This window comes from Alligator mississippiensis, chromosome 4 (assembly GCF_030867095.1).
Source record: "Alligator mississippiensis isolate rAllMis1 chromosome 4, rAllMis1, whole genome shotgun sequence".
In the NCBI taxonomy this organism is placed as follows: domain Eukaryota; kingdom Metazoa; phylum Chordata; order Crocodylia; family Alligatoridae; genus Alligator; species Alligator mississippiensis.
The window spans coordinates 251,232,644-251,376,822 of NC_081827.1; the positions used below are offsets into that span (position 1 = coordinate 251,232,644).

The window sequence follows — 144,179 nt, forward strand, 5'->3', positions numbered from 1 at the left end:
CCTTGAATTTAGCAAGATTTTTACACTATCTCCCATGACATTCCCATTATCAAACGAAGAAAATAAAGACTAGATGAAAGTCCTGTAAGGTGGATACACAACTGCTTGGATCATTGCGCTTAATGAACAGTCACCAATGGCTCAGTGTCTAGTTGGGAGCAGGTACCAGGTGGAGTTTGCCAAAGGTGTCTTGGGTCCAGTATTGCTTAACATAGTGATTCTCAATCATGATGCCATGCTGCCTTGAGATCCTTTCGAGGCTGCCGTGGTTTGCCATGCAAGGTTAGCCCAGTTGGGTGCGCAAACAGGATTCCCAAGATAAGACCAGAGATTTCAAATAGAAATCCAGTGATAAAAACATTCAGACCTGTTGTGGTCTTCCTTAGTTCTGCTGGACAGAATTGCTCTAATATTTGTCTGCAGCCAAAAAACAAGTGAACACAAGGGGTGCCACAAGTGTAAAAAGCCTGGGAACCACTGGTTTAACATTTTCATTGATGATTTGCATATGGAGGAAGTCTGCAGATGACACCAAATTAGGTGGAACCGTAGATACTCTAGAGGCTAGGGCTAGAATCCAGAATGCCATTGTTAAGACTTAAGAAATGGTCCAAAATCAATCAAAATAAATTCTGTAAGGGCAAGGTCAACGTCCTGCACTTGGGACAGAACAAACGCATGCACAAATATAGACGGGGGGATGACTGGCTAGGCTGCGGTGAAGGACCTGGAGTTACAACGGACCATAAATTGTATGAGCCAACAGCATGTGCCTGTTACAAAATGCCAATGGCATGCTGGGTTATATTAACAGGAGCGTTGCTTTCAAATCAATGGAAATAATTCTTCTGCAATATTCAGCGTTGCTGGGGCCTCACCTGGAGTACCGTGTCCCGTTTGGGACCCAGCACTTCAAGAAGGATGTGGACGCATGGAGACGAGTCCAACAGAGAGTGACAACAATAATTAGACACCTGGGAAATGTGACTGATGAGGAAAGGCTGAAAGGACTGGAATTATTTAGCCTGGAGAAAAAATGACTAAGGGAGACTTGATAAATGTTCAAATACCTGAAGGGCAGTTATACAGAGGATGATGGCAGACTGTTAAGTCAGGGCTGGTTCTGCCTTGAGCAGGGTGTTGAATTAAAAGACCTCCTGAGGTCCCTTCTAGCCTTACTTTTGTATGATTCCTAGAGCTTTATGAGATGATCCTGTGTGGATTAAATACCCCACACCCACATTTGTGTCTGGGATGTAGTCGCTTTCTCCCTGCTCTGGCATTGTGTGTGCAGGTTCATTTGGGATGAGAGCGTACCTTCTCATTTTAAAAACTGTTAGCAACTGATTTCCTTCTGCTAGGAATGCATGCAGCTGCCATGGATTTAGTTGTTTCATTTTGGCAAATACAGGGTAGGGGACGGTGCCATAGTCATGCAGCTTTCAAAGATCCCCTTCAACTGAAAAATGATGATGTGGAAATGGCTCCCCTCCTTTTGGAGACTCATTGTTACTCCTGTTTAGGATTAAGGTTGGAAAAAAAACCCTACATCAGCACCATGAAACAGAAGCTCCCTTTTAAGAGCTTTTGCAAGTGATTAGCAAGCTCAGTAAGTCCTCTAAGTTGATTATTCTGAAAGTAGCTGGTTTCCATTGCTGATTAAAGCTCACTGGCACACAAGTCCAGCTGCCTCTCCTGTAAAAGGCTCAGCCACAAGCCAATATTACCAGTCAAAAGGATCATTTCCAAGTGTATTAGCAAAATATGACTTTAAAGGATGACGACGAGGAAGGAAAGCACAACTTTAGAAGCCATCTTGATCCTCTATCCAGGCAGACCCTATGTCACCTTCTGTTGGGGGTAGGGTGCTGGGCTGTTTTAGTGGAGAGCAGTCATCATAGCAAAGCTCGTTGCAGTGGTCCAATCAAAAATATGAAAATTAAACTCTGAAAATATGACTTCTCATCTGGGAGGACTCGTGAAGCCAACAGGATGGGAGGTGATGAGGTCTCAGCAGATGGGATGCAGTTCCTGGCTCTTACACAGATGTCCTGTGTGACCTTGGGCGAGTCATCTAGTTTCCTGGTGCTTCGACTCTTAGAAAGGAGCTGATAACACTTCTTATTTTTCATATTTGTGTAATGTGCATGTTTTTTGGAGGGCAAGGGTTATATCTCACTGTGTGTTTGTCCAGCCTTATTCACAACTGGGCCACAGTCTTGGTTTGAATATGATACTGATAATGAGTAGGTTCCAGATTGGCAGTTTTCTGTTGAAGTTGTATTTTTTTCTGTGATTTTTTTTTTTCCCTCCTGTTTGGAAAAAAAAAAAATAATGTTTTGAAATATTCATAATTAGTCATGTACCACTTAAATCAGTTGCAAAAGGCTGTCACTGCCAATCCAGTCCTCTTCACAACAGAATAGGAGTAAATAACTATTTATGTGCTTTTGTCTTTTGATCTGAGTGTGTTGAGAAAGATGTCTGTATCCCACGCCACTTAATCTTTTTCTTTTTTTCCTTTTTTTCCTTTTTTTTTTTTAATTATTGAGTGTGTTTATCAAAAAACTCAGGCTGAGCTTCCAAACACCACTGTAAACTCATAATGCTGTGTACTGGGATTTGGCTGCGTCTCACAGGAATGACAGTACTGGCAGCGCTCGCTGTTTTCTCAGCTAACAGTCAGGCTTTTCATTTCCAAGGGACATCAGCTTCACACAACCAGTTATCAGCAGGTTTTCTTTGTTTGGCCCTTGGTCACCACAAAGAGGAAGTCATCATGGAAGGCTATGAAACAATGGATTCAGATACTTCAATGTGTTTTTAAAAACACTGTAGATCCCACAGCGAGATATCCATTCATCCCATCTGTTTATTTCTCTAGACATCGTTATCTAGTATGCCTCTATTTGTGTCTACATAGCAGCGGTGCATCTAGCTATTCACCATCAATCTAAATACTCTTCTTTCTATGCATTGTCTGTCTATGCACCGGTTGGTTGCATCATTATCTAGCTGTCTTCTTACTCAACCCAAAAACTGAACCATTTATGGCAAAATAGCACCAAAGGGCTTTTTTTTAAAGACAATAGACCAGGGGTCAGCAACCCCCAGCATATGGACCAAGCATGGCATGTGAGGCCAATTTGCTCGGCACGCCACCACTAGCCTGGGCTCCAGGCAGCTGCTGCTGCCCATGAAGCCCAGGTTGCTCCCAGCAGGTGGCTGGGCGGCTGCAAGCCCTGCAGCAAGCAGACCAGGCTCCATGACTGGCAGCAGCTACCCGGTTCTGGTTCTGTGTGTGCGCGTGCCTGGGTGTCTCTCTGCTCTCCTTTTTCTTTCTCCTCTTTCTCTTATTTGTCTCTTTTTCTCTCTCTCATTGCAACATATTCAACAAAAAAAAAGAATACACAACAACAAAGGCAACATTTATGATGATTAAATACACTAATATGCAGTGTGCCCTGCTGTGTACCCCCCGACCCATTTTGTTTTTCTGGCATGCCGGCACTCTGGTACCTTCCAAGGTAGACGTTGTAGTTTTTTCGGCACTCCAGCCAAAAATCGTTGCCTACCCCTGTAATAGACCTTTCAACAGGCCACTTAGCCCACTTCCAAGGGATCAAAATAGTGATTGAAGGACTGGAGTCTTGTGTTCAAATTTCCCTCCTCCTTACTACAGAAAGGATGTGGACAAATTAGAGACAGGCCAGAGAAGGACAACCAAAATGGTTAGTGGGCTGACTTTTGAGGAGAGGCTGAGGGAAATGGGCTGATTTATTCTGCGGAAGAGAAGACCAAGGTGGGATTGAACAGCAGCCTTCGACTTGCTGCAGGGGGTTGCAAAGAGGATGGAGCTGGACTGTTCTCAGTAGGGGCAGATGAGCAATGGGCTCAAGTTGCAGCAAGGGAAGTTGAGGTTGGATTTGAGGAAAAACTCTCTCATTAAGAGGGTAAGAAAGCACTGGAACAGGGTACCCACAGAGCTGGTGCACTCTCCATCCTTGGAGTTTTTTAAGACCCAGCTTGGCTGGGATGCTGTAGTTGGGGCTGGTCCTGCTTGGAGCAGGGGTTGGAGTAGAGGTGACCTCCCGAGGTCCCTTCAACTCTCATTTTCTGTGATTATGTGACTGACACTCCAGAGGTCTGGATTCAATTTCTGTGACGTGGTGCTAAATACACAGAGGCCTAAATTCTCTTTAAGTGCCTAGGTCCCATTTATTACAGCTGCAAAAAACAAAACAGGGTATTCATTCAAATAAGCTCAGACACCATGTCTCGATAACTGAAAACATCAGAGAGAAATGAAGAGGATACAGCACATATGCTGAGTCTGTAATGAATATTGCAAGCGGTTGTTTAGTAGTGGCATGAGGTATGTACTGGGAAAATCACAGAGCCTTTCATTGGGATCTGTATAGTCATCTCCCTAGCAGTCAGACTGAGTAGAATAAAAACATAATGCAGAAACAATAAAAAAAGTAAGGATTAGTCTTCTTCTTGTGACTACATCAACTGACGAAGCCTGAACACCAAACATCCTACTGATTCAGAAGTCCCAGGATCAGACCCGCAACAAACCGCTGCCATAGATATTTTTTGTCCATGGGATAGTTTGAACACCTGGCAGGGAAGGAAAAAGGAAATATATCCAAATATCGACCACTAAGGCTGGAATTAGAAAGAACATGGGGAAGAAAGGGAAAGGTTGTACCGATTGTCACCATGAAATCGTGATATGAATTGCCACCGCTACTTGTAAAGCAAACCTGCATACTGTGTGAGTTCAGAGATATTGCCATTACTAAGCTCAATGTGTTTGTGAGATTCATTAATGCCTGAAACAAATCTAACCAAGTCATGGACAAATCTCAAATCACATGCAATATTAAAATCCACACTGGATGTTTCTCTAAAAGGTCTTTTCTAGTTTTAATTCAGGAACTAGTAGAGATCAATCCTAGAACATGCAGGAGGATAAATGAACAGATTGCAATGGGTCCTTCTGCCTTTCTAATCTATGAATTACTTTAGATAGTACTACCTTGAAGCTCTTAAACTCCTTATGTTTAGCAAGAAAGCAGTGTGGTTCAGCCATATTCACTGGCATTCACAGATGAAATGTTAAGCTTGTTGGACAAGCAGGTATAGAAACCAACTTTTCAAGCATTTCCTTTTTTCCAGATGAAACAGCTGGGTGCTGGCTGTGCGCATGCATGCCACAGGAGACTCATTTTGGCATAGCCGAGATATCAATGTATACTGCCCGGTAAACACATCAACTTGTAATCAGCTTATAAACCAAGGAAACCCACCCAAAATCTTTTCAATAGTACTGGTTACCATAGGGGTAAGGCACTGATACCTTTAAAGGAATCTTTTAAAGAGGGTTATGCATGGATGTGTGACACTAGGTGAGTCTACACGTCGTCATATGACAAAGTTGTTACTGTGCTGTGTTTTAGTACTTCCTATTGGAAATACTAAAACACAGCACTGTAACCACCCATACTGCACCGTACGGGCAGCTCACGTGAAGATTTCCTGCTACATCTCCACAGCAGCGAACTGTAAGTGGGGAACATGCTGCTACAGTGATGTACCTAGCAATCACGTATAGACTCACATGATTGCTACCTTGCCGTAGTGAACTGTATGACAACAAAGCACGTCACTACATCAACACAGGGCGGTGTGTAGATGCGCCCAGTGTGTCACTTCTTTTCTTAGAAGAACTACATGATAATTCTGACATGGGGGCATTTGTTTGAGATAGAAATAAAAAAAAAACAACCCTGGTTTCCGTTAGAAAGCATTGGCCAAAGTTGCTTGCAATTCCCTGGCCAAGCTTCCTGATGCCCCTGACATCTGGGAATTCAAATCTTGAAAATTGGCACCCAGCTCTCTGTCTCTATACTTTAGCAAGGTTCAAAACACAGGTATGGTTTGTGTAGCTCAGGCTCATTTTTAATTGCATTGATGTCTGATCATTCAATTGTTTCGGTGATCAAGGCAGACATAGGACACCTTGAAAAGGCAACAGCTTGTGGAGTGGGTGAAAGCAAGCAAACAGCATCTGTTGAATTGCACAATAGTGGGAACCAGAGAAATTACAGCTCAAAACACTGTGCATATGGAAACTGGCCTGGGATCTTTCCATGTAGTGCAAACAAGACCTTGGTTTTTCAAAACTACTCAGGGAGTACTTTATCGCCCTTAATTGCCCTTTGGAAATGCTTGGTGCTCCATCCCAATGGCCTCACCTATTCCTTCATTGTCTGTTAGCTTGATTAAATGGAGCCAGAGCTCTCCATGATCACCAGAGTAGCACAAGAGTTATCCTCACATTGCTGAATTTTGAAATCAAGAGAAAGTGGGGCTGACTTGGAGATAACAGAACAATTTTGAAGGTCTTCAGCCTTCATCAAGTTATGCTCTCCATGGCCTGGGATCGGTCTACTGACACCCTGCCCTCCTCCCCGAGTGAGAACACCATGGCAGAGACTCGTGAGCTGGCACCATGGCACAATCAACAGAGACTCACGAGCTGGCTTCTTCTCATTATAAAAGAAATGGGTTTCTAAGGAGGAAGTTCTCTGCAAGGTCTGTGGCAGCTGAAACGTCTTTCCAAACCTGGTGAGGAGTAGCCCAAACTTGAAGAAAAAAACCTGCAAAAGCTTTGCCTTTGGCAACTTTAGGTGCAAAGGACTGAGGATAGATTCCCCTGTGGGTAAGATTCCCCAGTGTTTACCGTTTCTTTGATGTATTGTTTGGCTGCTTGAATTTATTACCTGCAGATGAGTGCTTACTGCTGCTGGGTGGTCACCCCCTGGTGACTAAGAGCTGAACCAATTACGAGGGCTGCTGGCGTTTTCTGCATGGGCGCTTTTCATTGACGTTCAAATCTCAATAAATAAAGAATAAAGAACATTATTTCAAACAAACTGTACCTGCATTACTCTGGAAAGAGCTGCCATTGGACATCCTGATGTCTCTATCTATATTCCCAAAGTACAAAGAAATAAGAAGACCGAAAAATGCAAACGCTAAAACTTTCCTTGAATTATTTTTTCCCCCTATATTGTGTCCTCTAGGCTCTGTACAGTAAAACAAACTGTGCCAAGGAATCAAAACAGCCAGCTTCCACCTTGAAGAAACTACAGGCTAGGATTGGCAGCTGGATCTTCCAGAATAAGTCTACCCAAGTCTTCCTGATGAATAGCCGTAACTTCAGGAGACGAGTCAAATGGTGCCATCAGCATGCAGTGTTGCTGAGAAAGCAGAGATCACAGAATAGAGTAAGAAACTGTTATTTAACTGTTGTTTCAGGGATGTATTTGGTAGCTGTGTTGGTCTGAGACAAAAAGAAATGTAAAACTCCAGAACTCTTGGTTCGGAGCTGATACTTTTTATTAGACCAACTAAGAAATTGCAACAAAAAAATCTTTCCTTTCTTTGTAGATCGGACACACTATCTTTGCATAGAAAGATAATTTTTTTGTGTGTGATTTCTTAGTTGGTCTGATAAAAAGGGATCATTTCTGAACCAAGAGTTTTAGAGTTTTGCATTTCTTGTTAATTAACTGTTGCATCAGTGACATAATGGCTGCCATTAGATGTAACATCTTACTAAGAGACTGTGTAAAATGTGTCTGTCTGCATCTCTCTATCCACTTCCTGTTATATATCTGCCAACAGGGTGGCATTGTGTCACATGCTTCTATAAGGCATACTTCTATAAGGCATATGCCTGGGGTGGGGGGATGGGAGAATGCTTTCTAAAGATTTTGGTGTCACAAGCAAAATTGTAGGTAGTCCTGCTGCATAGCTATGTGCCATCTTATATACAGGAGCACAGTGGATGCTATATAAATAAGATGTGATACTTCTCTCTTCTTCATCTGTGCAGTGACATTGGCTACAGTGGGGTTGTGTAGTCAGGGATGGATCCAGAGGGGGTGCAGTGAGGCAATTGCATATCCCTTGGATGCCTGCTCCACCCAAAATTTAAAACCAGGTGCCTAGGAAGAGCAGCAGGATTTTCTATTCAAGCAACATGGTGGGAAGTCAATTGAAAACTGGATTTTGTTTTATGAATCTGAATAAGAGATGTACATGTAACTATAATCACAACAGGACTAATAAAGTAATATCTTCTGACTACTTTTTGCCTAGTTTGTTGGGTTTTTCAAACTTAATATATGATCTAGCAAATGAGTGCATATTTCAATGGTTATGTTTGATTTTGCTTTGATCTTAAAGGGCACCTGTACACACCACAAGTTTTAATCCTCATTAAATTAAATAGGTTCATAAAATTTAAACTTGCTTATTTTGGAGTGTCGCATCTGTGTTTACAGCCACTAGGTTTTCAAATTAATTAAGCCTTGGAGCACTGCACCTGTGTTTACAGGCACTAGGTTTTCAAACAAATTAAGCAGGGTCCTTGGCCAGTGCTGCAGGAGAGCGGGATGGTCCAGTACTGTCCCCCCAACCTGGTGCCCCCCACCCACCCTGTGCCCATGCCCTGCCATGCAGCTGTGGAAGCAGGAAGCCGGCAAACCACACAATTAAAAAAAAAAAAGCGGAAGCAATTCAAAAGTGAAAGCAAGTCGAAGGTGTGAACTACAAAAAAGTCTCACCGCCATCTGGTGGACAAAGAGGTTCATTACATGTCTTTGAGTGCCTTTGTGTTTGCACACAATGAATCCACCCACTTTAATTCCCAGCAAGCCACTCTAAACTACATCTGAGGAGTTTTAGTTTAATGCACAAGAAAGACTTTTAAAGCACCATGAAATCCTGCTTGTGCAAACAAACACACAGTTGCAGCACATGAAAGGGAAAAAATCGTGGTGTGTACATGACCCCAAACTGAATAATATAATGCAAGACCCCTAGCATATTAATCAAGCTTCTAATTTCTCTTTAACTGGAGAAAAATATGTGTCGTGTTATCCGTGATGATGTGCCACACCATCTACTACATCTTTTCAAAATCTTAGGTCTGCCCATGTGGGTAGTAACTGCCTATCCTTTATACAGCAGTTGAAGGGAGAAGGAAATCAGGCCTCTTCCATTGCTTCTGCAACAAGTAAGCCTATATTGGAGAGACGGTACTTCTCTATGACTGGGAGAAATTGTGAATTGCTTAATTGCTCCCTTTCTGTCTTTTTTTCTTCCTTTCTTGTCCTCATTTCACCATGAGCGTGCTTCAAGAAGCAGAATATCTTTCTCAAAGGAGGGGAATGTAAAGGTTTCAAAAGCCAAACCATATCACACTCAGGCCGTATCTGTGCACGCTCTGTACAGAATTATAACTACTTCACCTTGCGGGAGTAGCAAACATTTGGAAGATACAAAGTTATGAGCAACATCTCATAACTATAACATCTGGAGTTGGAAGTGATTTTCTTTCCCCTGCACTGTTGCCTCTTTCTGTTAGCTTAGGTAGAAGGACACACAGCTGGAAAACCTCATTTATAAAAGGGAAGAAAACACTAGCAAAGAACAAGAAGGGAGGGGGGAAAAGCATAAAACAGAGGGGGGAACATAACCATATGATACTAGGCTCTATTTATACTAAACCTGTCTGGCAAAAACAGGAGCAGGGAATAAGGCTCCTATAGATATGCAAGCACCCTCCCCACTGCGTTTCAGTTGCAGGTGCAATGTTACTACCAACAGCAGATGTGTTTTGTCAGAATGATGTGAGCGCTGGGGTTTGCTCATGCAGCGGTACCGGGGATGTGCAGCAGCCAAACTAAAGAGGAGGAGGATGGTCTCGTGGTTCATAGTCAGAACCTGGAGTCAGGATTACAGCTCCTGACTCTACTAGAGATACCCTGTATGACCCAAGGCAAGTGACCAGAGGCCAAATCGTAGCTTTTCAGCCTTGGGTTATCCAAAAGCAGTGATATACACCATAGCACAGGGAGTGCTTGGCATCTTTCTGTGTGGTGCCTCTGGGGTTTTCCAAGGATCACAGCCAGTGATTCGCCTTTGGAAACAGTGCATGGAACAGGACCTACACAATCAGATTTCAGCTATTGCCACTGGCTTCATTTACTTTCTGTCTCACTAGAAGGATCATCCTGCATACTCACTTTCGGGCAGTCAAGCTGACTTAACGTTTTTAAGTTGACTTAACTGTCAGAAGGTACACATGTATGTGGAGCAGTGTCAACTTCAATGCGGTGTATTATTGACGTGTATTATCTTGAGTCGCATTAGTTCAATCAACTCAGCTCACAAACTGTCTGCCACCATGTCAAGGAGCTGAACATGTGTATGCTCCAAATGGCTTAACTTTAGTCAACTTAGTTAAGTTGACTTGGTTAAATCACCTTATTTTAGGTCGACTTAGTACGCACCCCTGATGTCACTGCCTCTTGGGTGTGGTTTGCCACTTAAACCAGCACCTAAACCCATGCAGCCCTCTTCAGCCCAGGTATCAGTGTTTCACTCATTTTCAGACCCTCATTCTTGAGTTCCTGAATTTCAGCTTCTTTTTGTACCAAAATCCATAACAAACAGGCCTCAGTTCTGCTCTCACATATATATCATGGGAGCTCCACCATCATAATCTCTGATTTACACACAGGCAGGAATGAGGAGAGAACTGATGGCAGCCGGTCACCTGAGCATCTACGTCTACCTGAACCCAAGTCCTTTCAATTTGTATATGAATTTCAGCATCTTCACAATCCTCCTCTAGCCTCAAATGCTTCTCCAGCCTCTTATCAGAGCGTCCTTGGCTACATAGCTCAGGGCACCTTGGGGCTTTCTCCAGCTAGGTCCTTTCCTCTGCAAGACGTTCTGCCAGACCTTTTCATAGACTCGTATAAAATGAGGGTTGGAAGGGAAGTCACATCTAGTCCAACCCCCTGCTCAAAGCAGGACCATCTCCAACTACATCATCCAAGCCAGAGCTTTGTCTAGCCAGGTCTTCTTCCTGGAAACATTGAAAGCTTTGGCCTCTGGCCTACAGGTTTCCGCCCCACCCACCTCTGTTTGAAATCAAGCAACTTTTCACTCCCCAGCAGGCCTGGTTTCTATACATACGCTTCCTTCACATGACCCCAACCCCCTCCTGCAATCATGCCCTTCACCTGGTGATGCAGGTAAGCCTGGCACGGGTGAGGCTGATTGCTTCTTAAAAGGCCAGCCCACCCTGGGGTTGGACTATAAGGCTTTCCCTGCACTGGGTGCTAAAGTGGAGGTAGGCCATATCACAGCCCTTCCCACTGCAAAGATTCTGGCAGCGCTGATGGCACGAGATTTCCATCATCCTTTTAGTCACCGTGAGAGATTCCCCTTTAGACAGATAGCAGGCAGACAATCCCTTCATACCTCCTCTTTGCAGTAAGGGTTACAGAGCTGTATAGCCTCTGAGATGGATTCCCTGCTCTTAGCAAATTTTCCCTATGCGAGTGCAAGGGCCGTATTACACCAGACATAACAAGTGCATAAAATCCCTTTCATCTCACCACCCGCTGCACACCTGTACCTGACTGAGAACAGTATAATCTTTAGCATTAATCTGCCTCAGTTTCCCTACCTGATCAATGAAGATAATAGGACTTCCCCACCTCACCTCTTAAAATGGAAGGTGCCACATATACAGACTGCAAAACTGTTCTTACACAGCAAAATTCCCCTTTAGGACAGCAGATTTTTAGCATTGTTGAACTATATTTTGCCATCATTAAGAATCTGGCAGAATAAAATAGCTCTCACTGGACTGGGGGAGCCTAGGATGTATGACACCCCTATTCTGGAGGGGTTTTATTGACTTATTTTTCTAGCTTGGGGGCTGTTTTACTTTGGGGGGAGAGTGAGAAGGTTTTGAGATGTACCTTAGTCATTCAAATTTCATGCTTTCCCCCTCCCTTCATAAACACCAGGGTTGAGGGGTTTATTATAAATTCTGTTTTTCTATCTTGCTGTATAAAGTCACCATTTTCACTTTGATGCATCATAAGTAAGAGGGGAAAGTATTGCCCTTTTTTGCGGGAAAAAGCATAGGTTTTAACAGGTACAACAGAAAAAAGCCAGGATCCCATATTTTTAGAAAGAAGAGCAATTATTCAAACTATTTGCATATAAAGACCTAAAGGGAAGCATGTTCATGTGACAGGAAAAATGCCATTGGCTTATGTTTCTCTCTAATCATATCATCTTTTTTTTTTTCCCACCGCCAACATTTTGCCATGAAATAAATGAGTGGCAGATGAAAAGGAATGAAGAAGGCTCTTTCTTTATTCCAAAAGGAATAAAAAATTGATGTGAACCCATTGGCTACAATGAGGCTTGTTATTTATAGAACAATTTTTTGATGAGAGCAGAGCTTCTGGTTCCCTTTGTTAAACTTCATAAAAAATGAACCATCCCTAATTCGCACTTAGGGCAATTTCTTTCAAATTAGACAGGTAGTTAGTCACATAGTTTCCTCACAATTGCTGCATTTAGAGCCCGCTCCAAAGCCTACTGTAGCCAATATAAAGGAAACTTCTATGCAACTCTTCCCTGCCGATCTGTTTTACAGACAAAGGTCAGCTCAGCAGCCAAAAGGGAGGTTTACATTGGCAGAGTCCTACAGCGATGCTGCGTTCACGGGAGCTGTGTTTGGACTCGTCATCTATTCATCATTTCAGGATCATGTCCACCCTCCATTTTTAGGTCCCTAACTATGCCACTTCATTTCCAAAGCTGGCTTGGACCATTCTCAAACCTCTGCAAATAATCCCCTTGTTATGTCAGATCACAACTTCCTGACCTTTCTCCTCCTCAGCTTTTCACTTCATTTTTCTTTTAACTGAAAGTCCCGTTTCAGACGGCAGCGGGAAGCCAAGGGGTCGTAGGCTCCGTGGCTTTCATATGAGGCTGCTTGGGAAAAGGCAGAGTGAAAACAGCAAAAGAAAATGAGTGGGCTCCTCAAGTATTGGCATAAAAAGTAAATATTAATACTAATATTTTGCACTTATGCAGCATCTTCCATCTGGAGAGCTCAGGCTGTTTCATAAATATTAACAATCCAACTCCATCAAGGCCTAGAGGGTTGTTTAAAAACAAAAAAATGTGTTTCCAAGGATCAAACCCATGAAAGTGGGTGGATTACCCCCTCCCAAAAAAAAAGAACTCTCTCTGACCTTCTGCTCCTGCCTAGATCATATCAGTAACTAGACCGCATAGTCTAAACAAAAGGTTCTCCATCTAAAAGTCTCTTCTGAGTTTATACAACTTCATTTTATAGAGGACTAGTGGTTCCCCAGAATGTTATTTCTGTGTATGCTGAGGAAGATGTGTATAGGAAACTCTTATCAGGAGCAACACTGCTTGTTTCTTCAGGAAGTGCTGGCTTTTCCTGTAAGCAGGAGTTCACAACTCTGGTATTGCTGGGTATTGAAACCCACATGCATTAACCAACTCACTGCCTGCATCTAGCTTGGGTGCTCTAGAAGATATCTTAATGGAAGCATCCCTAATAATTAAATGCATTTGCATAGGATCCATATGCCTCTTGATGATGATAAACTTATTGCAGAACTTCTCTGTGCACAGCAGGCAATGCCAATAAAAGGAAGAACACAGCACAGTGGGAACTGGTTAACTGATCCACAGTAAATGTTGTGTTCAAGTATTTTCCTAGACTCAAGTTTTATGGGTACAGTGTTTCATAGTTTCATAGTAGTTTCATAGCAGCTAGGGTCAGGAGGGACCTGAACAGGTCATCTAGCCTGACCCCCTGCCACAGGCAGGAATAAATATGTGTTGTGCCATATATTTTGATATACCAAAATATTGGCTTTATATTCATAGACTCATAGACAATGAGGGTTGGGAGGGAGCTCAGGAGGTCACATCTAGTCCAGCCCCCTGCTCAGAGCAGGACCAGCCCCAACTACATCATCCCAGCCAGGGCTTTGTCTACCTGGGTCTTAAACACCTCCAAGGATGGAGGTTGTTTGTAGATATTGTAGATGTTTCCTTGTAAACTAGTTCTTTCTAAATATTTTTTTCTCATTAATGAAAATTAATTGTATGCATGTGTTTGATGTATTTTACAGGAAAATAATCACTCTACTTTGCAAATTAGCAGTCTGATTTTCCTTCTCCACAATGAACGAAAAACAGTGTACAGTAATGAGTTCATGGGACCACTTGGCAGCTAGAATGGAAACAGGAAACTAGTAGGGAGAGGAATGTATTTTAAAAAGTCATAAATCATAAATTCAAGCAGGAAGTCAGTATTCAATCTTGATTAAAAAATCATTCTGGAGCGAGTGTCATTTGTGGAACTTTTAAGGTGACAAATCTCATAAAAGTCTAATAGCAATCATTTCTTTGCCACAAAAGCCATAGCACTAATTTTGCATACAAACAGCACAGGTCTTTAATTAATAGCAGAATGTCCCAGCTAACAAGTAGACAATGGGAGCGTCTCTTTAGTTGCATTGTTCCCCACGCTCTATGGTTTGGGTTTAATCTGAAGAACTCCCCCTACAAGCTGGACTATGACAAACTTGATTCTCAAAATGAACTATTGAAGTCAGTTAAATATAAAAAAGATTCATTGGCTAAAAATGACAGCAGGGATGTGGCCTGATCAAAAACAACAGTTGTTTAAAGCAAAAACGCTGTCCTCAGCTGCTTGTTACTAGTATCTTCAAATCATCCTAAATCACTGCAGTCCCCAATCACTGCAGTCCCCAAACCCCAATCACTAGGAAAAGTTTAAAAATCATGGACTCAATATTAAGTCAATCCATTTCCAATGCATAAACCAAGAGTTCATGTGGTAAAACTCTGGGGGGGGGGTTATATATATATATATATATATATATATATATATATATATATATATATATATATATATATATATAGGTTAACTGATGAGATACAGGGCTGTGCGAAACGGCTCCGTTCTGTCTCGCCTTGAGTTTCGACGGTTCGATAAAACAGTGTTTCATCTCGAATTTCATTTTGCATGAAAACAGCTGTTTTATTCCATTCCATTGAAACAGAAAGGTGGTTTCGACGCTGTTTTGAGTTTCACTGGGGATGGGAAGCCAGCCCAGCTGGGCTGACTTCCCATCCATAGTGCAACATTGTACTGGGGACCGGAAAGCAGCCCAGCTGAGCGGCCTTCCACCCCTGGTGTGGTGTAGCACAGGGAACAGGAAAGCAGCCCAGCTGGGCTGCCTTGCCACCCCCTGCCAGATCTTGCACTGGGATGGGAAGTCAGCCCACCTGGACTGACTCCCACCCCAGCCTATGGTCGAAACACTTTGACTTTCGAAATGTTTTGACCAGTCTCGTTTTGTTTTGAGGCTATTTCAACAGCCTTTCTTTCATTCCGATTTTGCTGTTTCGACCTCGAAATTGGTCACAACAATGTTGGAACGAAACAGCCTGTGAAATTTCACACAGCCCTAATGAGCTGTATATGGTATTTTAAGTTAAAACCCAATTGATGAGTTTAACCTGGAATACACTGACTGTGGTGGACAAAACTTAAGCAAATAAGGACAGGGCTGTAGGTCAAAATCAATGACCCCGAAAGGAGACGTGTACATAGCAGAGCTACTGATCTGAGAGTGGGAGATGCTGACCTCTGTTTCCTGGGAAAAGTAGACTGACCTGCCCAGGACCAATGGCCCAGTTCTTCAAATAAGTGAATTTAGGAGTCAAATTATTGCTTGGGAGAACAAAAGAAGAAAATAAAAGTGGGAATGAAACAATGGTAGGTAATAATGGGACTCTATAGAGCCACTACATGGAGCATCCAAGGTCATTCCTGCAACTCTGAGCACTTCTTTCCAAATCCCAGGCCTGTCGCTGAGAGAATAACCCCTGTACCTGGGCACACCGGGGACCAGCCATTTGGCTGAGTAGTCAGCTCAGTGCATGTGAGGCCCAGGATCAGACTTTATCTCAGGAGACAGTGAAGGCAGCAATGTGGGAGGGAGGCACAGCTTCTTAGGAGCTCTCCTGATGCAACTTCTCTGCCTACTTGCTAATATCTGTTGTACCCTCGAGGAAGCAAGTGGGGAGGATTTATTTGGTTGGTGGCAGAGTTCAGAAAGAAAGCCCACTTCCAGCTCAATATTTTGAATCCAAGGAAAAAGGGCATGGAATCAGGAGTGGGCAGAAGCTGTGTTCCCCCCACATTATTTCTGGTGCTATGTCTCACCAAAATGAGGGTCAGCTTCTTCTTCAACTATCACCTGGTCAATCCTTACCTTTTTTAATCCAATACCAACAAAGCATCAACTGAAAGTCTTGCGGACCCATCTGCTAGTTGCCAGACCAAGAAAACCATTATGCATGGAGCAGTAAGCAGCTCTCGGATGTTAATGTCCTTTCAGTCCCCAACTTCCCAAGACGGTTTGTCAGAGGGTAAAGATTGATATTTCACTACCTTCACGCTTGCCAGTCCCACCTGACTGTCCAACCTAGAAATAAGGATGACTAGTTTTAACTTGATTTCATTCATCAGGAGGATGCCATTCAGCTGAGACCTTGGGGTGATGCTCCGGTCCTAAGAAAACGACAACAGCCCAGTTATATCACCCTGAATATAGGGGTTGAAAATCGAATGGGCTGATGAAACCTGGATGTTTAAATCAACTCCCTCTGTCTCCCCTTTTTCTCTCTATTGTTCCTGCCAATAAATGTTCCAGCCCTCGGCCCAGCGTGATTCAAGCCATGGATTTCCTCACTTTCTTACCACTTCCTTTCCTGTTTATACAGCAGTTCAATTTGTTTCTTCTCCCTTGTTAACTGCAGGGGAGAAAATGCAAAGTTGACGAGAGTTTGCTGGAACTGCATGTTCTCTATTGAGTGGATAAAGAGGGAATAAACCCCAGGGAGTTTTCCCTTCCCTTCATTTTACTTGCATGAGTAAATGCTTCTCAGCAGGAGCTTGGGTGACAGGAGCAGGCTCCTGGTCGGATGTGCTTTCCTCCTTACAAAACAAATTGCAGACTGTGCGGCATTGTGTGCATGTGTGATAAGTGTGGAATGTGTCACCGCATCGTGTTTATACAGTGCCCGTCTGATTAGTGAACTAAAATCTCCTCTTGAAGTCCTTTGCCATGAAGTCATCAGCCAGGAGCAATGGTGTTTGTCTCAGATGTCCCCTGCTCGCTGCAATCGCAGGTAGGACATTTTTCATGTAACTTTGTTCCTTTCTTGTCCTTTGCTCCGTAAACGCCTCTGCATCTCAGTACAGATGCAGCCCCATGTGTCTCTGCAAACTCCTGATTTGCAAGAGGATGCCTTCTGCAATAGAAACTTAGGCTGCAATGCCTTTTTTTTCCCCCTCTGCCAATGCACAGTGCTGATGTTTTCTCTCAAACATGGGGTTTTTGTGTCTCAGACCAAGCAAAATGATCTTGCTTCTATGAAGGAGGGTGTTTTAGACTTGCTCATGAGCACTGGGAACACATCCATGTTTATCTGAGCCAGCCCCATTCAGGAATGTGGAGTCGTTAACAGGGAGAAAGGCAAAGGAGGAGAGGCAGGATGGAAAGATCAAACCTAGGGGAGGGGCTGAAAAGAGAGGGATTGAAAGGGCTCCAAGCAAGAATTAAAGAGGAACGAACAGAGGTGGTGGTGCAGGGGGAGCGGATAGGGGAAATGGCTAGAATATGAAGGGAGCAAATGAAAGAAGGGAAGAGGCAGAGAATAAGAGCAAAGAGAGAGATTTATTTCCAGGAAGCAGAAAGCTAAGTCCTGCAGGCCTGACTCAGGGCGAGGGTCTAGAGACACAGCGGTGAGTATAAATAGTCTAGAGACCCCATGTTCTTGGTGATGACAGAATAAGGAGCAATGGGCTCAAGTTGCAATAAGGGAAGTTGAGGTTAGATACAGGAAAAACTCTCTCACTAGGAGGGTGGTGAAGCACAGGAACAGGCTCCCCAGAGACTTGCTAGAGTCTCCATCCTTGGAGGTTTTTAAGACCCAGGTAGACAAAGCCTTGTCTGGGATGATGTAGTTGGGGCTGGTCCTACTTGGAGCTAGATGTGACCTCCTGAGCTCCCTTCCACCCTCATTGTCTATGATTATATGAGTCTGAGTTGCCCCCCATCCAAGGTTACTAACAGGCATTACATTTAGATCAAGCTAACTCAGGCTGGGTTGATCTTAGCACCCATCTGTGCAGGTGAGTTAAATCAGGCAAAAAACGGGGGTCTGATCTATGTTAGTTCACCTTCACAGGTGAACTAGATCAGGAACGAGTTAACCCAATCTATTAAATGCCTGTACATGTTTGGAGCACAACACTGAGGCTGAGGCTACGCTCTTCTTACCCACCTGGACCAAGCTATTTGTAGCCCCCAAAACCCTCACCCTGGGATGGGCAACAACCCCCACAACCCCTTGCAGATCCATGAACCCTGCCCCAGACCCACCAGCCCCCCTTACTTACCAGTCAACCTCCCCACAGACGTACTAGCTCCCCCGCAATCCTGCCTGTCCTTGCCCAAACCTTTAGATACTTACTCCATTTTCCCCATGTGGCTACTTGGACCAGCTCCTGGACTGTAAATGCCACTTCCCATCTATGGTCACATGGCTTAGATTAGGCCATGTGAACACAGACCAGGTGCAGCAAACATTGGTATGCATCCCTAGACATCTGGCATCACCTCTTTTGCTAGAGGAGGCTTAGTGGGGCTGTAGTTTTGGTAGCTATGAGCCTGCCAACATTGGTGAAGTGGGCAAGCAAGCTTGTGCAGGGAGCCAGAAATGAGCCTACAGGGCTGGTTGCTGCTTGGACTCTGCTCTCCCTGACCAGTATGAGCATTTGTATGAGCCTTGTAGCTGCTCCATGTTCAGTTCCCAGTTTCTCCGTGTGTTTCTGTCCAGCTGCCTACATTGCTGGCTTTGTAGTGTGATATCCAAGCACTTGGCTATTCTGCATATCTTCTCCACTTCCCTTCTTTGTGTATGGAAACCTTGGCATGGAGCAGGTGATATGGCTGTGGATCTGGTTGTGTCCCATACGATGCTTTTGTATCCCCAAAGCCCTTTCCAGATCTTATTCAAATGTAGGGTATCCTTCAAGACCCAGGAAGTAAAAACAGAAATGCAATGGTGGTTGTTTCCCCCTTCCCTTTCCCCAAGGAGAAGATCCCAGCCTCTGCTTTGTATTCAGGCTTTCCCCATATGCCAGGCAGCACAAAATCTGAGCTGGGCTCCAAGAGCCCAGTGAGAAAGAAAGAGGGGTAGAGACGGAGCTGGAAACTCATGAATATGACAGTAGGAAAGACAAAGAAGGAAAGAAAAGGGGAGGGAAGCAAGGTGTTAGCATGCTCTTTTAAATCTCAAGGACTAATCAATCTTGGCCTCTGTTCCAGTGAGCTCCACTATCACCCTGCTTTGGCTGTGCTCTCCTTGCAAACCCCTCCATGAATCTCCAAGGCATCCAACTTTGACCCAGTTCTGCTTGACATTCAAAGATTTCTCATGCTAAATATTAATTTTATCTCCTTCACCTCCAGAGGATTTCCTTTTGCTTTTTGGTTTGAAGGTTTTGCTGATGTTTGGGACAGAGCCGAGTCTCACCCTCCAAGCCCCAGAGCTGGGAGGCGAGACACCTGCTTCTAATTGAGGGCTGCAAAATTATTCTTTTTAGGGACTTTAAAGAAATAAAGTGGGGGAGGGTTTGGTTTTTGTATTTAATAGATTCCCTGGGAAGATGACTTCCTACATTATCTGATATTTGACCCAGCTCTGTAGTCTCAAAGGCTACTAACCCCTGCAAACACCATATTAATTAACTAAATCGAATGAATTAATTAATTCCTTTGCTACTGACCAGCTTGTGTGCTGAACTGGATAGTTTTTATCTTAACTTGAGGGAAAATCATTTCTTTTAATAACAGTGTGGATGAAAGTTTGATAATGTTCAAAAATAATAGTTTTCTATCTTGATCTCAAGCTAGTCAGATGATTATCCTTACCACTACCACTACTAATAATAATGTCTACTCTGGTAGCACCTGGAGATTTCAAACCGAGACCAACAGCCTATTAATTACGGTGATGAGTGCAATGCAAGAACATGTATAGAATGGATGATTTTTCTACCTACACCTAGTCTGTCTATTCAGGTAATAAAAAGACAGCCCTTTCCCTAAGGAGCAGTTACAGTTTATGCATATGATCAGGCAATAATGGGTTGTTGATACAGCTGGCAATATTTTCCCAGCCTGTAGGATACTAAAGGTCCTGAAATACTTTTTGGAGTCTGCAGTGTCATCATATTACGGCATTTCATGGTACCATGTCATTGCATGGCATCCCATCTCATAACAAGGATGAGGGAGCCACATATGATATGTGCATTTGTCCTTCGGGCTTGATATTGAACCAGTCCTTCAAAGGCATCATTCTTCCGTTATATTATTATTCACTTACATTATTCTTCACTTGTATTAATATTTACTTTTAGTCCAGGTCCACCATTGGTCCATAACTCCAGACATAATATGAGCCCTACGGTTTAAGAGATAACTTTCCTCCCAGGCTGAAATGCAGTGAGGCATTTTGCTATGAGTTCCAAGTCTTAAATGCCTTGGCTGCAATCCTGGCCCTATTGATTCAATGAGATTTTCATAACTCACTAGATTGGAGCCAGGATTTGTACCAGGTGCTGCACATCTAAAGAAGCAGCAGGTCCTGGGTCTCAATAAAATGTTTTCCATTCCTAGCATTGATGTAATGGATGGAGCCTGATTCAGGGCAGATGGGGCAGGTGCATGATGGGTTCTCATTTCTGTATGAGCCTGAGAAGGGAAGCACTGCTTTCCATCTATCACACACAGAGCTGTCTATACATCACCAGGTTTTAATACTTCATTTTGGAAGTACTAAAACACGGCACAGTAAGCACCCATACTGTGCCATATGGGCAGTGCACGTGAAAATTTCCCCACTACGTCACCATAACAGTACGCTATAAGTGGAGATTGTGCCACTACAGCGATGTAGCTAGGCAATCATGTGTAGACCTGTCTAATCACTACGTCTCCTTAGCATGACATACAGTGATGTAGCGTGCCGCTACGTTGATGCAGGGAGACATGCAGGTACGCCCATGGACAGGACAGGGCAGAATGGGGCTGGGACTTGGTCTTGTTTTACCCATGTGATGATTTGTCCTCATGTCCATGTGACCCATTTGGCTATCCTGTTCTTAACATCCACTGGTCAGATTGCATAGGAAGCTACTCAGCCGCTCAAAGGACTTTTGGGAAGGCAGCAGCTGGCTGCTCAGCATTGCCTTCCCAAGCCAGTGCCCGCGACTCCTGGTTTTGCCTCTCATCTAATACTCACCCTGGACACCCTGAATCAGTGATTCCACTTCTGGATATGTCTTTTGCCTGGCTCTGAGCCCTGACATGTTGCCTCTAAAATGCCAGCTAGTGTAGCTGCACCAGGACCCTGGGAAGTGCCGGGAAAAGTGCAACCCATCCACCTCCTCACTAGGGAAACCAGGAAGGAGATTCAGGTGCAATACATCTAAAGAAAGAACCAAGACCCATATCCTCAAAAGTATTTAAGCATCTAACTCCCACTGAGATCCTGAATCCCTTATTGTGGGAACATGGGATGGGGCTGGAAAGCACTTCCTAGGTGACAGAGCCGGGCCCCCTGCTCTCACAGGCAGTCCTAAAACATGGTCACTCCACCTTCTCTCACACCCCATACCAAATCACCTCCTGGGAACGTAACAAAACCCACCTTATAATGTGTACAAAGCAGAGGTGAGAATGGTGCTGCCACTGCTCTGCTGCTGCAATGGGACAGAAAAGATGAGGTTAATATTGGCTCGTCACTATTGCACCACTGATTTCAATGGGAGTTAGGTTTCAAAGTCCCTTGGAGAATATGATCCTAAGATTTTTATCTTTATGGATCGAACCTCATTAGAGATGGGAAAGGTTCTGGGGAGCTACAGGACAGTGAACCGGAAACTGCTCGAACTTTCATAAATGGGTCACAGAGGATATAACATTAATTACAAGCACATATGTCTAAGTTCTGTCTCAGGAACAACCTCTGAGCTGTTAACTCGAGTGAAATGATATGTTACCGGGAAAGTGAAGGCAATTACCAGAGTGGGATCCCTACGAATACATCATTTCATACAACACTTGATTAATGGCTTTGGAGGAATAATAAAAAATCCCTGTGAATGCAAGGGAGGTGATGTGATTTACCTGGATTTCAATAGATTCTCTGATAAGACACTGTACATGGACAGGTGGTGAACAAGATAAATAGAAAGAGCGAGAGAGCTTCAGAGTTTGTTTGCAAGGGGGTCCAGAGAATTCAAATTAATAGCATTATAACATGTAGGGCACCTAAGGGAACAATGATACTATTAAATATGCTAACATAGGGACCTGGGAAAATGGATATTGGCAGCCAGAAGCTGGACCGTGGATTTCTAATGGCCTTATCATGCACCACTGAAGTTAATAGAAACTCTTCTTGTTTGTACAATATAAGGCCCGATGTTTGAAGGTAACAAACTTTAAAAGGATTAGTTAACACAGTAAAAATGCAGGAGGATTACAAGAGGTTTTGGTTTGCTGGGAGAAAAATGCATTGGCAAGTGATTTACACTATCAGAAAACAGAAGGGGGTGTATCTCTAAAAGATCCAATAAGAAAAATCAAAACCTTTTAAAAAGAATCCAAGTTAAATAAGAGAAGGAACAATGGGATTTCCCTGGTTGTGGATGAGTGATGCCCTGATTACATATGCCTCAATGGTGCAGTTAGGATCTGATTTAGATACAAAGCTAGTGCCTTCTCCCAGGTGGGCACAGTATCCAGAGCAAAATCAGGAATCAGAAAACAGCAGACAATGATAAGTGAGTGGAGAAATTGCAAAGAAACAATGGGTTCCTGGTATGAAAGGAGAAATAACTCCAAAAAACTCCAAAGGATAAACATGTTGGGTTAGGGAAGGAAAAGCTAGACTTGGTATTCCTGAGGCAGGTCTCAGAGGATGTACGGTCTAGGGACGTGGTTGTCACAAGGGACCTAAACTACCCTGACAACTGCTGGGAGAAGCAGTCAGCCAAATCCAACCATTCACGTAGGTTCATAACCTGTGTGCAGGACCTTCACCTAACACAGGAGGGATACGGTCCCACTAGGGGCAATGCCTTACTGGACTTGGTGTTGGCTATGGGAGAGGACCTGGTAGGGGAGCTGCAGTTTCGTGGTCACCTTGGGGACAGTGACCACCAATCAATCGAACTCACCATACAGCGCAGGGTGGGTAAGATAACTAGTAAGGACTAGTGCTGGACTTTAGGAAGGCTAACTTCAGTGTACTCAGGAGTGTGGTCAATGATGCACTGCAGGAAACGAGTATTGGCGAGATAGGAGTCCAGGAAGGGTGGTCATTTCTAAAGGAAGTGATCCTTTGGGCGCAGAGGGAGATGATCCCAGTACGAGGGAAAAGGGGGAAAGGAGCCAAAAAACGTCCTTGGCTAAACAGGGAAATCCAAGGAAGCTTAAGGGCAAAACAGAAGGGACATAGGCAATGGAAAGGAGGAGTATACCTACTTGGCCTGCACTTGCAGAGAGGCAATCAGAAAGGCCAAAGCAACAGTTGTGGACTGTGGCAACACAAATTAAAAACAACAACAAGTCTTTTTCTCAGTATGTAGGGAGTAAAAGGAAGGTGCAGGGCAGCATAGGACCCCTACTGAACAAGCAGGAGCAATTAGTGACAGACTGGGGGGATAAGGCTGAGCTATTCAATGAGTTCCTGAACAGGGCTCAAGAAAAGTTTCCTAATGGGTTCTTAGATGGGCATCGGAGGGACACCAGCCCAGCAGCCGTCGATGCTGACTTGGTGCAGAGCCACTTGGATGGACTGGATGTGTTCAAGTCAGCAGGCCCGGATGAGCTGCATCCAAGAGTACTGAAGGAATTGGCCGGTGTCATAGCAGAACCACTGGCATGGGTGTTTGTGTGCTCATGGTGCTTGGCACAAGTTAAGGTTAATTAAGAGGCTGTGACATAGATGCTCACATGGTCCGGTGGGTGAGAAATTGGGTTAGCAGTCGCACCCAGAGAGTGGTAGTAGACGGGTCGGTATCAACATGGAAGAATGTGGGTAGTTGGGTCCCGCAGGGTTCAGTCCTTGGACCTGTACTCTTCAGTGTCTTCATCAGTGACGTGGCTGCGGGCGTGAAGTGTACTCTGTCCAAGTTTGTGGATGATACTAAATTATGAGGTGAAGTGCACACTCCGGAGGGTAGGGAACGATTGCAGGTGGACCTGGACAGGTTGGAAAAGTGAGCAGTACACAACAGGATGCAGTACAACAAGGACAAGTGCAGAGTGCTGCACCTAGGGTGCAAAAATATCCAGCACACCTCCTGGCTGGGAAGTGACCCTCTCAGCAGCACAGAAGAGGAAAGGGATCTCGGAGTCATAGCGGACTCCAAGATGAACACGAGTCGTCAATGTGACAAAATCATCAGAAAAGCCAATGGCACTTTATCGTGCATCAGCACATGCATGATGAATAGATCCAAGGAGGCGACACTTGCCCTCTATGCGGCATTGCTCGGACCGCAGTTGGAGGACTACCTCCAGTTTTGGGCACTGCACTTCAAGAAGGATGTTGGTAGACTCGAGAGGGTCCAGAGAAGGCCACTTGTATGGTTAGGGGCTTACAGGACAAGCCCTACGAGGAGAGACTGAGGGACCTGGACCTCTTCAGCCTCTGCAAGAGGAGGCTGAGAGGTGATCTTGTGGCAGCCTACAAATTCATTAGGGGGATGCAGCAAGGGATTGGAGATGCTCTGTTCACCAGGATGCCTCTTGGGGTAACAAGGAGCAATGGCCACAAACTGACAGAGAGCAGATTTAGGCTAGATATCAGGGAAAGCTTCTTCACGGTAAGGGCGGCCAAAATTTGGAATGGGCGTCCAAGGGAGGTGGTGCTCTCCCCTATCTGGGGGTCTTTAAGAGAAGGTTGGATAGGCACCTGGTGGGGTCATCTGGCCCCAGCTCTCTTTCCTGCCCAGGCAGGGGGTCGGACTCGATGATTTGTTGAGGTCCCTTCTGACCCTAACATCTATGCATCTATCGAACTATGAAATGAACTCACAACCATTTCAGCTACATAAAAAGGACATGCAGGACACTGCCCAGATTACTTTAATTGGGAAATCCATTTCAGTAACTGTCCTTCCTTTGATGCAGCGTCTCCAAAAAAAACAGCACAAATGGGAGTCTGTTTTTTTTTTCAGTTTATCCATTTGCATAGGAAAAAACAATGAGATCGCATCTCACTTCCAAGGATATCCGGGGTTGAGCAGGGGGAAGGCAGCCGGCGCTCCGAAAGTTTGTTTCACCAAATGGATAGCTAATTATAAAGGGCCACCAAGAGATGCTGAAAATAGAAAACGGTTGAGACGTACTGGATTTCTTTCCCACCTGCTTACCTGTGATGTCAGAAGAGGGAATAGTTTTTCTTTAGTACAAAAAGGGAACTCAGCGAATGTGATTAATTCTGGGCCAAGACTTGCAGAAGTATGACAACTGCATTTGCTTGCACAAAATGAATAATTGTTCTTCGTTCTGCTATCCAGGAAATTAGCCAAATTTATCAACTGACCTTGCAGATGAGATGCTAGGTTGTCCCTGTCATTTGTACACAAAGTTGCATGCCAAAACTTCACCAGACTCTCACTGTTTATTACTTATGTCTTCAGGTAACACTGAATTTTTAGGGGAATTGTAGGGATTTTTCCACACCTGCTATATCAATATCCAGTACTGAAAGGCCTTAGAAATGTTAAGAGGTGTTTATTTATAATAAAAGAGAGAAATCAATGACATTCAAAAGGCAAGTTATGGGGATGGAAATTTGCCAGGCTGGTTTCCATCAGCACATCGAAATAACCAGAGGAAATCAAAGAGAAATTAAAGAAGACTCTTTTTACTCCAGGGAACAAACAAATGTCTGGTCTGCACTAAACAAAGCATTCATTTTCTATTTAAGGCCTCCACCAACTGCTGTGTACACTGAAATGAAAACTAGCTCCACTGTTCGTATTGTTATCAGTTGACAAGTCTCCTTACTGCCAGAATATGCTCAATGACATATTCATTAGGGTTGACTTCAGTCTTTTTCTTGGCTGCCAACTTAGATCCCTACCAGCCAGTGTTTCATCATGGAGGAAGGGGAAAACAGATTCAAGAGCGGATGATGCAGTGGGCACTGATTTCTTTCTTTCTTTCTTTCTTTTTAATATTGTCATTCAAAAGTTTTGCTTTCCTTGCCTGCCCAAGAGTTGGATGTTGAAATGATGTTTGAATGACAGTGATGGCAATAGAGTTAATACAATTGCCTTCAAGGAGTGATAACCAGGCATCCTGGTTTTCTCTGATTTCAAAAAATCCCCAAGTTTTGGTTAAAAAAGGAACCCCAAATCCACATTTTCCATGATTAAAATAAGGCATCGCTATATGTGTATGTGTGCGTGTGTGTGTGTGTGTATCTATTTATATATGTGTGTGTATGTATGTATATATATGTGTATATATGTATGTATGTATGCATATGTGTGTATATACATAAGTATATGTGTGTAAGTGTATATACATATGTATATGTGTGTGTGTTTAAATATATAATATATATGTATATGTGTGTTATATATTTATATTTATCTTCATATTTATATTAGCAGTGTTTCATTTCAACCACAGAAAAAATGTGGATTTGGGGTTACTCTTTTTTAACCAAAAATTGGGATTTTTTTTTTTTTAATCAGAGAAAACCAGGATCCCTGGTGATGACCTGGCACATATCATAACCTATGCAATTAAGTTGAATAAGGAGTTATTATAAAACAGTGCGAGAGCCTTCCCAAACTGGCTAGATTACTGCCTAGGTAGCAGCGCTGGAGTAGGAGGGCTTGTACGACAAGTGCTGGGTTCCCCACAGAAAACAAAGCAAAGGCACCCCATACCATACCATCAAAGCCCACATCCTATATGGCAGCCACCATTTCTGACTCTCAGAACTCATCTCAGATGAGTTTTCAAGCATGGGTTTAGGCTTTTTGGGAGAGATCCCTGCATAGGCATGCAGACCACCCCTGAAGATGTTCAATCAAGGACTTCAATAAGAAGGTGTTCAAGAAGGATGTGGAGAAGCCTAAGAGAGTCTGGAGAAGAAAAACTCGTATGATTAGAGGCCTGAAGAGCAAGCCATACGACGAAAGGCTGACAGATATGGGACTGTTCAGAGTAGAAAAGAGAAGACTTCGGGGGGATTTGGTGGCAGCTTACAAATATATCAGGGGAGAGCATCAGGGCCTGGGTGAGCAGCTACTCACCAAAGCACCCTAAAGGAAAACCAAGAGCAATGGTCATAAACTCCTAAAAGAAGGTTTCAGACTGGATATAAGGAAAAACTTCATGGTTCATGTGACCACACTCCCAGCGGGGGCAATGAGGCACCTACCCTAGAGATCTTCAAAAGGAGACTGGACACACACCTTGCTGGGGTGGTTTGACCTCCGCAGTCTTTTCTGCCCGGAGCAGGGGGCCAGACCCGATGATCTCACGAGGTCCCTTCTAGTCCTAAACTTCTCTGACTCTGTGTTGTGTGGGCCTGCTTTATCGCCCCAAAGCTAGAAAGAAACAGAATCAGACACAGGCAGATGGCCAAAGTGTGCAAGGAACTGTGAACAAATATGCCCATGTCTGGCCAACACCTGTCAGACTCCATCTGTGTCAGGAATTACCACTGTCATTGAGCAAGTTACCCTGTCCAGGGTGTGTTAACACTTGATATGAAAATGGTGCATGGACAGAAGAAGAAAAATGGTTTTTAAATGAAAAGGTGGAAAAAGTTGTGAATTTGGAAGTTCCAGTTCTCTGCTGTGGACTAACGTCATTCCAGTGACTTCACTGGATTTTGCCTCCCCACATAAAATTAGGTCAATGGAGTTTAAAATCAGGTGCCCCAGGCTTTCCCAATAGACACACTGTAGGAAGTTTCCCAAGGAAACCTGAGACTTTCATTGAATTAATAAAAGCTAGAAAGAAGCAATATTCTGTTAGCGTTTGGAGGAGCCCAGTGTTGGCAATAACAGATATTAAAAGAAAACATCAGAGGAAATAACAGTTTTTTTGAATAATTGCTATAACGCAAGGTAATAGGAAGCTATAAACCTTCTCCAGCCATTCTCCTTGCTATAATTTTACTACATTGTCACTAATATCTGAGCTATTGTTGTAATTTCATTTCATTTTATTGCACTGCTTGCCCAGCCCTTCTAATGAGATAAGCATTTCTGACAATGCTGGAGGTCGCGATGACAATGATTTGCAAGCGAGACTCGGTGCTGTGTATGGACAGTACAGTTATAAGTGAAAGGAAACAGGGGAAATGCATATTTAGCACTCAATGGGGGTAGGCCAGCAAGGGAAAAAAAAGATCCTCCAGACTCAAGGGTATCCAAAATTCAGGGGTTGGTTTCAGCTTATTATAGAGAAGTGCCATAAAGCTGAGAGAGACAGTGACCAGAAAGGAAATGATTTCTCCTGATGCAAACATGAGAGGCTGTTTGGTTTGGGGGCAAATGCACTGAGGCAGGACTGAGGACGAGTCACTTCATCTCTCCGTGCTGAAGTTTCCCATTTGTAAAATGGGGATAAAGGTACTTTCTTTTTCCTCGGGGCTTTCTCTTACTATATATTAGTACAAGGGATTTATAGTCTACAGTCACTAAAGGCCATCACCTTCATCTTATTTTGAAAACCATGCGGTTACCTCTTTTCTACTTGACTTATATGCCTTTGAATATCTCTGAGTGTTTCACTCGATACAGGAAGAAAAAGTATTCTCCAAGTCATTTTGCTGGAAACCCCAGGTCACCTTGCAGTAAGGACACGGCAGTCATTTGCAGGGCAGCCCATGGAGGGTAGGTGGAAGGAGGAAGCATGTCACGATTTCCAGGAGACACCGGCTTGTGTAGAAATCAAAACTGCGGAGCCAAGTGGCCTCGTGCTGGTGGGCACTGCAGGGTGCCAGAGTAAATCAGGCAGTGAATCACTGCATAGTAGGGGAATCTGATGTTTAGGGTTCATGCTGAGAAATGTAGCTATGCCAAAGTCACAGAATAAGGAAGAAAGCCATTGTCCTCCTATGCAATTGGTCTCTTTGGGTAGGTTTTGAGCATTATAGACTCCAGGTCAGAGCCTCCTCTGTTTTGAATGGAGCTATATCAATTTACTTGAGCTGAAGCTGTTCCCCCTGTCCTTTTAAGAAATTAAAATTTAAGACCCAGTACAGTTCTCAGCTACATCCGCTGTAAACCTGAAGTCACTCCATTGCTTGTAACGGCAATCGCTCAGTGTGAAAGCAGGGGATGTATTCCAGTTTTCCACCCTGATAACAGAAAATTGGGCATTGCCCTATACTTTAGGGCACAAGTTAACGTACTGTAAAAGGGAAATACTCCTGGAAGGAAATGTTGAGGTTTTAATTGTCCCATAGCTGATATGCCTGCTGCAATGCTGGACAACATCTGTCCCTGTGCCTCTTATACAGTCTGTGTACGTGATTATGTATCTCTTCTGTCAGCAGCCACACCTGCTAGGGTGGACTGGCCAGATGCATTAGCCTGCAAAACCCTTGGTTGGATGAGCGGGGCAGTAGGGCTCCCGTGTACATCCATCCAGAGCAGTGGTCTGCAAGGTCTTCAGCAAATTTGCTTTAGTCATCTTGTTGCAGACATCCTTGCTTCTAACCTAGGTTTCTCCCCTGGGGTCTCCCCTGGCTGTATGACTCTGATTTCAAACCATAATTGTGTCTGGCAGCTCAGGTCCTGGTAGCCCAACATCTGGAGCCTACTAACAGCTTGAAAATGTCACTTCTAGTTGTGAGTTTAAGTAGGCCAGGTGCTATTTCCTAACCACAGTGCTCCTGGACTCAGTGGAAAGTCACTGCTTTCCTTATGCACAGGAGCAAAGCATGCAGAGACTATTTGCTCTAAGTACTGAATTCATGGAGATGTCTTGGTTGCTGGTACAAGAGTGCCCTGGGCTGAACTGGGGTGGATCGCATCATTGCTTGTGGGAACAGAAGGGACCGCACTGTGATTGTTTTTTCTGACCTACAGCATCATACAGGCCATCGAATTTCCCCCAGTGATTCATAGATGCATATATTTTAAAGCCAGGAAAGGCTATTAGATCATCTAGGCTGACATCCTTTAAAACATACATGGGTCATAGAATTGTATTATGCCAATAACTCACGTTTGAGTACAGCATGTTGTCTAGAAGGGGGTCCAGCTACGAGCTGAAGAGCTCAAGACATGAAAAATCTGCCATTTCACCTAGTGCTTTGTAGCAATAATTAATCACTCCTGCTGTCAAAAAAATGGCCTTATTTTCCATTTGAATTTGTTTAACTTCTCACTATGCATTTCTGTTATGCTTTTCTCCAGTACTCTAGAAAGCTCGTTAGTACTCAGTTGGCACGTCTACACATTCATTATTGTGCCTTAGATATTATGCATTTAGTTTACTACTTCCTTAATAAAGCACTAACTAAATGCACAGGACCTAAAGTTACTGTGCAGTAGCACCAGTGCATGGTAATTTAGTGACGCTTACTGCGCATTAGCCTAATAAGGCTGCGCGGTAAGCTACCAGCATGGTTTGTGCCGTGACACACTACTACGCAGTGTTATTAGGCCAATGCTCAGTAAGCGTCTTGTGTAGACATGCCTAGTATTTTCTTTCATGAAGATACTTACGTATTACATTCAGTTCCCTTCCAGCCCTATTCATAGATGCATCGATGCTAGGGTTGGAAGGGACCTCAAAGTATCATCGAGTCCGACCCCCTGCCAGTGGCAGGAAAAAGTACTGGGGGCCTGTGACCCCAGCCAGGTGCTTGCCCACTTTCCTCCTGAAGACCCCCAAGGTAGGGGAGAGCACCACCTCCCTTGGGAGCCCGCTCCAGATTCTGGTGACCCTCACCATGAAGAAGTTCTTTCTGATGTCCAACCTAAACCTACTGTCCATCAGCTTGTGGCCGTAGTTTCTGGTTATTCCAAGGGTGCTCTGGTGAACAAAGCATCTCCTATTCCCTACTACACCCCGCCCCGGTGAATTTGTATACTTCCACAAGATCCTCCCCTCAGCCTTCTCTTGCAGAGGCTGGAAAGGTCCAGGTCCCTCAGCCTCTCCTCGTAGTGCCTTCCCTGCTGGCCTCTAACCATACGAGTGGCCTCCTCTGGAGCCTCTCAAGGTTTTCCACATCCTTTTTGAATTGCGGCACCCAAAACTGGGTGCAGTACTCTAGGTGCGGCCTGACCAGTGATGAGGAGTATCACCTCCCTGGACCTGTTTGTGATGCACCTACTAATACATGACAAAGTGCTGTTAGCTCTCCTAATTACTTCATCACGTTGATGACTCATATTCATCTTGGAGTTGACAATGACCCCAAAATCTCTTTCTGTCACTGTGCTGCTGAGAAGGTCATCCCCCAGCCTGTAAGTGTGCTGGTGATTCCCTCTCCCTAGGTGCAGCACCTTGCACATGTCCTTGCTGAACTGCATCCTATTGTTCTCTGCCCACTTCTCCAACCTGTTCAGATGCACCTGGATTCAGTTTCTTTGTGTTTGCTTCGGCCCATAGTTTGGTGTCATCTGCAAATTTGGGCAGAGTGCTCTCCACGCCCTTATCCAGGTCAATGATGAAGATATTGAACAGCACTGGTCCAAGGACCGAGTCTTGGGGGACCCCACTGCCCACCTCTTTCCATGTCGATGCTGACCTATCCACCACCACTGTCTGGGTATGACCCTTAAGCCAATTTGTCTAATTGGCTTAAGTCACCTATGATCCTAAGTCATCTCTGGATCTTCTTTTTGATAAGTTAACCAGGTTGATTACTGCATCAAGCTCAATAATAATCCAATATATTATATAATCATAGAAAATGAGGGCTGGAAGGGACCTCAGGAGGTCACGTCTAGTCCAACCCCCTGCTCAAGGCAGGACCAGCCCCAACTACATCATCCCAGCCAAGACTGTCTAGCTGGGTCTTAAGAACCTGTGAGGATGGATATTCAGCAACCTCTCTGGGTAACCTTTTCCAGTATTTTACTACTTTCCTCGTGAGAAAGTTCTTCCTAATACCTACCCTAAACTTCCCTTGCTGCAACTTGAGCCCATTGCTCCTTGTTCTGTCAGACGATATAAAAGTCTGATTCTTTCAAAATGAAGGAGAAAGCCTGTTAGTAGGCCACTTCTCCTGTTGCCTTTTGCAGAAGAGGTAGCTATATTATTAGTTCGTCAGGCAGCCTTTACTTTCCACAACACAAGCCCCAGTCTTCAACCAACAAAACAACACAAAATCCTCCGTCTTCTCTGGACATTAGGAAAGAGCCACTTTTCACGCTCACTTCACCCCTGGAAGCCTGGCTTCTCCTTGCAGGTTGCTCTCCCGCATCCTTCTCCTGGGGAGCTCCCTCATTAGCAAATGCCCCACAGCTGAACTTCCTTAACATGGCTGGCTGCCCCCTCAGATGGGGACAGACCACCCTCTTCCAAAACTTCCAGATATGTATTTTTCTTGAGGCAATACTTTGAATGTCATAGTCCTCTAAAAGCTTGTCTTTGCTATTAAAGCCATGCAATATGATGGCAAGAGGGACTTATAGATAAAGTGAGAGAGGGATTCCATACTATGAGGCTGATAGCGTGCAGGTTTGATTTTACAGAGTGTATATTTCTTTTTTTTTCCTGACTCAAAACACTAGGTTTGAATTAAGCCTGCCTGGGATGTTTCCTAGACCAAACCATAACCTCCATTTTGGCTTGTAATATCCATTCAGACAAACTTGTTATGTTATATTCCAGGCAGTTGCCCTGGCCAGGAAAGGTGCTTGTGATGGCTTATCAGAAGACTGTCACTGAAAAGCCATTACAGAGCAACCTAGAGTTGTCTGCTTTGATTGTCTCTTCTTTGCTGCATTAGTCCCCTGGGATAATTGGTTTTCTGCACAAGGGTATCAACTGGCTGATAGATATTTTTAGATGGCTCCACCTGGCTGATATTGCATGCTGGGCATGTGGCAAAAGGACAAAAACTGTATTTATGAGGGCAAGTTGCTTGTTTGAGTAAGGGAGAAAACCTTCTGCATATGCAAAAAAATTAATTAGCCAGAGAGAGAAAACAGGAGGGATGCTGCCATTCCTGAAATGCTGACAAAAGCTCAACTAGACCCCAGAGGCCCCACAGCAAGATGGAAGTCAAGGTGAGCTTGCATTAGTGACCAGGCATGGGGTAGGGCCTGGGGCTGTCTCCGAAGACTGCATTGACTGGACTATGGGATCCCATCTCCTAAGAAAGGGCTCAAACAAATGGTCTGAGTCCAGAAATAAGCCTTACAGATGCAGGAGTAGGAACAGGGCCATGGTTCTTCCCAGATGTATTTAGCATATAAGTTTTTTTACAGCCTGGTGTTTGTCACAGTTTCTAAGCCAGGCTGTGATATGAATTACCCCAAGCACTGGAGCAGCTTATAATCTGGTTCTGAGTAAATGAGACTTTTCTGGCTCAGGCCTATTTTCCATTTCTGATTAATTCTGCAAAGAAAAAATCCCAACGCATGCTACTCAGCTTCATTCTTCAGTATAGTATTAAAAGGTGAACCAAATTTTCGACTTGAATGCACTGCTGTAGCTCTGTGCATTTCCATGACACTACTTTGGTTCCATAACAGTATAACTAAAACCAGAACTTAATGAAGGGTCTTATGGGACCAATTCAAAAAGGCAATAAAGCTCAATCTTGCCCATAGGTTTCCTACCATAAAAGGGGACAAACAGAACTATTCCCTAGATCATGTCTGTGAATTTCTTTTTTTTCTATTCCTTAATTTTACTATTATAGAGGTAAATATTCTCAGCCACTTATTCCAACCCATGTAAGGAAGGTAGTTAGCCTAAATTAAGTACATTTGGTCTAGAGCTCACACTCCTTTTGAATAACAACTTCTATTGCCTGAGACCTGGAAGTCAACATGCTTCTTTATGCATGTACTAGAACAAGATCCCATGTAAAGGTTGAGGTTATTCTTTGCATGGTAGATTTATTAATGGAAAAGTAGAAAAACTCCTTGTATTGAGTAACTGAAATGCTGTCAGCATTGTACTAGCCTATACAACTTCAGCAGAGTATTATTCCTTTTAAATAAGTAGGGACTCTGGAAGGGAAAATAGGCCATGTAGCACATGCTGCCGTTACGGGCCTCAGGAGTGGCACACTGGATATACAGCCATCCAAGTTAGTTGTGGTGCAGGTAGTATGTGGTTTGGAAATGGCTACCATGAGAGGTCTGTCTGTTGAATCATCTCAGAAGTGCCTCTGAATCTGCTGCCTTTGGCCTGGCCTGCCAATACAGCGGCACTGAATTAATTAAATGTGAGATGTCATACTGATTTAATTAACGGGATGCAATTTTGTCTGGGTACGCTCTTCGATGGCTTTAAAACAGGTTTATGTCCGTTCAGCTTGTCTTATACCACTCCCCTGAGCAAAGTGTTGGTAATGAGGATTAAACTGGGACTTCTGAATATTAAAGCAAATGTTTCTGTTGCCCGAGGTAAAAGATTCACCTCAGTTAGTCATGGCCACGGCAGGCTCTTCAACCTCTGTCTGTTGTCCAGACTCCACTAGAGACAAATAAATACTATATTTAATGGCCTCCATGTGTGTGATTAAATTTTACAGGGACAAGCTGAATGAATGGAACCAATTTTAAACTGATGCAATGATGTCCACGCTAGTGGTGTGCCAAATGGGCCATATTCAATTCAGATTCGGATTTGGCCCAAATCGAGGGCAGTGATTCAATTCATTGATTCGGATCACTGTCCCCGATTCGATTCATCTGAATCCAAATCTGAAGATTCAATGCTGATTTGGAGAATGCTGCAATGCTGGGGCGGATGGAGCGTCCCACAGGAACATCGAGGGGGCCCCCCACGTGATCGGCAGTGAACCTCGAAGTGGACCGGAAGTATTTTAGTACTGTAGTACTTTTGTGAAAAATATGGAGTGTTGAACTTAGTGTTCAGCCTTGTCTTCAGACAATAAGGTAAGTTTATGATGAGTTGTACCAAACTATTCCCCACCGCCAACACTTGAAAGTGCACTCGGCACTTCCAGTTCACTTCTGGGTCCTCCACAGCCTAAAACATTTCTCTTAAAATCTTGCCTAAAATTTTCTAACTCAAATCATTTTCTTTGGAATTAGGTGTCCAAAAGTATGTCTACATGGGTTAAAACACTTTACATAGACACAAAACTGGGAACAGTATAACAGCATGTCACCGTGGCCAAGCCCAGTAAACTAGTTGGCTTATAAGGACCATCGTGCCAATATGACTACAGGTACTCCTCACTTAACATAATCCCGGTTAATGTTTTTTCGTTATTATGATGCTGATCTATTAGAAAACATGCTCCTTTAAAGTCGCGTAATGTTCGGTTATAACATTGTTTGGCCGCCACCTGCTAGTAGGTAACTACTGTGATGTAATTGGATTTGCGTTACATCGTTTCACTTAAAGTCGCCATTTTCAAGAACGTAACTACGACGTTAAGTGAGGAGTAGCTGTATACTGATTCTAAATCCCAAGCAATGTGTTGTGCTAAGACATACCAGCTTGTCCAGCATTTGTATGAGTATTTCTATCACATGAGGTAGATGTACCCCAAATATCCTAGACAACTTTGAAATGTTCAGCTCTTCTTACTTTATGAGTTCCTAAATTTCCCACTTGTAAAACAGGTATAACAAAGATTTGGATCAATACCTTCTCATATCACATATTAAACATGTGATCTCAAAGCATAAAGGGTAGGTTATTTGGCTATTATGTAATCAAGGCCAAAAAGCATTTTCAAGCCTACAAAAATGTTTGTGTCATAGTTAATGAAATAACAGCTGTTGAGAACTTGTGGGAGAACTTTATAAAATTCAGTGTATTAAAACCAGAGTATTAATCATTACAATAGCTCTTTGTTCCAGAAGTTGTGTGATTTGCTCCAACTATTTGTGGCCTTTGGTCAGAACATCTGTATTTTCATCTCACTTTCAGGTAATGCAAATGCTATTAAATTATTTACCAATACAATATAACTGGGACTGTTTCTACACAGATCCACATTCTGACTGATCTGAATATGAATAAGTACCCCAACAAGTTACAGCACTATGTATAATGTATAACAATATCATTTAAATAAGCACTGAACAGGGCACTTATAGGAGTCTGAAAATCTCCTTTTGTAGTTCTTTTGATATCTTCTGTTCAAGGCATCAAAGTAATATATAGTAGATTGATTCACACCCGCATCAAATGTGTTGGTCACCTAAAATGGTGAGCTCTTAAGTGCAGGTACTGCCTACAGTTATGTATGCGAAGTGCCTAGCACAACATAAGAGAGAGAGAGCTGGTAAGAGAGGTGCTGGTAAGAGATCTCAAGTGCTACTGTGATATAAATAAATCATAACTAAAGATTCTTGGAGATCCTATGTGATTCGTTCATCTTACAATCTTATCATTATATATTGCAAATACTGATAAATCTTTAGGACATCACCTTCAATTGATAGTAATTACCATTTGACTAAATCCAGAAAACTGAATTTTAGGAAAGAAGCTACTCCCCAGTTCAGCAAATCATTCCCATTCAGGAAAGTACATGAGCATGTTTTTAACTTGAACTAAGATTTAGACATGTAGTTAAAATTATGAATGTGCATAAGTGCTTTCTTGAATAGGGTTAGTCTTATGCATGCCCCTAAGTGCTTTCCTGGTACAGGACCTGAATGCGTAGATGTGGACCCATCCTGGCACGTGGGATACTACCCACTGTATGACTGGATCGCCTGTTGTCATTTGGAAGTGGTTAAAATCGCACCGGACTGACCAACCTTACAAGACTTCAACTATTTGTGGGCACAGGTCTTCCCAAGAGCACCTGAACTTCAATCAATTCCAAATCTGAAGTCTCTCCCTAATGGGGATCATATCTCACCCTCACTCGTGCTGGGAGCTAAAAGTAGGAGCCACGAGTAGGTAAATCAGTCATGGCCTGTTCCATGGGTAAAAAGTGCTCTCTTCCAAGCATTTCCACCAGATCCCTAACAACCAAGAGTTTTGAGACAAACAAGGAGGCAGAGCTGCTTTCTAGATAAGCCACCCCAGGTTTTACAGTGAGCCAAATGCATATTCGTACTAAGACAGTGGGGGCCAGCCCATTCAGCTGGTGCACCACAAATTAGCTCCACATCTATGAATCTATGAAACCTCCCCGATTGCTACTCCAATCCACTTCCCCAATGTGCTGCTCTGAGTTCATCTCCCTGCCTGATCTGCTGCTCTGCTTTCTACTCCTGGCCCTATTTGCCCCTGTGCTGAGTGCATAGATATGGATCCCCGTCCCCTCCCTAGTCTGACACGTGTCACATCCAGAGACTACCTGTGCCATTTGTGGCATGCATAGCACAGGTTGGCCACCCCTATACTAAGAGATTTGGTAGAGGATATCAATAGGAACTGCTGTGTTCTGGGTCCACCTGCATTAGAAAGAGGGTAGCTGTAACCTGGGATCTGTTGCAATGCCTTAGCTTTTGCATCTCTCTCACCTTCCTGTAGAATCAGAGCAAATGAGGTTGGAAGGACCTCAGGAGGTCACATCTAGTCCAACCCCCTGCTCCAAGCAGGACCAGCCCCAACTACATCATCCCAGCCAAGACTTTGTCCAGCTGGGTCTTAAACACCTCCAAGGATGGAGATTGCACCGCCTGTCTGCGTAGCCTATTTGACTGCTTTACTACTCTCCTAGCAAGATGGTTTTCCTAATATCCAACCTCAACTTCCCTTGCTGCAACTTGAGCTCATTGCTCCTTGTTCTGTCACCTGCCATGAGTGAGAACAATGTCAGATATAAAGCTATTGATATTAAAATGCTAATGCAAGACTTGACCAGTGTGGTCAGTTCAAATAAATTACAGAAATATCAGTAAACCTCACAGCGTCTCCATGGTATTCTGTGACGTGCTTAAAGTAAAACACGTGAGAAGCAAGGATGTTGTAGTCATCATGCTACAATGTCCTCTGGCATTACTATACTGAAACAGATAGTTTCCAGAAGCAAAGATCTGTTTATAAGATCTACATTATAAAAGCTTCAGTGGACGGAGCATAAACTCGGTCAGCAAATAAGTTCTGTGTGTTTTCTGGAGTCTGGTTTGTTGTGAATGAATGCAATAACCGTGAGCTTGTTGCAGGGCTCTTTTTGCAACTCTATATTTTTCTCTTGCTGAAAGTCAAAAATCTTGAAATAGAGCCAATCAGATACAGCTAAATTGTGCCCCTGCTGCAGTGAAAGAATGATCAGCATACAATTTATTAGAAGAACAGGCCATGCTAAATCTTTACTCACATCACTGCAGACAGATATATCCAATTTTTTAAACTTATTTGACTCCTGAGCGAGTAAAAAGAAAAGGGACGACAGATTAGCCAGTTATAAAACCATAATATACTTTTAGCTGGACCCTTTGGGAACTGGAGCTCAAGGACTGCAACATCCATTATGTTCAGTTATACATTCGGGATACCTTTCTCTGCAATGGCCTTCGAATTGGAGCTTTTGATCAGTATGTTATGAACGTTGCCTACGCTCAATGGAAATTTTGCCATTTGAGCAGGCTACAGCAAATCAGTATGGGGGAAAAATTCAAAGCAGAAAGGGTGGTTAAATGTCTAACGGTCACTGAAAGTCAATGAGAGTCAGATGCTTGACTCTGCTGTTTGTCTTTGAAAATCCTCCCCAAGCCAAAATCCTGCAAACAGTTGCCCAGATGCTGGAACTTGATTCGCGTTCATTAGCCGCTTCGAAATCAATCGGGCGGCTTTCGCGTGCGATGTCGAGGGGGCCATGTCTATGATGGAGTTGTAGAGTGAGTATTTACAGGCAAGTCTGGAGGTTAAATCACATCTGGTTTTGGTCCAGAAAATGCAGAAAAGACTCCAGGTGAAATTGTTGCTTGTTTGGGTGTTTTTAGAGTGAAAACAATGAAAATCACACACGTCATGAGAAAACTGCAGATCAGGTCTCGCTGCTAGGGCAGCCGTGGAATTATTTGTAAAGCAAGAATAGGAATTGTGCTGAAAAAACAAGAGCTTCGGGTCACCGCAGACCTTCTCGCTGTGCTGAGCTTGTATTCAGCGTAACAAAGTATTTTGTCATCAAAGGGTTTTGTTAGGACAATGGCTCGTGACACGTAGGTTTGCACTGCGTTTGCTTTTATGATGACTGCGAAGCAAGGAAAAGCAGACGGATAACCAGAATGATGCCCGAGAGCTCTGAGAGGCTGGATAATATATTTCCAAGCCTGGTTATTTTAATCTTATCCTTGCAGTGATTGCCCAAAAAGTAATGGTTTGGTAGGCTAAGTATCTAAGGACAAATGATAGCCCCCATCCTGCAAGGACAGCTGTGTGAGCAAACCTGTGCACCCAATGGAAGTTCATCGGAGTCTGGACCTCATAGCTTTTTTAAAGAAGGGAAGAGATGTAGGATGCAGTGCATTTCATAGGATGCAGCTACAAGGTGAACCCTGAGGGTGAATAAAGTCTAGTTGTGCTATACCTCAGGCACTGCTATCTATGGGTTTGGCCATACCTCTAGGATCTAGTAAAGGGGGGGTGGTCCAGCATTTCTCCCCTCAGACCACAGAGAGGAAGTGGGCAAGGCACAACTGGGGGGCTGGCCAGGGAGCAGATGCAAGAAGGGCAACCTGCCACCACTGTCCCCAGTGGTGCACCAGAGTTATTCCTACCCAGCTCCAAACATGAGGCTGTGGTTGTGCAGAAGGCCAGACTTCCTGAAGATAGTGACAGTGGCAGCAAATAGGTTGCCCCTTCTTGCCCTGCTCCATGCTTGGCCCCTCCATATGCCCCCACTGGCTGGGGAGCTATGCCTGCTCCCTGCCCAGCCCCCACCTCTTTGCATCCCCCATGGACCAGGAGTCCAGCTGCTGGGGGCAATTGTTCAGGGTGCTAGTTGTAGGTCAGTGGCCGTGAGGAACCTCCCTTCCTACTCCTGCTCCCTGCTTGCCCCCTCCAGGTGGAAGAGAAGAGGTCATTGTGCTGTGCCAGAGCATAAAGGACAGTAGACCATAAAGGCTGTCCATACTTAGTCGAGCTCAATTAGCAGGATAGCGGACTATAACCCATATAACCCTTAGCTCAGCATTGCCCCAGGAATATGCCCTGTGTTGCTATTATTGTTCCAGTCCTTTGTTTCCAACTGCATGGACCCAAACCTGCTCTCTCTAGGACACTGCTTTCCAGCTGCTCATTTCACGGACCTAATGAGTCAACAAACAACTTCCTTCAAATAAAGGCTGAGCAATTCACCATGGGTATGATTATAACCTGCAGAATGGGTAAGCAGTCTCAGACTGAATGCTCTAGCTCTGATGTCCCCTGAATAGGCCTCTTTATACTGGCTTGTGAATTAATTCATTAATAATAAGCATTACTGCTACAAGGAAAGAGACCCCTTCCTTGCACCAAAGACTTCTCATTCTAACCAGACCTATGAACCCTGATGACCTTAAGTGCTGCCATCAACAACACTTCATGCTGGATTATGCCTCTATTCTACGCACACAATCCACTGAAATCAGGCCCTCTGTGCCCCTTGAATGCTCACCCAGGAGAAAACCAGACCCTTGGACAGGGATTTACTGAGGAGCAGTAAATGCTTCCCACTCCAAAAAGTTAGGGGCTGAACACAGGGTGGGGAGAGTGGTGGGAAACAGATCCCTGCCCTGTATCCAGCAGAAGTGGCTGCATGCTTTGAAGAGGGCTGGCTGTATTTACCACCAAGCAGACATAGCCTGCTGTCCTCTCCTGCAGAAAAAAAGGCAAAATTTGCATTGGTACGAGCATGCCCAGGAGATTGAGGGCAGTGATTCTTCCCCTCCGTTCAGCACTGGGGAGGCCACATCTGGAGTCCTGTGTCCAGTTTCGGCCCCCCACAACAGAAAGGGTGTGGACACATTGGAGAGAGTCCAGTGGAGGGCAGCAAAAATGGTTGGGGGGGCTAGGGGACAGGACTGGTGAGAGGCTGAAGGAACTAGGTTTATTTAATTCACAAAAGAGAAGACCGAGGGGGATTGAATAGCAGCCTTCTCCTCCCTGCAGGGCTGTTGCAAAGAGGATGAAGCTGGATTCCTCTCAGTGGGGGCAGATGACAGGACAAGGAGCAATGGGCTCGAGTTGCAGCAAGGGAAGTTGAGGTTGGTTATTAGGAAAAACTCTCTCACGAGGAGGGTGAAACAGGTTACCCAGAGAGATGGTGCAGTCTCCATCCTTGGAGGTGTTGAAGACCCAGCTTGACAAAGCCCTGTCTGGGATGATGTAGTTGGGGCTGGTCCTGTTTTGAGCAGGGGTTGGACTAGATGTGACCTCCTGAGGTCCCTTCAATCCTCATTTTCTATGATTCTATGATTCTATGAAAACAGTATAAAATGCACTTTAGAAGGGGAATTTCCAGGATAACAGCCCTTTCCAAGTTCTTCGTGGTGGGATACAATGATGGGCAGGTCTAGGATTTTGAAAAGGAGAGTACAGGTTGTGTGGTGCAGTATCACATATAATACGACACACTTTTTCCCTAAGTAAAAAGAAACTAGGGGGTTTATTAGCATGCTGGGGGCCTAGGGCTGTATTATTCAGGTCCAAATCAAAGCAAAACAAGTATAACTCTATTGGAATGTGCAGTCGTTTGCTATGACATAGATTATATATAAAAACACAACAAACAATGCAAAAATAATCAAATGATGTTGTTTCTTTAGTCCTGCTATCTATGAATTCAATGTACATCTCTTTTAGATTCATAAAAGGAAATCTAGCCTTCTTGAGCATCTTGACAGTGCATCCAATGCTTCATTGAAAGTTATTTCCACACCTGAACTGATGTTCATTTGAGTTAATGTTTCCACGCCTGAGCTGATGGTTCTACCTGGAGTTCAAAGCCGTCTGAAGGGCTGCGAAATAGGAGCTACATCCAGAGAAGCAGCTAATATCAGGATTGCAGATAAAAAGAATAGCTCTTTAGCAGAAAGTCAACAAGTGGGCAGGGTCATTAATACCTGTAAGAAGAGGCATTTAGAAGGAATCAGGTAGATTACAATGACCCATGAAGTCAAGTGACTCCCTCACTGCCACTGTCACATGGTTGGTTTTAAATTTTGGGCGGAGCAGGAATCAAAGGAGGATGCGGCTGCACTACTGCAACCCACCCTCCAGGATCCACCTCCGGATCCAGCCATTTGCTGCCCCAATTTCACAGCTCTTCCAAATTCCTCAATGCCATATCACTAGCCCTTTCTTCCATCAACTTTACTTGAGGTCAGTCACCTCAAATTAGGCAGTGATGAAATAATAATTCCTCTCTTCCAGGAGGCAATGGCATTTGGGGTGAGCGCCATCCTGGGATGGAAGTTTTATTGCACGTTAATGAGATAAACAGACACTGTAGCTCGTTCCCTGGTACTCCCCAGGCCATCCCATTCTGCTAAATGAATATGTCCTCAGCACACATTGGCTGCAAATCCAACATTATGTCTCATCATGGTAATCCCACGAGGCCTAGGAGTTCTGTTTCCACTTGACGTTGTTGACAGACCTCCAGCTTCCTGGCCAGAGACCTTTTTGCCTTGGTTTATTTTTCCTTTGAGTACTCCCTTCCTGTCAGTATAACAACAGCTGCAGTGCAGGGTTTTGCTTTGCCAAACCTGGAGTAATATGATGTATTCACTTGCCTAGGAGTAGAGTAGCATCAAACAGCACAACCATGCGGGCGTGCATCTTAGTGATGAGAGGGGGGTGGCTGTGGGTGCTGGAGACACGGCGACCTTAAGTCATCTTAGTGTTCCCGTATTCTGCAGTCAAACAATGTCTTCTCAGATAAGTTCGAGTAACCTTGGGGCTGTTCTCACTGGGCACCAATGTTCCCTCTAAGGAGCAGCAGTCCATGAGCGTGCCATCTCGGTCAGTGAGCGTACTGCCTCGGTCCGTGAGCGCATTGCCTCGGCCCGGCGTGGGACACTTACAGAAGGGGGATGAGGGCTGGGGGCCAGGGGCTGGAGCTGGGGGCTGGAGCTGGGGGCTGGAGGCCAGAGACCAGGAGCCGGGGGCCAGGGGCTGGAGCTGGGAGCTGGGGGCCAGGGGCTGAAGCCAGGGGCCGGTGGCTGGAGGCTGAGGCCAGGGGCCAGGGGCCAGGGGTTGGGGCCAAGAGCTGGAGACGGAGCCTGGTGCGGGCTCCGCCAGCTCCGGGGAAGTGGTCGCTCCCCTGCATCAGGGCTGGGGAGTGGAGCACTTCCCCAGAGCCGGCAGAGCCCGCGCCAGCCCCCCGCCCCAGCATGGCCTCCGGGGGCATGTCCCGCAGTGTCCCGGAGCCAGTGGAGCCCCACTGGGGCAGGCAGTGGCTCCTCCCCGAGGTGAGACAAGGCAAGGATGGAAGCTGGGGCGGGGGGCTGGTATGGGCTCCGCCTGCTCCGGGGAAATGCTCCATTCCCCGGCCCTGATGCATGCACAGCCTTGAAAAGGTCACACTTTTAGTTGTGAGCGGCCACACACGCACGCAGTTTAGAGGGAACCTTGCTGGGCACGTCTACGCGTGCGCATTTACTGTGCAGTAACTGAAACTACTGCACAGTATGAGTGTGTGTCTACATGTGTACACCTGTACTTCACAGTAAATATAGTGACTTACACTGACTTGAGCATAAATTGGATTCCTGCATCATGCAGGTATCAAATTTACACCCGATTAGTTACTGCACAGTAACACACATGTAGAAGATGCTTTACTGTGCAGTAATGCTGTGTGTGAGGACTGACCTAGGACTAACTTTAGTCCCAGGTCAGCCCACACAGCGTTAATGTGCTTTAATGCATCCACATGTAGACAATGGCCTATTCCCACTTACTGCACAGTAAATTTAAGCCGGTGTAAATGCATGTGTAGACACACCCACTTACACTTACACTACAGGGTTTGTAAGAAGGTTGATCTGCCAGCTTTATGCCAGCTCCTCTCACTCTGAGAAGAGGCCCTGTGTCGGTAGGTATCCTCAGGGGATCATTCATCCCACAGTGACCACATCTACACAGACACTTACTGCACAGTAGCTTATTACTATTGTGCAGTAGCTTGTTATTATTGCCAGTAGCATCACTGGGCATGAGCCATGACTCAACACTACTGCAACATAGAGCTAAGTCTTCCCTAAGAAAACTGGAGGTTTTCTGGCTTTCACAGTAGTGGGGACCCCCTGAAAAAGAGATAAGGACATGCCAAGATTACATGCATCTGATATTGAAAAAGCATCACACTGCTTCCAAGGTGGTGAGATATTAACTGTTTTCTATGTCTTGGTTCTACTGGACTATCCCTGCAGAAGTGCCGGGAAAGGGCAGTTCTTGGTGCAAAAGGCTGATATCTCTTCTTTGCGATGGTATAAATGAGATTCAATTGAAGAAACTGGAGGCTAAAGGAAACTGTGTGGTGGTTTGGGATGTTAGTAATAGTTTTGATAGAGATAGATTGGTGTGCAGAGGCAGTTAAAAAGACCTGTGTATATGTGTGTACACTTATCCACTTCTACATGAGCATCACACTGCTGTTATCCATCTATAACAGAGCAGTAGATCACAATGTACGCTGTGATCATTTGGGGGGAAAGACGCATCCATGAGTTTCCACGCTCTCAGAAAGGAATACACGGCTCAGAGGCAGATGTCGATGCACAAATATACACTGCAGCCAAGAGCAAGTAAACTGCTATGTCCTCTGCAAGGCAGGGAGCAGGCTGTGGACCAAAGAGAGTGAGATATTATCCCATAAGAGCTGCAAAATTCATGCACAACCTTCTTGCTATAGCGTTGTTGTCAAAGAGATCCAGAGGCCTCCCTGCAGACCCCGCAGACACCAGACAAAAAGTGCTTTGAGCTCTCTCTAGCTTCCTTTGCTCTTCTGACTTTCATTGCCTGCAGCGACTCCAATTTGTAAGGGTTAGGGGAAGAGTTCAGGCAAGGGAGAAACGAATGACCAGATGTATTGTTGGTCCCCTCGACTCCCTGTTCCTCTGCTGTCTCCGGTCCCCCCAGGGCTGTTGGCACTGGGTCAGAGGGAGCGAACACGCTACAACTTTCTTTGTTGAGCATTTTTCTCCCAGGGTCTTCAAGAAGCGTGCCCGTTAGGGGCTATGTCTTTCCCACGTTTCCGTGGAAAAGGTCCCAAAGTCACTGTGGTTCTCTTGCAACCGAGAGCAAGATATCAAAGCAAGCCCCAACCCTCCTGGGACCGTACGACTCTTCGCACAGCCCTGCACAGTAGGGAAGCAGGACGACTAATGTTCTCTGTGCCTAGGAAAGTCTGGGTTTAATCCCTTGCTTTGCTTTCTACTCCCTCTATCACCTTAAGCAAGTCACTTATTAGGCTCCATTATAACTTGCCAACATGAACAGTACAACCAAGCCTGCCACTACCAGACAAGGTAACTTTACTGTATCATCACGGTCCAGGATCATCACTCCCATGGGTCTAGAAAAGGGTTGTAAATGAGTCCATTGATGGCTAAGAAGGTCAATCCTAGACCCGCAGTCTCTCTGGGAAATGCCACAGGTCTTGTTTCCTTTCCTTCCATTTCTGCCATTATTTCCTATGTAAATGTGACCTGTCTCTGTGCCTCGGTTGTTCACCTGTAACATGGGGATAACAGCACTTATTTCCTTCCAGGGGTATAACCAGGATATACATTTTCGAGCAAGGCTTCATGACTTCATCATTCGGGCAATGTCTGATCCCAAGGCATTATAATAATACATGTGATGAAGAAGAAATACCTTGGGGAAAGATATGTGGAGCTTCCCATCCTTGCACCAAGGTGTGGCTGGTAATATAGGAGATTTTCCCCTCTACGGGGCTCCACGCATATATGACTGAGGATGGGAAGTGGGGCAGAATTTGAGGCTAAGACCATTGTTTCATAGTTGTTAGGGGCTGGAAGGGACCTTACACGTCATCGGGTCCAGCCCCCGCTGTATGTGGGCAGGAAAGACTCATGGGATCAAGTGATCCCAGCAAGATGGGCATCAAGAGGTTTTTTGAAGATCTCCAGGGTGGATGACTGGACCACTTCTGGGGGAGCCTGTAGTGACAGCGCTCCTGCAATGCAGGGCCAGGATGGTATCTGAATATGTAGCACATTGTACCTATAAGCGGGAAAGCAGAAGATGATGACAGATGCTTGCCAGCCTCTACTCACTATTCAAAGGATCCTGCAAACACTACCAAGTCTTCATCAGGTACAAACAGACACTGCTTTATTAACTGCAAGCCAAACCCGCTGCACCACTTTTCCTTCATCCTCAACCTGCTGAGGATCCAGGACCTCTGTTTTTCACCTCGCTTTGCTCTGTGCACTGCTAAGTACTCCCGATTTCTCTAAATCCCGTGAGCCCAGGACGCAAAGTGCTGACACAAGCCGTTTAGCGCGTCCGTGCACACAAGCGAAGCTGTTATTTGGAGCTGGCATGAAGTCACCACAATTTCCATCCGAGAGCCATTAAATAAACAGTGCGAACCAAGAACACAAGCATTGTCTTTTGCAGCGGGTCACTGAAATAGGCTGCAATGCCTTTGCATAACAGGGCCTGGGGAAGCAGGAGGTTCAGGCTTGAGTCTGAATTTCCTGGCCCTCTCCCACCCCTTAAGGGAAAATGTTATGGTCTCATTGAGGCTAAAGCCATGTGGTTAAATCACGCTGGCCCACAGGACACAAGAACTGAGGTTTTATTGATTCTTTGTTCAGGCGAAAGCCTGGCTCTAACATCTGTGTTATGAATGTTGCTTGTATTTGGAGAGTGCCTACAGGGTCCCGCTGAGCTCACTGTCCTCTGTGCTGGGCATGGTGCAAAACCAGAGGAGAAAGGTAGTACAATCAATCCCTTTATTGCAGATGGGCAACTGAGGGGCAGAGAGATTGAATGTCATGCCCAAGGTCATCCAGAAAGCCTGTGGCAGAGGAAGGAAATGCCCATCTGGATCCCAGCCTGTGCCTTAACTGCGAGCTCATCCTTCTTGCACCAGTGGGCTAGGCTTTTGCATCCTTCATGCCACTACTCAAGCTGTCAGTGGAGTCCTTGCTGATTTACACCAGTTACAGAGAAAGCCGTGAATACAACCTCAGCTTGCAGAGGCTCCAGACCAGACTGGAAATTGAAAGCCCTATTGTTAAATCATCCCTGCGGTTGTCTGCTGATGCAAGGCATTTTTGGAAGCGATTTATTTAGCGTAGAGATTTGCAACTTCGGAAAAAAAGGATGCCTGTTGTGCCCGGGATGAGCATCTAAAAAGCGTGAGGTTAAATTTTGCTTGGGAAATAAGCAGCCTTGGCTTTCGACTTGTTGCTGACGACGAAGAGCAGAGGGCTGAGAGACATCCGACGGGGAAAACTTGTAAACAGTTCCTGCTATCTGAACATGAGTGCCCCTCCCCGTCCGTGTGAGCTGCAGAGGCAAAAGAGAATGACACATGTGCTGTTTCCTTTTCCAGTTGCAAAGGGGTCAGGAACTAGGCAAGGAGCGCCTGAACAAGAGCAGCTTTCTCCTGCCCTTCCAGCTGTTGTGTTCAATCCAGCCTCCGGTCCTGAACAGGGCAGAGAGACCGTCAGCATACATAAGGCACGGTTGAAGGCATAAGTTATGAGTAACCCAAACAGTACATCCTCACTGTGTGAGTACCCTTCTTTTTCTCCCATCCCTATGGCAAAAGTGAATGTATAGGTCTGTTGTTTAATGAGTTTTTAAGCAGGCTTCCAGTTTAGCAAAAAACGACCGGGCAGGAACGAAGTATTGATAAAACTCTGTCCCTTTGCTTCCCCCTTTATATGTGTGCGTGTGCATGTGCATGGAAAAAGTTACAGAGAGACCTGAAATGCCTGTCTGCAAACTTCAACTCCCGAATATGACAGATCCGCTTCTGTCTCGGTCCTAGGATAGAGAAAATTGAATGCAAATGCTTTTTGCTCTTTTTTTTTCCTCCCTTAAGGAATGAAAATATAAAGGCATTTAGGAGGCTTCATGTCTCTCTCCTGAGATATTAATGGTGCTGCCTCACTTGTGTTTGGAGACGCAAGCTGTCTGTGTGTAATATGAGACACGCCAAAACCTGTCAGTCGATATTTAAAGTCACAATGCTTTTTTTTTTTTTTCCTGCTTTTGGAAGTTTGAAAACACAATGGTGGGACACGTGAATTATTTTCTCAGTGGAGATATATGAGGGTATATTCTCTGGAGGTGGTACTCTGCGCATGCCAGAAAGTTTTGATAACGTTTGGCCTCGGGAGCTCAACAGCATAACTGCATCCCAGTCAATTATTTTGGGGAGTGCTATTAATATGTAGAGGGCTCAGGTCCGGTCCAAATCCTAACGACTACTGGGGAAATGCCCAGGATTTCCAATCATAAGGCATTGCCAGTAGAATTTGACCCGTCGTCCAGATGCTACAGACTTTTTTCGTTTTAATTCAAAGGGATCTGATTTTTGTAGCGTCGCAGCAGTTATTTAAAAATAATAATAATAAACCGCCCAAACAGAGTTATCACAGGTGATATCTGTAATAAAGGCACAATACACAGAGGAGTGCTAGGAATAGACTCACTTTTAATTCCTGGTCCTGCGGTTCCTGTTAGACTATCTGGCTCGCATGAAGGTTGAAATGGATGGTGTTTTTCAGGCTCTGAGTGAGGCTGGCTTTATCCAGCAGAAATATTATATCGCAAAGAATCACTGGAATTCGAGCCAACAATTTTTATTTAATCTCGGCCTTTTTGCAAGTATCAGCCAGCTCACAAGATGAAATGCTATCTATAGCTTTCTCTCTCTCGCTTTCTTTTTGGTTTTTTTTTGTTCCAGCAGTTTTAACAGATTAAAGCCCATTCACCAGTAATTGAAGAAAAGAAACATCCAGGCAAAATATAGGTGTCTTTGAATAAATGGTGGCGTCTGGGGCTTCTGTGCACTTCTTTTCAGACATGCAAATTACTGTAACTATTGCTCTCAAACGTCCGTGTGGGATTGGGGTTTTGAAGCCATTAGCTAAAATGCAATGTATTGATTGTGTAGTCTTGCTGACAGGGTAAGGCAGGCAAAGCCCAATCTTGCATCCGGGTTTTTAAGAGTTTTGTAAAGAATTTTTGCCACAGCAAGGAGTTCGGATTTGGATTCAGAGGCCTGGCTTGCACTACTTGCACTTCTAGCACACACAGAGATGGAGTTACATGAGCAGCTAAGTAGTGTAACCAAACTGAGAGCCAACCCGAAGTTTAAGTGAGGCAACATGCTAATCAGGTCCATGGAGACATTACTCTAACCCTTGGTTTAGTAAAGAAAGGTTTCACGCAAGAATTTATGACATTCAGAGGAGATGGAAGTACAAGCAAAGGATCACTGGGCGAAGGAGGAAAGTGTTTTTTCAGTGTGTCAGCTGCTCTTTGGTAACTGTCCATGTGCCCACACTTATCTCATGGTAAGGGGAGACTAAACCACAGTAACTTGTTCCTTTTTCCTGGGGTGAATCAACGCATAGGCAAACTAGGCAATGCCTAGAGCCCTAAGTGAAGAAGGGGCCCAGTTGTGCTTATTTTACATATTATATTATTTTTACATATTATAATTATTATAATTATTGAGTGAAAAAAAAGTAGGGCCCCACAAGCTTGTTTGCCTAGGGTCCACTCAAGAGTTAATCCAGCCCTGCCTTTTTCACCCAAGGCTGACCTACCATGATTTAACTTCCAATTACCTCTGGATAACAGCATGCAAATGGATGGTGACCAAGAAGCAGCTCACACGTGGTCAACTGTTCACATGCCCGTACTCTCAGGGTTAACCGTATCAGACATTCAAACCCTTTTTTCTGCCAAAAAAGTCTAGATGGTTGTAGACAAAACTAACACCCATTTATTTAGAACGACTGCTGATTGAAATAATGCCCCTGCCTGCTTTCTAGCTGCCTGGATGCAAATTCCTCTTGCAGATCCAGACAGGATGTTCCTGTATCCTGTTTCAGTTTGCATCACTGTAAATTCAATCCATACAGCTTTAAAAAAAAACAAATTAAGAACAAAATTAAATTAAAAGGGAAGCCTGGTGGCTGCATATGTCTTTACAGTGTGTGTTCAGTGCATTGCTTCTATAAGGGTCTTTTTATTTTCCTGGCATGAATCCAGTAACTCCTGCACTGATCAAGGAGATGTTAAGAGTTCACTGTGTTGAGAGGCACTGTTCAGTATAGATAGCAGATGTTTAGCAGAGAGGGACTATATTTGGCAAAACAGACATACTGCTTCATAAACATCATGAGAAGCCTTGAAACTGGTGTGCATATGCATAAAGCATCCGCCAAATGTTAGACAACGTTCAATATATTGCACTCATTTGTTTATGTTTGGTAGCGAAACTATATGACAGATGCCCGGTGAGGCAAACAGAATGGTACAAAGTTGTCTAATTGCTTGTGATAAGGGAGTTTTACCCCCTTCTTGTTTGCATTCAGTATGTTCTTGATGGTCCTGAAAGGGCACAGTCAAAAAGAGTAAGGTTTCAGGGGGAAATGTTTTAATCTTTCTTAACGCTGTGCATCTTCCCTGTCTCTATTCTCTCTTCTTCTAATTATGTCACGAAAGAGAGCTGGGTGGTAATGTTACTAAAGCAATGCTGTAAACTTCCCCACAATGGGGCGTGCCTACATATGCCTCTTTTAAACGAGCTTAGCCTAAAATTGCCATTTTAAGGTGCATTAAGGGCCCGTGACTACACCTGTGCACCCTTAGTGCACCTTAAAAATGGAGATTGAAGGCTATGTGAGCCTAAATTTGATACCTGCATAAAGCAGGTATCAAATGTAGGCGCAAATAGCTAAGTCACATTAATGCACATGTAGAGGTGCTAATGCGCATTAACACAGTGTGTGTCAATGGATTCACAGCGCATTAATGCACATTAGCACGTCTGCATATGTGCTAAGGTGTCTTAGCTATTCATGCATAAATTTAATGCAACTTAATGCTTAGTAGCGCATCCACTTGTAGACACAGCCCTATGTCACTTTAATGCACCTTAAGGAAATAAGCATTAAATTTAGGCACACGTAAATGCACGTGTAAACACGCCCACAGTGTTTTATCTACATCCGAGTCTCCTCTCCTGTGTACTTTTGTTATGCTCAGCCTATGAGGCATCCCACCCCACTTCCACCTTCCCCAAGGACTATCAGTCCCAATCCTGCAAAACGCTTTCAAGTGAGTGAGTCCCTTGGAAGACAAAGGGACTGCTAGTGGGGACAACCTACTGTATTGCTTTTAGTTGGGACCTGATGAGGTGCCTCACTGGGAAGAAGCTGTGAATGCATTGCTGGGTGCAGAACAGCGGGCTCATCCATATAGTCTATTGTACCACATGCACCATTTATTGTGGGCCAGTTGCTGCATGAGCCGGAAGGAGAGCAGCCTCCTTAGGAATTGAGGATGGTGGGGTGGACTGGTCTTGGTTCTGCCAACTGAACACACCTCTTTGCTTTGGGGAGATTGGGAGTCATTGCTCCTCTTCCCAGAGCAGTTCACTGCCCTCTTCGCACCCAGCCAGGACTGGTCTTGGTCCTGCCAACTCAAGACCCCATCCAACCCAGCTAGTACACAATGCTTTCCATGCAAAACTAAGGAGAAATAATGGATCAGAGTCAAAAGTCCCTTTTCTTGCTCCTGGATCAGTGGAGCTATCAACTCTCCCTTGATCAGGGCTTGTAGCAAAGCCTCAATGGGTCCCTGAAATATCTTCCCTGTAATATCCACTGACCTGGGACTATATTTGATTTCACTGGCCTTTCAGAAGTGGAGGTACTATTTGTATCGACGACTGGTAATGAAGAATGGAAGTGATTGTTTATGGAAATAATTTCCTTCTGAGCTAACCGCAAATGGTATTTAACAGGTTAGGTATTTGAGTGATTTATAATAATCCCATTTTAAATCTGAAGGTTCAGAACACATCGACTCCTACATTTGTGTGTTGATCATCCACGCTTGTGCAGGCCAAATGGGGGTTTCTGTTCTGTGTTATGCTTCATTCAACTCTATTGGTATCTGTGTGAATATTTACAAAAGCAAAACTTTGATCTATGCATATGATAAGTACTATAATCAGGACAAAAATGTAGGCAAGTGACTTGGCAGGCAGAAAAATGCCCACAGGAATAGGAATCTGCTTTTTTAAGATCTATTATCCGAAGTGCCGGGGACCATTCTGCTGCAGGAAAATGAAATCATCGATGTTCAAGCTGTCATCCCAGTACTCCAGGTTAAAACTAGTTCAGTCCTTACTCCCATTACCATGAGCTGGATGGAAAGCATTCTTCATAGTTCATTAATAAATTCAGGGGATTTGTGAATGGGATCCCATGGGAGGGAGGTCTGAGGGGAAAAGGAGTCCAGGCGAGTTGGCTGTGCTTTAAAGAGGCCCTTTTAAGGGAGCAGGAACCAGCTATTCCGATGCAATGGAAGACTGTGAAATGCAACAGGAGACCAGCCGGGCTAGACGGCGATCACTTCAAGGAGTTGAAACTCAAAACAAAGTCCTGTAAGAATTGGAAATGTGGTTATATTGCTAAAGAAGAGTGTAAGAATAGCGCATGGATGTTCAGGGAGAAAGTTAGGAAGGTCAAGGGACAAGCTAAGCGGCAACTAGCAATGGACATGACATGCTTGTAGAATCCTTTGTATTGCTATTTAAGAGGAAGAGCAAAGAAACCATAGGTCCCGTATGGACGGCAGAAGGCAATTTAGCTATGCAAACAAGGCTGAAGTATTTAATGCCTTTTTAGTTTCGATCTTCACAAATAGGGGTGGCCACCAGATGACAAGGGCAGTTGGCAGCAAAGACAGTGAAAGAGATAATGAGGCTAAAGCAGTAGAAAAACAGGTTACGTAAGACTGTAAAAAGCTAGATGCTTTCAAGTCAGCAAGGCCAGATGGGATCCACCCTAAGATAGTGAAGGAATTGGTCGAGGTTATTTCCGAGACTTTGGCTATATTCTTTGAGAGATGTCCCAGGTGACTGGAAAGGATTGAACATAGTATCCGTCTTAAAAAAGAGAACAAGGAGGATCCATACGCTGTATATGAGCCACCAGCTGCAGCAGAGGAAATTTAGATTAGAGATTAGGAAGACTTTTCTATGAGAGCCACAGACACTGAAACAGGCTATCTAGAGGAGCGGTGGACTCTCTGTCCTTGCAAATGTTCAGGAGTGGTTGGACAGACCCTTGCCTGGGGTGGTATATTCAAAGATTACCCTGCCTTGGGCAGGGCATTGCAATAGGTCACCGCATGAGGTTCTTCCCATCCCTACTATCCAATGATTCACAGCTCATATCGCTGCACCTTTCACTTTAGTCTCTGAAGAAATACTGCATACCCATCACTGCTGAAACAGGAACCACAGATCAAGACCTTTTTGAGATGCATGGGGTTTGGATGCCCGGACATGGTCCTGCTTAAGCCCCATGTGTTTGAACCAGTTTTGTACCCTCTGGATCCAGCGCCACTTTTAAAATGCATTTGGAAACATAATACATAGAGGGAGAGGTGGGAGTTCATTTTAACAACTGCCCCGTTCTTTTCCAGTGGACTTTTCACTTGGGTGTTGTGACATGAATGGGAGCTGTATGTTCTTGCGCCAGTTAGAGATGGTCACAGGCAGCAGTGGCACTGTGCCTCAGTTTACCACCTGTACAATAGGGGTGATAAAACTGCCTCACTTCACAAAGATGTTGCAAGGATAAGCACATCAAAGATTGCAAGACACTCTGATTTGCAATACTATGCCAAGGTGATAAAAAAATACCTATCCTTTTGCCCAAAGGATATGACACGTGTGCTTCTTAGTGGCTAACTCACTTTTTTAATGGACTTTTGGCTCCTAAGTCATGCAGGTGCTTTTAAAAGAGTTATCCAAAGCAACCGGCCCACAAAACCTCCATAGACTGAGAAGCACTGCTGTCAACTGGCAGATGTATTATAACGGCATTTGCAAAAATCAGGCTTGGCTTCAAAGCATTTTATTAACAGGAAAGGGGAAAAAAAAATACATTGCTAGATAATTTATTTCTAAGCACTAAATCAACTACCTCCTGCAATATACTGAATGCAAAAACAACAGGCCTGCAGTTCTTAATCTGTAGCAGAAATAAGATCTGTATTCCTTGAGTATCTACAAGAATCAGCTTCATCTAACTCGTACCAGATACGGGTCCTCCCTACAAACGCGAGGAAATCAAACTGATTAGCCAGGCACCACTCTCCGCTTGCATATGTGCGCTGTCATACCTTGCGAACGTGTTTTCTCAACAATAAGACATCTGGCTAAGTGATTTTATTTTAATTAATCTTCTCATCTATAAAGGAGGCCAGCTCCTCACATCTTTTCTCTTTCAACACATGTCTCACCACAGGGTGCTTCCTGATGAAGCAGAAAACATAGCTGAGCATCGCAATGGGTTAAACTGGTTCTGCTGCGTTCGAGTTTAAAGTTATTTTTCTCTCTCTCATTTAGCTCATTTAAAAAAAAAAATGTTTTTCATGAGGATCTATTTCTTTTAACTTCAGATAAGCCATGAAATGGAGCTAAGCTTTTTTATCAGTAAGTTGCAGGGGGTCCTTTTGTGCACACCCTGAGACATCGGCATGTCCTCCCTGGACTGATAAATGACTGTACTTCTGTATCCTTATAGCATGTCTTGTATTTAAAATTTCTTACTTTTTGGGACAGTCCACATTAAAAAGAGAACATGCAACAGGCTGTGTATTGAAGATTCAATTCTTTCCAAATGTTTTTATTTTTTATTTTTTTTACAAATTATAAGACCTATAATGGCTTTTGAAGTGATTACTGATTTCTACACAGAGAACATCTTTGAAGTGCTTTTTACACAGAACCTACTGAATGGCTTTCAATCAGTGTGTATCTCTCTCTCTCTCACTCTTTCAATGCTCATGCTACTGCTTGGGATGGGCATGTTTTATCATCTTGGCCATGGAGCTAGTCACAACCTGACACCTGCAAACTTCCCCCTCTCTTTTATATATGGGATGCCTCTGGAAACCAGGAACGGATAATGACGTGTCATCTGAAAGCCCGCTTGGTGTCACAGTGGGGGAAAATATGAACTCAAGGGGAAATCATGTCCTGGGCTGTGTAGAAAGGGGGTTAGGCAATGGGGTGCAATGCAAATATGCGAATGGTTTCATATTAGCCAGGGCTGCGATCAGCATCCTCAAAGATTGGGTCCTCTGCTCTCCAAATGGAAAGATCAAAGGGAAAAACAGTGCAAATGAGAATGGAAGAAGGTCTTCTTTATGGGAAAAGGTTATTCAGGAGACAAAGGGTATGCATCTGCAGGGCCTGAGCACACTCCAACGACAAGGGACCTCCCCAGCCAGGTCCTGATACCAGGGCCAGACAGAAAGCTGCCCTAATAAAGCAGCCTGAAAACCTTCCTCCCTGGGAAACCAGCCTATGCCTCCCAGTTCCAGACAGCCTCCCACCTTGTATAAGGGGTGGGAAAAAGGATCACACTTTCTTTTAGACAGCCTCGCCTTTACCTCTAAGAAGCTATAAAACAGCCATTGCAAATGGAGCAGCTTCAGATATCCTGATTTCAAATAGCTTTTGATTGCAACCATGCCCGTGCTCCTTCTGAGGACTTGTCTACCTGGAGAAATGCACAAGCAGAGCTATCCCATGTAGACACTTTTATTCCAAATTAAAATGACCTTATTCCAGAACTGCTATTTGCTTTGGGTGTGCAATGCTTATTCCATAATAACATTTTCTTTTATTCCTGCATAAAGTCCTCAGGGAATTATTCTGGGAAAGCCTGAAATTACCCAAGAATAGTTTTAGCAGAATATTTATTCCAGACTAGCTTTCCTGGTCAGGTCCCCCATGCAAACGAGGCCTCATTTCCCAGGCATAAATATTCACATGAACAGGCTTGTGTTGTCCGTACAAGCATCTGTATTTACATGAAAACAAGGATGCTTGTTATCTCTCTGCATGCTGCTTGGATGGCTTCCAAAGTTTCAGTCGTCCCAATCGAGAAGCAGAAGCAATGCCATGTGACCGGCCGTTACAGAGCGAGCATCTAATACGTAGGCAAGGTGAACAGCCTGCAAACAAGCCAGGTGCTGGCAAGTGCATGCCCAAACATTTTGCTGAACAGTCATATATAATTAACAGAGTCTTCTTGGCCTATGCTCCCTGATTGCAAATCATTTAGGCAGGTGTCATAGCCGATGTCATGCCTTCCAAAAATCCTGTGTTGGACCTTGGATAATAATAAACTTGCTTTAAATATCATGACAGCTTAGGAAAGTACATCCTGGAGTCTTCATTTTTCTTCTGGTTTCTTCATTTTTGAGCTTTTGTTGGTCACTACGACGGCTAGACATGTACATTTTTTTTTATTTTTTAATGGCTGGAATTTTCTTGTAGTCTTTTTACCCCAGCAAGCACAACATTAAGAAAAAACACCAAACATGAGTAAAATTGTGCTCGCTGGAAACATTGCAAGTACGAGAATCCTCAACGATATCCGAATTTGTTCTTCCATCTGTGCAACTGGTCGCTCAAGTGGCATTGTTCAGGTCAAATTGAAAGTCAATGATAGCCTCTGGGATGATACATTTAGGACCTATCATGGCTTCAGCACGCTAGAAATGATGTGCCTGGCATCACATATTGCTGTCTTTGAGAACCCACCCCAAATAACCAACACCCGTTTCCAGCTGGGGATGGACTTTAGTGAGTGCCTGGAGGAAGGCTCAAACTCATGACTCAAGAGCACTAGTGAGACACTTTAACCAGTCTGTTACCAAGTCAAGTCAGTCCTGAGGCAACTATGATCATTGGGGCCCCTTAGATGCTGGAACAACCCTCCTAGGTTAGTTGAGTTGCTTTGCATCATTGATGACCGGGTGGCACCCATCTCCTCTCTGGGTATGGATGCCCGTTGGCTCACAGGGAGCTCATCTGCCCCTTGTTTTTAGTCCTGCAGGGTGTCCACACACCCGCCTCACCCAAGCTGGCCCAGGTGGGGACACCAGTTTAGTTACCAACAACCCAACCATGGGACAGGCTGTACTGGTTTGCATGGTACTGGATAGCAGACCAAGAGAGGCCTGGCCCGCCACGTCTGATACTACACATCATTATAATTACCCACTTGCTTGTCTGTGGCAATACAGGCAGGGAACATCAGAAAATTGACCCTTTGTATTCTCTGTGGGGTCACCTCCATGGGGTCTCTCGGCCATCAACTGACTGATTCATCCCTAACAAAGAACCGCCTGTTTATTCAGCTGAGGTTTGTTGCTGCTCTTTAAATGTCCTATTCTTTTAAGTCTCCTCCTTTCTTGACTCTGAGGTCACTTGGGACTCATTCGAAGTGGGGCTATTGCACAGGTTGCAACTGTTGAGGAAATGTCATTTCCTCTTCGTCTGCAAGGATGTTCCACACGTACGGGGAAGGAAGGAAGAGAAGACATGACCAGATGCTAGCAAGGCATAAATCTTCCCACTAGAGTTTGTCCTAGGGTTTCCTTCCCTTTGGAAATACTCTTCTCCCACGCCTCCTCTAAAAGATTATTCTCTTGCTCTCTAATCTCCGAAACTTGCTGTAGACCAGAAAATCTCTCCCCTTCCAGGTCTTCCTTGTAGTCAGACAGCAACTCTCCATTGCAATCCCGGGCATTTTTACCTCCTGGCTTCCAAGACTGGCAGCATTCATCTATTGCCAGCCTCCCTTTATTTTTTTCACAGCCACATCAATGAGGCTTGCTTCTTGATTCAGGGCTCCAAGTTGCACTCTGAGCCAGCTTTCTCTTGCTAGCCTCAGCATGTGCTGTTATTTTAATTAGGTGTCGAAACTCAGCTTCAAAGCTACTTGGTTTGCGACATGGCAGCAATGTTCTGCAGCACCGAATACTGCAGCATGCACATAGGGTGACCCTGGAGTTTGACGGTCTGCCTGGCACAAGGAGGGGTGTCCCGCGGCAGCACCCCTGGAGCAAACCAAGGGACAAATTGGGACTCAGATTCACATTTCCCTTCTTATTGCCTCTCTGCTTTGGGGAGATTGGGAGTCATTGCTTCTTTTCCCATCATCTCATTCAGCCAGGACTGGTCTTGGTCCTGCCAACTCAAGACCCCATCCAACCCAGCTAGTACACATTCCCTTCCATCCAGAACTAGGGAGAAATAACAGATCAGAGTCAAAAGGCCCTTTTCTTGCTCCTGGATCAGTGGAGCTATGAAATCCCCCTTGATCAGGGCTTGTAGCAAAGCCTCAATGGATCCCTGAAATATTTTCCCTGTATTATCCGCTGACCTGGGTCTATATTTAATCTCACTGGCCTTTCATCAGCGGAGGTACTATTTGTAATGATGACTGGTAGCGAAGAATGAAAGTTATTGTTTATGGTCATGATGTACTCCTGTGCTAACTGCAAATGGTATTTAACAGGTTAGGTATATGAGTGAATTATAGGCCATGGAGAGGCTGGCCACCTCCTCTTCCCCGGTCCCACCCTGCCCCCAGGATGAGCAAAAGGAAGCAGAAGCCGGGGAGGGAGGGGAAGCTTGGAGACCCCAGCCCCTGCTGCACCAGAAGTAATGAGGAGAGTGATGGGATCCCATGGGCCTAATGTTAGTCCCCCATAGTCTGAATTCTGTGTATAGTTCTTTCTGCAACCCCTGTGTCGTGATATGGTATTTTAACCATGAAGGCAATGGGCACCAAATTTGCATGGAAGATAGGGGTGTTATTGGAGAAATATTTGTGAAGCATGCACATCAGGGGAGAGGCTGGGTTAAATTGCCCAGCTGCACTGCTACCCATAGCAGCAGAGGGGATGCTGCCCATATGATGCATGCAGCAGGGAATGCAAGGCTGTCAGGCTCTCCGCAACCCGCTTCCCCATTGTCATGCCACTTCTGTACATCTTGTCTCTGCAAAGCAGGCATGCAACGCTGCCATTCAGATCACAACACACTCCAAATAGTGATGATACGAAAGGAAGAGCACTGGAAGTGGAGAAGCCTGAAATCCTGTGCTCATATCTGGACAGGAAAGCAAAGGAGAAACAGATCACCCTACTCTTCTGCATACACTTGTACCCAATATAGAGAGAAATATAACAAGACTAAGATATAGGTATATATTTCCTATGTATATCACTTATAAATATGTGTGTGACTAATTTTTTTTATTTATATATATATATATATATATATATATATTCATATTTCCTATACATACACACATATAAATGTATACATACACACAGGCAGACAAGGTTCCTTGTGTGAATTTGATATCTTTTATTAGACCAACCCAATAATAAAAGATATCAAATTCACCCAAGGAACCTTATCTGCCTGTGTCCTTAGACCAACACGGCTACAACCTACACCCCTACACACACACACACACACACACACATATCTATATCTATATCAATAGATAGATATGTGTGTGTGTATGTATACATTTATGCATATGTGTGTATGTATAGGAAATATGAATATATATAATACAAAATTAATATATATTGTGTGTTACTATACATTATGTGTGTGTTTAGGGAGATATATAGGAAATACAGAAAATAATGATATGTATTTATTGTGTGTGTGTATATATATATATTTAAATTTATCTATCTAGATATATATAGCGCATAAATTTATTTAATTTTATATCTATATTAGATACAAGTGTGTATAGAAGAGTACTGGGTGCTCTGTTTCTCCTCTGCCTTGCTGTTCAAATATGAGCACATGATTTCAAGCTTCTCTTTCGCAGGTGCCCTCCCTTTCACACCATCACTTTTGGGCGCACATATTCTGATCGTCCACATCTGGGGATAACGTCAGCTCATCACCTCCGATCCTGGCAGGTACAAGGTCCAGCACCGAGATCCAGCACCAAAGTCTGCAGAGATGCTCCCTTGAAGGCAAATCCTGAGCTGGGAGAAATTGCCACGGTTTCTCCCCAGAATCCAAGCAGATGTCTTTGACTTCAAGGGGCTTTGGGTCAATATCTCGCCCATTTCTTGCTTCCGTTTTAATGCTACCTTGTTTCCAAGGGTTAGTCAATTCTGTCTGTAACTAGGAGGATAATTATAGCCACTTCTCCCCTCTGTGGGACCTGCTGGGAACTAGCCCAGCAGCTGCCTGCACTCACCTAAAAAGAACAAAATGAAATCGAGATTATTCTCCATCCCCAAAGCAGCCTCCTGCCCTGCCGGTGTTGCTCCTCCACCGAGAGGGGACCGTCGAGGCCCAGCGTGGCTCTGGTGCCTGCAAAAAGGAGCCTCACTCCAGAGACAAAGGCTTTTGCATTCCTCCTGTGCTGCCTCCGCGTCCCCTTCGGGAAGCCATCCGGCCCCGTGGATCTGAGACGGAGATGCTCCCCTTCCGCCTCCCACACTCCTCGCAAGCTGCTTAATCACAGCGTCTGGAGGGGCTGAACGGTTTGTGATCTGGGAACAGGACGCAGGCCAAGCCCATCTGCTCTGGGGCTGTCTTGGCAACTCCACTTCCCTTATTTATGAATGGAGGCCTTTAATTTTCGATAACATCTGACTTGTGTCCTGGAGTCTGGGACAAAATGAGCCACAATGAGGGGCTCGCCAAGGGGTTGTTTTAGGAGCTCCTTCCCTGAGTAAATAAAGAAGAGTTGGGGGGGGGGGGAGGAGGTAAAGGATCAGCAGTGACAGCTGAGAGAGGCTGAAGAATAAATTGAGAGGCACTGTATGGTTTAAGGCAGGTTCAGGCTCCTTAGGTAGATGCAATATCTTTTATTTGACCAACTGAGTAGTAGGGGAAAAGTTTATTGCAAGTTCTTGCACCCTTCTTCAGGCATAGGAAGTCTCCGCTACAACCAAAAACCCAGCTTGTATAGTTTAAAACACCCAAAGCAGCTCAAGGCAGGAGACTCCCTCCTCCCCTAGCCCTGGGAGATTACATTTCCTTTGCAAAGAGGCCCATACGCTCTGTCTCAGGTTGTGAACAAAGTTATGCGTGCAAGAAGCGTATCCCATGTCACGCTTGCCCCTATAGACAGCCATCAAGCAGATGCAAGCATGCAATCCATGTGCCTGGTTCTTCCACCAGCCACCTCCCAAACCAACCAGGCAAATGTTTCAACAGCGGGAAGACACACACGGCAGCTCACACATCCCAGCAGCTGCCCCACGGGGCCCAATCACAGCCTGCCAAGGTGAAATGCCAGCGCTCTGTCTGAAATCCCACAGGACTATTTTCATCGGATGTGTAACTATAGCTATCGCTGGCAAGGAGCAGCATATGTCCTGTAATTAAAGCCGGGCTTCATGATTAATTCCAGACAAGATGGGCATATTTTTTTCCCTTGTCAGAAGTAACTTTTAGAAACCAGAATAGAAACGCACAAGCAGGGTGCAATGAAAGGCTATTCTGGGACAGGGACAGTAGTTAGGGACAGCAGGAGATTCATAGTAATAGCATAGCAATAGTATAGTAGTGTGTATAGCCCAAACAGAGGTTGCAGCCGGTTGTCTGGGGCACTGTGCATATAGTCAGAAATATTCGTTGCTCTAGGAAAGGTGGTAATCAGCATGTCTACAACCACGTGGGCTTCAACAGCCCAGGGTCCCATGTAGGTGCGTGTAGTCCATGCTGCGCTCAGCACCAGCGTGGCTACCTTTGCATCCGTCCCTGAGCTAGCCACTTTAAAGCAAGGTCAAGGTAGGTCTTTGCAAGCTGCAGCCAGACTAGTGTTGGCATACTGAGGCAAGGCAAAAGGCAAGAGAAAAGAAGATCATTATCCTCATTTCACAGGTACAGATCCAAGATGCACAGAAATGTGCAAGAATCAGGAACTGACTGGTCCCAAACCTCTTGAAAACAAGGGGAGGGTGTGTCAATTAATACCATGTCCAAGGAAACACCTGTGCAAATTTATGTGCTGGACCAGGAATCACGTCTTCCCTGAGCCCAAACTACAATACTTCCTCTTTTCTAGGAAAGAGAGCGATCCTTCTCCCACATTGCTTTCCAGTATCAAAGAGGAGAGCTGGAAAATAACCCCTTTTTTTTTGTACTCACAAAATATCTTACCACTCATCGTTCTTTAAGCATTTCACATGCACCTCATTAAGCACATAGGAGAAACTTGAGAGTGTCCAAGGCTGCAAATTAACTCCATGGCTGAGATCACAAGAAACTCATTCCTCACACCCACATTCAGGTGCTATCCATTGGGACCCATGGCATCATCTGTGTGTTATAGTTACGCTCTCAATTAAAGTCATCGGCTTTCTGCTACTAGTGAACTTCAGCCTGAGCAAAAGTGGGCCTTGGTCTCCTGAAGAAAATGCTGAGCTCAGAGATGTCTTTTCACAGGGCCTTTACTATCGCCTCTAATACTGCCTCTCCTGAATTGCAAACGAAACCAGCTGGGAGCAGCACATGGCAGGACTGAATTTCACCATTTGACAAACACATGTGTCAAATGTGTTGACCACTGGGTAGAAATGAGCTCCTTTGCCCCACTGATTATCCCTGCTACAGTGGGAGTGTAAAATGGACAATCACTGGAGGTTTAATGAAGTGAGGCCTTGAAGTATGTCTGGACTATCTCCGTGCTGCACCACTCGTTCTGTGTGCACCAACTCTTGGAAATGAGTGTAGCTGCCTTGCAGGAGCCCCAAACACATGCCCAGCTCTGCTTTCAGGCCCTGTGCACTTATGGACACATGCTCGGGGCCACACTCTGTTGCCTTGTGTCTGGGATTACACGTGTGCAGAGCAAGAAGTGCTTCAGGGATGGCACCGAGGACGTACAGGGCAGCCCTTGGTGGACTGACCTCAGGGAGGCAGTACTAACCGGACTTCCATTCTTGCTAACTTTGCTCACTAAAGGCTGCTGAAGTCAAAGGGAGCCCTTCCATCGCTTGTGGCATGCTTTGCAGCAGCATAACTGAGGCAAGCCAAGAGCCCCTACCCCTAGTGCCAACTATGAGGGTGCACCAGAATATAGACCCTGTTGGGAGTCTTTGCCACGGGAAGGGAGCAGCAAGGTACTGCACCAAACAGTGTATCTGGGGATTGGGTGGCATGTGGAGTAAGCAGAATGGTGTTTCCTCCTCTCTCTGGGAAGCCTTGGCTGGGGTAAGTGCAGCCCTGGTCCCAGTGCAAATTTACTGCTCAGTAACTGAAATTACTGCACAGTACGGGCACATGTCTCCACATGCATGCTCATGCTGCACAGTACATATGGTGACTTATGCCAACTTGAACGTGAATTTGATACCTGCATCATGCAGGTATCAAATCTACACACAATTATTTACTGTGCAGTGATGCACATGTAGACACCTTACCGAGCAGTAACCCTGCGTGTGTGGACTGACTTGGGATTAACTTTAGTCCTAACTCAATCCACATGCAGCGTTAATGCACTTCAATGCCTGCATGTGTATATGCATGCCAGCCTTTTCCCACTTACTGAGCAGTAAATTTAAACTGGCATCAATGCACGTGTAGACACACCCAGTATGTATGTACTAGAGGATGGGATCTGCTCTCAGGATGACTGGCCATGGAGCTGCTGCCTCTGACCCTGAGCAGGTGAAGCTACCCTTCCCTTTACCCATAATGCCTTCTGCTGCTCCTGTCTCCATCTACCATGGTCAGCATACCCTTGTCCCCACCTGTCCTGGGCGCTCAATGCATCCGCTACTCTCTGATGCTTTGGCCTGGGCCCATTGGCTGACATTTCCCAAGCTGCCATGGGTTGTGAAATGGTCTCTCCTCACCCGCTTTCAGGTGAGGAGAGCATCCAAGTCCCAGGGTTGACTTTGGAGATAGCAGCCAAAGCGTGGAACTTCCTCTCTCTTTAGGGAATATATGCCAACCTGAGCAAAACAGATGCTTCCCCTAAGACAAAGCCCCTCTGATGGCACACATTCAGCACATCTGGTTCTTAAAAAGCCCTATCTCACCGCAGAGTTATTACTATCGGCGGCATCCCTGAAGTGGCAGAGTCGAGGGTCCTCCTGCCCAACCGACAGCTGCCCTTGCACATGCCATTTTCCACATGGCTTTGCTTCCCAGCTCGCACTATGGAGGGTGTGGTGGGGATTTGAAGAGGGTTGCATGCATGATTGATAGCTCTCTGTGGCTTTTCAGCTGATTCAGCAGTACACTGCCATGGGAGGGGGTTTGGGGCCAGCTGACAGAAGCCTCCCTGATGGGTTACTAATGAAAGCTGCTGCACGGCCTGACAGATGATTTTCTTTCCTGCTGTCTGCTGTTGCAATGTGTAAAGCGTGAGATCGGAGTGTGCAAAAACCCGCCTGTTGCTGACAGTGCTGGAGCTGCTGCACATTTGTAATTTTGCATAACTCCTCTGCCAGTTCATTGTAGCCAAAGTCTCCTTTGCTCATGAAAAAATAATGGGTCAGATCCTGTTCTTATTGAAATATGGGGGTTTTCTTTACAGGAGGCAGAAGCAAGCCCTACATCTTTGCAACGCTTGCTCTAGTGCAAAGGAGCCCCGTTCAGCTTTGTGGATTCAGTGTGCCTAATGTTGCATTCACACCTGGGAATAAGTACTGTATAGGCATTTAGAGTAAGAGCAATTGAATGAGCTTTGCGGTCACCGGGGGATTTGCACTGATTTCAAAGCGATCATAGGTTGAAGGGGGTGAGAAACAGTCACCCCACAACACCATTTCCTGTGTTTCCACTGAGGACAGCAAGGAGCACAGCTCCTTCACAGGCTTCCTGCCTGGCACATGGGTCTCCAGGACAAGGTGTTACGGAGAACCAACCCTCTGCCCTTTGCTTGCAGAGCAGTGGCAACTCAATATATGGACTTCTTGCAAACTTAGGCCATTACAGGTTGCCTGTGCTGCCCTTGTGTAATCAAGACAATAGCATCCTCTTTCTTTCTGAGCTCTCAAAGAAGTCCCCCAGGTCCCTAAAGGAATTTGGGAGGAGAGCTGAAGAACATAGGACATGTGGTTGGTCCTGTGACTGAGCCCTGGGACACAGGCTAGCAGGTTTTTAGCCCGATGAAGGCACTAAATACTTGGATTGGGATGTAAAACCCAACACATGGATTAGAGGAGAAATTCACGCTGAGGAACCCTCCCCTTCCCCCTGCAAAGTGTATTACACCAGTGGTTCTCAACGTTTTTTATACCAGGACCCACTCATAAACTTTGCATGCCAGTTGCAACTCAGTGCCCCTTACTTCCGGTCTGCCAGTGTGTGGGGCAGGAGGTGGGTTTGTGGGACATGGCGGGGCCCAAGCAGTCCCTTGAAGACTGGAACTCAGACATCCTGCAAGGGAAAACCCATGCTTTCCCACATTTTTCTCCACTTTTAAAGTTTGTTCATGACCCTTTCATGTATTTTCACGACCTATTTTGGGTTGCAACCCATGGGTTGAAAGACACTACATTATACCATTTTACCCCTTGCATCCATAGTCTTCTGTTACTAGTAGGCCAGACACAGATAGGCATGCTTATCTGAACCAACTGCCCTCATAGCCAGAGAATAGTGCCCTTGTAAAGCAGGGTTCAGGAGCACCAGTGCTGCAGGGGTGGCTATAACCTCACTCCCAGCTTCCCGTGCACCTCTCCAGGGCAGGAAAAGCATGCCATGGGAGCAGCCACTAGGGTTGGTTTTTTTTTGCACCAAAGCAAAGAGATTGCACCTGCTCCCCCAGATCCTCTTCTTCCCCTCCATGCTCAGCACCATCTCCCCTCCCCTCCCATTCCCCCTTACTGCGGTTCCCAGCTCCTCCAGGGGTGGGAGGAGCTCCAGAGTCTTGCCTGCCCTGATCCCAGCTTGGCAGGGAACGTACGGGGGGACTCGACAGGGAGGAGGAATCCACCCATTGCCACTGCTACCACTGTCTTCAACTGAGCCTGGCTGCCATGCCGCTCAGCTGGAGTGGGGCAGGAGCTCCCCCAACCCCCCAGTCACCAAAGCTGTATAAAGGAGGAGTGGCATGGTATTGCCAGGCTGTACATTTAGTGCCTCTGCCAAAAAGGGAATGGAGAGTGCCAGAGGTATTGCCCTCCCTCTTCCGAATGTCGGCAGGTCATGCAATCACAAGAAAAAGGAAGATTTTTGGCCAAGGACACCCACCAACTGGTCTTCAGTGGACAACAGTGGGGCTCCAATATAGGCTTAGTCCTGCAAGATGCTGGTTTCTCCAGCCTGGTCCAGAAAAACACTTAACCATGAGCCTAATTTTAAGGAATCCTGATAAACTTCATGAAATTGCAAGCATGTGTGCAGTTAAGCATGTGTTTCAGTCCTAGACCAGCCCAGAGTGCCTAAGCTTTCTTCCCTCCTCATTTTACATGAGCACTTTGCACTTCTAATTGAAATCATTAATGCTTCAGGGCTCATAGTTGCTTTTGAACCCCTTGACCCAGCATGAGCCGCGTCTAGACTCCAGGTATGCAGGAGCTGTGCAGAAACAACTACTACCGAGTCCTTAGAGGGGCTTTCCCATGTGAGGACAGCTGTGCAGGGGAAGATGGCCCCATCTCAACTGCAAAAAGCAGCCTGAAGCTGTTCATGCTCCTAGCAAAGCATAAGGGACATGTCTACATGTGAACTTTAATATGCATTAGCTTATTTGAATGTGCATTAAAGCATCACTAAAAAAACTCTGCTATTTTGTTAATGCACATTCAAATAAGCTAATGTACATTAAGTCTCACTTTAAATCATGCTATTTAATGTGCATTAAGAGAGGCTAATGCACATTTTCTTAGTACCTTACAATGGAGGTACTAGATTTAATGCGCATTAACTAAAGCATGTTAATGCACATGTAGACACACCTAAGGAATACTATTGTGTCTGGGAAGACAAGAAGATAAAGAAAGCATGGGAATAATCTCCTTGTTCACTTCCCACATCTATGTACAACTGAGCTCTTCACTCTTGGGCTAAAGCCTTTTGTAAATGATGTAATGCCTGTATATGTGCTTATTAAAGATGATTATGTCCATGTTTATTATGCAAAATATATACAAATCCAGAGGTATGCTTCCTGCTGGTTGGCTGATGAGGGGGAAAATGCTTCCCAACTGTTAATTATTCAAGAGACATACACGAAGCAAATGGCATTGGTGGGTTTCTTGGGTTTTGCTGGGGGGGGTTTCGATGGGGGAAGACTTGCTTCTCTCTGTGTGTTTAATCCTTGGAGATGTTCATGCTGTTTAGATGTTATAAAGCAAACACAAGAGCAGGCTGGAAAATCACACTGCTGCAATGTTAAGTAGAAACCTGGGACATGAGAGGAGGGAACCTGTGATTTCACAGACACGGAGTAGATTGCCTCTGCAGAAAGGGAAAACATTGTCTGGTGCTTCCCAGGGACCCTCCCTGCTACTCATCCCTGGTGTGTAACCTCAGAGAGACATGAAGGGACCTAAAATTTGTCTCTAGAGGAGCACATGGGTCTCTGCTGCTCTCCCCCACTTGCAGCAGATAAATCCTATTGCCTCAACCGTGCCCTTAGATAAGCACAGCTCAGCTCCCACTGAAGTAAATTCAAGTTGTGCATATCTGTGGATGGAATTTGGCTCAGAAACAGGCTTTAATCTAAGTCTGAGCTGGCTGAACTCTCCATCTGACTTCATACTTTCCACAGCTGTTGTGAGAGCAGCATTGTTTTTCTCCTCTAGCAGGTGTTTCTGTGGGATAACTTCACCTAATGACATGGTTTCAAAGCAGACTCCTTTGAAGCCAATTTGCAAAATACTTTCAATATATGAAAAAAGGATGGAGAACTGTGGAGTCCCTTTGACAACGGACTAGGAGGGAGGGGGATCGGTGTGGTATGGCTAGGTAGCACACACTGTTCAATTCATCCGTGGAGTTGGAGGACAGGGGCGAATTCACAGATGGCTTCTCTCTGTCCGGTAGCCTCAACAACAATAAATCCCCTTGACATTCATTATTTCTGTCTCTTCTCTGACATCTGCACATGTGGGATTTTCAAAGGCAGCCCACATTGTATTGCAAGCCCAAGTCAGTGAGAGATTTGCCATTGACTTCAAAAGGGAGCAGAGGCAGTTCAAGGCAAAGTGCTTTGTGCGAATGGGATTTCATTTTGCCGGGCAGAACAGCAGCCTCCGTGCTAGCAACGTAACTGGATATCTGCGATGACTGCTCCTGTTTAGTCACGCGTCAGGAAGAAGTCTTTCGGCCTCCTTATTCCAACTCAGATCTTGAATTTCAGATATTTACTTTTATAACGTTGTGGAGTCAGCTGAGGAATGGCTGGATTTTAGTATCATAGAAAATTAGGGCTGGAATTAGACCCTCAGGAGGTCACTGAGTCCAACCTCCTACTCGAGGCAGGATCAACCCTATCGAAGCCACCCTAGGCAAGGGTTTTTCTAACCTATTCTTGAAACAGCATTAACCAACCCTCTTGCACACCTGCCAGGCAAAACCCCAAAGCACCAGGAACATCCTAACTTCCCACAGGTAGAGCAGGGGGACCAGGCCATTCTCAATGTCCCACCATGGCAAGGACAGGATGTCCTTTGTTAAAACACAGTTGAGTTGGCCAAAGAAGAGAACCAATCTCCCCACAGCCCATGCTGATCTGACCGCGGCATAAAAAACTTCTGCCTGATGGCAAAAGCGGTGATGGGCTTGACCCTGGGTGGAGAAGCAAGACCTTGTAATCAAGAACCTCTGAGGTTTTTAGTCCCAGCAGGAACATCGGCACACCCCAGTCAAAATTCCCAGTCTTGGTTACACCCAACAGGTCTAAGGAAACACCAGCCCTCACCTCACACACCCTAAGTGGAGAGCCAGAGCTACCTTTTCTGTCATCCCATCCCCTCCATGAACTTAGCTCCTTCAATCTTCTTTCATAACCAAGCCCTTTTTAAGATCTCTGCTTCATTCTGCTGCTGCTGAGCATCCTCGTTTCCAATTCCCACCTGCTCTGGGCTGCGATCTCCGAGCAACGCACATGGGTGACATCTCCTAGGTTTCCAACTGTGACTCTTCACAGCACGCTCCAGGTGCTGCTACTCCTAGATCATCCCTGACCAACTCTTACTCAAGCTCTGCTTGGAAAATTCAAATGAAGGAGATTCCACAACTCCCCTACGCGGTCTATTCCACAGGCATGATCAAACAGTAACGAAGTTTTCCCTGGTATCCAAACTAAACCCACTTGGCTGCAACTTTGTCCAATGACTGTTTATTTTGGACTCCTGATTATTCAGATGTCATGCATTTCAAAAAGAAACAGTCCAACGGCTTTAAATACTGTGAGTCAAAAGTAAGTTGAACCAACAACTCCTTCTCAAAGCATCTGTTGAAAAATACTGGACCTGATTCGCCCCTAAATTGCATACTTGGATCCTCCACTGAATTTTTTTTTCTAAAAAAGGCTCTTCTGGCTTTAACAATTTAAAGATGAGCTGTCCACATTTTTTCAAAATTAAAGTTTTTGACCCCCTCCCTTTTCCAGAAAGAAGGAAAACATTTCATTGGACGTTTTAAATGCTTTCCCCCCATTCTTTGAACTGCCAAGGAGATGACTGGCATATTTTTAGTGTTTTAGGAAAACTACCAGTTTTGGCATTTTGAATTGAAGAACTCTCAGCCCCAAGTTTCTGAACCTTTTGTGGTTGAAAGCACTGACATGAGTTTTTGTAGTATTAGATAAATGAATGCTACCTAGCCCTGAGTAAATTGTGTGTCAACCTGGGAGTTCCTGGGAGAATAAGAGGTCTATCAATGTGTTGGGGATCAGTAATGTGAAACCCCCTCTAATATTTCAAGTTTCTCAGATAAACCTTTATTCCATCACATATTCTTGAGTGGGCATCGGATTAGGCTACATGTCTGTTATCATACAACACACGACTTCCACACACAACACATGACTTTTCCTCAAAAGGCAGCCCCCCAAACCTGGGGATGGGATTTTAGGTGGGGAACTTGTTTTCTTTCCTGGAAATGGAGGCTTCCTTGCGACATTGCGGCAGATTTTTGTGTTAACCCTTTTATTGCTGTAGCTATTGGCCGAGCACAGTAGCTTGTGCTCGAAGGAATAAGTGAGCTGCTGGTAGTATCTTGATGAGATTTGTGATGCGGAAACAATCCTTAATTGGCAAAAACGTATACAAAGAATTACTTAAAATAAAGAAACAACAGTCTTTCTACTGCCCTGTGTGAGGATCTCGGGACTAAACTTGTACAATATGAAGTCCTCCTGGAAACACAGAGTATCACAGAGACAGTTTGCCACACCAACAAATTCCTGATGTCTCAGTTCCTGGACACTGTATTTCCAGGAGGACTTTATGTCACACAGTTGGTCGTAACTAGAAAAATCTTTTTTCTGCATCCTCCCTTCCAAAAATAAGGTGTGCATTTTACTTAGGGGGGTGTTGTATGCTATTAAATATGGTAATTTTTAGCTAAGAGGAGACCTACAGTCACTCCTGAATTCAGCCATAAGCTTCAAGAGTGCTTCAAGAGTGAGTGCCGTACTTGAAGCATCCCAGCAGGTACCCAAAATCAGTGGTGTCAGAGCCACTATTCAGGCTGAGGTTACAGGCAGAGTATTTGTGGGTTTGCAGCTGAGCTCACAGCCATTTAAGACCATCACTGAAAACCATCCAATATATAGTATTCCAGCAGTATGTTAAGGGCAGTATTGCTAATGTTTTCAATATAGGATTCTTGCTAGGCAATGCCAGCCCATTGTCCAAGAAAAATATGAGAGCTGTTTTTATCTTTTTATAAGTCTTAGGCAGTCTAAATATGAAGATTCAGGCAAGTTATAACTCCACAAAAGATTTTACTAATAATGCTCAAATGTAGAAGCCCTAAGAAATGATAATGCCTTTCATATTATAAAAGCAGAGGGGGTGTGGAGGATGGGGGAAGGGAGCTGGGTTTTGTTTTTTTTTTAATGGAGCAGACATCTGAGCAAAATCTGCATATTCATTTTCACGTGCCTTGGAGAATGAGAAATGCTGTTGCCCCAAGCTGTACTTTGCCTGTAAGTTTGCATTGTGTCTTGGAATGTCTTATTTTCCTTTTAATGTGCTCAGTATTTAAAAACTCAGAAAATTCTGTTTCCAGCATATATATCTCCATTAATACTACTGACCTTGTCAGTGCCCTAGGAGAGGACTCCCACATCCTTAATGAGCGTACACTAGACATCCTGACATTTTCATTTTAGATACTTAAGTAGACACGGCCGTAGGCAAGCATTGGAGCAGGACATAGGAGTTGCTCTGCATTACTTCACTAAAAATCAACACGTTCGAGGGGATTCCTGTTTCCAAGATTTAACACTTGTGGGCCTGCTTTGTGACACTCTATAGCAGAGAAAAAAAAATCCCTGCATGTGTTAGGAAAGCGATTTCTGCGCTTTCTGTGCAGATAAGGTGCCTGATTCAAAGCTCACTGAAGTCTACTGGAAATGTTCCCATCCCCATTTAATGTCTTTCAGTCAAATTCAAGGTGATATTCCAATTCGAGTCTATTCTTCCTAATCTAAGCATTACATTTTTAGATCTATAACAAAATCATTTGTTAACCTTTGCTGGAGCAACCTCTATGTTTCATTTCCTTGATGGTCAGTGTTTCTGTCCACCATACTTTTATGTGGATATGGCAGACATAAAATCTTAAGAGGCATTTTTTGCTTTAATATTTAAGTTGCAACGTCATATAGGCCACATAGGAAACGCAGCAATTTATGTTGCCTATGCAACTGGAAATCTGTCATTGTGTGGGTATTGTAACTATCCAATTACACATTGATGCATTCTTCTTTTCGCTAGATTCCTCTTTCGTATAAGCTATAGTACCTATATATAATGTTAGTCCTTATAGGTGACCAGCTCCTGTTGTTTGTCTGTCTGCTACCCCTGGGAATCTCTCTCTCCTCCAATCTTACAACCCTACACGCTGTTTTGAATCATTGCTGAGCCTGTTTCTTCCCTCAGACCTGATGAAGAATGTCTTGCATTCAAAAATGTGTCTATCCTATCCTTATCCTTACCATGCAGTTGGTGCAATCAAAGATATCACCCACAAAAAACCCTTGCCTCTCACATAATTCCTGAACCATCATCACTACATCACTCCTACACTACCAGCACCACTGTACATAAATATATTATATATGTCAGACACTTGCCTTACAATATGGTGTGATCCAAGGTGCGTTGAAATCCATGAGTAATTCCATTGTGCATTTGATAGTATGAAATTCAGGCTTATCTGAATAAGTTAGACCCAGACTTATAAGATACTAGGGTTCCTTCACTCCTAAAGATGTGCCCCGCTACATCTATAATTTCTCTATCCTTTCTTTCATATAAAGAATAGAAAATGTCTGTCCATGGACTTCAAAGATTATTACATACAGTGTGCTATAACAGGTGGACAAAATCCAAGTTCCTAGTTAATTCAGCAGCCTCACAGGTGAAAAGGGATCCATACAGTTTCCTGTACAATTCCTACAATACTTAAATATAACACTTAAGGTTAGACTGTTATGTCTTGTGATTATGCCGGGGTGGACTATGTAGTATTGCTAATAGGTTAGCCAGTGGATGGTTTGGATAGGGATGATCCTGCCTTATACAGGGTGCTGGATTGAATGCTCTGGAGGTCCCTTTCTAGCCCTATGGGTATGTCTACATGTGTAGTTAGGTGCACACCTAAACTTTGTTTAAGGCGCATTAAGGCAATTTAGGCGCATGTCTACATGTATATGCACTAATGCGCATTAAGGCGCATTAAATTTCGGCACACGTAGCTAAGTCCCTCATGCACATTAATGCGGTATACATCCATTGACGCACACCATGTTAATGTGCATTAAGCATCTACATGTGGGCTAATGCAACCTAGCTAATTGCACCTACATTTGGTACTTACTTTAAACAGATATCAAATTAGGTGGGATTAGTTTAGTCATCATTTTTAAGGTGCACTTAGGGTGTACACGTGTGGTCATGCACCCTTTAGGCTAATCCTGCATAAAAGGGCTATGTGTAGACAAGGCCGATGATTCTCTGATTCTGTGCGCTTAGGTGTACCTGCTCGCATATCCTCCTGGACTAGAGTCTCAATGCTGTTCCTTTCTGCAACATTATTAGGGAAGTGGCATTATTTTCCTGTTTTCAGTAGAGCATGTGCACTTGTCTTCTTTGCCATCAAAATTTGCACTTGGGATTTATCCAAGTAGAACTGGAGAGTACAAGTACTTAAACATGTGTCTGTTTCTAATAATGAATTTCTTTCTCTCTCTCTCTTCCAATGCCTGAGCCTAAAAACATCAAGAAAAAAATGGCTGGGGTTAAACTGAAACAGAAAGTTTAAGGTTTTTCAACAAAATAAGAAATCCAAAAGTTTCCATTTAGATCAGCCAAAATGTTCCAATGGATCCAATATGAAATATTGAATTTGGTTTGGATTATTGAATGATTCTTATTTTTTAAAATGCATTCCATTCAATTTCCAATTTCAACGTCATTTTGAAACAAAACACTTAGAAGCCTTGTTTCAATACTATTTTGGCTTTTTTTTTTTAATTTCCCCCCTTTTTTTGGCTGAATTTGTAATTAATTTTGGATCTTTCATGACCCTGTTTTTGACAACTTTATTTGTCCAAAAAAAATTGCATTTCTCCTCTCGACATCAGTGCTTAGATGGCAAACAGCCAAGTTTGCCTCCCCTTCACAGCTGATGGAAAAAGGAGCTGCATAGTTAAGTGACTGGACACGGGCTGTCTCGAGTGCCTTTAGTAATTGCAAGCATTTTTTTACACTGTAGAATACTTAAAGATATTTTTTGTGGTAAGAGCTAAACTCAGACATTTCCACTGCATGCCAGATTCAAAGGTGAACTGCTGAGATTATGTGGACACTATTACCATAATTATACTAATTTGACAATACCCCATGGCTTCATTGTGCTGCATTAGCAGAGCAAACACTCTTAAATAGCCAGCTTTCTCCTCTTCCACTATTTATCTGTTGGACTAAATTTTACATCCAGATTCGTGCAGGGCCCTGCTCCTGCTCCCTTCAGAGTAATGACAAAACACTCACTGATGTGAAAAAGAACAGGTTTGGGTCCTACATGTTTTAACTGGGAAGCAAGCCATGTGATCATAAACATTTTACCTTTGCTTCTGAATGCAATCCATTTTGCTACCGAAACCATCGTGCGGTCATTGCTTTCTTTTCCCTCCGCCTACCTCACCATTATTATCATTGTAAAAATTTTGCATATAAATGGGAGCCAAATTATTCTGTCTCTTGTCCAGATTGACAGATGAGAAACTGTTCCTTAATTTTGAAAGAGCAGCGCTGATGAGTTTTGCTATCTAATGGGAGATGGTGATGGGTTTTTCAGCTGAGAGTGTCAGATTGATGAGTTCAGACTGATGACCCTTCATAAGAGTAGATGCCAATTCCAGTGGGGCATCACATACTTAGCAGCTTGTGTTTAAATAGATAATGGATAAAGTTTTTTTTTTAACTCTAGAAAGTCAGGGGTGTAATGCAACATATACTTCAGGAGCAAAGACCAGAGAATGGTTTTAAATGAAGTTTTCAGATGGCCGCTCAATTCATTCCTACAAATACAGCCACGGCACACCTGCTTTAACAATGACTTGCAAATTAAATCACCAAGCTGAGGTTAATGCATTAACGATTTTCTCAGGAATGTGATGTGTGAACAAGACAGAGGCAGAAAGCAAAGGGCAAGGCGGACAGACTGGAACTGCATCCAAAAATGATTTCTCACGCATGTTAGGACTATGGGGCTTCATGGGTTTTAAATGGCTGGTACGCCCAGTTTCATATTGGTGATGGCAGGTTTCTAATGGGGAGGGTGGTTAAGCTCTGGAACAGATTACCTGAAGACGTTATGAAGTCTCCGTCAATGGAAGTTTTTAAGTGGCAGTTAGATACACATTTGTCTGGGATGGTTTTGACATGGATGGTCCTGCTTGGAGCAGGGCGGTTGGACTAGAATGACCTCCTGAGGTCCCTTCCAGCCTATTTGTCTGTGATCCTATACAGTTCCACAAAATTACAGCCTTGCTTTTGGAGCCAAAGACATTGTTGGTTGCAGTAAAAAGGGACCAGTTCCTGGGAGAGGAAATGTTATGCAGGTTATACTAGACAGAAAGGGTCTTTACATGTTGAACCCATTTCCTATGGGATTAGATTGATTGCCCATCACTTGATAAGGATTTTAGGAGAGTTAGGCTATTGTCCTGATTAGGATATTCAGAATAATGTGCTCCCACTTAAATAAGGAGGAATTTACTGATAAGTAAGGAGGAATTTACTGTATTCTCTCCTATATAACATGCCCGCAAATAAGGTACCTACCTTGTTTTTGAAAGGCAGAATGAAGAAAAAAGAAGGTTCCTTGAAAACACTGGCAAGTAGCAGTAAGTAACTGAGAAGCTTTTTGCAGCAGGAGTCTCTACTGGGGAATAAGAGAGAGAGTCCCACATGCAGCACCACCATTTTGCTCCCCCGCTTCACTCCCCACCAGAGACAAACTGCTATTACCACTTTTACTTGCTTATAATGTACACCCCAATTTCCAGCAGCTGAGTTTTGGGGGAAAGGGCATGTATTATCTGTGGGTGTCTCTACATGAGACACTAACTACGCCGTAGCCTAATCACATTGTGCAGTAGCGTGCCGGACAAAACCCGTGCTAGTACACTACTGGACAGTAATATTAGGCTATTGCTCAGTTAGCATCTGAAAAAAACCCATGCACTGGTGTTACTGTGCAGTAGCACAAGGTACTGGGCATTGATTTAGTACTTGGTTATCCAAGTACTAAATTTAATGCGCAGTAACTACAGTGCATTAATGAATGTGTAGACATACCCACTGAGTGCCTTTGAAAAATCCCACACAAAGTCTGTTGAGCAGTAGTTCTCAACCTTTTTTTCCAAGACCACTTGAAAATTGCTGAGGGTGTCAGCAGGCTACTTAATAAACTATTTTTGTTCTACAAATCGAAGCATATGACTCATATTTTAATATCAGTAGTCTTATCTTTCTAATGTAATGGATGTGCCTGTTTTTTTCAGCAAAGTTCTGGGGAGTTGGGTGTAATGTTTGTCAGCTTTAGCCTCAGGTCACCTTTCTGCGGGGCACCTGAATGGAGCTGGTGGACCAGTGGTGGTCTGCGGACCAGAGTTTGAGAACCTCTGCTGTAGAGGAAGAAGGGAGGTCATCTTCAAAAGATATGTTCTATTTTTATTTAAGTTCCTTGGCTTGATGTGGGTATTATTAAGTGAAGTTAGATGCCTTGCATTCTAGTGAAGGTCAGACTAAGTGATCTGGCCTTCAAATCTATAAAAGGTTCTTAAATGGTAGGTAGGGAATGACAAAAGAAGAGCAAGCAAAATCCTACCATGAATTTCATTCAGAGCAGGTAGAATTATTCATTAAAAGCAATTCATCCATTCAGTGTCGTCCTCGGTATTGTTCGGGTACGGTCCACAAACAGCTTGTGATGTTTACAGTTGGATCCGTTTGATGTATGTTTTGTGCTGGCATATTACAGCGTCTCGGTTGATCTCACATTGCTCACAGCAGCACTTTATTCAATATTTAGAATTATTCCTGTGAGCTATAGGTCATCAGGGGTTCCCCAAAGAGATTGGGGATAATGGCAGAGAAGGCCAGGATGTGGTATGCAGCCATTACTGTGCCGGGTCGTTTGCCTCTGCTTCAGTCTTTAGGATAGGGGTAGGGGCTCTGCAGCGAAGTAAGTGGTATGAAAGGGTTCTGTGACTTTAGGAAGTTTGAAAACTACTGTTTAAGAGCAATAATTTAATTCAACGGAGAAATTACCATATTGCTAAAACAGATTTTAAAAATAAGACCTCTATCATCCTATCAGATCCTTGCTAGATCTAGTATGGAACATGGGGGATTTTGCCTTCCTCTGTAGCATGGAGTGTGGCCCTCTACATGGGATCTCTTGAGCATATATTAATAATCTTTTACAGAAGCACGCCACTGGCTACCATAGTCTCCCTGCATTACCTGTGGCAGGTTAGGGTGTTATGTCTTGTGTTGTGTCAGGGTGGGCTATAGTTTTCCTAAGAAATTAAATTATGGATTTGTACAGGATGGTTTGGATAGTGAGGACCGCAGGGCTGGGGGAAGGTAGGCAGCACCAGGACCGGGGGGAAACATGAGTTGGTGGGAGTTAAGCAGCGCTGGGACTGGGGGGAGCCACAGGGAGGTAAACAGCACTGGGACCGGGAGGCAGATGCATCCCACCTCCCTTTCCCAGCACTGCTTACCCACCTCACCCCCCACTCAGACACAGGCGGGGAGTGGGAGCTGGCTGGGGCATGCATTGCATGGGAAGCAGCAGGACTGAGGGAACAGGGAAGCTCTCCATTCCCAACCCAATGCGGCAGGGACAGCAAGCTCCCCTGTCCCATCAGCAAGCAAAGCAAGGGGAGAGCTCAGGGAGCTGCTGCTGCTCAGCCACGGGGGATCACCTCAAGCCAGCACTGCCAAGCTGGGCTGCAATCCTGAGCTCTGCACCAGAGCTTCAGGCAGCTCCCCACCCTGCCTGCCCCCGGTGGCCCCCTGCTGCCTAGACTGACCAGGAGCAAATTGCTCCCAGTCATCATCTACACGTGCACTACTGCACAGTAGCTAATGCACAGTTAATCTAGTTCCTGTATTTCTTGGTACTAGCAAATTGTACATGACCCTAATTTACTGTGCAGTAAGTCCCATGCACATGTAGACGATGATGCTTTACTGCGCATTAGTCTAATGGACAGTAAAGCTTCTCATGTAGACGCACCCACAATATTTCTTTAAAAACATTTGAAGCTATCTTATCCAAAGGATGACCCTTTTTGCAGGTTCAGTTTATATCTGCATTTTTGTACATATAATTAGGGACCTACTTAATTTGCAGTTTCAGAGGTTTTGCAGAAGCCACAAAATCCAGGATTGTCTCCAAAATCCACAAAATCAACCAAAAAAACTTAATTAAAATAATCTGCTGGCTCCCCAGTGGGAGCCTGCAATCCTGGCTGCCAGGAGGGGAAGATGCCAGCTGGCAGGGCAGCACAATGGGCAGAAGATAAGATGGCAGGTGCCCCTTCTTCCCTCCCTTCTCTGCCAGGGCCTCTCTACCAATCAGTGTGGAGGAGTGGAGTCACATGAAGAACAACTAGCAGACAAGATGGTGGCTGCCCCCCATCCCTCATTCATTTTGCAGATGAAAATGGCAGATATAGCATCAGGAGACCAAAACTCAGCTATTTGACAAATTAACCCATAAACTGCTGGTATCAGCATCTAAACCACATGGCGCTCCTGTCCTCCACAAAATGGCAGATATTTAAATCTATGTCTTTTGCATTTTTTGGAAGAGACTGCCTAAATCAGGCATGATACGGTGTCCTCTACTGTACTATTTTAGTGCCTCATAGCCATGAATGGCTTTAACCCCAGGACACCTGCAAAGTATGGGGGAGCTAATAGGCTCAGTGTTGCAGACTTAGGTATTTTTGTGGTGAACTGCATATTATATTTGATGATTGCCTTAAAATCCCAGTTCCTACATCTATGGCGTTATGTGAGAATGTCAATTTTCATTTAAAGCAAAGAAAATTTCTATCCTCCACGGTTGCTGGGAAAAGCTGAACCAGAATGTACCCATAAGATAAAATACAGTAAATAAGAAAACCCATTTTTTGTGAATCTCATGATTTTTCAACCAGTTGCATGCATTTGGGAAGGGTTTGGCTTGAAATTTTAGGTTGGTAGTGTTGCTATGCCAACTTTCTGAATGAGACGCTGAACCATTTAAAACAAGGGTGTTAAACCTGCAGGGCTTGTAGAGGGGTGGGAGGGGAAAATGAGGGTGGGCCTCAGGGTTTTAGCCTTATGCTAAATAGACAACCTTATCTTAGTGTGGAGTAAGGCTGTTCAGAGGCAAAAGTCAGACTTTCCTACTTGCAATAAGTAACAGCCATGGCAGTGATGGTCAAATGGTGATAGTCGGTATTCGGTGGCATAGCACCATTGACTTCAGCAGAGCAACTCAAATTTATAGCCTTAGAAGATCTGGCTGGAGTTCTTTAGACAGTTTTAAAAGTACAGTGTTGAAAGGAAAACTTCTCAGTGCAAAGATTCACTAATCCCTTATCAAAAAGCACTTCAGTAGCAAGTGCTGCAGATAAGGCACCAGCTTGCTATCTGAATCAGACACGCAACTGGGAATGCCAAGAAGGATGGAGAGTTACCCCCGTACCTTTATAATTAAAGTGATACTGCTTTGATCTGGGATTAATATTTGGAAGCAATCTTTGGAACATGATAATTCAGTAACCTAGGGACGTATTTTCGAATTCACACCTTTAGGTTTCTGATTGCTATATAATAGAGGAATTTTCTTTGTCAAAGAGCAATGCATATCTATCTCATAAAGACACGCGACGTAGTTTGACCTTGAAGGAATTAATCTCTTCTGAGGCTTTTGAGGAGACCTGATTATAATGAGAGTTTTCTGATCATGTACTTGAGGCAAACTTCTTCCATCAGTGCATAGAGTAAAAGGGTCCTGGGAAGGATCTTCTGGGTGACGCACAAATTCTAAACCTGGACTGTATTGCAGATACTCTAGAAACCCCTTGAACTGTGTGAGGGGTCAAGATCTGGAGGATGACCCCTGGCATGGGTGTATATATATCGTATAGGGGTGGGACTTCCGGTCCCAAGATGGCAACCAGGGGGTGGGGCATCTGTCAAAGGGCTACCCTTGTGGCCCTCTACAGCTCACCAAAGCTCATTAAGTGGCTCTCCAGCCAAAATAATTGCCTGCCCCTGATATATACCCTGAAGTCCAGGGCTGCTGAGGTTATTGGTTCTATAGTGACCAATTGTGGGTTAAGAAGAGGGGCTGAAATTACTGGGTCTGCTACACTGGATTCAATATCCTTCCTAGAGCTGGGAAGTTGCAGGAGATATAACGGCCTCACTACTACTGTAGGAGACCTAGAATTAAGATTTCTTCCTTTTCCACCCAAAAAGACCTTTCCAAGCAACGCATGCTAAGCATGGGCAGGAGTTACTCCATACTGTCCGTTTAGTCTTGTAAGTAAATGGGTGGAATTCGTAATTACATAAATACTATACAGCAAGGTGAAACAAGGCTTCTTAATAAACATGACATGGAAAACCTCCAGAGTCAATCACCTTTTCCTTTATCTTTCACCACTCTAGATGCTGCAGCTTGAAAGCTTGCTATGACTTTACCTTTGAAAATAATTAATAGTCCTGCACGGTGTTAAGTTCCTGCTGATACCAAACACAGTTTGAGTCTGATTCTCCTCTCTCTCACCATCAAAACTGAGGAGTAACTGTTGATGCCAATGGAGGTACACTTATTTAAAAAACTAGGACAACTGAGATCAGCATTACAGCCTGATAACATTGGCTTGTGTCCATGGAGAGAAGCCATTAGGGAAATATCAGTCTATCTCAATGTACTTTTGCATTAGACTCCCTCCTGGAAGATAAGGAAGAAAAATGTTCATTGTTGGGGTTTTTTTTCCTTAAAATACTACAGCATTTCATTAGTAGTTTGAGATATCGTAATAAGCGCTCTAATTAAGGTCAAGATGTCATTTCCATTTTAACTCCTCTTTCAGTAGCTTATAACTTTTTCAGAGTGATTCCTTCTCAGGTACTTAAAAGGGCAAGGTCAGATACATCCCATATGCTTTTAAAGTGTAATATTATCTTCTTTGATGTAATAAGAAGAAGGGGGGGGGGTGGACTAGATGACTTCCTGAGGTCCCTTCCAACCCTTCCTATGAGTCCCTGATAATCCAGGTGAGTATGTAATTTAGTTTAGCAGGGCCATATTCAGAGTTGGCATAAACAGCTTCTGCTCCACTTTTCACCCCATCTCCCACCCAAATATATGCTTAGGAAATAATAAACATCAGGACGTTGCAGAGAAATAACAGTCATTGAAGTCAATGGAGCTAGACTAATTTATGCCAAACAACGATCTAGCTCATATTCAAAAGAGCTATGAATAGGTGCAAAACAGACACCACTGTTTTGTTTTGTGTTTCTTAATCCAAAATGCCCTAAGAATAGTCAGAGTGCCCAGATATGCTTAACGTAATTAGTCATGGGCGAACATTTCAGGCGAATGCTCATAATTAATGTTAGAGGGTAAAAGTCCATTTCAGCGTCAAGGCATATGTCACATTCAGTATTTTTAGGTATCTAAATCACCCAATGACATTCAGCTTCACCTTGTGTAATGGCCCGAATCATGTTTACATACCTAAATACCTTACGAGACTACATTTTCCCCTTCCATAACTATGTCTGTCCCTATTACACATGCCTGATCACCTTTTCAATGTTGTCTCAGAATTATCTCCATCAATTTATGTTCCAATTTCAACTTAGCTTCAGCCTATGCTTCAACGTCTCTACAGATGCAGAGTTTCTGGGTAAACCCCCAGAAGTGGAAACATCCGAAAGGGCCAACCTGTCAACCAATAGCCCAGGACAGTGGTTCCCAAACTCTGGCAGATAGTGTACCGTCAATTTAAAATGATACAACCTTAAGTACCACCAGCAAATTTTTGTTGTATAAATTAATTATAATAAATCTGTTAATGCGTACCACTGACACGTTGTCTGCATCCCACTGGTGGTACCTGTACCACAGACTGGGAACTGTTGGCCTAGGAGTTAAAATGCCTGCCCAGAACAATGTGAGACCCAAGTTTTGGGCCCATCTGTCCTTCAGGAGATGTGAACCCAGATTTTATGCATCACTCAGCAACATCCTAATCCCAAACTATGCAGGACTGAAAGCATCTGCCTGTTGAAGGTAGGCCACAAAGCAGGCACAAGGGAAAGCACTGTAGGAACAGAAGAAAGGAGCCAGGCTCTGTGGCTCAAGGAGGCGGATGCTGCTGTGGTAGGGGGGGAAAGGAGACCACCTTTCCATTGCTATTCATGCATTTTTCATGACAGTCATTGGCAAAACTCCCATCAACAGTTTGGGATCAAAATTCCCATCAACAGCTCTGTGAGCAGGTGTCTTCCGAGGGCTCTCCACCTCCTTGAACCTCCCAGTGCCACAGCAAGGAGGAGAGACCCAGACTACACTCTTTGGAAAGCCTCTGAGTAGAAGTCCTTGTTACAGTCCTCCATCGTGTAAGAAAAACCTGTTGGAAGACAAGACCCAAAATCCCTTACAGGAAAGAGTGTGTGCCTATGTTTGGAAAGAGAGGGAAGGCCAGCCTAGTGGGTTCATAGCAAGAAACCGCAAGATCTCTGACTTCCAGGAAAAGAAGTCCCTCTTGTGTACGATATTCAGCCTTCTCCAACCCTCTGTAACTAGCTCACCCCCCTTATGGGACGTTGGTAGACTCGCTCTACTGTCACATCTCACCACACCTCTACGAGGGTGGAGTGGGCCCACTAAGTGTTGGCGATGCATTTGTTGTCAGGTCACCCTGAGCACCACAGGGCACAGTCCCTACCCACCCTGACTGCTGCAACTCCACTGGACCGGATCCTGCCCCCAGTTACTCAAATGCAATCCAGAATAGTGCCATGACTTACAATGCCCTGACTCCAGATGTACATCAATGTACTTGGTGCATTTGGCATCAAAGGATCCTTGAGCTGAATACATGGACAGCTTTTGGAGGAGAGACCAAAAGGCATAGGTCCTTCCTTTCCAGGACATGGCCCTTCACCTTGAGCACTAGGCTCCCTCTCACTTGCTTTCCTTGTAGTCCCATGATGTTTGCTTGGCTGCCCAATGAAGAAGAGGGGCAGGAGGTATTCGACTGCAGAGCTCAGGGCTTGGGGCACTCTGCTAAGCCATAGGAGGTATGAAATGCTGTAATGATTGAGAAGTGCGAACCTTGCATGCCTTAGCAGAGTGCCCCAAGCCCTAAGATCTGGAGTAGATGTCACTGTGAACACCTCCTAGCCTGATTGTTAGAGGAGGGACACATTGCTCTTGTTTGCTCTTGTTTGCATAGATGTCCATCTTCTCAGCTCATCAGTCTTGCTAGGGTGCTTATGCCTTACGCTGTCAGGAGGAAACAGGATCCTGAGCTGATGGAGGCATCCTAGCACAGGTTAAAGTTCACCATTGGAATGAATCAAGAGTCATCCACTTCCTGGGTAAATAAAGATCTGTCTTTGGACGTATCTCAGATCTGCTCATTGCATGAAGGGGAGAGCTGTGTAGTTCTGCAGGTGGAAGTAGTTTCTGCCTCCAGGAGTGTGAGAGCTGCATCGAAATTCAGAAGTACACCAACACAGCCAAAGTGAAGGTTATCCTGACCCTGCTTGTGTAGGCCAGGACTTTGCTGGTAGCCGTGCATTCAACACTGAGTGGGGAAAACAGAATTTAGCCCTAGATATTTCTCTGAGGGACAAGCACTTTCCAAGCATTACAGTGGTATAAAACTGGTAGAGTCACAGCCAGGGTCTAATGAGGGATTTTATAGAGGTTTCTGGCTAATGAGAAATCTTGTTTAAGTTCTAGGAGGTTGAAATAATATTGCACTTTTCAGCAGACAAATGACTAACCCCCTTTCTGGAAATTAACTTGTATTTTCTGATCTATTTCTAGTGGACGATATTGGGGATTCTTCAACTAGGACAGATGTTATTGTCATTGCAGGTAAGTGTCGGGTGGTGTTTCAAGGTACTGTGACAACTAAGAGTTGTTTCCCATCTTATACAATCATAGACTTGGTCAACTTCTTACAAAAGCCAGTGTACAGACACTAGACAATGTTCAGAAAGCAGAACAAAACATTTCAGCCCACATTTTTTGTAATTTTAACAGCTTAGTTTTCCATTTTGCCTAGTTCTTCCTACATTTTAAATCCAGGAGGAACCATTGCAATCGTGCGGTCTCGCTTCCTGCATAACCCAGGCTATAGGGCTTCTCTGAATTCATTTGCCTTCCAGCTGAAGCAGATCTTTCAGAAAAAAAACCAACCATCCAGTCTTAATTTAAGAAGTTGACAGTGATGGAGAATCTAACACATTCCTTGCTATTTTTCTTTCCAGCGGTAAATCATGCTCCTTGCTAAAAAAGTTTTGCTTTACATCTGCTCGGAATTTGTCAGCTGCTTAAGGTTAAGCACATGTCGAAATGCAAAGCTAACCCGTGCCTCTTTGTTTTGGTGAAGATACGATGTTATTTTAGTCTACTGTCACATCCCACCCAGTAGGAATTGCAAGGTTACATTTAACTTAGCCAAATGTTGAACCTGTAGCCAAGAGAGGGGAAGAATGAGAAATGTCCAAGAGTTTTGGATCATGTTTATGCCAGGGCGAGTCTGTGGTGACTCCTCAATGAATACAATATCATCCAGACATTTAAGTTACCATCATTTGCAGCTGCAATTAGTTCATTGGTCATCGTCCCTGCATAAGGAGCTTCCCATCTGTCATTATTATTGTCCCCACTTCACAGAAGAAGAAACTGAGGTATAGCATAGTGGGATATACAACTAAAAATCACTATATACCGTGAGATATAATGACTGCACCCACCGGGCTAGTGGCAGAGCCAGGGGCAGCGTTCATGTGTTTCAGGTCCCAGTCCAGTAGCTCACACACAATATAGCTTTAGAGCTGGAAATGCATCCTCTTCAAGAACCATGCTGCCGGTTGTTCCCTGCCCCACCTCCCTAAAGGAAGAGAAGGCAGGAAACCAGGGAACGGGGAAGTTATTATGGCAGTGAGAAGTTCCCTTTTTATCAGCAGAAAATGCTATCAGCATCTCCTCCATTCCTGGCCATGGGGGTGTCATTGAGCATAGCAAGCCCCTGCCTAAACCCACCCCACCAGCCCAAAATCCACACACAAGGCTGAAGGCAGGTAGCCTCTGCTCCAGTTTTGCCTGTCTGCCTTTCATCTCATCTGTTCATCAGAAAGCATGCTTATAATCTCTAAAATTAAGCACTAGTATTTTCTGAATGATGCGTTGAGCCTAATGAGAGGTGCCTTGAGCCTAAAAAGTTAGAGAACCACTGGGCTAGAGATTTCATATGAAATCTATGAAATCTCTAGCCCAGTGGTTCTCAAAGTTTTTAGACTTAAGGTACCTCTCAGAAGGCTTAAGGCATCGTTGAGAAAATACCATTACTTAATTTTCACTCATTTTTTGAATACAGGAACGTAATCGAGCAATTCAGTTGCAAAGAACTCAGAAAGAGCACAAGAGGTCAGAATAGTTTTCCTACTATGGGCTCCTCTTTGAAATCTTTGGGTTTATCTTTTGAATCGTGTTTGCACACCTAAGAGTGCTAATATTGGATGGCACCCTGCCACACCTGTTGCACCAACAGTTTGGAGGAGGTGAGACCCCCCAACTTGCTGGGCTTGTAAAGGGGTGGTGTGAGGACTACCAAACCACGCTAACATCGAAAGGTTGTGGACAAGTTGGAGAGGATCCGAAGGAAGGCAACAAAAATGGCTTGGGGGCCGGGGCACAGGACTTGTGAGGAGAGGCTGAGGGAAATGGGCTGATTTAGTTGGGAGAAGAAAAGATTGAGGGGGGATTTAATAGCAGGCTTCAGCTCCCTGCAGGGGGTTGCAAAGAGGATGGAGCTGGACTGATCTCAGTGGGGGCAGATAACAGGACAAGGAGCAAGGGGCTCAGGATGCAGCAAGGAAAGTTGAGGTTTGATATTAGGAAAAACTCTCATAGGGAGGGTAGTAAAACACTGAAGCAGGTTACATAGAGAGGTGGTGGGCTCTTCATCCATGGAGGTTATTAACACCCAGCTAGACTAAGCCTTAGCTGGGACGAGGTAGTTGGGGCTGGTACTGCTTGGAGCAGGGGGTTGGACTAGATGTGACCTCCTGAGCTCCCTCCAACCCTCGTTTTCTATCATTCTATGACATCCCCTTCAACACTGCCAGTTACAATACTGGACTCATTTTTTTTTAGTATATCAGCCTGAATGATGATGCCAAGGGCAGGTTGAATAATGAAGATTTATTATTGACAAGCAACTTGGCATACGCAGGAGTGACAATATAATAAACAGTGAGACCAAACAGGAATGAGACAGGGCAAAAACAAACAGGGACGATAAGGAATAATATAAACAATATTTTACCAACTCTACATTGACCGCCAAGGGTTCAATGAGATGAAACAACTTCAGATGAGTAGACAGGGAGACAGGCAGTTTGTGATAACACCAGTGCGATGAATCACATCAGCAACTCTCTCCTTCTCTTATCTTAAGAGTTACTTTTACACAACTAAACTCCACACAAGACTCTCAAGGGGCACGTCTACACAAGACGCTTACTGCGCATTAGCCTAATAACACCGCGCAATAGAGTGGCAAATAAAAACTGTGCTAATAACCTACTGAGTGGTGTTATTAAGCTAAAGCACAGTAAGCATGACAAAATAACCATGCGCCAACACTACTGTGCAGTAACTCTAGTTACTGCACATATAGTTAGGACTTTATTAAGCAAGTGCTAAACTAAATGCACAGTATCTAACATGCATTAATGAACATGTAGACGTGCCCAAGGACTCTTTCTCCTCCCTAAACCAAGGTGCATTATGATCCGCTCTTCAGATCCTAATCCCCAGCACTGCAATCCTCAGATCCCTTTCAAGAGGTCACCACTCTCCTGAACTCAGTTTGCTGGAGACCCTGAGGAGCCTTTTTCACACCCTTTTATTCTTATTTAGCTCCCTATCACACCACTTTTCGTAGAATCACAGACAATGAGGGTTGAAGGGACCTCAGGAGGTCACATCTAGTCCAACCCCTGCTCCAAGCAGGACCATCCCCAACTACATCATCCCAGACAAGGCTTTGTCTAGCCAGGTTTTGAAAATCCCCAAGGATGGAGACTCCACCACCTCTGTGGGTAATCTGTCCCAGTGCTGCACCACCCTCCTAAGGAGAAAATTCTTCTTAATATCCAACCTCAACTTCCCTTGCTGCAGCTTGAGCCCATTGCCCCTTGCTCTGTCATCTGCCTGCACTGAGCACAGACCAACTCCATCCTCTTTGCAACCCCCCTGCAGAGAGTTGAAGGCTGCTATTCAATCCCGCCTCAATCTCCTTTTCTCTAACTAAATCAGCCCAATTCCCTCAGTCTATCCTCATAAGCCATGTCCCCCAGCCCCCGCACAATCTTTGTCACCCTCCACTGGACTCTCTCCAATGTGTCCACATCCTTTCTGTAATGGGAATCCCACAACTGGACACAGGACTCCAGATGTGAACTCCCCAATGTCGAATAGAGGGGAATAATTACTTCCCTTGACCTTCTGGCAACACAAATACTTATCCAGTGATCTTTAACCTTTTGTCTGTCAATCAGGCATTCTTCCAATCATCCCTCCCATATTTAACCACCTTTTGTCATTCCAAACTGTCATTTAAAAGTGTCATTTGCCTCCTCCTCAGAACTTTCCTGCTCTTTTTCAACTTTTGACTGAGCATGCTTGCCCTGGCCAAGGGTTCAGAAAGTTCTGGAAAGTTCTTGAGTTTAGTGGTTATTGTACATGCTCCAGTAGCAAACTGCAGTTCTCCCTCTACACACCCTTGGAAGGATCTCAAGGCACCCCAGGGTGCCACAGCTTCCTCGCTGAGGGTCATTGTTCTATCCATTCACCCCCCTGAAGCAGCCTCCTCTCTTACCTCCCACTTCCCATTGTATTACTCTCAAACCACAATTGCTCAAAATATGAGATGGTCCCTGTTTCTCAGTGAAGAGACAACTGGGTGTTTTATGCTGGGTGTGTGTGAGAGGGCCCAAAGCAGATAATCCTGTAGACCTCTTTGGCCAAACGCCTGCAAACCGAGGGAACTGGGGGGTCCTTGCCAGTCCTATAAATATAAAGAAAACATTCTCCCTCCCCATTTCTAATAGTCATGCACTGAAGCAAATGCTTACATGACTAAGAATTATTTAGGCCAAATTTCTGGGGGCATAAAGTGGTTTAAGATCAGAGCTATGCTGTTTTACACCGCTGGATGATCCAGCCCCATTACATCTGCAAAATATATTACAGACCATTTCCTAGCGTGCTATTAAAGTACTCTCCTACATTTCAAATAAATACAGTTGTCAGAATAAATAAGCAAAGCTCGGCAGAGGGACGGAGCCCGGTCTTTTTTATTTTGATGTTGTTTGCTCACTCCCTCGCTAAGTTGCTAATTCCAATACTTCACAAGGGGGTTAACTAATCATTAGTGCAAATTGGTGAGGTTCTGCTGTATTTCCCTGAGGTTCCATCTCCTGTAACTTTAATTCCAGCTTCCTGTGAACAAGCAGAAGGGTAAATTGAATTGCGCTTCATCCCTTAGGCTTTATTAATATTGTGCCAGATCTAAAGCCCATTAAAACCTGTTGTGCCATGGGATACCAGTGAGGTCCTATAAATTGATGAAGCCCCTTTTGGAGCTACCATATTATTGTCGACTCCACTTCTATATATGAGAGATTTTTATTTCTAATAACAGTTAGTTAAAGTTTCCAGAATTAGGCACTGTAAAACCATAGGAATTCATTTTCAAAGTGCATTTTGAAAAAATACAGTGGTCTTCTGTATTCATCTGCAGGGTATAGTCTACATTCCCTTCTATAACAGACCTCCCCCTCATAACCCTGCTGACAAACATGGCCATCTATACCATGGAAACCTACAGTGAAAGTCCATTCAAAGACTAAGCCCAGACCCTCAAAACTAATGAGGAACCTAACTCCCTTTAAAACCAATGAGACTTAGGTGCATAAATGCTTTGGGGGAAATGGCTGTTATTGTGTGTATCCATGAAGTTTGCTAGCTCTTGTGAGTTAAATGCAGACAGTCAAAAAGTCTGGGGTTGAATCGATTCAATGTTTGCAGCTTAGTTTAAGCTGCGTAGATTGAACCCATAGGCAAGTGAACAGACATTTACTTTTGATTCTGGAAATGCAGCCACCTCCCAGCATTGGTGCAGGCCTGCAGACAGGGGGTGCTAGACCATGCCTCTCTGCTTGTCTGGAGCAGATAGCTTGGACCAAGGCTAGCCCACCCACTCTGCAAGGGGGCATGGGGGTTTGCAGGGGAGGTGCAAAGCATCCTGGGATGCTGGGGGACTGTGAGTTAACTTAAATCTGGAGGGGATCTGGGACAGAAGTTCAGTAAACCAATTTGACCTAACCAGCTAAGTCTGATACTACATCCATCCAGGTTTATCTTAAACTGGTTTGGGCCATTTTGAAAGTGGTTTGTGTGCACTGAGCTTCTGTTGTGTTATGGTTTTGATCTGGTTTCTGATCACTTATGTTGATTAATGTGTAATTTCCGTCCCTAGCCATAATGTAGTCATGAACTGTGGGATGTTCAGTTTATCTGTTAAAGCTCCAGCTCCTGGAGCCAAGTGAATACATGTGAGCATCTCATCTTCCATTTATATTTAAAAAAGAAATAAAGATTCCCAGTTAACATGGTTGCAGACAGAAGTTTGGAAAAGTGACCAGATTTTAATTTAAAGGGTAAAAGAAAAATAAGACCAAATAAATAAATCCAGAGGTTTGGGGGGGGGGGTGTTATGGAAAGAAATCTCATTATTTTGTGCCAAGTTTGGGTGACAACTCATGATTTCTGAATTATGGCATTCCAGAGTGCATTCTCCCATAGGGAGGGAACACAGTGGGAGTGGCTCTGAAGTGCCCAAATTTGTACAGTTCCCTGTCTAGCCCGGTTTCACTCCCCTACAGCTGGCCAGCTGCTAATCAGGGCTTATTCATTTCCGTGTTCAAGATGCCTTTAGGAAATATAATTTCTTCTCCAGTTGAGAAGTTGCTAGTGTTAGCCAGGCTCAAGGATCCCTACAGAATTCCTTGTATTGGGTGCCTCTTCCACAGTCATTAGAAAATACATTTGCTTAATTAGAGCATGCAGCAGGTAGTAAATACAGAGCAGTGCTACAGGCATGCTGAGACATCTGTTCCCAGTGACGTGTTCCCTTGCCATCCCTGAAGTCACAGAAAATCATCACTTGGGTGGGATTGGGCCCATTTAAGACCTCACCTGGAAGTTATCACGAGGGCAGAACCTCCTGGTGATTAACAGGCAATCCCCTGGTGATTTCTGCTTTGGATCATCTTGTTTTGGTCCATTTGGGGATGAATGCATATGTTGGACAAATTCAGGCATTGAATCCAAATAGCTGGTAGATACATTTGAAAGAAGTCAGTCTGAGTTTTTTAACGTGTTCCTGCAAAACCGTTAATTAGTCCTGGCTTTCTGGAATTCTGTCTTCTACCAATCTATCTATCCACAGACCTGTATAAACCTCATCATCACCAGGGATCCTGGTTTTCTCTGATTTAAAAAAACTCCCCAATTTTCAGATTAAAAAAAGTAACCCCAAATCCACATTTTCCATGATTAAAATAAAGTGCCACTATATATATATATGTGTGTGTGTGTGTGTGTGTGTGTGTGTGTGTGTGCGTGTGCATATTCTACGTGTGTGTGTGTAGAAGTAGAAGTAGTGTTTCATTTCAATTACAGAAAAATGTGGATTTTGGGTTACTTTTTTTTAATCTGAAAATTGGGGACTTTTTTTAAATCAGAGAAAACCAGGATCCATGCTCATCCCCAGCAGGTCTGAATGTCTTGTTACGATACATGCTTCCTCTCCGCTGTGTCAGGTATCCAGGTTGTGGCCATATTGGCCTAGAGGCAAAAAAACCATCAAAACTCATGGTAGAGGTGATCTCTTTTATTAGACCAACTAGATATTTGCAAACGAATTATTTTTAACCAATCTCTGCTCTCTCCTCTCTACTGAACACTCAGTGGTGTGAGGTCAAGTGAGGGCTGTGTACTGTGGCTAATTAAGACATCCAATCCTTTCTCTTCTCCTTCTAGGCGTTATTGCAGCAATTGCTTTTGTCCTCACCTGCCTGGTGATTGTGATGCTTCGGTACCTGTACAGGCACAAAGGCACCTACCACACCAACGAGGCAAAGGGAACTGAATTTGCCGAAAATGCAGACACCGCTTTGAAAAACGACCCTGCTCTCCAGGAGGCGGTGGATGAGAGCAAAAAGGAATATTTCATCTGAGAGTTAAAGAGTCCACATGAAGACTTCCTTCATGCTCCTTTCCCCAAGGGAATCAATCAGAAGCACTGCATCCACGGCAACTTCAAAAGATGGATATTGCAAGGGTATAGGCAAGCCTCCTAATTGAAATGCTACTTCTTTATTCTTCCCCGTGATGAACTGAATGCCAGATACTTGGCTGTTGATTTTATTAGCAGCACAGCTGGTCACAGTTGAATTCAATATCAGATAAGAAGAAACAAAATCTCAGTATGAGTGATATACCAATACTAGATAATGATATCAAATGTCAAACCTTGACATTTGGTGAAAATAACAGCTGCCAATGGAAAACATTCACTCAAAGTTAATGATGCATCCTACGCTGATATTATACAGGACTACCTGAAAATGAAATTCAAATGGCAATAGAACAAATGCTAAACCAGATAAAGCTGAGGTTACCAGAACAAATATTGATTTGCAGTCCAGATTTTTCCCCTTTAAATGTGTGCATTTCCAAGTGTAAGGATCTGAGGGCCTTGGGGGGAAAGAAGTTTTTAGATTTTTGTTTTTTTTAAACCAAAGATATTTCACAGAAACAAAATACCATAGCAAAAGGTAGGAAAAGAGTTAAGAGTGAAGGTTTTTTTATTTATAACTGGCTTTGCATGGCAACTTGAGAATTGCGATGGGTTGGATACTATAGTGTACTAGGTAATAACCAGTAGGCTTATGAATATGATTGTAAATAGCCTCTAGGTCCCTTGAACGCATGCCAAAGTAGGTAGATAGTTAAGGTAAAGAGTATTGGTTAGTGTAGGGTTTCTGAAACACCCGATCTCAACTAGATCTTAGCGGAGAGATTTTGCTCTGGTATTTATTTATTTATTTTATTTTGGAGATTTCTTTTGAAAAAAACATCAGCTGACATTTTGGGGAATTGAGGCTACTTAAGGGGAGAAAGAACTCTTAGCAGTTCACTATAATGAAAACCTGTAGTTGTTTGAACCCTATTCCTTTGCATTGATTTCACCTTTTTTTTTCCACCCCAATGGCTTTTAAATATTTCCACGTGGCACTGGATACAAAAATTACACCGAGCATCCGCTCTTTAAAAAATAAATTGGAAATACTACATAACAGCAAAGATCCTGCTCATCACAAAAGAATTGACTGTGATGAATTCCTTCACCCCAACAAGCTGTCTGCCTAATTGAAGCCAACAATTAGTGCAAGAAATTGGATTAATTGTTTTCTGCACCTGCCTATCACCAGATGCATGTATGCTCTTAACTATCAAAAATAGAGGAGGGAGGGACATAATTAATCACAAATACTCCATTTACCAGCTATACTCTTTGTACTCAACAGTCTTTCTATGTTTTGATTAAAATATATATATCTATATAAAGTTATGTACAGTTGTGCTTTCAACACTTTGCGGCTGATCCTCACTCCTTGGCATTGAAACCTGGAAGGCGCCTTGAGTACACTGTGGCTCACCATGCTGGCCATATAGCCATGAGAGAGAGAAATTGCTGAAGGAGAAAAGCCACAAAGGAACAAAGAGAATTGCTTGTGGTCTCTCAGCACCTACAGGAGGAGGATTTCAGGTATTATAGGCCTAAAGATTTAAATTTGGCTAATACAAAACACTTGCTTTATGCTTTTAGCCAAAGGACACTGCAATACTGCCAACTTACAAAAAAGCTTACGTTCAAATTCTATATGCTATTTTACAGCCATGTCATATATAATAGCTAACAAGATAGTACTAAGTTGTGTGCGTTTTCCTAACCATATTCAAGTATGGGGTCATCATGTACATTTGACTTCTTTTTTTTTTAATTTGCATTTTAATCCTTTTTCTACTTTCTCAACATAATTTAGAACAAGCATCAAGGAGAAAATTATTAAGCTAGCAGCAAAACTAAGCTTATGCATCTAGAGACACTAGAAAAAGAGGCAGAAATGAGGTTTTACTCTTCAGTTCAATATTAAATTTAAACTCTTGTAAAAAAAAAAAAAGGCAATAAGCTTCAGGCCTGGTGCCAGACTGAAAAGCATGTATATATTTGCTATGGGCATGGCATGCTTGCAGTGTATCCATGTCTCTCATCAGGGCAGAGATCACCTAAAACCTAAGGACCACTGATATTGCAGGAAACAAATTCCTATCTCACCCCCGTAAGACCCTTTTGATTTTTAGGACTTGAGCCTGTTACACCGAACTAAGCAGTACACGGGGGTGGTGGGATATCTGAATATTTGCAAGATATCCTAATGCAATTTTTCTCCTTATGAGTGAATGAAAGAACCCCACCAAGTCTGAGACGCCATACTCATTTAGGTCATCATAATCAGTGGCAATCCCTCGCCGTCGAGGATGATTGTCTTCCATGATTGTCTTACCTGTGGGTCCAAAGATGGCTGATGAGGCTGATCAGGGATCAACAGATTTCGCTGCAGCTCGGGCACATGTTTCCATGCAAGGGGGGTGGCTCTGGGTTCATGATTTGGTCCATGACATGCTGTTTCTGCCACTCCTGCTTTTCCATCTCCTGTTGTTGCCATAAGTTTTCAAAGTACTGAGATCCTTGCAGCTCCTTTGGCATGGTTCATAGATTCATAGATTGTAGAGTTGGAAGGGACCACAATGGATCATCGTGTCTGACCCCCTGCATAGGCAGGAAAGAGGACCGAGGTCAGATGACCCCAGCCAGGTGACTATCTAGCCTCCTCTTGAAGACCTCCAAGCTAGGTGATAGCACCACCTCTCTTGGAAGCCCATTCCAGATCCTGGCCACCCTTACTGTGAAACATTTCTTCCTAATATCTAATCTAAATCCACTCTCAACTAGTTTACACCCATTATTCCTAGTCACTCCCTGGGGTGCCTTAGTAAACAGCGCTTCCCCTATTCCCTGTTGACCTCCCCTAATAAATTTATAGGCGGCCACAAGATCTCCCCTCAGCCGTCTCTTGTGAAGGCTGAAGAGATTCAGCTCTCTCAACCTCCCCCCATAGCATCTATTACGAAAGCCACTAATCATGCGAGTGGCCTCCTCTGGACCCTCTTGAGATCCCCCGCATCCCTCTTGAAGTGCAGTGCCCAAAACTGGACACAGTACTCCAACTGTGGCCTGACCAGTGCTGCATAGAGGGGAAGCATCACCTCCTTTGATCTATTAGTCATGCACCTGCTAATGCATGACAAGATGCGACTGGCCTTGTTGATGGCCTCGTTACACCGCCGGCTCATGTTCATCTTGGAGTCACTTATGACTCCAAGTTCCCTCTCTGCCTCTGAGCTGCTGAGAAGGACACTCCCTAACCTATAGATGTGCTGGGGGTTCCTCCTTCCCAGGTGGAGTACCTTACATGTATTTTTATCTTTATGGTCTTGGACAATAGATTCCCACAATGTTGACATTGCATTTTTTTCAAGTTGGCCTTGAGGACGCCCTTGAAGGACTTTCTCTGCCCTCCTTTTGAGCATATGTTTTGACTGGGCTCGGAGAATAAAACTTGCTTCAGGAGTCTGGAGTTGGACGTACATAGGAAGTGGCCAGCCTAGTGAAATTGAAGTTGGATAATTACCACCTTGATGCTCATGGTGTTTGCTTGTGAGAGGATGCTAATGTCGGGGCATCTGTCTACCCCCTGGATTCAAAGGATCTTCTGCAGGCAATGTTAATGGCATTTTTCCAGCATCTTGAGATCTCTCCTGTACATCTTTCTTGAAGACTGGCACAATCCTGGCAACCCTGAGGTCATTTGGGATTTCCTTATTTTAGATCCTTAAGATGTGGTCATGGAGCTGTGATGTGAGCTCCTCTCCCCCATGCGTGAAGATTTTGGCAGGGAGTCAATCAGCTCCAGGTACCTCATTATTTTTCATTGGCTTGGTGGCTTTCCTCACCTCGTTGAGGGTCAGAGGGATTTTGAGATCGTCTTTGACTGGGTTTTGTGGGATGGATTTAGCCAACAGCCAACAGCCAACTATTAGTCATAAAGCATCTAGATTTTTAGGTAGCATGAAGTGGCTTCAGTAAAGCTACCTCAATTCCTATCAGCTAAGAACCTGGTCCAATATTTGAATATTTAGGATCCCTCAAACCTGAAATAATGCAATCGCTACTCTTTGAACATGCCCCAATTTAGTAGCTTGCTTCATTTCTTCAAGCTGTTTTTCTGCACTCATCCAGCCAATGGAGCAATCCAAGTCCATAATGACATCCTGCTCATCACTAATGAGCCTTTTCGAATGTTTGCAGAGCAGTAACTTTGGCACTGGCCATGTTTTCGGTTATTTTCTTTCAAAAAGCCTTCTGATGCTGTCCTCTTGCGTTCCAGGGTTTTGCCTTATTTAGAAATGACTCAAGCACTCGGAGCAGAGCTCAGCTCTGGGTTTTGTTTGTTTGTCTTTTTAGGACAACCTTGGCTTTGTAAAGGAAGGGAAACATCTGACAGCACCAGAAGATTGGCATGGCTTGAAGGGCCCAATCCTTTTGCCACACAATAGTCCCACTGTCTTCATCCCACATGGCTCCAAACCACTGCATTGCAAATTAGTCGTAACTTTGAGGGATAATTTACAAAACTTTTCTTTGTAAGTCACAGGCTGAGCAAAACAAGGCACCATGTGCAACACTGGTGCCTGCAGGTGGTCGCAGTCTTTGATCAAGAACAGCTAATTGACTTGAAAAACAGCATTGAAAGGTTTGGGCTATTTGTGAACTCCCAGGATTCAGTAATAACCAAGATCAGGAAATAGGATATTCTTCTATGTGAGCAATTATGTGATTAGTACCAATGTTCCTGTACTAGTGTTTTATAATGATTGAGTGTCAATATTGTGTACATAAAGCCATATTGCCTGTATTTAGAAGCAAGAGTCATTTTTCAAACCTGCCTTTTAGTGCTTTAGTATCTTTTTGTATTGAATCATCAAATATGTGCTATTTTTTATGCTGTTTGGACACATGAGGTGTGGTGCGGTGGTTTGTGTGTGTATATGTATATGTATCACACAAAACCTAGTCAGAGACGAGATAGATAGATAGATAGATAGATGGATAGATACAGAAAGTTAAGAAATATAGCTGATCATTTGATTAGATTCAAACAATTATCTGGAAAGAGTCCTGTTTACGTCAGTAGGCTGTAGGGCAGGCCCCTGGAGAATTAAAGCACATCCCAGTGAAAAATGGCATCGTTTGTGAAGGAAAACAGAGCAACTTTTCAACTCCATCCTCAAGCCTAGATTAAAGCAGGCTTTGAAAACAGGATATGGACACCTGTTACTGTGCTTGTTCCCATGATAACAGCGTATTGCCGTCAGTGCTAATTGTACCAGTGTTAATAGGAACGGTCCCAGCAATAACCCTGCCGGCTGACGGGAACACTTGTGTAAGCATTTCTGTAGCCCAAAGGCTCTGATTTCCAGGTGCTAGTGGGCACCGACGTGGCAGCATTTCCCCTGTTGGTTTATAGAGTCAATATTTCCAAAACCTTGGCTACATTCATATCGAAGCTGGTGGGGTTGAACCTCAAGCAAATGCCTCCCATTCTCTCTATATATAGGAGGTCAAATTCTTCCACACCTGCCACCGACTTCAGTGCTACTGTTGGACCTGATACCGGCCATCTGTCCAAAGATGCCACTGATGCCTTCTGAAGCAAAACCATGATGAGGAACAGCAAGCAAAATACAAAGCAATACAAATCAAGGACAAAGTCACTCAAGAGCCTGCATCCCCTCAAAAAATCCCCAAATCTTGGTGTTAATAGGCAGTGCAGAAACTCAGTGGAGTTGCCTCCAAAGAGAAAGCATCATCTCTCTTGTCTCCACTGAATTATTGCTCTTTGCTGCTGAAACATGGCTCTTAAGTTGTCCTGCAGTGTCTAGTAAAACAGCTTGCGATGTAGAAAGGTACTGTTGAGTAGTTGGAATGACATCCTTTCACTTCTCTCATTGCTTCACCAATTTTTCAGGCAATAAGCCTAATGATACTTACAGCCATAGGCTGATGCTGGTTATTTGGGTGACATGGTATGAGACTTTATTTGGGTGACTGGGTATGAGACTAAGCCAGGATATTGGGGCTGAGCCACTGTGACACTGATTACCTTTCTAATGTTACAATTCCTCTATAATATTATGGCCTCTGTGAAGAAATCATTGGGTTCCTGGATGCTTTTGGGCCTTTTTTATACCAAAGGTCAAGCTAGATGATGAGAATGGTCCTTTCCAGCCTTCAAATCTATGGATCTAAACCCAGACTAATTCCACCAATGTCATCAAGAGGGGCTCAGGGGTTATACCATCGATCTTGTAGATTCAGAATTATTGCCAATGGGATGCTGTTTGCGCTTCTCCACGGGAGATAGCTGAATTGCTTTTCGTACTCACTTAATAGCATTTTTCTATTAGATACACTTCCAGCATTTTTTGGACTCATAATACTGTGAAAATTGCAAGCCTCCCAACAGCTAGAGACCAACCGTTGCTTAACCACCCTGCTGCCACTCCTATCAGTAAGGAAAAAAGCTGCCCTTACTTAGATCCTGTCATCTTTCATTGCAGAACCTGAATTCGATTTTAGTTGCTATTTAGCTTTTATAATGCTGCGTTTGCAAGCATCTCTGGGACCGACCCTAGAGCCTGTCACTCTCGATTACCCTGCGTACTATTAATGGAGATGTACAGAAACGTCTGACCATATTCTGTTCTCACTTCCTCCTGATTGACACAACTGGCACTCTGCTGACTTCAGCGACTCCATTCATTTAAGTGGAGTTAATATGGATTTACCAGGGGATAGACTATATTAAAAAAGGAAGGAAGCCACACTGAAATGAGCAAGGAGCTGTCTCAGTACCCGATGCATCAAGCCAGAGAAAAGGGAAGAACTTTGTTCATAATCTGGTTCCTGACTCCTTGTAAGCTGACTTTTTGTACAAAGCAGACAAGATGGACAGACTGGCAAATGAGAACAAGGAGGAAACAGACAAACATCCAATTTTATATAGCTTTTTATTTAGAAGCACTGATTCCTGGAGCTTTCTGGTAACTGCGTAGCCATGCAAGAGCTACCCAACTGTGCACATAGTTTTGAACAGCTGGCAAACATGGCATTTTCAACACAAATTAAAGAAAAGCAAGTAGGCTGAGTTTTCAGTTGGTGCAAAGAAGCTTTCCATAGAGTTATGTTGATTTTTGGACCGCTACTAAAACATGCCTTTGTTGTACGTCTTCCTTAGAAGCTAGTGTGGGCACCTGTCATCATAGAATAACACTGTCCCTTTATGCAGAGCTGAATTAGGAATATATCACAGCTGTTTGTTTGATATGGACCCCCCCTGAGGCCTCAGCATCCTTACAGGAGGGCTCTGAAGAGAGCCATTTCATGCATTTACCCAAGATGATTCAACCCAGGAGATATAAAACTAAACCATTCTGCAAATACCAACTCACGTAAAGGACTAAGTAGATCTGTATCCAGCTAGCATGGTTTCTTGGACTCACCACTGTATGCCCACAGTGGTCAATAGGCAGGGGCCGTGTATTTCAAATAGAAGACATGGCAGACCCCAAACCTTATGATGTGCCAACTGTGTTACCGAGAACTTACAAGAAAGCATTTTCAGATTAAAAAGTGTTGAGAGCCGAGGCATTCAAGACTTCCACACTTCTGCTGATTTCAATACTGCTCTCATACTCAGCCTGCTTTTAGGACTGGGCCACTTACACCAGTTCTGCACATTGCTCTGCACCTCTAAGCACACACTCCCCCAGCCTGTGAATATTTATCCCTTCACTAACTGCTCAGTGTTTAATAAATGATAAAGCTGATCCATCCTCTACAAAATCCTGTGCAGACTTATGCTGTTTACTGGAGGGTACTCTGGAGGGGAAAAGTGATTTATTGAATAGTCACTGTACCATTGAAATCAACTCTGAATTTGTACCCCGTTAATTGGCACGTGTGTTATGGCCTCCATGCTGCCTTTACATTTTTGTCATTTATAAAACTTACAGGTGATACTTCTTAAGACACAAATATTGCAATCAACTCAGGATAATTCTATGATAGATGTCAATCTGTTGGATAAAGGGGTAGCTGATCCACGAACTAAAAACTGATGGTTACCTAGATGTTAGTGATTACAACTAAATTCAGTTCTGTGTGCAGAGGGAATATAGCCCCAAGCTGGTTTCATAGATAGATGGATAGATGCGCACACATATATGTGTGTGTGTGTGTGTGTATATATATACACACATATATGTGTATATTTTTGTGTGCGTGTGTGTGCAGAAGTGTGTGTGTGTGTGTGTTGTGTACGTGCGTGCATGTGTACCCACACACATTTTTCCTTCAAATGGTCAAATTTCTAAAATCTGAAAACAATTACTGAAAGAAAACAAGCAAGCACAAAAATGGGGATGGTAATTGCAAGTTGTTTAAGAACACTTTATGAAATGCTGGAAAAGAACGCATAAGGCACATCTACGTAAGGTGTCTTAAGTGCGGAGTTGCCTAATTAGCTCAGCAGTAAAGCTGCTGTGTCTACACGTGCAGCCCTATTAGGCCACAGCAAACTAATGAATGCTGCCCTAGATTAGTACTTGTAAATGCAAGTGCTATCCTGCAGCAGTGATATTAATGTGCTGTGATGCACATGTAGACAGTGACGGGGCTGGCTGGGGCACAAGGGTGCTTCAGTGTGGGGGCTGCCTGCTAGCTAGCCCTGCACTGGATCACCCTCGTGCCCCAGCCAGCCCCTCCGCAGCATGCTGAGCTGGGTTGGAGCAGCCCTGGGCTGGCAGGATGACCCCCTTGGGTCCCTTGCCAGCTAGAGCTGCTCCAACCCGGCTAAACATGCTGCAGTCCTGGGCACACGTGTAAATGCTTCATCCAGGAGCAATATACTCTGGCGTGAACTGTAGTGGAGTTTATTCAATTGCATTAATAACACATGTAGACATACCCACATACAATTACACATTCACTTAGGCATCTTCCATTAGTGTATGGACACACACATACATTCAGAGCCATTTCACAAGGGCAACTGCTATTATGTTCTAATTGTTATGTGTGGACTGGCCAGAAACAAGGCAAAAGTTGCAAAACAATGCCCAGTTTTAACACTGCATTACCCAGGGTTAAGGTTGAAGCCTTTTTGCTGCATTTGTATAGATCCCAGGTCCTCCAGGTGTAACAATTACAACACAGCTGCTGACCTTTTAAAACGTTCCCCTTTCGAAACAGCTCTGAATGTACGTGCATCCATACCCTTACAAAACAGCCTAGATCAATGAGGTGAAACCAGAAAACAAGAATAAGAAAACACAACATATAACAAATGGAAACATTATGACAATAATAGCAAAGACCACAAATCAGCAGTTAGAAAATTCAGATGGTTGATAGGGAGGGCTAAATATAGGCATGAAAAATTGATGGCCATGGGAGAATAGGAAAAAATGATTTAAATACTGTCAGAGCAAATTAAATCCTAGCAGTGGTTAAGGACCAATACTAGTTAAAGACTGTAAAACTGTCTGTCATTGACATGCGGAACATGCCTACGTATTCAACAAATATTTTTATTTTGTATTTTAAAAGAAGCAGGATAATATACTCATATCTCACAGTGACAAGAAAATGTCTTGCGGTGTATCTATTACCAAAGAATCATAGGAAAGTGGGCCTGGAAGGGACCTTATGAAGTCATCTAGTTCGACCCCTTGCTCAAAGGCAGGATCATCTCTGATTAAACCATCCCAGACAAATGTCTGTCTGAGCTACTATTCAACATTTCCAAGGATGGCGAGTCCACAACTTGTCTAGGTAGCCTATTCTGATGCTTAAATACCCTCATACATATATATATATATACACACACACACACACGCACATATATATATATACACATACACACACGCACATACACATATATATACATATACACATATATATACACACACACACACACACACACACATATACACACAGGGTCTTCATAAAGTCCTTGTGCACTTTTAAACGTTAATAATTTTGGTTGTGGACAAGGACTTTATGAAAACCCTGTATTTATGTATGTATGTGTGTATCTATATATATATATAAATTATTTGAGCCAGATCATTTGTAGCTAAGACTTCACTGGCTAGGATAACTGAGTTGAAGTGCCTGTTATAGAGTGTGAATTAAGAATTAAGAGATGGTAAAATAATTAATGCTACAATGGTTTAACAGAAAACAGGCATTTATTCACACAAACTCAATTTTGTTGTTGGATGACATTTTTTTGGTGAAGGTTCTTGTGTTGACATAGTCACTTAGGATTTTGTAAGGTATTTCATAGATTCATAGATGCTAGGGTCGGAAGGGACCTCAATAGATCATGGAGTCCGACCCCCTGCATAGGCAGGAAAAAGTGCTGGGTCTAGATGACCCCAGCTAGATACTCATCTAACCTCCTCTTGAAGACCCCCAGGGTAGGGGAGAGCACCACCTCCCTTGGGAGCCCGTTCCAGACCTTGGCCACTCGAACTGTGAAGAAGTTCTTCCTAATGTCCAATCTAAATCTGCTCTCTGCTAGCTTGTGGCCATTGTTTCTTGTAATCCCCGCGGGCGCCTTGGTGAATAAATACTCACCAAGTCCCTTCTGTGCCCCTGAGATGAACTTATAGGCAGCCACAAGGTCACCTCTCAAACTTCTCTTATGGAGGCTGAAGAGGTCCAGGTGCCCCAGTCTCTCCTCGTAGGGCTTGGTCTGCAGGCCCTTGACCATACGAGTTGCCCTTCTCTGGACCCTCTCCAGGTTATCCGCATCCTTCTTGAAGTGCGGCACCCAGAATTGCACGCAGTACTCCAACTGCGGTCTGACTGGCGCCCGATAGAGGGGAAGTATCACCTCCTTGGACCTATTCGTCATGCATCTGCTGATGCACGATAAAGTGCCATTGGCTTTTCTGATGGCTTCGTCACACTGCCAGCTCATGTTCATCTTGGAGTCCACTAGGACTCCAAGATCCCTTTCCACTTCCATGCCACCCAGCAGGTCATTCCCTAGGCTGTAGGTGTGCTGGACATTTTTCCTCCCTAGGTGCAGCACTTTGCATTTCTCCTTGTTGAACTGCATCCTGTTGTTTTCTGCCCACTTGTCCAACCTGTCCAGGTCTGCTTGCAGCTGTTCCCTGCCTATTTGACGCAGTTCAATATAACGTTCTGGGGAAAATTTGCACTCCACAAAAACATTATGGTCCCCAGTGAATTAAAATCTGTTTATTAAGTGCCTGTAATGTTGCCACACAAGTCTGCATTCATATAAGAAGGTTTCTTCCATTATAAACTATTTGGTTAACCAAAGAAATGAAAGTAGCAATTAATTAAAACAACACTATATAAAAAAAAAATGTTAAAATGAGGAAATCAGTAATACATACATAGGAAATGCAGATACTTGATAAGACAAGCTAAAGCTATAAATGAAAAATCTATGGCTAATTGAACAACAAAAAGGAGTCCTTTAAATATATTAAGAGAGAGAATCAAATTCCAATAATATTATAGATTAAATATTAATTAAAGATGGTAAAATCTTCAATAACTCTCAATGAGGACTCTTCATCTCGTTGTGTGTTTCTCATAATGTGCCAAAACCCAGTCCTTTTGACTTCAGTGAGACCAGAATTTCATCTTCTGTGTTTATTATTCTTGGGAAAGTGAATTATACTACCTACATAACTCAGTAAGAACACACTAAATCGTGTAATAAATCTTTATAAAGTCTGAACTCTCAGTACATCCTAGTGTTTTCATATCCCGTTTTGTTTCAGAAATATATGTATGCTAGGAAGAGTTTGAAATGTTGTTATATGAATGGTTGCAATTCAAATCTACTTTAACATGACAAAGGAGAACATAAAACCATCAAAGGTCATTACCATCGCTAGACTACACACCAGGGCTTTCTGTGATGATAGGTATGTTAAAATGCACCATATTGTTTTTTATTTATCAAAGCTAGTAATAAACTGCTTGTAAAAAAATCTACTTTATTTGGAGTGGAAAAAAAGAAATGAAAGAAAAAATGCATTTTATAATTAAAAGTGTCATTTTCAGTTTCTAAAGAATCAGTTTCCATGTCACTGCTCGCTTTCAAAATATATCTGTAGCTCTTTGAAGAAGAACAACTTGCTACTGAAGTGGAATTGCCAAACATTTTGGATTAGTCTTATGAGTACAAATCAAGAAAAGTAGTAAAAGGTCACAGACCCCTTTCACATTACAAGCAAAACCAAGAGATAAATTGCTGGGGGTGTATTACAGGTACAATAGATATTTTTGACAGACCTACAAAGGATTCATACTTCAGAAGTTAGACAATAACAATGTCTTTGTGGGCCTTCATGCAGGTACATGATCTAAAAATCTGAGCTCCGAAAATGCCTGATGGATTGTCACTTATAGACAACATCCCATACACCTGAATGAACCAAATCTGAAATGCTAGGGACAGAAATTAGACATAAACCAGTATAAATGATAGAAACCAGTTCAAATCTGTAACACAACGGGAGTTCAGAGCAAAAAAAAAAAAAAACATTTTCCAAAAGGTCTAAACTGGTGTAAGATTAACCTGGATGGAGGTAGTATCAGACTTAACTGAATTAGATTAAATCAGTTTATAGAACTTCTGTCCCAGAGCCCCTCCAGTTTCAAGTTAACTCATAGTCCCCCAGCATCCCAGGATGCTGTCTGCTCCAGCCAAGCAGGGAGGTGTGCTCTAGCACCCTCTAGCTTCTGTCCGGGGCCACTGCAGGCAGGCGGCTGCATTTCCAGAATCAGCAGTGAATGTCTGTTCACTTGCTAATCAGTTCAATCTGTGCAGCTTAAACTAACCTGCAAAGATTGAAAAGATTCTGCCTCAGGCTTTTTGACCATTAGTACTTAGCCAAAATGTCTCCGTTGTTCTTACCGCCTTGTGTAAAATCTCAAGGTGATTATACAGTACCCCTAATTAAAGAATAATAGAAGGATGTGTCTATAAAGCAGATGGCAGTCCTCGTCGCAATAGGTATGCAATGTGCAGCCAAATTCAAAGATAATTATAATCAATGGAGAGATTCCCCTCCAACAGGCATTTTATGTAATGCATTAAATGGGCCAAATTATAAGCCTTCAGAGGTGCAGCTCTGCTAGGGGAAATGGGGAAATGATTGTTCCTGGACAATGCTGTCTGAAAGAGCTGCGCCAGAAAAAGGCAGAAGACCCCAGAATAATGGGGAAGGAAAAGGAAGGGCAGCACTAGCAATGGATCCAGAGCTTTGAGGTACAGGCCTGTCATGATGTTGACAGTAGCCAATCATTTCCCTCCCTCAGTGCATTCAGTGATTTTCTGGTGAGGATAGCCATTGGATCCTCCATTGTGTGTGCACGTCTAAAATGCAAACCAATCTCCACCTACCCACAGAGGCACCAAGCAACAGGGCTGGAGCATATCACTCACCTTCATGGTATCTAATTTACACCTGAAGATGTTCTTACAGCCCCAACCCATGTTAGCATGTGCTGAAGTCAGTAGGGTTTCCTGAAATGTCAGTCAACACAGCTTGGCCTCTTGTATGTGATTTGGCAGTCAAGAACAGGTCCATTGGACCAAATTAATCCCTTTCTTAAACCTTGTGACTTTGACAGACATACACAAAGCACCAGGAAAAAAACAGCAGAAGGAAAATAACTGGGAACAACTTTATTCAGCAATAGGCAACTTCACAGAAGAACAGGAGTCTACTCTCCAAAAATGACCACTAGCAGGATTAAAATACACACTTCAGGATTTTCCCTCAAGCCCAAAGCTAATTCTGGAGGGATGCCCAATATATAAATGCGATGCACATCGTATTGCTGCCATCACCACTGCTGGAACGGGAGACTCAGAGCAGGAAGTTCTGGCTGCTCTGGATAAGAAAAGGGCCCAGACCTTGTACTAATCAACCTGCTTCCCAGCAAAGCTTTTGATTAATGCTTCTATTCCAGCTAAAAAAATAAACCAAATCTCCTGGACCCAGTCTTGTCAGAGCTGGCTGACGGGAAGTACGTTAGTTCCCGACGTTTGGATAATGACCAACAACAGGCAACTGATCTCTGATTTCTTTCCAGTGTCTTGGAAAGAAAGACTCTCATCCCCCCCTCAAGAACTGTCTAGCAGATTCACTTGAAAATCTTTCCCAATTTAACACATGAATATGCTGAGAAAATGCAACCCATTACTGTACCTTAAGTTCCCGGAAATAATCGGCTTTTCCCCTCACTCAAACACCTAATAGAGCGATCAGTAGCATTTTCACAAAACTTGTCGTAAGTCATATTTAACCTGACTAAGATTTTATATTTTATTCCTATTAATTTATACTTCCTGTCATTCTTTACCATGTCAGTGTTCTCTTTCCATTCATAAATCCTTGTTTTATAAAGGAGCGTGTGACCCTGAGGGCCCTCCATGCCTTTTCTAATATTCCCTTAATATTATGCATAAATACAACGTTGGGTTCAGAAATTCATCTCATGAACTGACATCTCTCTATTCCACCGAGTCCCTCAGCAACACAATTTACTTTCTGAGGCAAAAATGGATGTCAGGGAAATTATTACATCTCTGTATTAAGTGGCAAAGGGATAGAGACCGTCGTACAATGAATGACGCGTGGGGCTGTATCAATATTTCTGCTTTCATGCAGTAAACTAGTCATAAGAAAGTAGATACCTGTATGAAGAATGAAAGATAAGGAAGATCAGCTTGTTCCTAGCGCTAGTGAAACATGCCAAGGTATAATGGCACGTGGGATGTTTCAGTGGCAACAAAAGCCAGCGAGTCGCATGCACTTCTGTGCAATTTGTACACTGGAATTCAGGCATCAATCAGTCACACTAGTCTTCACTTTTATGAGCTATGTTATAACAGAGATTTTAATTTTCTTGCCCCTCTTCCCCCGCTGTTAATTAATTTTCATTCCAAATGCAGCAAGAAAATCACTTTGGGGAGCCTCGACCCAGCTGCATGATGTGCTTTGGAGACTCCAGGAGCAACACATCCCTTCCAGAGCTGGGATGAAAGGGGAAAACAGTCACCCCCAGCACAGTGTAAACCTCTGCTATCCTGTGGCATATTGTCAAGCTGCCTTTTGCATACATCTTGCCTCCTTAATAAAACCCTTCATAATTAAAAGGTGCAATTCACTGAGAGGTCTAAGGAAGTGAGGATGTTGAACGTGAGAAGCCGGTCGCCTTAGCGATGCTCCAGTCAACCTAATTAGGAAATAATCTGCTATATTATACCTGGAGCACTGACTCCATTCCCCACTGTCTCCCTCTAAATCAAAGAATCCTGATGTATGTAACCAAAAAAAACCAACCAAACCCTAGTATTTGTTAGTGGTTTTTATCACGTACAAGCAATGCATCATAAGGCAGAGGGAGAACACACGGGAAACGAGTCATTTCTGCACATGGTTGACTCCTAAACACTTCCCTTGTTCTATAGTAAATGTTTATTACTGTAAAGCTCACTGATAGAGCATCCAATGAGGGTGCTCATGATCCTTCTCCTGCAGCTGAGCAAGGCCCGCAGAATAAATAAAAGGGCCTTATCTGGTTGACATACCGACGAACTTCACCCAGCACAGTTCAGGAACCTCTTTCACTCCATTGCAGGGATATTAGCAGCCAGGATAACCCACAGCAATAACTCACAGTGGGCTCACGAATCTCTACATCATCATCTTCCCAGCATCCAATTCACGGGTCAAGGACTTGAGCAGCCTGGGGTAGCCAGCTTCGGGACTGCTACATTTATGTCCTAGTACGTGAGTGTTGGGTCTCACCCTGTTGCACAAAGGTGACCTTTCTCATGCAAAGCCACCGCTGCTCATCCCAGGGTCTTACTGTGATGTGCTTCCAGCCTCAGTGCTTGTAGAGCCAGTCAGCATAGCAGGGTCTGTCCTGTCTGTATACACCTGCACAATTGCCTCATCAAAGCTGGCCAGCCTTTCTGAAGACTATAAGCCACAGCAAAATACTCACCACAGGGTCCCACCACTTCAGCCTGCCTCCTGCTATGGAAATGGGTGTTGACTTAGCACTCCAAGCACCCAAAACAGGTCATGGTCCTGGGCTGGACACCTGCCTTGGCTGCAGCTGCAATGGAGGCAGCAGACAGAGAAGCAGGTCAAGCCAGAAGTGCCTTGTTCTGCTGTATTGGCAAGCCAGGAACATTTCTGCATCCAGACAAGCTCTCCCATAATGTATTGAGAAACAATTCATAGGTCACTCAGTTCAATGCAGTGCTAAGAATCATGGGATATGCTCCTCCTTTTCCCCCCAAATCCTACTCCCTATCTTGGCCTAGAGCAGCACCAGCGCAGACATGGCTATAGGTCTATGGTTCAAGAAGAGCTTGGCTCTGTGAGCACTTATTGCCAGGTACAGCCAAGCCAGACACCCATCTCTGGGTGCCCCCGCCTCGGGTAAACTCAATAGCAAAGACATACCCGGCCAAGTCACACGGGGTCAGAAGTGTGAATGAAGTCACTCACTGTGGAGACCAAAGTGGGGATCTCACATATTCTCACCATTTACCTTAGAAAATCTTCCCTTGATATTTTCTACACCAGCAAAACCAACTTAGCATAGGGCCAGACCAGGCCAGCAAAGCAGATGAGGTTGCTCAGAGCTGGGGCTCTGGTCCAGCCCATAGATGCACCACGATTATCATCAGGGCTAAATCAGCTCAGCTCCATTGCTTGCAGTAAAGTAGCACTGACTCCGAAAGCACTCTCCTGATTTATACCAGCAGATGATCAGGTTCATAAATCAGCTACACAATAGGGGTCTGGAGCAAAACAGGCAAAGCTTAGGGTTCTTGGATCAGGGGTTTCAGGCTGGACATGCTTTTGGCGAGGTTTCCAACTATAATTGGGTTGTTTGGAGGAGCAGACTGGCCCGAGCACAGCACGTAAACAACATCCATCGAAAGCCAAGTGGATCTGCTCCTTTCTAAATTACACTTGGCAGAGTCTTAAACCTCCAGAAACGATGTCTTTTATCTCCTCCACGCAGTTAATCTGACAATTACAAGCCAGAGCAAACTTGAATGCATCCTATCAAGAAGATTTCTACAGCGGCATATATGAAGGACTCGACTATTGTGCACTAATGACTTTGTTAAGCAAATCTGATCTGGGGTTTTCCTTTTCTTCTCAGGTTGGGGGAGAATATCTTCTTCAAACATCTCGGAGGAGAGTGCATCTGGCTTTCCGCTGAAGCTTGGCAGCCTGAGAGCTGTGCATGAGAGAGGCTTGCAAAGCTGAATCATTTGGGCAATTAACACTCACAGAAATTTGCACACAAGCCCCTAATATATATATATATATATATATATATATATATATATGAATATATATATATATATATAATATGAATATAGATAGATAGATAGATAGATAGATAGATAGATAGATAGATAGATAGATAGATAGATAGATAGATGAAATTCTAATTTTGCCTCAATGACAGACAAACTCCTTCGGCCAGCAGACAGCTCCAGTGGCCCTGTTTCCTTTCTCACTTGAAAGTTTGCAAAGGAGAAAATTCCTTCCAGGGCTTCTTGTCCCTGTTGGGAAAGGCAGATTTACTAACCATGTTTAATAAATCCAAATCAAGGGGCCCAATCCAAAACCAGCTGAAATCCATATGCGTCTTCAGATCATCAGATCCCTTGAGAGATTTATTTCAATGATTTATAGGCTTTAAAGGACCAGTGTATCCCAGTTTGAGCTCCTGCATAATGTAGGTGACAGAATCAACCATGGTCCTTTCTGTATCAAACCCATCCTGTGGCTGAACTAGGGTGCAGGCACACATCCTTGATTAAAACACCATATTCAGCCCGGAGAGCAACGACATCATTAAAGTGATAAGGGGGGAGGGCAAGGGTAGATGTAAAGAAAAATGCAGATTTTTAAAATGTAATTAGTTTGAATCCAACTGCCTGCAAAGCCATCATTTTGGAAAACAACAATATAAAAATCCAATGCAATTTAACTTACTGCCAAGTATTAAAGCTCCAATATAATTTAACTCACTGTCTCACAGCGCTCAAAGATCTACGAACTGACTGATGAATCTATAATGCTTGGAAATCCTTAGCAGCGTTGGTGTTTGTATGGCATACCCAGGAATTATGACAAGCAGATTAAAAAAAGATTTTAAAAAATGTGATGTTACGCATGGAAGAGAAGATTAGAAATGGAAAATAATATTTGTTCTAACCTTTTGTCCATAACCCAAATGCTTGAGGGCTCAGACATCACCTTTAATCTTGTTTTATATTTTAGAGGCTTTTATTAATATCTTTCCCCCTCCATTGTGCAATCTATATATCGATGCAGACCTGGCTCAGTCTTCACAAAGTTAGTTTCATTAGTTTTTTAATGTTTGGAGGATTTTTTTTCTTTTTTTTTTTTTTTAATTAAACCTGCTATTGAATAAGCCAACAGAGAGCAGAATGATCCCCCTAAAATGAGCTGATCTTTCATTTCTTAGTGAAAGTGATTCTATATTTTTTTGAAAATAATATTGTAATTTAGCTGTGATACTGGGAAGGTTATTCAGAAGACAAAATGCTTCAGGGCACAATTCTGCCCTTTGCTGAGCTCAGGGCACGATCCTGATTTCACGCTGGAGAGTTGGTCTCCAGTTGGTTTCCCTAGCTCCAGGTGCAGCTAGGGAAAAGAAGGGACCCAAAGATCCCTGCCTGGACAAATTCATCTTGGGACCAAATGTGGCCCTGCTTTTGAAGACAATGAGACTGTGGATTTGTGAGTCATTGCTTCAAATGAAAGCCAGGGTTTCACAACCTGGCCCTTGCATTCAACAATTACTATAGAGCAGTTAAACAGAAATGCTTTCAGGAGTTAAAGGTACTTTGGGAGATCTGCAGAAAGGTCAGAAAGTCCACGCTGTCTGCCTAATGCAGTTAATAATAAATGCATTTCACAGGAAAAAATGACAAGGGCACTGTTCCCTTCCCCAACACTGCAAACTCCTTTCTGCTATTTTTTTAAAACTGGTTTCTTTATTTTTTCTTTGAAAGACTTCAAAGATCTTGCTAAGTGAGGCTCTGATCAATGGCCCTAAATGCCCAGCCGGCCCCAATTCCTCACACCAACCCAATCTGCGTGCACCTGAGCTTCATTCCCACGGATGAAGCAAGCAACCAAAAAAGCTTCTCACCTACAGCGCACAGCACCTGTGTGCACTTAACCACCCTTTCCTTGCTTCCAATAAGAAGCAAATCCTCTTGTTTGGTGGTGGCTTATTCAGCTGCAAATACATTTTTTTTTCTCTCCATTGAACAGAGATTTTTGGCTGGGGGAAGCTTTCAAAAGGCTGCCCACAGTAGCAGCTGGGATAAGGGAGAGGGAGAAAACGGTAGTTTCTCTGTGCTTGAAATAAAAAGGAGTCAATGGAAAAGAAAAGAAGAGAAAAGGAAAGGAAAAGAAAAGAAAAGGCTAGTTGTTTGCATGCAGACAGATGGGAGAGAGCAAATGAATCCGTGGAAGGAAGAAGTAATATCAGGGAGACTGATATGTAGCTGCATGGTCATTTCAGGCTATTACAGTAGTTAATTCTCTCCTTAGTTAACACACAGTTCAGTCTCTTGGGCACGTGGACTGTGTATTTAGCTTTTCTTTCACTTTCCTCAGTCTCCAGTGGGTTTATCCTGACCAATTCCTCCTGCCATCCTTACATGGGTAATCCCAACAAAAGCCATACTTGCAATACTAGACCAAGCAGGGCTTGACTCCTAAGGGCACATCGAAACCAGGTCTCTCTTGCTGCCAGCATGCTTCTGGGGCATGTGTCTGTCACAAATGAAGTGACATAATCCCAGTGCATTCACTCACAGCAAGTGAGAGGAAATGAGCAGGAAAATCCTTTTTCTACAACAGTTTATGGCTTTGTGAGCTATCTGCCGATTAAATGACACCTTTTACGTGTGACAATCATGTTGTGCCTTCAGATGCTACTGGCCATGCACGAAGCTTTATTCACCCATTAAGAGGTCACTGTTTCATGCGAGACCTAGCGGTTTAATATTCCTGGCTACAGGCTGTCCAAAGGGTGCTGGCTACTGTCCCTGTGTGCAGCCCTGTCTTAAAATATTGATTTGGCTCTTACTCTGGGGGGGGAAAGCTTTTCTCTTGGTTAGGTAATAAAAAACAGAGGTGTCAGAATTGATTGCACTGAACTAGGAATTTATTTTCGAAGCTAAAGCAAGCTGGACACTACCCAGGGTTGAGCCTGAAGACTTTTGAGCTCATATAGTGACTCTTTTATACAAGCTGCAGATTGGAGAAAGGGATCTTCCCCTCTCCATTGAAGCGTACCGAGCTTTATCCTGGGATGCTATGTGGATTCTGTCCCTAGAAATGGCATAGCAGTATCCTTCCCCCTTTTTTGCTAGCAGCACAGGGCACACTGGCACAGTATCTCTTCTGTCCCCCCTTTACTGGGCTCCACTTTACAACCCTGGGGCCATTAACAGGTAAAGTTAGAGCAAGCCCCTGGCAACTCTGATTCTTTCCCTATAAAGTGGTTCTGCACCAAAACTGGAAAAATGCACTGCTAAGCTGTAGGCAGACAAGGATCTTTGAGCAAATCTAATATCTTTCATTAGACCAACTTAAATAATTGGGGAAAATTCTTCTTTGCAAGCTTTTGGGTACAAACCCCCTTCGTCAGCCTGAGGAAGCTGAGCTTTCCCACTTCCACCTCCATACTGTAATCATTATTATCCTTCTTCCCAAATGCTCATCCCTTTTGCTCTACTTCCCCAACAGAGGCAGGTCCATCTTCCTATAGACTGGATCTGATAGGCTATTGTCAGTCATCTGCTAGCGATGCAGTCACACGGAGCGATTCAGACGGTTTGGCATTTGCACAAAATGTACTTGAACACAGGCAAACGTGAAGTTATGTATCTGGGAACAGGGAGCTGTATCCTGGAAAGCAGCGACTCCGAAAAGCAACCAGGGGTCACGGCACACGTCCAGCTCGGTTCATGTTCTCCGTGCAAGGATGTAGCTAACGGGGCTAATTTAATCCTTGGCTGTATAAATAGCGAAGTAGTGTGCAGTAGTAAAGTGATCTTAGCTCTGCCTACAGCATTAGTGAGAGACCACTACTGGAACCACGGTGTCCTGTTCTCATGTCAACACTTTTAAAAGGATATTGGGGAAAAAATGAGGCGTGTGTAGGAAACTGAGACACAAAAGGGACTGAAGGAAAGATATGAAGACTTAAACAACCCAAGCAGTTTAGCTTATGAAAAAGAAGATTGGGAGGTGACATAACACTATATAAACAATATTCCCTCTAAGGGGTAGCGGTCCGTGAGCGCGCCGCTTTGGTCCATTCCCGAATTGGTCCCGCCATGCCGTGCCATGCTGCACCACAGTATAACACAGTATAACAACAAAAGATGATACTATAGCTTTTTATTTACCAGAGTGACTACAAACACCTTCATGGGAGAAAATACTGGGTACTAAAGGTCCTTTCATCTTGCAGAGAAAGCCAATAGCTGAAAGCTGATGCCAGACACATTCAAATGTGAAATCAGGCACAAATCTTTGACCATGGGTGCAATTAGCCCTGAAAATAAACTACTAAAGGAAAGTCTGGATCCTTTACCTCTTCACGTCTTAAGTCCAAGACTAGACAGCATTTTGAAAGAGCAGATTTAGCCAAATCACATGCAAAAGTTAGTGGGATCAATACCAGGGCAACTGGGAGAGCATCCCATGACCTGGATTACACAGAATGATGTAATGCTCCCTTCTGGCCTTCAATATTTTTATTGCATCCTTAAAACAAGCTTGATCACAAATTGAGAGGAAAGAAGCATCCAAAGGGGTAATAAAACCAGTACCGGAGATCTACAGACCATCTGGCATGAGTGAGGCAAGCGGACTATGCCCCCCATAGATCTGGGACAGAAGTCTCCGTGGCTGGGTTGACACAATACCTCCAGGCACTAATATTCCTGTTGCAGTGTATGAAATAACCTGACGGCATTACAACGCAGCCCAGCACGGAAATAGTGCCACTAATTACACCATTATAAAGTCACTTAGCAGGGATATAAATAGCCCTGTTAATGTTTGCAACATCACTTTATGGTACCCAGTAGAGACCAGCCAAGGAGTAGGTATGTCATACGAGTCACTTAGAAAGACACGAAGGTTATTTTGAAGACTACAGCATCATATATTTTTGTCATTCAAGCTCCAGACAGATGTCTGTTTGCATTGACGTGATCCAAGCAAAGCAAAGCAGGGGGAGGAAAAAACAAACCCAGTTAATTTCATGGAAAAGCAGATGAGGCAATAAATTATAAAAACCAAGATGAGTTCAAAAGAAACTATTATTTAGAAAATGTGGCACTAAAGGTTGCAGTGAGTTATCTTTACTTGACTCCAGCTCAGAAATGGCTTGCAATATAATTTCAGACAAAAGACTTGAGAAACAGATTTAATGAGGAACATCAGGATAAACATGTTCCTGTTCCATTAAACCTCTGGGGAAATGACAGGAAGGGTTTTTTCTCTCTCTCTCTTTTGCTATTTTTGCAAAAACACACAAACATTAAAGAAAATGATTTGAAAGGCAAACATTAGCATAAAAGTGCTTTACTTTTCTGCAGACCTGTGACAAAAGAATGGAGCTTGTCTTTATGATAAGTGCAGGACATTATGACTGTGTGCAGGGGGTAAGCAACAAGAAAGGCCTAGCGGGAAGAAATTAAGCAAAGGAAAATGTAGGAAGAATAGTCGGGGAGATTTGTTCGCGGTAAGATCTTCAGTTTTAAGTCGTGGATATAATGAAACAAGATGGTAGGTGCCTCATTTCTGAGGACGTCTATAGCACAGTGGGACAAAATGTAGCACAGGGAGCAATCCCGGATTGACGTCTTGGAAGGAGGAGGCCTGGCTGATTGCAACGTTGGGGGTGTTTCTTATTATTTCTGAGTTCTGTGAGCAACTTCTTTATTTCTGTATGCTGTATCTCTCCCTGGGGCTCTTTAGCCTGGAAAAGCGCAGGCTCAGGGGTGATCTGATGGCCACCTACAAGTTTATCAGGGTGACCGCCAGTATCTGGGGGAACGTTTGTTCACCAGAGCGCCCCCAGGGATGGCGACTAGGTCGAATGGTCATAAACTACGACAAGACCGTTTCAGGCTGGACATAAGGAAGAATTTCTTTACTGTCCGAGCCCCCAAGGTCTGGAACAGCCTGCCGCCGGAGGTGGTTCAAGCGCCTTCATTGAACACCTTCAAGATGAAACTGGATGCTTATCTTGCTGGGATCCTATGAACCCAGCTGACTTCCTGCCCTTTGGGCGGGGGGCTGGACTCGATGATCTTCCGAGGTCCCTTCCAGCCCTAATGTCTATGAAATCTCATGGAGGGATCGGTGACATGAATTGAGGCATCTTGCCATGGCTACAGAATCACAAGCACGTCTCACTCTGAATATATTAAACCTCAGCTATAGGAATGAGTATCCGGTGTTTCAAACTGGAGAACCCAAGGTAACTGGTCATGATGCTAGACCTACCACTCTTTTGGGCAATGCTGGTGGCTAAACTGTGGTCAGGGACTTCAAAGCACTTGTGTGGGACTGGCTCACTCTCTCTCCTCTTCTCATGGGGGCTAAAATAACTTAAAAAAAAAACCCTTATCAACATCATCGCTCCTACCCTATCCTCTTTTCCATTCATTACATATAATAGTTGCCATGGGGATATTTGGTTCGTAATGAGGAAAGAGAAAGTCCACTTCATAATAAAAGAGAGAGGAGGGGTCTATAAGACCATGTTCCTATCAAGAAGTGGCTCACAATGTTGAGAGTCCCATGCATGATTTGAAACAGAATAGGAGGAAATAAGTAGGGAGAAAGGAATTAGAGGACTTTCATAATGACGCAGGAGCTGCCATACTTAGTCTTGCTAATTAAGCCAAGGGGATCTTAATGAGCACTTGCATTCAGAGATCTCATTTCATGCCTCATCAAAAACCCTCCATACCTTCTTTCCATATGCATACAAGGCGTGCAAACTTTTTTTTTTTGCCTTTTGGAGGCAAGGCAGGTAGTAGAATCAAAGAACCTTAGAAAACGAGGGTTGAAGGGACCTCAGGAGGTCACATCTAGTCCAGCCCCTGCTCCAAGCAGGACCAGCCCCAACTACATCATCCCAGACAAGGCTTTGTCTACCCGGGTCTTGAACACCTCCAAGGATGGAGAGTCCACCATCTCTCTAGGTAACCCATTCCAGTGCTTCACCGCCCTCCTCGTGAGAGATTTTTTCTAGTATCCAACCTCAACTTCCCTTGCTGCAGCTTGAGCCCATATGTCCTTGTCCTGTCGTCTGCCCCCACTGAGAGCAGCCCAGCTCCATCCTCTTTGCAGTCCCCCTGCAGGGAGCTGAAGGCTGCTATTCAATCCCCCTCGGTCTTCTCTTCTGCAGACCAGACCTTCCATTTCCCCGACCCAGCCTGAGAGAAAAGTCCCTTCCTAAGGGTGAAGGCACATGTTATACTTAGACCACACTAAATCTGTGGGATGTTAAGCTGTGTTAAGGTTAGAGCATGCTGTGAGCAGTTGCACATTAAAGTTCATTCTGTTTCTGGCCTCCATGGCTCTGCCTTGCCAAGAGAGACCTGATGAGGAGGGCTGTGACTAGGAGCCAAGACACCTGGGCTCTATCTCTGCTCTGGATAATGGATAGGGTTCTGGGGTCAGTGCATCATGGGATGCTGGAGGACTTCAAGTTACTCATTTTATTTCCATGGAGCAGACTGAAGTTACCCTAACACAAGCTAGGTAGCACAGCCCAGAGTTAACCCTCACCTGAAGTGGCATAACTTTTAGATACTCGGAACGCACTTAGCAACTTGAACATGCAGAGGTTCGTCTTTCAAGTCCTTTTCGTACAGTCACAGCGTAATGTGTAACTTTACTTTAACTTCAGTGCAAATCCCTGAGTATTAGGCTAGCAATAATTCTGAACTAGTACAAAGGTGAGAGAGAGTTTGGCTTGTATCTATTAGAGTGACTGAGCTGAAGTTTTCAGACTCATGTAGCCCTCTCGGGATAGCAAATGGAATCAAATGCTTCTGTAAATGAATTACACGCAGTGCTACTCAAGTACTTGATCACAAAGTTTGGCCAAGGACAACCACATTTTCTTTCATATATTATACATGGTTGCTGATGCTCATCCATGGCCTTAGAGAAATACAGATGAATTGCCCTGCTTTGTGGTAAGCATTGGCAAACAGCTGGATTTCAGCAAGGCACAGCATGCCTTACATTTGAGTCATCCCTTCCCAGCAAATTTTCCTCTTTCTTTTCAATTGAATTTGGAATTAAAAATAATGAGCCAGGTCTCAGAACACAATCAGCCTAAATTAACTTTGTCTCTCTGCCGTTGGGAGCTCCTGATGTGAGGGGCTAATGCAAGATGCATAAATGCAAAGATGAAAGCACCTGAACCTCTGGAGGCTAAAGCAGAGAGGACAAAGCCAAAGACAGCAGCAGGATAGCATGTGACAGGAGGTGCGGGGTTGGAAAGGACTGCTGAAATTTGTTCTTCCAAGTCTTGCTAAAGGAGTTGAGTTGCTCTTGGCTCTTTTAAGAAGTCTTTACTGTTTCTATCATTGGACTGATGTCCCTGAGGGCGGGTCACCCTTCCCATCCAAGTAAAGCCAGTGAGTGGAGATGTTGAGAGAGGTCATAAAAAAGGAAAATATAGTCCAGAAAGGATGAGATGAGTGAAGACCTTGACCCATCATCACAAACACTGCTCCACCCCATTGATTTCTGGACAGTTAAGAGGCAGATAACAGGTCCATCTAACCCAGTATCTGGCTCGCACAGTAGCAGAGAGTAGATACTGGGAGGGAGAACGAACAAGGCATGTCCAGCATTTTACATCCCTTGCTCCTCTCCCACTGCAGCTTCCACAGTGAAGAGTGGAAGTCAAAAGGAAATAGCTGCAAGGGGGACTAGCTTTAATTGCACACACTGGCATATGATATAAAATAGCTATGGCTGATGCTAAAATTTTCAGTCCAAACAGTCTTTGGATGGAAAGTCAAAAGTTTTATTAACCCATTTTTATTTTGCAAGTAGTCTTGACTGTGTGTGTGTAAGAAGCCAAATACCCCAAACTCCAACCAGCAACTTGCTATTTGGGTGTCTCCTGCCTTTGCTATCATCTCTAGGCTGAGTGCCACAATAGATGCAGCCAGACAAGGTTCTCGGGGTAAATCTGACATCTTTTATTAGACAAACTCAAATAGTTGGACAAATTATTCTTTGCAAGCTTTTGGGTAGAATGATATCGGATTTACCCAAAGGCCCTTGTCTGCCTAGGTCCTTAGACCAACACGGCTACAACCTACACCCCTATCTATAACAATACACAGCAGCACCTCAACACGGCATCTTGCAATCCCCTGTCCTGAAGATGCCAGGAGTCCCAGCTATTGAATTCTGCAGAATCATCTCTGCCCTTAATGCAAACTAAATAATATGATTAGATCAGTCCTGCTGCAACTCAGCACTGCTTAGCAACATATAGGTATAATATGTGAGCACAACTCTGTAGAGGTCCCTCTGAAAACAATTGTGCTACTATTTCTCTAGAATATTCCCCTAGCTGCCATGAATAAAATCTGCCACTCTACCATGCTGATTCTGTCAAACCGGGAGAGCATATACCCATTGCACTTTGATCTATAATATTCATTAGTATCTTACAGAGTCCTGGGAAGTCATCGCTTTGATTTTCATCTGGGTTTGTTTAAGTGTATTTGGGTTCACAGGATGTTTTGATTGTCTCTCCAATATTTTTACACGCGCGCTTGGTGCTATAAAGCTGCCATCTGTGTCTGAAATATGTACCCAGCACTCGGGGGGAGGGGGGGGTTTCTTCCCTGGAGAATTCTGCGCTTTATAAAACACTGAATAAAATTCAGACTGGTGTTTCCAAAGAAAATGAAAAAAGGCAAATTGGTTTAGCAGGACTAAGAGCCTCAGACTTAACCATCCTGACCTGTATTATGTCATCTGCACAAAGCTCTTGCTACAATAATAATAATAATATTTTGCATTTATATTGCATCTTTCATCCCAATATTTTACTACAAGTATTAATGAAGCGGCACAATGCTTTGGTGGCGTGACTTACAGAAATGTTGTATAGCTCGGTCAAAAGAGGCGTAGAGAAGCCAATGGTTTACGCAGTGAATTAATGGCATAAAGAGGGATAGAGCCCATGCATTGTGACTTGATGCCTTGCTTGGAGCAAGACTACGAATCACACTCATAAGGTTGCTTTACTGAAATAATTATTTATATGACCATGACGCCACGAAGCCCCAGTCTGGATTAGGGTTCTGTTATAACAGTCCCTGTGGAAATATATCACTATAGTTGGGCCTAATTGCCCCTCACCTTTAAAGATAGTTCTAAAAAATAGTCAAGTTCCTGGCACGATAATAGCTTCAAATGGACTGATACAGGCCTTCACCTAAAACCAAGGCACAAAAAGGTGTGGTTAAGGTTACTTGTCTGAGAGAGGCATCTCATAGAGCTGCTCATTAGGAATCTGCTTTCCCCAGGGCTGGGATTTGGCCCAGATGAGTTCTCAGAGCAGGTTTCGCTGTGTGCATATGGTATGACATCTAATTGGTCATAATCACAGGTCATAGCATATGATGACAGAGGCAAAAACATCACTGCCTGCTGCGAGGTCCAGCAAGGAAGTACTGCTCAAGTCTCCTCACCTTGGCTTCACACCAATACTGACCTGGTTATGCAAACACACACCAAGGTGCACCTCTGTGTCTACATGTTTTATTAATGTGCTTTTGCTAGTGTGCATTAAATTTTAGTACCTCCATTGTGAGGTACTAGAAAAAGGCAGTTAGCCTATTTTAATGCACATTTCACAAAAGAGCATGGTTTTTTGTGGCACTTTCATGTGCATTCAAATAGGCAAATGTACATTCAAGTGCACGTGTAGATGCACCCGGTGTGGTTTTCTGCCTAATAGCAACATTTTAGCAATATAAAATGACTACTACTTGCGGCATAATCCTGCCTCCACAAAAGTGCTGATCCCAGGAGCTTTCCTCCTTAGTCTAAATTCCTCCTTCCAGAAGTTTTGGGCTCACTTAAGTTTCAGAAAAGAAAAACCGAGAAAATATTCTAACGTGACTTCCCTTTATAGAAGAAGTACATAGATAGAATGATAAATACAACATGGCAAGCAATTTATTCCTATTACTTAAATATAATGTTATTTGGACTAAACACCGCTGAGCAAGAATCCAGCTGTTTGCTAATCAATATTTGCAAACATCCTTCATTGCTCCAAGTGTGGCTTGTACAGAAGTGAAAGTACAGCTATGGGAGTGAATTGCTATTTTATTCTGATGATGGATTAAATCAAAAGCTAAAGTAATGAACAGCTTAATGCACAGAAACCTTTGGAGGCAAAAAACAATGTAGACAGATGCTATGCTGTGAGGGCCTATAAAGCTAATCACTGGGAGACGATGTAAACAGATGGATGGAGGAAACCCCTTGCTAGTCACAGAAGCAAGTTATTGCCGTGGAGGAGCAGCTCTGGGAGGCCACCAGTGCTGGCCTCAGCCTCCCCTATGCCACCCAGGACAACTTGCCACGTGCCAAAGCATACATGGCATGGGACTTCCCTGGGGACAAGAAGCGGTGGCACAAGGTGCATCACAGCTACTTGTCCCTGAGGAACGAAACATCCACGCACGTCTGGATGTACCCAGAATGGTTTGCCATGTGTTGCTGTTAAAGAAGATTTTTTTTTCTTAGCCTTGCTCTCTGACTGGAGTAAATTCTTGAGACAAAACTTCTTCCTGGGAACCAGACATTGATGCTCAGCTAGGATTCCCCAGCAAAGGTATTACCTGCATGCTGTTTGTGACCGCTTCTGTTCCAGGGCTAACTTTGTTTTATTAACACGCAAACATTTATGTTCATATACCTAGGCTAGGCATCACTGAGTTTTCCTCTACTGAAAACATGACTTACGAAGCCCTGGATGTCTCTTACCACTGAAACGGGCCCCTGCCCCCTTACTGAGATGCCCAGCGCCTGCTGGGTAGCTCCAGCCTCCTGAACAGAAACATAATGGCAAAGGGTGATGGCCACCCACTCCAATGCAGGCAGTGATTGGCAGGCCTGAGGTACAAGTGGAGGGTCAGCTGACCCAAGGAGAGGCTTATAAACCCAGGACCCCAAGAGGCAGTCTAGTCTGCCTGTAGGAGCTGCAGGAGGCAGAAGTCCAGGGGGAGCCAGTTTAGGCTATCCACAGAGGGAGGACTCTGTGCCACAAAAGGATGGAAAAAAGAAACCATACCTCAAGCCTTTGTATTGGGACTATCCCAGGATGAGCCTAACCCCAAGTGAGGAACTTTGTTTTTGAGAGGAGACACTCACGTTTTGCTTTACATTTATACTGAGGACTGGGTGTGACTATAAGGGGTGGATTGGAAGCCACAGGTGTGCTATAGGGAAGCCCAGCACAGAGACCTGCCAGGATGAGGACCCTGGTAGACTGCATGGGGCAGAAACCCAAATGTTTCTGAAGAAGATTTGTTGCATGCCAGAGGACTGAGTGCCTGGTAGCAAAGACTTGAGGGGGCATAGGCCCCGAGCCCATAAGAGCACGATGGGAGCTGGGACCCCAAAATCCAATCCCCTGGTACAGTGGACCTCAGGCAGAGGGACCCAGCTAAATTTAAAGCAGGCCAAGGCCAGGAAAGGCCTCAGTTCAGATGAGACCCTATCCCAGAACTCGCATCTGCCTCCTGGGGCAGTCTTCCAGTGAAACTGCTACATCAAAGATGTGGCAGGTGAGATAACAGTGCTGGTGGTGGACCCTTGGCATCTAGTGGGTAATGAGTAGGGCTGTGCAAAGCTGTGGTCCCTGATTTGATTCAGCGGAGATTCAGCCCAATTTGGTAGCCAAATCTCCGAATCAGAATCGAATCAGTGGACCCTTTAATCTCTCCAAATCGAATCGGAACACTCCCAATTGATTCAGACAGATTCAGAAAGATTCGGAGATTTGGACATAGACACAGCTTTAAATGTTTTCTCTATATACCTCTAGGTGCAGGGGCTCATGAATGCTGCAGTGTTGGGGTGCATGGAGCATCCCACAAGAGCTCGGGGGGCTCTCCAGCGCACTTGGCAGCAGACTCAGAAGTGGGCAGAAGCACTTCCAGTCCACTTCCGGATCCACCGGAGAGTGCACAGGGGGGCCCTCTGCACCCCCCCAGGTCAGCGACTAGTGCTACCTGGGGTGCCCCTGTGGCCAATTACTGAGCTGGAGGGGTATTGGGGCCCCCCCAGTGCACTCCCCGGCAGACCCTGAAGTGGACTGGAAGCACTTCTGGTCCACTTCTGGGTTCATTGCTGAGCACGTGAAGGCCTTCCCACACTCCCCTCACCCCCACCCCTGCACTCCTGTGGATCGCTCCATCCACCCCAGCATCGCAGCATCCACCAACCATGCCTGGTACCTCAAAGTATGTAGAAAAACATTTAAAGCTGTATCTATGTCTAAATCGCTGATTCCCTGAATCAGCATCGAATCTTCAGATTCAGATTTGGCCAAATCGAATTGGGGACAGTGAGCCAAATCAACAAACCAAATCACTGTCCCCAATTCGGGCCAAATCTGAAATGAATACAGCCCATTTCTCACACCGCTAGCAAAGAGTTAGGACCCGGGGGATGAGTTGAGCAAGAGACCTTGTCGTTCCAGGGCCAGACTCGTTACATGCCTCTATCTAGAGACAACATCTAGAGTGTTCATTAATTTTTTCACCTTCTTACCTTCCTCACATCTATGAGTCTAAATATCTGAGAGAATATTTCAGTTACTTTAAGAACCCTCCATCTGATCTGCATTCAGAAAACATGAAATCCAAATGATGAACAACGGGAAGCAACACAAACTGTAGCAGTGGGGCACTGCTTTGTGAATAGCGGTAATAACATGCCTTGCAAGCTGTCTCAACATTCCCAAGCATCGTTACCATCGCATCTGAGCTGTGCCGCATATTTGAACAGCATCTTTCCCCTGACATCCTGCGAGCATTTTTCGACAGGCATTCCACCTCCCTGATAGAATAGAAGTGTAATGGACTTCCTCGAGGCGAAAAGACAAATCTGTAGTAGACAGACTTAGGCACAGCCCTGACTCCCACTCTTTCCTGGTTTAAAACAAGATAATCTTACTAGATACATCTGTGCTAGGCACATGGTGGTAGAAAGGTGTCTTACTGTGGTTCCAGAAACATGAGTTCAGGTCCTACTCTGAACTCACATGAAAGGCTGCCCTCAGTTGTCCCAGCCGTGAATAGGTGATTGCTCATCCAGCCTAGGAAAGCATAGGTGACTGGATGTGAAGCTGGCCTACATCACTCCTGTGTATGCCGTAGGCTACAGAAGCTGGATGTGCCTTAAACACTAGCCCAATAGGCTGCTAGGCTGACAGTGGATCTTTCTATTTTTCCACCTCTATGTAAGCAAAGCAGGAATGATGTTTCCTGGTAAGCATCATTGCAGACCTGTGTTTTGTCACCAAATCAAGCAAGTTGCTTGGTTTTTAATAGCTGGCACCTCTCAAGCAACAGAAAAGGCAACAACCCCCTGAATAAAAACGGCATCTGTCACTGGAACTGGATGATCTATCACACGCACGTACTGCACACACACTTCTCATCATGAAATCATGCACACCTTTTGGGCCTGTTTCAAAACCCACTGGTGTCCATAAGCATGTTCCCATTGGCTTTAATGGGATCCAGCTCAAAACCTTATGGATTAAGTTTCTCAGTCCTAAATAGGCCCTGTTTTTCACAGTGCTTTTTTAGGGTGAAGAGCACTTCAGTGGGAGGGTGAGAGGAAAAGAAGAAAAGTACCCTGTTTTATCATCATTTTCAATTCCCAGTCTCCATTCACATTGATGGCTAACTCAGCACAAATGTATGAACGCATTAATGCACTCTGGGCAGGCATGGTTCTTTGGGTAGATGTGGTATCTTGTATTAGACCAACTGAAAAGTTGGGAAAATTGTTCTTCACAAGCTTTCAGGCACAAGCACCCTTCTTCAGGCTTAGGGAGAGTCTGCTGGTGTTTTGTGTTCTCCTGGCTGCAATAGAAGCCAATAAGAAAAATGTAGGTCTGTGAAAATTCAAATGCATGGCACTGAGGATCAGAGGCAATGGGAGACAAAAGGTGTGAGCATAGGTGATGGAAGGTGGGGGTTAATGGGGCTTAGCCCCCCACCCCAATGTGGGGGTGGGGAGGAAGTGGGGCTGGGGCATGAGATGGAGCCGTGAGCATCTTGTCTGGGAAGGCTCCCAGCACGGGGAGGGGGTGGTGGCTCACGCTGCTGCATGCACCCTGGGAGGGAATGTGGGGGTGTGCCCCTGGATCCATGTTGGGGAAGGCGAGCTGCTGCTGTGAGCTAGGACCAGAGCTAAGTTGGCCTCTTTTCAACATGGGCGGAGACTTGGCCAAGCTGAGCTCCAGGCAGGTGGTGGTGGCACTGGGAGGGGGGCTATGTGGGTGACTGAACCCACCTCAAAATTCACCTTATCCCCCCCAGTCCTCCCTCCCAGCTCCACTGCCATCTGCCCTGAGCACAGCACAGCCCAACCTCACCACTGGGAAGAGCCCAGCTTTGCCCTGACCCCAGCCCTCGGAGGCAGCCTGCCTCGCCCCATGCAGATCCGGGGTCACACACCCCCATGCCCTCCCAGGGTGCACGCAACAACAGGAGCCTCCACCCCACTCTCCGCACCAGGCGCCCCCAGACAAACTGCTCACAGCTCCATCCCTTGCCCCATTGGCACTCAGCCCTCCCCACCGCCCAAGTAATTTTTTCTCCCTCTGCCTATAGGTGTGAGGCAGGTAGATGGGGTGGGAAAAGGGAGGAATGCTGACCTGGTGATAGAATGTAGCTGGTAAAATGCAGACAGGTTACCTGGAGTTATGGGATGGCAGGCAGGCTATAATGTGCCATAAATCCAATATTTGGCCCATGATTTTTTGTATCCAGTAGATTTCTGAAGTGAAGTTCATAGGCTCATCTATGAAAGGTGTTTTGTAAATTCCCTTTGAGGATTAAAACTGAGAGATTGGAGAGAGGGTGGTGGTCTTGTGAGAAGCGCGCATCCTTAGGTAACTGGGTATTTTTGTCCTCAATAGATTTCCAGTGTGCATTCATTCTGGTGCGCAGTTGCTGTTTGGTTTTTCCTACATATTTTGCATCATGGCATTCAGTGCACTGGATGAGATATAGTACATTTCTGGAGGTGCAGGTGTAAGATGCAGGAACGGTGATGGTTCTGTTGTGGGGTGCAGTTACTGTGGGGGTGATGGAGATGTGTTGGCAGGTTTTACATTTCTTGCTCCAGCACGGTCTGGATCCATTCAGTGTGTTTTGGGCTGTAGGAAGTTTGCTTCTGGTGATGCGGTTGGCGAGGTTCAGTGCTTGTTTAAAGGCTGGGATGGGTAGTTCTGGGAAGATCTCTATAAGGATAGGGTCTTTGTCTAGTATGGGTTGCACATGTTTGAGGATTTTCCATATAGGTTCCAGGGAAGGGTGATGTGTCGTAACTAATGGTGTGCAATTTGTGAGGATTTTCTTTTTGCACTGCAGCAAATCTTCATGTGGTATCTGGGTGGCTCTTTCAGAAGTGCAATCGCTCTCTCTAGAGGCGTGTCCTGGTTGGATGAAAGCCCTTTTGAGATTTGCAAGGTGATGATCGTTTTTGGTTTGTTTTTGTTTTTTCCAAGGTGCTAGGCTACACAGACTTCACTGTGAAAACACTCTTCTTGTGGCAAGTCTCTTTATCACATGCACACCCAAGCTCCACTGGGATCATGCTAATATAACCCTGCATGGATCAGGAAAGTGCTGCTTTTAAGGGGAAGTCCAGTCTTTTTAAGAGAGATCTGGCTGCTTCTCTTGTGTGTGTGTTAGTGAATGGTGGTAGAATGGGATAAACTGGAAACAGACCTGAACTAATGCATTTTATCTCAGGACTGAAACCTTTTTGCAAAAGCTCTTAACACCATTCATATACCAGTGAGCAAAGAGGTGCCCTGGAGGCCTATAAGCAGCATGTTCACTGACCCCTTCTCACTGAAATGGCTAAGTTTAGGCAGCCCCTACTTTTATACCACAATCTGAACAGCGTGGAACTGCAAATCTCTTCCCCCACTTGTATCATCTGGTGTTTGGAATAGCTGTGTTACATCCTGGCAATAAAACAAGGAGACATAACACATCCTGCTGTCATCTGGCAAAACGGTTAGGTTAACAGGTGTTAATAAAGTTACGTAGCTAATCTCTCACACGTTAGGAAAGCTTAACCTTAAGATTGCTTTTGCAGCCTTAAGTCCGCCTTCCCCCATGTGCATGTCTCCAGCAACGTTCACCAGGTGAGATGCAGGTTTACAAGATTCTTCATAGCATGCCAGCAGTCTTTAAAGCAATGCTACTTGTTTGTCCAGATAAGTTTTTCCTTATCTTGCTAAATGCACATAGCTCTTATGAGAGAAACCAGGTTTGTTTGATGATATCTTTCATTTGTCTGACTAGAATCACAGGATATCGGGGCTAGAAGGGACCCTAGGAGGTCATCTAATCTATTTGCCTGCTCAAGTCAGGATCATCCTTGTTTAAAACATCCAAGATGAATATTTATATAACTTACTCTTTAAAAACTTCCAAGGCTGGAGAGTCCACAACCTCTCTAGGTATCCTTTTCCAATGCTTAACCACCATCCTAGTGTTTCTTTCTCATATTCAAGTTAAATTTCCCTTGTGGCAATTTAAGACCATTGTTCCTTGCCCTTTTTCCTGTGACCACAGGGAATAGTCTACCTCCACCTTCATAACAGTCATTCATGAAAACTGTTATCAAATCCCCCTTCCCCACTCCCCAAGTCTTCTCTTCACTAATAAAAGTTTTCCAAACTTTCCTTTTTTCATGTTTCCTATATCTTTAATCATTTTCATTGGTCCGTGGTGGGCTGTGTAGTTAGAAGAGATGCTAGACTGGCTTTCAGGCACAAAAAAACCCTTCCTTGGGTCTAGGAAAGAAGCAGACATGATGGGGTTGCTGCCTATAAACCAGTATCAAGGGTTTGGGTTTTTTTATTATGTCTTTGACTGGACCAATTGCATAGTTAGGAGAGATGTTACACAAGTTATTGGGGCATAACAGTTTGAAGAAGGGCACTTTGTGCCTGAATGCTTGTCTAACATTTCTCCCAACTAAACAGTTGGTTCAATAAAATATATCACCAAAACTAAACCCCCTTGCTTCTTACACTTTTCCTGAACCATGATGGATACAATACTCCAATCCTATAAACCAGGTGTTTGATGCCCAGGGTAGGACTTTTGCCTACTTGTGTACTATTTCTGACCACCTATGCTCAAGGACTGGTGCATAAAGTGTAGAGGTAGAGATGCTATCTCATAAGAGTCTCCTGGAAAGGGAAATCAATTTGCAAATCCCTAGCATTTTCAAGGACAAAAGTATGCCTTGTATCATCATTTTAAATGACTTCATCACATCCTTCATGTTCTTCAGGACACTTGTCCTATTCACTTATCCTATATGAAATCTAAACATTCTCTCTCTAAACTACTCAGTAAATAATGACAATTTTCAAATGCCTTATGAATGACCTGGTTGAAATATGTATTAAACATGATTATTTTCAGTCATTCTAGTCATCACACCATGTTAGGGCTAAATATATTGATAGTTTGTATTTATGGTTATCAAATTCAGCCACTAGATCCCTCCTGGTATTGCACAGAGTTCCAGACTGCGTGTGTCCCCTGGTAAATGAAGGCAAATTAAGCAGGAACTCAATCTTTGTGAAATTCTTTCTTAGGCTAAGTAGAAAATCAGAAGCCTGAGGCTGAATCGATTCAATCTCCACAGATTAGTCTAAGCTGTATAGACTGAACCAATAAGTGAACAGACATTCACTTTTGATTCTGGAAATGCAGCCACCTGCCTGCAGTGGCCCAAGTCAGAAGCCAGGGGGTGCTAGAGCATACCTCCCTGCTTGGCTTGCTCTGGCCCACCCTGCGAGGAGGGGAGGCACAAAGCATCCTGGGATGCTGGGGGGTTGTAAGTTAACTCGAATCTGGAGGGGATCTGGGACAGAAGTTCAATAAATTGATTTAACCTAAATTAATGAAGTCTGATATTTCTTCCATCCAGGTTTATTTTACACCCGTTTCAGCCATTTTGAAAGCAGTTTATGTGCACTGAACTTCTGTTGCGTTACGGATTTGAAACAGTTTCTGATCACTTATATGGGTTTACATGTCATTTCTGTCCCTAGCCTTAGTATCTATTACATGCAGGTGTTTTGCTTCATCGTTGTTTTGCTGAATTGTGATTCTGATGTTAATTATGAAAAAAGTAACAGTATAGAGCAAATGTTCATTGCCAAAGCCTACACAGGACCCTTTTTAACCTATATTGCCCAAAGCGGTGGTTCTCAACCATATTAGACTTGAGGCACTCCTCAGAAAATGCCAGGTCCTAGTCTTCACTTGTTTTTTGACAACAGAAAAATTATACAGAAGTTTTGCTATTGCAAAGAACTCAGAAAGACCACAGCAGGATGGGTGCTCTTAACAGGATGGATTTGTGTTTGAAAACTCTGGGTTTATTTTGTGTCTTATGTTTGCATACCTAAAAACGTTAACGTTGTGAGGCACCCTTCAAAGTACCTCATGACTCTGGCACCATGGTTGAAAATCATTGACCTAGACCCTGAAAGTCTAACAGTTTTTTCACCAGCATTATATTACCCCTGAACCTTTACAATTCCCATCAGACTAGCTCTGATGTTAATGATGGAGCTATGTGCTGAATCCATTTAGGAGACGGTAATTTCTCTGCCAAATACAAGCTAGACTCTCTACTAGCATTTATTCAATTAGTGCCCAGTCCAGTGGCTGGGGTCAAAACAGGAGCCCTGATGGCCCCACCATGGTGAAGTGAGTTCAGCAATCATACCTCATTAGCAGCAGAAGACCAGGCTTGGATGAGACCATCTGTGTATCAAGTCACCAAACATAGTTGTATGATTAATTGAATAAAAACTGACTGGTCTTTCACCTGGACAGTATTACTAAACCCCAAAGGGCAACAAAAACAGCAAGACAACTGCACAAAGGCTATGAATAGATGGCTAATTTCCTCCTACTGCCATGCTCTTTTCACTGAGTTGTAGCTGCTCAGTGCTTCTATATTTGTCTTCCACCATTCAGCATGTCGTGCCTGTTGTACTGGCTGGAGAGAAGTAGACCATACAGCATTTTTTCTCCTCTTCTGCAGCAATTATAAGGCCCAGCAGGGTTAAACTTTGCAATTACTCTGCTTCATTATGGAGTCACGTATAGAAAATGAGTCAGGATTTATTGAGAGCTAATGAATAGGAGAGAAATGTTTTCTACCTTCAGATTAAAGTAACTAGGTTGAAAAGAATCTATTTCCAAATGGCAGTCCATCCTCTGTCTTTCTTGCACTGATTTACGAGTAAGGAAATCTAATAGCTTAGAATATGTACAGGAGGTTTATCCATCAGCTAATGAGCAAACATCTAAGTAGCGCTCACCAAGCCATCTGGTGTATATACAGTTTTCTGTTATGAAATGTAAATGTTTTCCCCTGTTTTTATTTTACATGTCTTGTGCATTAATAAACCACTCTTCACATAGAAGCAAACTGTCCCTTTCTTGAAATCCATGCATCAAACCCACACACTGACATGAATAAAGTTGCATGTGGATATTCAACAACGGCAGAATTTAGACCATTGTTTTTTACCTACAGGCTAGAAATGTACAATTAAGTAATGGCTAGTTATCAATGGGAGCTACATGGAGTTCTTGAGTATCACGCCACTGATGTAATTGCCTGAATAAGGATTAAGCAACCTAATTTTGGACTTCTATTTTTGGAAATCACGCCTGCTATTCTTCCGCAGGAAGCATGGGCTTCATCACAAACATGCTTAAGTCTGACCCAGGCACGAACGTTACTTCTTGACTTTCCTCCAAACATGCTTTTAAGGGATACTGATCAATCAAGGATGTTATCCACGAATAAATTGATGCCGAGTGGCAAGGAATTGAAAAAATGCTGGTTCTAGAAAAGGTCTTTAAGGACTTTTGTTACTACAGGATTGAAAAACAACTTGGCAGCTCCCCTGCTCCACAGCAGCTCTTGAAGTACCTTTGAATCATTATTTGTACAACCTGACACTTGTCTGTGCCAAAATCCCAGCAGCGTTCAAAAAATCTACCCTGAGTTTCAAATGCTGTGATTTAGCGTGATTCCACTGAGCAGGTAAAGGAATGCAGAGATGTTTTTAGGCATTTTTTGAAAATGTCCGCCTTGTTCAGTGCACAACGGACCTGTTTTAAATCCTGGGCCAAAAGTGCCCTTGTTGTGAAGAAGGCTAATGGCATACTGGGCTACATTACTTGCTGGCTGATTTGAGGGAAGTGATGCTTCCCCTCTATCTGCACTGGTGAGGCCAGATCTGGAGTGAGTCCTGTGTCCAGTTTTGGGCTCCCCACTACAGAAAGGATGTGGACAAGTTAGAGAGAGTCCAGTGGAGGGCAACGAAAATGGTTGTGGCCTGGGGGACAGGACTGGTGAGGAGAGGCTGAGGGAACTGAGCTTATTTAGTCTGGAGAAGAGAAGACCGAGGGGGTGGATTTAATAGCAGTCTTCATCTCCCTGCAGGGGGTTGGAAAGAGGATGGAGCTGGGCTGGTCTCAGTGGGGGCAGATGACAGGACAAGGAGCAATGGGCTTAAGTTGCAGCAAGGGAAGTTTAGGTTAGGTATTAGGAAGAGCTTTCTCACGAGGAGGGTGGTGAAGCATTGGAACAGGGTCCCCAGAGAGGTGGTGCAATCACCATCTTTGGAGGTGTTTTAAGACCCAGCTAGACAAAGTCTTGTCTGCCATGATGTAGTTGGGGCTGGTCCTGTTTGGAGCAGGGGTTGGACTAGATGTGATCTCCTAAGGTTCCTTCCAACCCTCCTTTTCTATTATTCTGTGATTCTTTATAACCAGCTAGGCTAAGTACAGACAGTCAAAAAGTCCAAGGCTGAACCGATTCAATCTTTGCAGGTTAGTCTAAGCTGCATAGATTGAACTGATTAGGAAGTGAACAGACATTCACTTTGATTCCGAAAATGCAGCCATGTGCCTGCAGTGGCCCAGGCTAGAAGCTGGGGAGCGCTAGAGCACACCTCCCTACTCAGCTGGAGCAGACAGCTTGGGCCAAGGCTAGCCCAGCCTGCCTGCAATGGGGGTGATGTTAAGGGGGTGGTGCAAAGCATCCTGGGATGCTGAGGGACTGTGAGTTAACTTGAATCTGGAGCAGATCTGGGACAAATTTCAATAAACTGATTCAACCGAAATCAGTGAAGCCTGATACTACAGTCAACCAGGTTTATCTTAAACTGGTTTCAGTCTTTCTGAAAGTGGTTTATGTGCATTGAACTTCTGTTCTGTGACAGAGTTGAACCAGCTTCTGATTACTTATTCTGGTTTATGTGTAATTTCTGTACCTAGCCCTAATGTCCAGCTAGATTTAACCATGCATGTTTGCTTGCTGAGTAGGAAGCTGTAGCTCATGGGGGAGCTTGTTCACTGGGAAGTTGCATCTCAGAAAACCAGAGGTATCATCTCCTAGATCTGTGGGGGCCAACCTTTTTGCCAGGTGTGCCATAAATTAAACCCCGTATCCTTATCAAGTGCCACTCCAGTCCCCTTCCCAGGGTGCTATTACTGTCTCATCCAATGGGCTGCTACATAGCCCTGCTTGGGCAAGTCAGTTGACCATTCTGTGCCTCAGTTTCCCCATCTATAAAGGAACTGCTTTAAGATGCGAAACACTGTGCATCATTACTATTGAAGGCATTGCCCTTTATATTTCACAATAGCATTTGACAGTATGAGATTCTTTCTTTTTGATAACTAAAGAAAAGCATTAATGATATATGAGGCCCAGGGCGTTTCAGCGATGCTGCTAAATAATACTGTTGCCAAGAAACTTTGAAGTCAATAGGATTCTTACAATTGATTTCAGTGGCGGGAGACCCTGGACAGAGCGTTGGCAAATCTCACCTGCTGTATTTAATAAATAATTGTGTTTTCTTTTCATAGTCTGCTTCTCAAAATAGCACATGGTTCAAAATCTTAAAGGATTTCAGGAGACCTTTTAATAAGACAGCCTGTACACTTTAACCCTGCTAGACTGTTCAAAGGACAGACTTATGCTTAAGGCTGAATTAAGGCAAAGGATAATAAGTAGATGACTACCCAGCAGGGTATCAAGAGGCCGTCGGTATTTTGATAGCACAGCCATGCATTCAGGCACCCATGCACTATGTGCACAATCATTTTATAAGTCTATGTAAAATTGTGGATTTCTAAACCTAAATTTTATAGGAAATCTTTTCAGAAGGGTACCTAGCTCCTTTACAATACCTTCCTTTACAGATCACAGAAAGCTTTGCAGGGCTGAATTTTAATTTTCCCCTTTGATAGATGAGAAAATGGAAGCATGGGACTTTTGGATGAGCTGCAGATCACACAGCAAATGTACAGCACAGGTGAGAACAGGGTACCATTGAGTCTCTCTGTCCAGTACCAAAACCACTGAACCACCTTCCTTCCTCAAATCATTTCTTGTGATAATAAACAGAGATAAGTTATTGCTTTCTATTAGGCCCCAGCTTTAATACCCATACGGCTTCAGTAGTGAAACTAGGGATAATCACTGAATCGCATGTGGGTAATTATGGATATGAAGGAACCAGCCTTTGTGTAGATAGGTGTCAGACCATTAGTTATAACCTCCAAAAATGCAACACTGGGTCAGATCCTGAGTTGGTATAAACCAGCATAATGCTACCGACTTCAAAGCTTTTACAGCTGGGAACCTGGCCCACCCCTTCATTGTGCATCTGTCTCAGGTCTGTCGGTCATAGATATTGCTATGACTTCCATTACCCTAAGAGCTGAACAGGTTGGTCTTCAATATATGTATTTTCCTGTACCCCAGGTAGAGAGGGCAGACCCATTACCTGCGTTCTCATGTTAGGAACTGAGGCACAACAGACAGTGTCAGATATGCAAAAAGGGTTCAAATTCATCACTCCTAATGAAAAGAGTAGACATCAGGCACCTAAATCCCTTTATGAATCTGGGTATACATGTCTTACCAGCAGTCACACAAAAAGACTGAGCCATGTCTTACCCATTGCCAGGCCAACCTGCCTAGGAGTTTGCCCCTAACGTTGTTCACTACCTTCTCTTCATCTGCCCCTGGATTTGAAATTTATCCCTAACCTAGGTCATGCTACAGACCACCAGATTTTGGAGTAACATGTTAACATTTTGCCATCTTACAATAGTCATTTTTCATTATATAAATGTTGCTGACTCTTATTGTGCATGAAATTTAAGATGCTATTTATCCCTTCTTTGCCTTCACACCACCAAGCAAGTAGTTATCTTTCTAATTTGTTTCTCCTTGTGAAGTGGCTTACATTTGCAATGGTGAGCAGGTGAACAAAGAAGATGACTTTTCTGAATTGATTAAAAAACCTGCTGGGGAGGAGAAAAAAATCAATCAAGGTTAAAATATCTGAAAATCAGAAATCAAATCTCCATTCATTCTTAACAATTCCCTTTCCTTTGCTTTTGAATTCTGAGCGAGTTGCTTTTCATGTAAAAGTCTATTATTAACAGCAAACAGCTTCCTTTTTGAATAAGGAACCAGGTAAATGAGTCTTGGCTCAGTAATTTAATTGGCTCAGATGGATCTTGTTTTTAAAGAGACATAAGGGACACCCGGGAGGGCACCCAGAAGGAGCAAAAGAAAGGAAGAGGCGTCAGTCTGTGATTTTGTCTTAATTTACAGAAGCACTATAAGTAGCATGGACAAACCAGCCAATCTGCCTCCTGATTTTATGACTTGGAAGGGTAGTATACAGGGATTTGCACTGATGTGTTCTTGCTGCTTCCTTTGGGTAACTGCAATGGCAGGAAGATGGTGTTGAATGGGTCTCAAACAGGATGAAAAAGGGGAGTAGAAAATGTTAGGGAAAGTATTACAGTATAAAGCTACATGGTAGTTCAGCCGTAGCCCCCTTGAACTAAAAGGTGTTGAACCAGAATTTAATGACACGCTAGTCTATGATCTATGGCATCCATCCACACTGCCTGTGATCTGGTAATCTGGATATCAATGGGCTTCTGTCTCCCTCACTTCTTTTAAGCCAAGCCAACATTAATCTGGATGCATCCAATGCAGGGTCTCTACGCCAGATGTGCAAAGACTTCTCCCCTTTGATGATGAAAGGACACTTCATCAAAAGGGTGTCTTGATGGAGTTATCCCATAAGCACTGTTCCATCAAACACATTCTCTCCCTAATGACTTTTGGGTTCTTCAAATATAAAAGCCTTCTTAAAGAGCCTGTATGAATTCATTTTACATTTCAGCTGATAGACCAGAATGAAGGTAACTATCCTGTACTGGGCAGAAGGTCAGATTAGATGAGCTGAAAAATATCTAAATCCATGTCTTTTCTACACAAACCCTGATTAGAATAGTTCAAAGCCTTTATTTTGCCCTCATTTTACCATTATTTTCACTAAGTATTGATGGGTCTTCTCCCTCTCTTGACCTACTATATTCTAAGTAACATAGTCATGACTGTATATTTAACAATCCTAAATGAGCTGTGTTTAACAGCTCAGGTGTGTGCCTAAAGATCACTGAATTCTCCTTTAGGTCTGCATTGCAGCTGGTTTTATCTTGACAGCACCCGTCACCGAAAAGTGGATCCCCAAGCATTTTATAAACCAAGCATAAGAATCTACCACTTACACCCATCACTGAAATGCAGCCACACCTGGACTGAACCACAGTGGCTGTTTAGTAGAGTTAATTAGTTCTACACACCAGTTATAAGATCAGAAGAAAAGGCCCTATGGGTTCCCTTTTTCCTGCTGGGAACCCAATTTCCACTTACACCTTCAAGCTCACTGCATAACTTTGGGTTGTAAGCCCTACTTCTGCAGCTGAATTTCCACTAGGCTCATGAAACCACTTGTAAGTGCCCAAGTACTGTTCTTAAGCAAATCAAATTGAAAGCAAAGGGAGAATTTTACAGAGATATAGTTAACATGCTTAGTGATGCTAGGATTTCACCAGTATATTAGGACTAAAATAGCATTTCTTACCAAAAGTCCCACAGGACTTTTTATGACTCTGTAACAGCCCCACCCCTGACTTACCTGCCCGCTGTGGCAGAGATGGCCGGATTGCATGTGTGCAAGCAGGCACCGTGCTGACCAGAATCGTGCTCTTGATTGGCCCAGAGCCCTAGGGCAATGGGCTAAAGGTGCACCAGGGCAGGGAGGAATGGCAGCCGGGACACCGGAAATGGGTCCAGCCATTCACACCCCTGTGAAAGCACCCAGTGAATAGCCAAACACTCTCCCCACGGCATGGGAGGTAAAGAGGCATTGGACATGTGCTCCACAAGGGCCAGACAGCTGGCTTTTTCCTATATGGCAGCTAGGGAACCACTTAATTCCTCCCAGCGGTGACTCAGAGAGAAGCCATAAGTACTGTGCCCACTGGGAGCACCTGAGAGATGCTGCTGGAAGGCCCCTCATCAAGTGAAACCAAGCCAGACCCTACCAGCAGCACAGAAGGGGCCAGGTCTTTCCCCAGCAGCTCCTGCTTGACTTAACTTCTGTTCTGTTACAGGAAAAGATCTGTTTCTGATCACTTATACCAGTAACAGTGTTATGTCTGTCCCTGGCCTTGGAGTCTGGGTAGTTCTCCTTTCCTGTAGTGATCAGGCCTGTCCTCACCTACCACTTTTACCAGTATGCTGATAAAGTCCTCATTGTGGTAGACTCTGAGCAATTTGCAATCTGTAATATAGTTGCACTCATAGCATCTCTGTTAAAGTAAGGAAGTGCTATTTAATCCTTCTTACACGTAGGGGACTGAGGGCCAAACGTGTAATGCAGTTCAACCTCTAAGGAGACAGAGAGACATCTAAAGCTATTGCTGAGCATTCGATCTCTCTGCAAACTCTATCTGCATCTTCCAATGCCTTTAAAAACATGACCATATGCAGCATGCCCAAAGTCTGCAATACAGGAATAAATCGAACTCCAGTCTCCTAAGCCTCTTGCTAGTGCTCTCATCACTGGACTGTTTTTCCCTTGGGCACAAGGTGCAATAGGGATATAGTTAAGGCAGTTGTAGAAGATCAACACCAGAGGCATGTCCATGGCTCGTGCAAGTCAATGCCAATACCTGCCTTGATCATAAACCTTCCAGTGAGTGAATAATAATAGTAACAATCCTCAGAGCTCCAGCTGAGGTGAATTTTGACTCCTGTAATGCAGGTAGAGTTTTTACATTATTTTAGGAAACTTCCCACCAACAAATGAGAGTGGCAGAGGCTAACTGTTCCCCCAGTTCTGTATGCGCTGACCCAGCCACCTGCCTATCCCCAGTTTCCCCACGGAGTTGTGACATTAGCTAATTTATTCTTGATTGCAGCCCCACTTAGGCAAATGAACTAGTGGAAAGTTGCTAAATACAAAGTAAACAATTAATTATGCATTTTATTTTGTGCTGTTTGAAGGAAAAGGAGAGGAGGCAGGGTGAAAAACCTACCAAGCAAAATCCAGAACTCAACAATTTTCTTTACCTCTCTCATATTTTCTTTTTATGAACAAGGCTGCCTCTCCACTAATTAGTTGTCATTTCAGAACGTCAGCTTAATGGCTCAGTAAAAGCCACCTAACCATTTCTCTCGGTAAAATCTGCCGAGTGACACAGGGAGTGAGTTTCTCAGTCTCGTCTCCTCTGTTTCACCGAATGCTTTGATGGTGACTAGGGCTCTGCTTCGTCTGGACTCGCATATCGTGGAAGATGGTTTCGTTGTTCCCATACAGGTGGCTACAGCTGCTCCTGCTTCTAGCCAAGTCAACGGGAGTCCAGGAGATGCAGAATCACCAAGCAAGAGCAAATACCTTGAGTGACCACGTTTTTAATACACAGTGTCTTTCCAGGAGGCTTTTTGTTCATCTTATTCCACCAATTGAAACTTTCTGTGGTAGTGGCATATCCATATTCAGTAGGCCCTGCTGAGATCAGCGCCCCACTGCTGTATACACAGTAAGAAAACTATCCCAGCTGCAAAGGAGCCTTGTATCCCAGTCAGGAGCACTGTAATCCCAGGCTGTGTCGAGACGAGCGCAGTCGTGCGGTATGTGGCCCTGCAGACCTGTCTGCGGCACCACACATTGCACATGCAGGCATTCCCTGCACTGCTACTTTGCAGCGCAGGGGCATTTTTTGACCCGAAGAGATCCCAGGGTCAAAAACCCATGCTGAAAAAAGGCAAAACTGCACACGCCACACAAACTGGAGCCATAGTCCGGCTGCTGGCCAGGCTTCCTGCCATGGCTGAAGCCCCCAGAGGCCCTCAGGATCCCAGGTAAGGCTTGTGGAGCCAGCACAGTTGCTGGCCTCAGCCTCCCCTACCCCTCCCAGGGTAACCGGCCATGCCAGAGTGCTCATGGCACAGGTGCTCCCCAGGAAAAAGCAGCAATGGCACAAGGTATGCCGCTGCTACTTGTCCCCAGGGAAATGAACATCCACGTTCATCTGGATATGCCCGCGATGGACAGACTGAAGGTTGAAGCCATAAGTGCAGTAAGTCAGCATTACCTCAATATAGTTACAGCAAGCCTATGCTATGGGGTACCTGAAAGAGGGTCTCAACCCATTTTACAGATGGGGCTCTTAGGTATGAGGGGATGAAGCAACCCGCACAAGATCACGCAAGCCAAACCCAGAGCTGGGAATGAAACCCAGACTACCTAAATACCAGTCCCCAGATGACAGGTGGATCCTGACTTGAGGAGGTATCTTCTACATGCATCCCTTAACTTGAACCTCTGGTCTCAGCAAAAGCACTGACTTTGGACTAGAACTTGGACTAAAGCTCTTAGCTGAAGATGGATGTTATTTAGTTACTTGGAGGGGGGAAAAAGTCCTGTCAGGTGTTCTCAAACCTAGCTAAGCATCAAAAATATATATAAAGACCCAAACAAATTGAAGTTAGTTTTCCCAAAGATGCTCCTTAGTATTTACATAATAGGTTTGTATTTCTAAAAAAAGAAAAAATTACAAACCACTGAACCGCAGCCTAGAGACCGAGTGAGTTTGCTACTAACTTATTCAAAACGAGAGTTGTCTGGGTTTTGGCGGGGGCGTGGGGAGGGGTCGAACGTTGTTGCAAAAAGCTCTGAAAAGACTGTTACAGTCTTTGCGCATCATTAAAGCACAAACCAAAAATAATTCCTCAGTACATAGGTCTGGATGCCGTGGCCTGTAATGAAGCTATGAATATGTATTCTTGTAACATCGCTGCAAGCGAGTGCTCGCTTTGACCTAATCGTCTATAATGCAATTGTTTGGATAATCTGAATATCTTGAAGTGTCTAACGGAGATTTTCAGTAAAGCTCCACAAAAGCCATATTGAGTAAGGACGTGCATTTTAATAACTTGTTATGGAGTATTGGATAATCTGGTCAGAACTCAGCAGTTCAGAAACATCTTAATAATGCTATCCACGACTGTGGAGTTTGTAATAACTCGTGGCGGTTGTACTGAAGCACACCAAGGAAGAGGTCCTGTTCCCAGTGAACTCTCAAGAAGTGTCTAGACACCCACCTGCCCAGGTATTTACACCATGGTGCCTAAGCTCCTAAGCACAAATTCTCCATGAGGCTTAAAGGCTGGTGAATCTATGCTGTGCTGAATACCCGTCACTCCTCAGACTGAGCCCTCAAGGAATCAGACTAGGACGGAAGATCTGACTATTCATATATTATATTTGTCACCCTAACATTGAGGAACTGCTAAGTCACGGCTATTTGTTTCAACGAGAAGCAAAGGAATTTTTCTTCCCTCCTCCTTTGATATATTCAGATGCATTAAACCAAGTCACTTAGCAACTCTCTGGCGTTCAGTTTTTGCCACCTACCTTATTATTGCCAGCTTAAGTTTTTGTACGCAGCACATGAGATCCAATGGTATGGACAAGCAGCAGAGTTGCAGTGCGTGTGGGGCGAGGGGGTGGGGAAAGGGGAGTTAGGAAAAGAAATGCATGCTGAGATGACCCAGAGCTGTGTGGACAAGACAGGCTCCAGCAGCCCAAACTCTACTCTAATTTATGCTGCAATGTCTACAAACAGCTAAAAATTTCAGTTGAAGATGGGTATAGCAGCCTTCTGGATCATTTCTCTTTCCTGTGATGATACCCTTTCCTCCCTAATAGAATAATATTAGGGGAAGTGAAGCGATACGATTCCATTCATCTGCTTTCTGATCCCATTTGATCACCATCATGTGAAGGTAAGTCTCCCTGGGCAAGTTAAATTGTTATGAGAGCCACCTGGAGCCCTAATCCAGTATCGTTCAACTCGGGAATCATCGACCATGTCAAAAACCAGAGCATTACTCCATGGACAAGATCATCAGTCAACACAGCTCTGTGAAAGTCCTTGGACTTAGATCCCTATCTGTCAAGGACCGTGCGTTTTGTTGGCGTGAGACAACATTGTCATGCTAAAAGAAGTCATGCACAGGCATCTTCCTTATGGGAATCGTACATCTCCTCTCATCATCATCATCATCATCATGAAAGTCCTACCCTCATTTGTGCCAATTGAGACTGTGCCCCACTGACACCAAACATCATAAGCTGAATCTCTGACGTTTCCAGCCGCGAGTCATCGTGGGGAAAATCCCTCATTGCAGCCGAACTTAGAGAACATATGTTTTGTTAGAAAAATGACCTGTGCTGAATTAGCACTTGGATCACATCCTTCCAAGGTTGAATTTCCTTAGTGCTTCCTTTGAAACTCAACAGGATGCTTTAATATTAATAAAGCATCGTCTTCTCTCGTTTGGTCAATGCCCCCCTCCCTTTTTTTGGAGAAAGATCATATTTCTTTTCTGTTCCCTTAAGGAATACACAGATTGTCTTGATCTAAATAATATAACCTTCTCAGTAACATTTAATTAATCCTCTGTTATAGAAGCATGTTTTCCCAAAGAGTATTTCTCCTTCCCTCTGGCAATGCAGTCAACCAGACCAAAAAAAAAGAAAAGAAAAGAAATTCACCCCTTGCACATACTTACACAACTACAAGACTATCCAAGAGCACATAAAATGCAAGGGTCTCTGGAGCAGAACTGATTGCCTGAACATGATATTGCTCTTCCATGTAGCCATCCACTGAAGAAATCCCTGGACATCTACCTGTACTTCCCTGTGAACACCGGCTTTGTCTAGCACCCCATGAGGGATCTGCAAGTCTGACTGCTAGACGTGATGTAGAAATCGAAAAGCCCTCTAGTTAGGCTCAACGGTTTCACGGTAGTGCCTATAAAATCGATACCTTGTTGCTGGTCACCAAAGGATACGTGTCACTGGATCTGGTCAGATTATTTATTGAGTCATACAGAAAGGTAACTTGTTTCCTGCTGACAAAATGGTCTGCAAACCGTTTTCCAAAATGGATTTTTTTCACACCCAATGAGTAAATCTTTATTATTAACCTATTTGAACATGGGTTTGTTTCTGACCCGGTCATCAGAAGCATCTAGTCAGTTATTTGTGTTTGGGATTCACCCATCTAGCTTTGTGATGAGCCGTCTCGATGACGCGGTATGGCATTTGCTCTTTGTTTCATAATACATGGGCTCAGGCAGCGGTGTAGCAGCAAACTGGCTGGACTGAAATTGGTTTTCTTGAACTTGACAATGGCTCAGCCACTCATGTGGCCGCTGGAATTTGTGGATGTATTTTACCTTTTAAAAATGTTTCTTATTCTTTTCCGTGCTGAATTTTGAACATTTTGGCAAAAAAAAATAAATGACAAAGCCTTGGCCAATAGAGTGGGTTGACATTTGTTTTTAAACATTCAAAATCATCAGCTCCAGTGAACCGGCTTCCACTGGCCCAGCTCAGCTGCGGTGACCCAGCCCTATGCCAGAGGATGAAGCACTGAGCAATGGCTAAGGTGCACCACTTTTTTGCACGTGCCAGCTTACAGGGGCACTATTTCCTTAAGAGCCCTGAAGTGGTTAATGAGGGCTCTGAAGGAAATGAGTGGTTAATGAGTGGTTAATGGTTAACATCCCCCCCAACTGCTCCCCCGATCCTTTTTAAACACTGCAAGGGGAGCTCAGAGCCACCCCAGGAGACAGCATCTTGGCCCTGGTTTCTCATCCATGATAAATAGCTCTTCTCAGGATCTCATCACTATGTGTTTTTCCAATGAGACAAATGGCTGTGATCAGAAATCATTTTGACAAGGCCTGATGCTTTTCCCAGGCTGCCATCCCCACGGGGAAGGAAACCCTTTGATATGAATCTGTTGTGTTTTCAAACGTGTTACTCAATTGAAAAGTATTACATGGAGCATGGATTAGCAAGTTGCCTGCAGCCTTTATTTTCCTTATTGGGACTGAAGACTTCTTTAAGTTTTTTCCATTGATTTTTTGGAAGATATTTTAGCTTCCTCAGGATGCTTTCTCTCATACCTTCCCCGTGGCCATTAAGGGCTTAGTCCCGAGGTAGTGCTCAGTGCTTATTACAAAGAGCTGAGCACCAAGAAACTTCATTGGGAGTCAACAGGAGCTAAAGTCCATTTCTGACCTGGAGAATCGGAGTTGATAAGTTCTGTTCAGTTGAAACGGCAGCTCAGAGTGGATGTGGCCCTCTCTTAAAGCCTTTCTAATTGAATTCCCACTCATTAGCACAGGCAGCAAGGATGGAAGTTTCTTCCTTCTATCTCCTCTGAGCTGGACCCAGACCAGCAACTTCCCAGGGGGAGCTGAGAGGCTAGGGGGTTGTTCAGATGAAGGGAAACCAGCTCAGGACTGTTTTTTAACTTGCAATATGGTGCCTTGCATAAATAGCTAGGCCTGGACAGAAATGGGTTTTGTCTGGCATGTTGCCGTAGTAACTGCACAGACTCTTACAGACCGATGTTGAAGGGTGCACGCTCTACGTAGCAGTTTCGTGGCAGTGGCAGATGCGTAACTTTGGCTGAAGGCAGGCGAAATGCAGACGATCATTGCACAAGCTTGAAAACCCTTCAACCCCATACACATCCATCCCCATGGTTTGATCTGGGTTATGCTGATTGAATTAGCCCAGGAATGAATAACTGTTCAATATAGACATTGGGTTTATGGCACATTATAACCTGCCTACCATATGATACCCCAGCTGACAATTTACCAACTACATTTTAATCACCAGGTCACCATTTCCCTTCCCTTCTCCACCTATTTCGCACCCTCACTGCCATGCATTTGCATTTTCACTGACCTACATTCTTGCATATTTGGCTCCTGACTTTTATCCAGTGCTGTACCATGGGTCTCCAGTGCCCAGGAGCCAATGCTTCCATTTGCAACACCCCTGTCTGCGGCCAATCGCTGAGCAGGGGCAGGGGGAAGGTAGTCCCCCGGTGGCCTATCACTGAGCCCAGAAGCACCAACAGCAAAACCAGAAGTGCGAGAGAGGAACCGAGTACCCCTGGAGGGTCCAACCAGCACCTCCCCCCCCCAAGGCCGGTGCTCAGCGGCATGACACCCCCCACCCTCCCCACACCCTGTCAATACACCACTGCTTCGATCTCATGCAGGAAGAACACAAAACACCTGCGAATGCTTCCTGTGCCTGTAGACAGGAGCTGAAAGCTTGCAAAGAATTTTTTTTGCAGTGCAAAAGCTTGCAAAGAAGAATTTTCCCAACTATTTTAGTTTGTCTAATAAAAGATATCAGATTTAACCAAAGAACCTTGTTTTCCTATGTCCTTAGACCAACATGGCTACAACCAACATCCCTGTAACTGTTAAACACACCCAGGAGCAGGAGAATGGAGAGAAACAATGGCAGAGCTCGCTGATACTTGTGAATCTTCTTAAACAACAGACACCATCAACCCTCCCTTCCCGCCCCCGCTCTTCTTTACTAAACTTGACATCCTCCGAGAGCTTCTGTTTCCAATGTAATCAGAGGTCCCCTACCCGCTTCGTTACTCCAATGCACCTCAGTCCTCATCCACTCCTGAATAGTCCAGTGGGGTGTCTCTTGAGCTGACCATGCTCCTAGCCCGACAACTCAATGCAAGAATGATTGAAACTATAGAAAAATCTGAGAAGTTGTAGCTCATGCACTAATCTTTGGCATCATCTGGACACATAACATCAGATCAGCAATTTATCTGTAATCACCACGGGGGGTATGCCTTCGATAGACTCTTTCAGGGTGAAGTCAAACACAATATGACAGGTCCGACCCATACGTTAGGGCTGGCTTCCCAGACAGAGTGATGGACTGCTGGAATCAAAGGAGCCATGCCACCTTATCCCAGTGGTTAGGGCCCTCTCCTGGGACGTGGGCAACAAGGGGGATGTACTTCTGAAGGGAAATCTGAGCTGTCTCTTGAGATTATCCATTGCCATGGCCAGGCAGCAAATTTGGAGGACCTACTTTTTGCACTGAGGCATTTCAAATGGCTGTTAGGTACCTAAATCCCTTTGTGTGTCTGGCTCGTTAGCCCCAGCTCCCCTTCGGTCAAATGGGAAGAACATCATTGCCCTACTTCAGAGCTTTGTGGTGAGGAAAAATGCATTATAGGCTTCAGATACAACTGTGATGGAGACCATCTAGACACTGAAGACGAACAGGAAAAGAGACTCTCTGTGCCTCGCTGACTCTCATTATAAATCTCATCTTTTCCTTCTTTTCCCTGAACTTGTTTAGCTTTTCCTTCTCCTGTACGGAGCCCTGTAGCTAGACTCCTTTAATCTGGTAAGGCCTTTGGAGATCTATGGTTTATCTGAAAGACACCGTGCCTCGGAGTAAAGTTTATTGTAATAAATAAGGAGGCAGAAAACTGCTGCAGATGAAATAAAATTCAACGGATGAGTCATTAAATATTTAAACGCATTCAAGCGGCATAGCCAGCCTCAATCTGTTTTTACTGATGGTAAAAGATGGGCTTATATAATTTCCAGCATCTTGATGGATGAGACGACACCAGTTGTTTCGTTGGAGGAAGACAACGGGGTGGGGGGAAAGGGGCCTTTTAGCTCTTTATTAAAGGACATGATTTTGCCTGGTGCTGAAGATCATTCGGGACCCAAGGCAGCTGAGGGCGACCCAGCACCTTTCAGGATTAGACCCCATGATTCTCAATATTAAGCAAAGGAGCAGCAATTGGGGAATGCTTTGACTAGGGCAATTTGCACAGGATCTCCAAATGCAA

At 44.1% G+C, this 144,179-nt stretch overlaps 1 protein-coding gene across 2 annotated transcripts; it reads left to right on the top strand.

Moving 5' to 3' along the window:
* The first annotated feature begins 16,831 nt into the window (after positions 1-16,831).
* GYPC (glycophorin C (Gerbich blood group)) lies at positions 16,832-92,923 on the top strand. Of its 2 annotated transcripts, none has more exons than XM_019480543.2 (3): positions 16,832-17,163; positions 84,037-84,087; positions 91,330-92,923. In XM_019480543.2, exons 1-3 carry the CDS (start codon positions 17,100-17,102, stop codon positions 91,524-91,526), a joined length of 312 nt encoding a protein of 103 aa, XP_019336088.1. In that variant the 5' UTR covers positions 16,832-17,099; the 3' UTR covers positions 91,527-92,923. The 2 variants fall into 2 exon arrangements, with proteins under 2 accessions (XP_019336088.1, XP_006265405.1); XM_006265343.4 differs by lacking the exon at positions 16,832-17,163 and adding an exon at positions 47,678-47,925.
* Positions 92,924-144,179: the final 51,256 nt, after the last annotated feature.

What these genes read in the sequence shown, in the direction of transcription:
- GYPC (XM_019480543.2), top strand. Translation starts at nt 17,100, where the DNA reads ATGAAGTCATCAGCCAGGAGCAATGGTGTTTGTCTCAGATGTCCCCTG. An exon ending in CCTGCTCGCTGCAATCGCAG is followed by an intron (nt 17,164 to 84,036) that starts GTAGGACATTTT and finishes ATCTATTTCTAG; the next exon opens with TGGACGATATTGGGGATTCT. An exon ending in AGATGTTATTGTCATTGCAG is followed by an intron (nt 84,088 to 91,329) that starts GTAAGTGTCGGG and finishes TTCTCCTTCTAG; the next exon opens with GCGTTATTGCAGCAATTGCT.